The 126,701-nt window shown below is 38.3% G+C and overlaps 7 protein-coding genes and 1 long non-coding RNA gene across 11 annotated transcripts; 3 read left to right on the top strand and 5 right to left on the bottom strand.

The window, feature by feature from the left end:
* Window positions 1-20,478: 20,478 nt before the first annotated feature.
* Window positions 20,479-23,424, bottom strand: LOC116302406 (CUB domain-containing protein). The gene is made up of 2 exons (XM_031711695.2): window positions 23,096-23,424; window positions 20,479-21,196 (listed from the first exon to the last, which is right to left on the bottom strand). The coding sequence occupies exons 1-2, from the start codon at window positions 23,154-23,156 to the stop codon at window positions 20,811-20,813; spliced, it is 447 nt and encodes a 148-aa protein (XP_031567555.1). The 5' UTR covers window positions 23,157-23,424; the 3' UTR covers window positions 20,479-20,810.
* Window positions 21,956-22,402, top strand: LOC148912550 (uncharacterized). Its single transcript, XM_089027553.1, has one exon. The coding sequence runs from the start codon at window positions 21,956-21,958 to the stop codon at window positions 22,400-22,402; it is 447 nt and encodes a 148-aa protein (XP_088883679.1).
* Window positions 23,425-27,743: 4,319 nt separating the features above from the next.
* On the bottom strand, window positions 27,744-29,012 carry LOC148912549 (uncharacterized). Its single transcript, XM_089027204.1, has one exon. It carries the CDS (start codon window positions 29,010-29,012, stop codon window positions 27,744-27,746), a length of 1,269 nt encoding a protein of 422 aa, XP_088883330.1.
* Window positions 29,013-29,027: 15 nt separating this feature from the next.
* LOC148912548 (uncharacterized) lies at window positions 29,028-29,594 on the bottom strand. Its single transcript, XM_089027203.1, has one exon. The coding sequence runs from the start codon at window positions 29,592-29,594 to the stop codon at window positions 29,028-29,030; it is 567 nt and encodes a 188-aa protein (XP_088883329.1).
* A 6,445-nt stretch (window positions 29,595-36,039) lies between these two features.
* Window positions 36,040-37,502, top strand: LOC116302407 (uncharacterized). Its single transcript, XM_031711696.2, has 2 exons — window positions 36,040-36,146; window positions 36,650-37,502. Exons 1-2 carry the CDS (start codon window positions 36,103-36,105, stop codon window positions 37,407-37,409), a joined length of 804 nt encoding a protein of 267 aa, XP_031567556.2. The 5' UTR covers window positions 36,040-36,102; the 3' UTR covers window positions 37,410-37,502.
* A 5,380-nt stretch (window positions 37,503-42,882) lies between these two features.
* On the bottom strand, window positions 42,883-43,887 carry LOC148912547 (uncharacterized; the record flags this gene model as incomplete). Its single annotated transcript, XM_089027202.1, has 2 exons — window positions 42,883-43,331; window positions 43,647-43,887. Coding segments are annotated over 2 exons (690 nt in total), but the record flags the coding sequence as incomplete, so codon positions are not given.
* Window positions 43,837-91,910, bottom strand: LOC116290600 (uncharacterized). 4 transcript variants are annotated; one of them, XM_089027419.1, is made up of 7 exons: window positions 91,798-91,910; window positions 90,647-90,758; window positions 60,394-60,759; window positions 53,588-53,650; window positions 47,790-47,831; window positions 45,854-45,875; window positions 43,837-43,915 (listed from the first exon to the last, which is right to left on the bottom strand). In XM_089027419.1, the coding sequence occupies exons 2-7, from the start codon at window positions 90,714-90,716 to the stop codon at window positions 43,891-43,893; spliced, it is 588 nt and encodes a 195-aa protein (XP_088883545.1). In that variant the 5' UTR covers window positions 90,717-90,758; window positions 91,798-91,910; the 3' UTR covers window positions 43,837-43,890. The 4 variants fall into 4 exon arrangements, with proteins under 4 accessions (XP_088883545.1, XP_088883544.1, XP_088883546.1 ...); XM_089027418.1 differs by lacking the exon at window positions 43,837-43,915 and adding an exon at window positions 46,014-46,111 and having other exon boundaries at window positions 45,096-45,875; XM_089027420.1 differs by lacking the exons at window positions 43,837-43,915; window positions 53,588-53,650 and adding an exon at window positions 46,014-46,111 and having other exon boundaries at window positions 45,096-45,875.
* LOC148912546 (uncharacterized) lies at window positions 80,702-84,337 on the top strand. Its single transcript, XR_016119284.1, has 2 exons — window positions 80,702-81,061; window positions 83,794-84,337. It is a non-coding gene; the product is annotated as an uncharacterized LOC148912546 (long non-coding RNA).
* Window positions 91,911-126,701: the final 34,791 nt, after the last annotated feature.

Raw genomic sequence — 126,701 nt, 5'->3', positions numbered from 1 at the left:
AAAAAATAAAACAAAGTGCAGCTGAAATAACTGTTTGGGTCCTTCCCCTTTTTTTTAAGTTGTCAAAATAATGATTAAAAAAAAGGACTACCAACAGCGGTACATAGGTATCCAGCCGATTGACAAGCTAGTTCTATAAAATGTAATGTTTCCAAGTACGTGAATCATGTATACACCTGATTGCAACTACGTTTCATGTAAAATATAATATAACGAAATACAACATTGGAATTTCTACTTTCTTTCGAGCAACAGGGGTGTCAGTAATCTCAGTTTTTGAAGCATAGACTGAATTGTACTATTAACTTGTTTTTATATTAACTACTAAAAACAATTATTGTCATCAATCAAAGGAGTAGTGATCTATAGCGAATCATAAGTTTCTTCTCAAAACTATTAATCCTGGGCTCTATGGATCTAGCTAGGGTTCTAACATCTGGATCTAGGATCTAGGCGTGATCAGGTATCTAGGGGTCTAGCTGAATCACAAGCTTTCTTTGAAAAAATATCATGTTCTGGGATCTGTGCAGGTAGCTGAATCACATTTATTTTTAACATGATATCCTGATCTAGCATCTCGGATCTGGGATTTGGAGTGATCTAGGAATCTAGCTGATGCATCAAACGTTTTCTTGAAAGACTCTAGCTGAATATAGCTGAATCACTAGCTTTTTTGAAAACCACGTGACTCCCTTTCCATGCTCAGAATTTTCCATACACATGCGAACTTCTCATGAGTTCTAAAATTCGTCTATACGACAGTTACGGAAACACTGCTCATGATAACCTTTAGTTATAAGGATAGTCACCTCATGCTTAACGATTTCAAATCAGATGGTGATATTCTACAACAGTTCTTAAATTCAGTCTAGAAGCTATTCCGCGGTTAATTAAAAAAACAAAAATTGGGTTGGGGTTAGCATTGCAGGCATCGCGAGACACGAATTCAACCAATTAGTTGAAAGTGATTCGATAGTTAATCTAATAGAGTAACACCTTACTACAATTCCCAGGATACTTAGAACCGGTCTTCATAAAAAGAAAAATTAAGTTTTGGTGACGTCGATTAAAAGGGTTTGGTATCGTTTCCTATTGATTTCCACACCAGTAACGGACGTGAGAATCACGTGAACAACGTGCCAAGGTGTAAAACCGTTGCGCTTATCTCATATTTCCTTTTTCGCTGTGAATGTATAGCTCGTAAATCAAAATGTCACATTGATTTTCCGGCCTCCAATTCAGTTCAATGCTTGCCTGCAAAGCTAGGGTATGATTATACGTGAGTGTCTTCCAAGATCAGGTAAGTCATAAAGAATAGCTTTTGCCTTCAAGCGCTTAAAGTCGAAGTCGAAATCCGTGACATTTGAAAGAAACCCCTTTGAATGACGTCTACCAAAGCTCAAGTTCAGTTTTGGTCCGGGTGACTGGGAACCCATACTGTTTTCTTGTTAGCACGAGGTTGCTTTTTTGATCCCGGGTTCTACTTTTTTCCTCCTACAGTCATTCCCCATAAGGCTTCCATTTATGGCAGCTTGACCACTAGACCCAGTTTCGAATTCAAAATTACCGCTTTGTTCCTTAATTACAGACTCCTCTCACAGGTTAGCTCAGTAATCAGTGTTTAAATATCCAAATAAATACAACAGAAAAGTAAAATAAGCACACTTCAACAATACGGAAACATTTATTGAAACTCGACGACCTTGACTGGGAACACGTGAATCTTCTTGCACAAACTCGAGGCGAACCCTGTGCAAATGAGTCTGTAATCAAGAAACACAGCGGTAATTTGGAATTCGAGAAAGGGGTCTGTTCCCCCCGTCCCCTCGGTTTTTTTTTTACATCGAGTGTGTTATATTCTATCAACTAATGGAAACATCCTGAGTGTTATTGATAAAAACAGTATTAATTAATATATCAGCTAATAAAAACACGTTCATGATGCCTTGGCAATAGTCCCCGTTCAATTGCAGAAGTCTGTTTCACAGCAGTAATTCACATTCTACATTGTATTTCTCTTGCATTCATAACCCGAACACAGTTCTGTTCTCTCCGTACATAATTTGCCATTGTCTTTTCGGGATTCCCTTATCATCAGCATACCGAGTTGATTTTAAGCAAATTTCTCGAGAAATTGCATTTCGTTTGAACATATGTCTGTGGCAACAGTCTAGCCAGGATATGGTGGATAGGACACTCGTAGCACCAACGACAATTACCTGGAAAAGTATTAAAGGTCAGAGATTAGTTTTTTAATCTGGAAATATACAGGAGCATCAAAATGAATAAAATAAAGGAAGTAAGCAAGTAAGAAATTTATTTATTCACGTAGACACACAGGACCTTACAATAAAATCTCGTTAGAACGTGCACGTGCCGTGTGTTGATCAAAATTTTCTCCAGATCATCGTGACTAAACATCAGAAAGGATCTTTCTCCAGAATGAGAGTAAAGATTATGGAATCAAATCCCAGATCATATAAGGAAATTATCAAAACATAGCTTTAAAAAGAGAATTAGGTCATTACTGTTTAAGGACGGTGCCTACTAATTGAGAATCCATTTTTTTTTTAAATGACTATGTGAATTATTTTAACCTATCAAAGGGTTGTCAAATTCTGGCTTTAGAAAAGTAGGGGTCACCCAGGCATTTAAAAAAAAATAAGGCTTAAAAAATCGTTAAAAAGTGATGACGTCATGATTTTACTAACAACCAGGAAGAAAAAAATTTTTTCTCAAAAGAATTTGAGAATTTCTAATTTAAATCGTCCTAAATGACTGACACTTTGTTTCTTTACTAAAAATATACCCAATTCTACCATGACTTTATTAGTTGGGCTATAATATATATAACTCTTTTAGCTTCGTGCTCCCTATTTTTCGATCGATTAAAGTACATAAAGGATTGTGTCATATTCTTTTTTAAAACCAATTATTTTTTATAAATTTAATTTACACGAGGCTAATTTAGCATTTAACTCTATCATTTAAACGAAGAAAAATCGGGTATCCAGGCGTTTTTAAGAAATACGAAGTTTTTAAAGAACATTATTAGGGATAAATCTTATGCCGAATGCGTACAAGCGTTACAACAGCAATCAAAAACGGCGTGACAAACTCTGTCTTCGCGCGTTTTGCACGTCAAGCTAAACCTTGCTGCTTCCTGCCATGCACATCAAAAAACACAGAGAAAAACTCGATGAATATTTCCCAGGGTTGAAGGGTTGAAGTGAAGTTATTATTGACTTTTTACTTAACAGCAGAAGGAATTTCTGAAATATTTGGTAAGTAATAACATGATTTTTTTAGATTGAGAACTCCAAAGTAAAAGAATTTCATGATGAAAGTGTTTAGCGACCAAAAAAAAAGATTTTCAAAACTATAATTACACACCTAGATATTATAAATTGTAAATTTTAAATTCCACATGTATTTCTTGTTTGTTTTATTCAAGTTTTAGAGGATTAAATCTAAAGAAAACGGTAAAAACTTGATTATTGAAGGATTTGGATTGTTAAGAACTATGAAGTCTGTCATTTTTTCAAAGCTTGTACCCACCCAAAAAAAACCTTATGATTTTTTGTCAATGCATACAATTAAACCTAGGGCAACATATCTGTTTATAACACGCCTGGGTTTCCTTAGGATCGTTTTCTGCTTTAACTTTTATCGAAATAAACGTTTTTGTTCGTGCAATTCGAGTAATAAATTTGAAATTCCTGCGAATGTAGATGCGCAGTACGTGTGCGAGGCGTGGACAACTAGTAGGCACCGTCCTACGAGTTAAGAGTCTAGATTTAAATGATTATTATGTTGAAATTCCCTCCAATGATGTTTAAATATTCATAATTGCTTGATTACGACTTCTACTTTCCGTTTGTGTTTTGGTGTTTCACAATGTAGTTTAGTTTAGTTTAGTTTAGTTTTTATTTCGTCACTATTTACAACCTGAGGTACAATATGTGATCTAATAAATTAAGTGAGCTAATATAGTTATATAGAGATAAAAAGGAAATAATAGTGAAAAAGAGGTCGGTTTTATTATGATAAAACGTGACAGGAGGAGGATGCAGGACTTGAGTCCCAATTGACAACCTTCCGCTATTGTAGTAAAACTGAAAAAATACCAGGAAGTACTTCTTAGAATAATTTTGCATTATGAAAAAATTAGTATGAAATAGCAAGAGTGAAGAGGTCTAAAAGTCATAACCTTAAATATTTTATCAAAGAATACTGGACTAATTCATTATATAGTGAGAAATAAGGTTTTTGAATTTCTCCAAGGACATTGAACTTCTTAGAACTCTTTTGCGTTATAAAAAAAATCAAAAATAGTGAGAGAGGAATGGTCTAAAAGTTATAACATTACATATTTTATCAAAAATACTAGACTAATTGATTATATAATGAGTTACTGAGGTGGAAGATAGGATGAAATTTCATTTTATCCAATTGTCGTTTATATATTATAAGCTATAAATGTGTATCGATATTTATTATAAGTAACACTTAATCATATCTATTAATTGTAACATATTATTTTCCTTTTTTGGTCTTTATTTGCACCATAGTATTGTAATTATTGTAATTATTGTAATTATAGATGTTTGTCTTTCCTTTTAAACCTGCCTAGATAGCTTTAAGCTAATTGCAGGTAAAAGTGTAAATATTAGTGTATTAATTGAAAACAATAAATGTCAAATGTCAATTATCAAACTCATGAATAATTCGTGAGGAAAACACAACAGAATCACGACCGTGAAGAGTGTTGTAAATCTGATACAAGACTGTGTTCATTTGCAAAACTTTAAGTTGGATTTTCTTGGCCAAATTCACTTTAATTTTGAAAATTTTAGTGAAACACCAAAGGAACTAACCTAGATGTTTGATAAGTCATATACAGTATTCGTGTCCGTGTTGTATCAGATATACAATCACTCGGCTACGCCTCGTGGTTGTATATCTGATACAACACGGCCACTCATACTGTATATATTACATCGAGTCTCGGGTGTTGATCAAACAGACAACTCAAAGAACCACAGACAACCCGGCCAAATTTTGATCGGCTTCTTTTAGGAAAGTAACTTTGCTCTTTATAGGTTTTCTATAGTTAGTAGTTGCTTTCTGCTTTCTTTCTTTTTTTTTTTTTACCAGTCACAGTCTCACCTCTTCTGAGCATCATCGAGCTGCAGTTTGTGTTAAAAAAGCTTTGTATATACATATGCTTTTTTGATATGAAAAGTTTCCCGTGACGCTCAGTGATCTCAGCTTTCTAGGTTTTTGGTTACTAACTTTATTGAAATAAGTGTAAGCCTTTTTGGCTAACAAAAAACGTTGCGTTATGCGTTACTACTCATCTTGACCTTCAAGGGTCACGGCGCTTGAAATCGATTTGTTGCCTGAAGTTTTCACATGAAACACTTTATTTACACAGTGAACTAAGTGAATATTTGATTTGAAATAAGAAATAAGGAATGCTATTTGATTTGAATTCATTCTAACTGTGAATGTGATGTCTTTGAGCGCCTCTGTCCTGGTCTAACTGGGTCCCTCCAATTTTCTTTTCTTGATCTTTTTGTCAATACGTGTCGCCGTGATATTTCTAACTCAACCTTAACCGTAAACTCAGTTACTCTAATCTTTCTAAGGACGTTTGTTTGGTTCACGTCGATTACGCAATCGTTCTGACATTGTTATCAAGCCCGCTGACAAAGGCGGTGGAGTTGTTATTTGGCGTTCCGACCTGTTCGAACAGGAGGCTTTACGTCAACTCCCTGACACTAATTTTTATTGTGAAGTGAATTAGGATCTTACCCCTGACAATCAACAATTAGTTAAAGACACCGTTAACTCTTTAATTTCTGACGGCTCTTTACCTTCCACTGATAAAAACCTTTGTTATTACTCCTCGTACTTCTCACGTCTACTTTCTTCCTAAGATTCACAAAGCTAACAATCCTGGTCATCCTATTGTTTCTGCTTGCAGTTGTCCTACCGAATTCATCTCTAGCTATCTAGATTCTCTCATACTGCCTATTGTTCAGTCGTTACCTACTTATAATAAGGATGCTAATCACGCTCTTAGTATTTTTAAGGATTTTCGCTTTCCTGATAACACTTCTAAGCTTTTGTTTACTATGGATGCAAATCCTTGTATACTGTTATTCCTAAGTGATGAGGGCCTTCGTACCCTTCATCATTTTTTCGATCTGCGTCCTATCCTCGAGCCTAGTACTCCCACTTTGTTACGCTTTGCTGAAATTGTTCTTACTCTTAAAGTGTATATGACACGAAAACATTCCATCATTTAAAATGTATAGTTTGTTAGTAATAATAAATATATCGTAACAAAATTTGTTTCAAAAGCTTATTTCTTGAGATATTTGCGAAAGTTAATCCCAATTTGTGACGTCATTTTGTTGACACGTACTCTAGATTCAGTAGTAATGTACTAAATATAAATTGTAATTCATATGAATTAGCAACAAAAGACATATTTTAGTCAGCTTCATTTGATAGCTTACGTAGTACTCTTCCAATGTTGGGAAACTGAAAAGTGTACTACTTGAAATTAAGATTCTATATTCAAACATATTTCATGTATTTGCAACTAAATCTGGAGACTTATAAACAAAATGACGTCACAACTCGTGCTAAAATTTTTTGAATTTCTAGAGAAATGAGTTTTTGGAACAAATTTAAACCGTGATATTCTTATTAATGCCAATAAACTACACATTCTTAACATTAAAATTTTTTCGTCTCATATACACTTTAATTGTTTTTCTTTCGGTGATCGGTATTATCGGCAATCCTGAAGCACTTGAATGCTAGGCTAAGCGTGTATGAATGTATTGTTCAAACCAAAATGGCTAAGAGCTATGGTGTGACTGATATTTACATACACTTGACGTCAACGTTGTCCAACCATAAATACATTTACACCAAAAGAAATGTCACGTGATACCTCATACATTCGCTCTAAATCCTCGATACCAGCAATCATTATGTTATATTCTAGCCTTGTTTATTGTTTCTCTTAAAGTTGAACAACAGAAGCATGCTGTATCCTTGAAAACCAAACAGAAAGAAATAATAATAATCTCGTGATTTTTCGCTTGGTATTTAAGTCTTTCTTCATAGGCCAACCTCAATTGTTTTCACAGTGGTTGAATCTCAGCTGAATATACACCTACTAGCAAAAACGTTGTCATACGATATTAGGACATTAGTAATTTAGTGAGAAAGGAATAAATTAAAAGACAAAAGAAAACTTTCAGCTTTAGTGACCTTCTTTTGTTTTTTTAAATATAATTCCTATCCCACTAAATCACTAATGTTCTATTTTCGTATGTCAACGTTCTTGCAAGTAGGTGTATATATACAAAATAAAAGTATTCTATTCACATACTCCGAATACCGTACTTACGGCCTTAGCAGGCTTGAAGTGGAATGACTGATATGCCAGTTATCAGTTATCATACATTTATTCCATGCAGTGAGACCATTGAGAATAAAGAAACATTTGCGATAAATTTCTGGGTTCTGTTTTGGATATATTTTTATACAGAAACAAATCAATTCTCATCAACGTTTTGTGATTTGTTTGGGTATTAAGGCAGTAATACATTGTTTAACCATCACATTTAGATCCTTAGTTTGTAAAAGGATTTTTTCCTATATTTAGACCCTTGGCATTCTAAAACTACTAGTAATTAAACAAACTTTCAGTTCCCTAACATTAATACCTAAAACTTATATTAATTAAACAATTTGACTTTATTAAAATTTTTTATGAAAGAAAACATCTTAAAAAATAATAAATAAATAAAAATAAAAAAACTGCGTAACATCTTTCCAAATGACCTTGGATTCGGTTTCATAATCATTTCCCAATCCAATAAATACGATTTATACAAATTGAGGCACTGTTTTTAAAACCTTTCGCCAATTAATTCGTCTTTACAATAAGCTTTTAACCTAAAGATTAGCTGACCACTTGCATTTTTGAAAGCTCTATTTTCTAACCTTTAAAAATTTCAAGACACGCTCTTTAAAATAACATCAAAGAGCTTGAGCCTGATACGAAGTTCAAATTTCAACTGATAGATCAAATGCAAATTTTGAATTCATAATATATTTTTCATTTCATTATGCTTTAGCTTATGTGTGTGTGTGTTTTGTTTTGTTTTTTGTTTTTTGTTTTCACTCTGGAAGATGAACTATCAATAAAGTTAACGATATTTATACAAATGTGTAGATAAACGACAAATGCAGAGCTTGAAATACAAATTGTCATTATTATTTTACCCTGAATTGCTATTTTTTTCTTAGTTTCAATTAGCCTTTCTGTGTCTAGTCTTTCTAGTCGCTCTTCTTTCGTTGGTGGTTTCGCTGTTGACGTTTCATATCATTTGTCTTATTTTTTTTGCCCCTTGAAAGATATTTCAAAAGATTTCTTTTTTTGTTTTTTGTTTGTTTGCTTTTTTTGTTTTTTTGTTTTTTTTGTTTTTTTTTGTTTTTTTGTTTTTTTGTTTTGTTTTTTTTTTTGTTTTTTTTTGTTTTTTGTTTTTTTGTTTTTTGTTTTTTTTGTTTCGTTTCGTTTTAAATCTAAAAAAAAATAATGGAAACAAATGGAGAAAGTAAATATCATAAGAATATTACTACTCCTAGCACATTGTGTTTGAAGAAATCGAAAAAAAAGTGATTCGGTTTTGAATTGTTTTTGAAATTCTTTATGAAAATGAAACAACAAGGAAAGAAAACAGATAGCCAGAAAGCCACAAAGGTAGGTAGCAGAAAAAGGAGAGAGGAGAGAGAAAGAGAGGAGAGAGAGAGAGAGATAGTGAGATCGAGAGGAGGAGAATGAGAAGAGATTCGAGAGAGAGAGAGAGAGAGATCTCTGCCCTACGCTCCCTCTCGTCTCTCCCTCTCTCCTCTCTCCCTCTCTTCCTTCCCCTCTCTAGAGATGCTCTCTCGAAGTGAGAAGAGAGCATTCCTAGAGAGCTCTGAGCTTGGACGGAGAGCTCCCGCCAGAAACAGGGACAGAGACAGGGACAGAGCTTCAGAGCAAGCGAACGAAAAAAAGGAAGGTAAAAAGGATGAAAGAAAGAGTGTACGAGAGAGGTAATGAGAAAATATTGATTCAAAAATAATAAAATCTCTAAGCCAGACACATCACTTACCTTCTACAACAATGAACAAAAATAGAAGTATTGTCAATAATGATTTTTGTATATTCATCTTTAACTTATGTTTTCTCGACTCTGAAAAAAAGGTACTATTTTGAATCAGCATTCATTTTTTTGCCTTTGAGGTGCACCAACGACTGAGATGTTTGACCTTGAACATCGAATCTTAAATAAGACGCCGGTGGTGATTTCAAGATTCTACATGAGATTGATCGGAAATGTTAAAAACAAACAATCTTATTCAAAGATTAAGCGATCGGCTTTGTCTGGTGGATCGTCGAGAGTAGCTAGCTGAGTGCCTTAAGCGATTTGTTTTAAAGATATAGTGTGCTACTTTAAAATCCAAAAAGGATACATTACTTTGAGATCTAACTAACATTTAATATTGTATATATATATATATATATATATATATATAATATTAAAAGTTAGCAGCTCTAAACCATGAAATGCTTATTTTAAATCTTATCAGTTTTATTGATATAATTGCTCTTAATGATATCACAGTCAAATAATTTTATTATAACTGTTATTTATCATCATCTTTATTATAAGTACCGTTAATTATCACCATCATCATCTTCTTCCACAGTATCATTGACATCATCGTCATCGCCAACACCATAATTATCATCAGCACTATCATCGTCAGCTCCGTCATCAAGCGTTATCATTTGCATTATCACCAATATCATCTTCACCATCATCATCGTCATCGTCATCACCATCATCATCATCATTGTCATCGCCATCGTCATCACCATCATCATCATCACCGTCACCATCACCATCACTATCACCATACATATCATCATAATTATCATAATCATCATAATTTCCATCTTCATCATCACCATCATTACAATCATCAACTTCATCATCATTATCATCATCACCATCATTAGCATCATCAACATCATCATCCTAACAACCATGCCATTTTTATTAACATAAATAATATATATATATAATGATAATAATAATAATTATTATTATTATCATTATTATTATTATTATTATTATTATTTTATTATTATTATTATTATTATTATTATTATTATTATTATTATTATTATTATTATCATTAATTTTGGCTACCATCACCATCGACTTTGATTATTTTCATGATTTGTTTGTTTTGGTGTGTGTTTTTTGTTTTTGTTTTTCATTAATTTATTTTAACCGTTATTTCTTCTTATGTTTATTTCGTTCTACTTTAATTTAATTTTTTGTTTCAATTTATTTATGACAAATATATCTTTATTTAAGTTAATTCCCAATAAGTGTTTTGTTTTATTTCGGCTTAACTTATTATTTATTTAATTTAGGTTTTTATTTTAATGTTTGTTTTTTTTCACAAATGGTTGCTCATTCCATAAACTTTTCTTCCATTATCCATTTGATACATACAATAATATCACTTTCCCATTGTAAAAGTATTATTATTTTAAATTTGTCTACAAATTATTTTTTCAGATGCTCTAATTCAACAAAATTCCACTTAGTTCATTTGGTTAGAGCGTGGGTTAATAGAATTTAATGGAATTACAATAATTATTGAGAAACCTGTGCAAATTATCAAATAACTTAGTCGTCTAAAAACAATCATTAACAAAAAAATTCTAAAAATACGCCTAAAAACAAGAAATCCGTTTCAAAGCTCAAACCTATTGAATGTATTTAGCGGGGGAAAAGCTACTTATTTGTTCTTATTGTCTTGAATTTCAAAATATCGTCTCCATTTGGATTCTTTAAGCCTTCAAATTTGTTTTACGTCGATCAATGAGGGATTTTCTAGAGCTAAAAACACTTGACGCCGTCGAATTAAATCAGAACTGATAAGTTGAACTTATTTTTTTGGGATAATCAGGAAACAAATCAAGGGGAAGACCAGCTCCTCGAAACACAGAAGAATATAACAAAAATTCTACCCACATACAATAGCAGGCACGATGAAATAAATCCTCTTGAATGTAGAAGTAACACACAAAGTTCAAGTTAAAGCACCATCACTTGTTATCTTGAAGCTGATTGAAACAGAGTTCAAGTTCAGTTTTAAAGAATGAACAATTATCTTGTTCAGTAGGGTAGTATTGAGTTTCACGCATGCGCCGCTCTTTAGCACTACACGCGTGTTTGGCCTTTCATTCTTCTTCTTTTTTTTTTTTTTTTTTTTTTTTTTTTTTCCATGCGTTCGCTTCATTGTGTTTCTCCCTCAACAAAACCAAAATTCAGACTAATCTGGATCAGGGGTGCCCTGTATTAAAAACAGCCATAGTTTATATCTTTCAAGCACCGATCTCTGAATTAGTCCGTATGCTTCCAATTCTGATTCAAATGTTATTTTGAACCCACTGGTTCTTTCAGGGTTCTGCCCTGTTTTTGATCGGTCCAGGGGTTGTTTCAGGGTTTTGTTTCAGGCCTTTTTATTTGATCTTTATTTTCAGACCGGCTTTTACTTTTCTTTTTTTTGCTTTTTGTTGGTTTTTGGCGTCTCCCCATTTCAAAAAAAAAAACGCTGACAGTCGGAGATGAAGACTGGATCTGAGACTGAGTAGCACGCTGCAAATTGTAATTTATTCACAGCCGAACAACGTATCTTCATTTTACATGGCATTTGAATTGAAATATTTATTTTCCGTATTTTAGGCAGAAAACATTAAGCACAAAAATTCTGTTTAGTCTTAGATCGCCCATTTTAGGGCATATAAGGCCATCTTGGGCCAACAAGGTGTATCTATTATACGCCTTTCAAAATCGCCTCTGTTAAAGTCAACATAAAAATTTTTGTTTACCATGTTCACAAAGTATCTATTCTAACTTATAACTACTTCTTAAGCAGGATATAATAAAGAATTAACATAGCTATCACAAATGCTTTCTTTTTTCGTTCCGCGGAAGCTTTGGACCCGGATCCGGACCTCATTCAGTAATTATCAACCGCCTATCCAAAGGACTGATAGTTTCCGTAAATACAAGCTATACCACTGCTAAACCGCGTCCTTGTGTGTATCCAGTGTCATTGAAAGATTAAAGGAAAAACGACCGCAAAATATACGTCTCCCGCCTCGCGAAATGCGTCAAATTAATGCTACAGAACATTTCCCTTTACGAATACTAGCTGCAGTTTTCTAGAGTTTACATGAAAGATTCGACAAAAATAACAATAGTTATGCATTTTCAATAGGTACACACTAGTTTTCGGCATAGTGAACCACATTTCAAATAGACATTTCCGATTTAGCGGCATAGGGAAAGTATATTCCGCATTCTATAATCCGACCGGAATAGCATAAATTAAAAAGAGCTATCATCATTTTATTCCAGATTTAACCAATAGAATTTTCAAAACTCCTTATCTTACTGTTTTCTCAGCTAGTACAATGTATTATTAGGTAAATAACAACTGCGTAAGAAAGTTTGTAACTATTGTTACTGACGTTACTCCTTCGTCTTACTACTATGGTCCTTGATAGTCAATCCTCTTACTACGAAGAACTAATGTCCCAAACGTCATATACTTATGAACTTTATTATACACCTGTTGTATTCAACGCACCAAAACAGTCACAACTGACTAGTAAGGGCTAGTAGTATCAACATATCTTGAGATTTGTTTACAGTATTAAGCTAGGAATTTTTCTGCTCTCACTAATATAAACATGTGTTACGCCAGTTTGTTTTACTTTTCCGAAAAGTATATCAAAAAGAACATATATAACATATATACATTATATAGAACATTAACAAGATAGACAGCAGGGTTACTACAATAAACATTGGGAAAGGTGGGACATCCATTGCTGACTGACGCAAACAGGTAGTGTATTAAACATATATGCAACTTTTTCGTTCGCAATCACGAAACCAAACAAAAATATTTTAAAAAAACATTACGACCAGTGCATGTGTGCAAATTTTTAGGGCGCTTTTCACTTTTCTTAATCCTGTGAGAAAGGCGCGATGGACAACAACAAGCAAAGAAAACCAAGAAAAAACTACACTCAAGTCGAAGATACTCTTCTTCTTCAAGCTGTGCAAACATGTGGAAGAGAGTGGAAAAGCGTTTTGAGTTTTATGAGAAGGCATGTTGAGGTTTTGGGAGAAGCAGGTGATCAGTATTTGGCAGAAGGAAATTCCAACAAAGTGTTGCAGGAGCGATTAAGGAAGAGAGCTACTAAACTGCTTAACAACGCTCTTCCTTCAAGGTAAGAATGCTGTTGACCAAAGAAGAAAGGACTTTCAATAACGGTATTATATGGAGTGCGATGATTCTTTTATTTCCTGGTAGGAATGCCAGTGAAGCAAGCACGTCAAATAAAATAATTGATGAAGAATACTCGTCCGCATCCAGTGTGGAAGAAACTTGTAATAAAGATACTGAAGAAGTTGAAGACATTTGCAGAGCTATCAAAGATCGCGAAACAAATTATGTGTTAGATGCAGAAAAGAACGAACCAAATGACGACCCTGCTGACATCCTTACACGAATCAAGAAAATAAGACAAAGCGAGAGGATGGAAGACAGGTAATTTATAAGCAGACAGAATTACTTTGAACGTTTCTCAAACCTATTTTATAATAAAACCTCGTTTATTTTGCTATTATCCTTTAAGGAAAAGACCTCTCAATGAAAGCTCATAAGTCCACTTCATTGAACACCAACAACAACAGCTATAATCTTCTAACCATCAAGAGATCGCCTTTTCAACCTTCGGTTCCTAAATCTAAAGCAGTGGATTTTACTCTCCTTAATTCTAGATCTATAAGGAATAAATCACTGGCGCTGAAAGACTATGTCGTCGATCATGACATTGATATCCTTGCTTTAACTGAAACTTGGCTCTCTTTAAATCAAGATGATCAGATTATTAGAAATTTATGCCCAACTGGTTATTCCTTGTGCAGTGTACCGAGAGGATCCCGAGGCGGTGGAGTTGCAGTTCTCTACAAGAAAGTGCTGAAATTTAAAAAGCAGTTCATCAAACATCGTTTCAAATCCTTCGAATTTATTGATCTACTTATGCGGAATTCGTCGAGTGCTACTCTGCGGCTTTTACTCATCTATCGTCCTCCTCCATCTAAATCTAACGATAGCTCATTGGCACTATTTTTTGACGAGTTTCCTATCCTTCTTGAACAACTGATCGCTACTTCTGGCTCTTTACTCATTGCTGGGGATTTCAACTTCCATGTTGACAATTCAAATGACCCTACTGCTCTTCGTTTCTCTCAGTTACTTGATGTCTTCAATCTCAAGCAACACATCAGTTCTCCTACTCACAAGAGTGGTCACATCCTGGACCTTGTCATAACTAGATCTGATGATTCCTTTGCCAGCAGTTTTTTGGTAACTGATCCTGCATTATCAGACCATTTTGCTGTCCATTGTACGTTATCCTTAGTCAAGCCTTCATTTGAGATGAAAGAGATCTCTTATCGAAAACTGAAATCTATTGATATTCAACGATTTCGCGATGATGTTATCCAGTTACCTGTGGTTGCTAATGATGTCTGCACTGCTGATGTTGCTGATCTAGTCCATCGTTATAATAAAGAGTTGACAGACCTGTTAGACAAGCATGCTCCTGTAAGGAACCGCCTAATCACACTACGTCCATTGGCACCGTTGTATTCTGATGAGATCAAGATCGAGAAACAGAAAAGGAGGAGATTAGAAAGACGTTGGCGGGCGTCAGGTTTGACTGTGGATAGAGGCCTGTTTGTTGAACAATGCCACATCGTTAACAAGTGTGTTTACGATTCCAAGATGAATTATTTTTCTGCCCTGATCAAGAATAACCAATCTAACCCCAAGGCGCTTTTCTCAAGTGTTGACAAGCTACTCCATCGTCAACCCGAGAAGAAACTTCCTTCAACTGATTGTCCAAGAACTCTCGCAAACTCTTTTGCCGAGTTATTTCATGGTAAGATATCAAAGCTCAGTAGTGATCTCAAGACAAGAACGAAAGATATCGTCAATCCGTTTCCTGATTCTGACTGTTGCCAAGCTGTATTCTGCGAGTTCAAGAACGTTACTGTTGAGGAGCTGTCAACCTATGTTGGTGCGTCCGCTGTCAAATCTTGTGTGCTTGATCCAATTCCAGCTTCCATCATGAAGGAGTGTACTGATTTGTTGTATCCTGTAATCACCCGTATTGTTAACCTATCTTTGGAACTTTCTATACTCCCTACATCATTGAAAGAAGCAGTTGTTTCACCTTTACTTAAGAAGTCCTCTTTGGACCATGAAGAACTGCTCAACTATAGACCTATATCGAATCTTCCGTTTGTTTCGAAGTGTTGCGAGAAAGTGGCGTCTTCACAACTAACTGCCTATTTAAATGACAATAGCTTAACGGAACCTTTTCAATCTGCATACAAGGAACGCCACGGCACTGAATCTGCCCTTATTAGAGTACAGAATGACATCCTTCGTGCCATTGATGATGACAAATGTGTTGTCCTGCTGCTTCTAGACCTGTCTTCAGCATTTGACACTGTAGTTCATCGCATCCTGCTTTCAAGACTCTCTTCTCGTTTTGGAGTACGTGGTAAAGTTCTTGCTTGGTTTCGTTCCTACCTTGCTGATCGCAAACGAGTCATCTGTGTTGAAAACCAACGATCGGACGTTTTCAACTTGGAGTACGGTGTGCCACAAGGATCCGTTTTGGGCCCAGTCCTTTTTACTTTGTACACTTCACCATTAGGCGATATAATGCGGCATCGTGGTGTTTCATTTCACCTCTACGCGGATGACACGCAGATTTACTACGCATTCAACTGCTCCATTGGAGGTGACATGGATTCTTGCAGATACCGGGTTGAAGCATGTATACGTGATATTGATTGCTGGATGCTGTCCAACAACTTTAAGCTTAACAACGACAAGACAGAGTTTCTTCTACTGCATGCGCAGCATCATCCATCGCCACCACGGGACACTATTTCTGCTGCTAACGAACTCATTAAAGTTTCTGAACATGCAAGGAACATTGGTGTAGTTTTCGATAGGACTCTAAGTTTAGCTAAACAAGTTATTGCAGTTTGCCAGTCTGCTTTTTACCATATTAGGAACATAGCACGCGTTAGAAGGTATTTAAGCTATGACACCACAAAAATCCTAGTTCATGTATTTGTGACTTCGAAGATAGATCATTGTAATTCTTTATTGTTTGGCCTACCCAAACACCTTGTGCAACGCTTACAATATGCTCTTAATGCTGCCGCTAGGCTTATTAGTCTTTCACGCAAATCAGGTCATATTACACCAGTATTGATGGAGCTGCATTGGCTCCCAGTTGAACAGCGTATTAAGTATAAGATCCTTCTTTTTGTCTTTAAGGCAGTGAATGGTATTGCGCCAACTTATCTTAGTGATTTAGTGTGTCCTTACGTTCCATCTCGCACATTGCGTTCATCTGCCAAGGGATTGCTCAGGGTACCCAAGTTTAAGCTTAAGACCTATGGCGCTAGGGCATTCTCCATTTGTGGGCCTGTGTTATGGAATACTCTTCCCCAAGATATTAGATTATGTTCAAGTTTGGATAGCTTTAAGAAAAAGCTAAAAACATTTTTATATAAAGAGGCTTATGGTTAGTTTTTAAGATTAGTTATTCATTTTATATATATTTATAATTACTAGATTATTATATTTTTATAGAATGTAGTCATTAAGATAGTTTAGTAGTTAGATTTTTGATTATTTGATATTTCAGTAATTATTTATATTTGTTATATTGTTTTGTAAAGCGCTTTGAACATCATAGGTAAAAGCGCTATAGAAATAAAGTTATTATTATTATTATTATTATTATTATTATTATTATTAAGTAAAAAGCTGAAGTCATCTAGGAACTCCCAGGTCACCATCAGAGAGAAAAAACTGGACAGCTTACTCGAAGCAATCCCCGCCGTTCTTGATGCGGCTCAAAGTGCTGCACGAGAGTACCAGAAAGCATTAAAAAGCTGGAGGGCAGTCCATGGTCTTGACGTGACAGATTCTTCGTCAGATGAAGACTAGCACCTTATAGGCTTTATGAGTTCTGTTCACGTTATTAATAAATAGACATTAAGCATCACGTTTTTTTCTGGCCGGCATCAGCAGGTTTTTGTTCTTTCCCTGTAATTTAGTTAAATTTAGTCGATTACCTTCAAAATGTTCCTTTTAAAACTAGATACAGAGTAAAACTAAATGAGCAATGACTTTTGTGAATATTTAGCTCTGAAATATTAATTTCGGCTGTATGAAATCCATTGTTTAGTTTTGAAGTAGATTATGCACTATATTTAAATAATCTCAAATATCTCATTATTAGCTAGATAGATTTTTTCAAAAATCCCCACAAATGGAGGCATCTAGTATATAATTATGTGGTACGAAGCATTTTAGTGTTGAACGCTCTGCAAGGCTAAAATTATTTTCTAAACGAAATCAAATATTTCATCATAATCACGTGTTATGGCGTCCGATCTCATAAAAAATTGCATCAAACATTAATTCAATCTTTATGTGACTTATGTGCAAAAAAGATTTGCAATCGGATAAAAGACGTTTATGCAATAGCGTTCCAAAAGTGGAAGGTAGCGGTCAAGCGTGAGGGGGTCCAGTCACCTTAATTCAACTATTCACGGACTGTATTATATTGTTTAGATTGAATTCTATTGAAAAAAAAACACCGTACACTGAGTTGAATGTACCGGCGCTATTGGACGTATTTTACAAGAGAAAATGCATGACATAACCGGGGTCAAACTAGAAAATCGCCCTCCTTGATATAAAACAGAACCTTTGAAAAAAACAGGAGTGGAATTGAAAACTCCGGGCTTTCCTGAACATTTTGGTATATAATTGATAGGAATTTGTGAAAATTTAGAACCGTATTTTTGCTGATTTTATAATCTTATACTTCGCCTCTTATGGTTTCTTAGGTTTCGTAGCCTCGAAAACACGCTAACTACGGTAGATTTACGGGTCATTTAGGATGTTTTCATGTCACGCAGTTTACTTGTGCTATATAACTTTACTTTTAAAAACAATCTTTTGCTTTGGAAAGAGAGGAAAAAGACCGGACGGAGCAAATATTCCAAATGTATGGGCAATTTTTTGCAATGTTATTGCTGTTAAGAGAGCTAACTAAGGAAATCTACCTAAATTTTATCTTTAAAGTCAGTGAATTTGTATGGGGATCCGAGATCAATGTCCGATTACTTAATATTTATTTATATTTATTATTACTATTTAGCTATTTCAAAATAAGTGAACCTTTTGTTGCATGTTGCATTGTGCATGTGGCATACCAATCTTGACTTAATTATTATTGTCTATCATATGCAAATTAAATAGTCAGCTAAAAAGAAAATAAAAATGCTGGAAAACTTTGCATACGAAGTTTGGGAAAATTCCACATTGAAATTCTACCTTTCTCTGATTGCATTCACAGCAACCCAAAGTGCATTTCGTGCTTGAGATGCAACATGCAAAAATAAAAAAATAAACACCTGGCCTTCTTCTTTTTATACTTTTAGAACACGTAATCGGCGTATAGCCAGAATTTCGCCAAAAAATGAAATTTGCGCAGATCAGAAACAAAAAGGCTAAACGATCTGAAACGCTCTCTAAAACATATCAAATCACCAAGTTTATAGCATTCAACAATGATCGTAAGTTTTTATTTTCTTGGTCCATGATGTCACGTTAAGCCAAAGAACGAGTCCTTGGCCCTTGGGACATGTATAAAGCGAACGGCAAACAATAATTTATCCCGTTTAGGCACAAAGTTCGCTTTTGCATTGTCTCTTCTTACCATCGATTTCTTCTTATTTTTCTCTTCTCTAAGATAACCAAGTCCAGATTCCTCAACCTGTCAAAATCGAAGTTACTACAAGTCGTCTATTCAAACATACCCTTGAAACGCTTGATTTGAGTTATCTGTCCTAGTGTTCCTATGATTTTTGTAATACCCCTGAAGTTTGGAAGGTCTGCATGTCACACTTCGGATCTTGTTCGTCCAGAGTATCAGAGTATGTATCTTTATTTATTTATTTACTGACTGACTGACTGACTGACTGACTGAGAAAATTGATGAAAAAGGTCATAATGCAGGATTAACGAATTAATTGCTTACTATCAATCACGTGACTTTTTGGAGTTGACTGGGGGGCAAACAAGCGGTTGACTGGGGGGCAACTAGCGGATGATAAGTCAAAACATATGAAAATAAGTCCTCAAACTATTGTATTTGACTATGTTCACGACATCAAACCAGAAAACAAGAGATCAAAACAACCTCCAGGATTCTACAAGCCATCAAAAAAGAGCTATCGGAAGCGACGTCTATTGATAGCAACCAATTGTCTAGGTGTATTTCACACTAGGTGTTAAATATGGATTTCTAAGTCTTAGTTGGAGGGCGTGTTAATTTAAGAAGTATCCAGCCTGTAATTTTTTTTCCGGTATTGACTGTGACTGAGGGATCAAAAAACAGATGGTCAGTAAGTGATTTGTTATAAAAAAAAACTTACATTTCATGAGACTTTGACTGGGTAATATAAATTTGATGTTGCCCGTTCTTTGTGCCGATGGGTATTTTTTCAGGAGCGAGAAAGAAATAACTAAACCTTACCCCTACATGTGTTCCACTTGATGTATTTTGACAAGTTTTTTACCCTAGTAGATCAAGCGACGTCGTGCTTTCATCAGGTTCTCGGCATTTGGAGTACCCTGACGAAAACGAATCACGAGTTTTTGATCTGGCTTCTCAAACAAATTAATAATGAATGACTTCAAAAATATAACATTAATTTTTACTGTAATTGTTCCGAACAATGAATCATTGAAGTCTGAAAACAATGATTCATTATTCTTATTATGTCGATTGAAAGTGGTACCAAACACCTCATTTTATAGCGTATAAGCTCCCTGGGAGAGAATGAATTTGCTTATTGCCTAAGGCAGCTATATAATAGATTAATAACAAGCTTCTCGAAGTACAGAGCACCACAATCAATGACAATCAATAATCTTTCATCAAACTGCTAAATAGCTTCATGATATTTCTGTGCCAGTAATGCTATTGTAAAGTGGCTCACCAAACTTTGTGCAACAGCATCTGCAGTTCCAGTCTGGAAATGTTTTATGATTGGCTAAATTAGATATTTTAAAAAGATATGCTCTTGGCATGAACTGGCAAATGTTAGCAAAAATGACAAAAAAAAAAAAAAAAAAAAAAAAAAAAAAGACATTCACTAAAAATGTCAAACGACACGCATTTTTGAAGGACTTTTTCTCTTTTAATGGTACAATTTGACGAAATGTCAAGATTCAATAAGATAAGCTCTATTTTGCCAAAAAACATAACTTTAGCGGAATGTCCACGATGCTTTACATGAAGATCTTAACAAAGCTAATATCAAAATACAATATTTAGTTTAATATTGTTAGCATTTGTGAATATTTCGCCATTAGGTTACTCTTAATAAATGAGTTCTTGTTTAAGGTAAACAGCGGTATACACACTTTTAAGATGATTTTTTTAGTCTCTTGAAAGGAACTGGTAACGAGTATTCATCATCTCAACCTGCGCATGCTTGATGATGTAACTGCATGCTAACCAGCTAGAACACAAATACTAAAGCAATCAACATCATGATAACAACCTGATTGGCTGAAGCAAATGCCATGTGACTCCCACTCCCATTACGTTTTCTTGCCAATGGCGTGACACCGGTGTTACACAGTGTTGTGTTACAGCATTCGATTTCACACCAGCTTCCTTTCTTTACCTCGTTGGTATCCATACAGCTTTTCTTGTTGCAGTCGCCGTAATTAAAGCAATATTTTTGAAAACGTTGCGTTGCTTGTCCGTTCAGCTGAACAAAGGCGCGGTGAGCTTTAACACAGGTATCCAATGATGGATCTGAGCAGACCACTATTGCTTTGTTTTCTTCACAGTCCTCCCATGAAACATGTGACTTGCACGAATAGCATTCTAGGCAAAAGGCTTCAAAAAAAAGAGCGGACAAATAATTAGCCATATTATCGACAGATGAATAAAAGTGTGTGATGTTGGATGGATGGTTATCCCACGAACTCGAGTCTTACATGAGCACATAGGGGCTATGAGCTGAATTCGTTTACGACGAGAGTGATTGGAATAGATATTGCATCACATAAACAATCACTGGATCATGAGATAATAATGTTTGTTTATTTTAATAAAAAAAAAGAGATATGAAATGAGATGCAGAATGTAAAGGTGCTTAAATAGGATGTAAAAGATGCTTAAATACGATTGCTTAACCACGGAAGTTTGCGGATTTTTTCCCCTTTATTTACAAGTGCAATACTTATGTCTCTGAAACAATAGAATATAATAAATAAAAAAATACAAATAAGTACGCTCACAACTATTTTCGCTCACGGCTGCTTGTTGATTATTCACGCTTGACTTCCGTGTTATTCCTTATCGTGTGCTGTTAGTCGTTAGCGTACTTATTTTTATTTGACTGTCTTAAAACCCTTCAATGCATATGAAATTAAAGGAGAGTATTTTTTTAAAAGATACATCTTTTAGTGACTTCATTTAGAAAAAGGTCGTTCGACGATTTTTTAATGCCGCTTTCATCGATATTTTCCTAGTATTGCTTTTGACAACAAATGAGGTCATTTAGCTACTCAAAAAAGCTAGAGTTGCACTCCGCTTCGCGTTACGATTTTCTTCGTGCTTAGCAACCTCCCGCGTGCATCCATAACTCGATGGATGCACGCTACTTATGATCCATTCTTTACTGTCTGCATAAAATGGTATGAGCATGAACCTGAAAAAGTAATGGGCAACGACACAGCAACAATCATGCAAGTACATACGGACAGAACCATCACAGCTAATAGACCCGACATTATAGTGAAAAACAAAGCAGAGAAACGATGTTCCTTGATAGACGTGTCAATCCCAGCAGAACGAAATGTGCCTCTAAAACAAGTAGAAAAACTCTCAAAGTACAAAGATCTAGAAATAGAAATTAAAAATATGTGGGGTATGGAAACAAAAACCATACCTATTGTCATTGGGGCACTGGGGTTAATTCACAAAGAACTAGAACAATATGTCAACCATTTAAAAGGGGACATCTCTATCACAGATGTACAGAAGATTGCTCTCCTTGGAACTGCACGCATCATTATAAAAACTCTTATGATTACTTGATTCTTGATTTCATTTTTCCCTTTAAATCGATTTATTTTATTTTATATTTTAATTACACCTCGTATTGTAAATATATTCTTGTTTTCCCAAGGCCCATGGATTGGACTCGGTAAACTAAGGATTTTGTAAGCAAAATTGAAGCAAATTGTAAAAAAAGATAATAATAATGATAATAAAAATTATTATTATTATCATTATTATTATTATTACTATTATTATTATTATTATTTATTATTATTACGGTTTAATGATGACATATCTACAGGGTAGCTCTACATTCATCATGCCAAAGTTAAATATGGAATAATAAATTTATTAATTGAGAAAAGTTATAAATAAGAAAGCATATATAAATATGTATATAAATAAGAAGAAAAAAAATAATTACATATGTAATAATTAATGTCTATGGAATTAAACAGTCTATAGACTGAGCAGAGGTTCCCCGTGGAGCCCAGTCGTGAAAAGAACAGCAAATAGACAAAACACGATCTACTGAGTATATATATTGAAACTTGAATAAAGAAACTTTTGTTGCAGATTTAATGATAAAAACGAGCGATCTAAATAACTGATGTTTCACATTGACAATAATGTCGGAGACATCGACACGTCAATCATTTATATCGCTATATAAGTTAAATAAATAAATAAATAAATATATATATATATATATATGACTCACAAGCATACCTCTTGGGATGACGACGTTAAATGCAAGGAAAAAAACAAAACCAATGTTGGAGCTTTCCATGTTCCAACAACTATATATATATTAACCTTTCCGTTAAGTAACTGATAAGTCACACCAAAAAATTCTGCACTAGAAATTCTCCAAAAATATTTCCAGTAAATATTTCACGTTTTCAATAGACAAATCCAGAAAAGCTGCAATAATTAAGTGGTCGTGTTTTAAACGGCTTTTTTAGTTTTAAAGAGAAATTTGGATTTCTGAGTTAATTTGAAGTCAGTGTTTCAGATATATATCAGGCTGTACCTGACGAGCCGTTGAATGCGTTTCATCAGACCGAGAATTGAAATACTTATATGACACCACACAAAGCATCTTTTGAAATTACAATGCGCAATTAAACAAATTAAATAGCCACAGATGTTTCTCTTTTGTTAAACAATGCAATGGAGATTATTCAAATTAACAGCTCTTTCAGTTCTGTCAAATATTTTTTCCTAAAAGCAAGATGAAAAAGGCCAGCTTAAAATAGTTGACAGAACTGAAAGAGCTGTTAATTCCTCCTGCTCCTGGGTAATGCCTTAGTCTATTTAGTCCTCTATTTGACTGGTACTTTTAGGAAACAAGTACCATTTAATTTAACCGGCGAATTCTCTTTAATCTTTTTTGACAGAAGTAGCTAGAAGTCGTTTAAATGGCGTCAGAGTATACATGTTTTAAGCCTTTTAATAACAAAACTGTCTGTTCTTAAGATACGATGCCTCCAGCATTACTAGTGTTGTTTCCACTAAAGACCAAACATCACTGAAACCTATGAGGAAGGTTAAGCCTGTTTTACATAATTCAATACTCCTGTTTCTAATTCTCCATTGTACGGTTTCGTTCAGTGACCATAAATAATAGTTCCAAGCCGAGGTTGGAGTTGAGGCGATGATAAATATAGTTTTTCTAAGCGCGCAAACTTCAACTTTAAAACGGAGTGTATTCTCTTTTAGCCTCGATTTCCTATGGGATAATTGTGAATATTCATGTTTTCAAGTCTTCGTCCGTTGAATTTCGAAGTGTTTGTATTGTTGAAGATGTGCATTCTTTACATTTCATCGTTGGTATTTGTAAATATTTAAACTCTGAAATGAAGATAACCCTGTATAAATGAATTTGTAATAAAGGACGATATGCATGACATTTTCGAAAACGGCTTCTTTTTTCTTTTTTTTTTTTTTTTTTTTTTTTTTTTCTTTCTTTCTGTTATTTATTTATTTATTTATTTGTCTTCTTGTCTTCTTACAAACATAAATTTTTCACTATATTTTTCTGTTATTATTATTTTTTATTGCTTACGCTGTTTTTCCGTCATGTTTTCATTAATTAGTATTCGAAAACCAAAAATAGTGTAGACCCAAGTGCAGCCTGTCAAGTCATTAATGCTGTTGGCAACCACAAAATTAAACACCATTCAATGTTGCCAGATAGACGAAAGCCGCGCAGTCTCAAATTACAACTTTCCCTGGATAGTTTTATTTGAATCCTCCCAACCCATTAGACAATAAAAGGACAAAAACAAAATTGTGGGAAAATAATATTTTTAGGAACAAGCATTCCACCTGAACTCACATCAAGCATACTGGTCAGCGGCATGAAGAGGTCATGATCCTATCCCAATATAAGGGGTTATGATTCCTTAGGCCACAGAGGGTTGATAATCCACTCCTGGAGGTCATAGTCCCCCAAAATTAGCCTCTTGTTTCCATGGTATCAACACAGGGGGCCCTAATCCCCAGCTATACAGTTCGCCGTGGGTCTATGGGGCAAAGATTGACTAGTATGGAAACACTTAACACAAACCCTTAGTTTATTACAAAAGTAATATAATCGTGTTATAAAGAGGAGAAAAAAAAGCATATGAAGTTTAAACAGACCCTATAGCTACTGCTAGAATGGCTGGGTTCATGTCTTGCAACCCTTATAAGCTGATATGATTAACTGTAACTTTGGTGTTTACACCAGTATGCATTAGTACCTAGCTATACATAGTGTATATCTAGATCTGTATTTCAAAAACTCATGAATAATTAATGAGCATTTGAACAAATTGGAGCCAGCATACACGTCACGTGCATGGACCTTTTTACCCCATAAAGTCCTCTTCATTAGTTTTCTTTATATAAAGAGTTTGAGTTTGGTCTATTAGTATCGTCTCATGTACGATCATCGACGACCTTCAAATTATCGTCGTCTAGTGCCCCAGTCTTGAGTTCGGCATGATGTCTTCAACTCGTGGGAGCCTTTTTTGCACTTGCTGCGCATGGCAGTGACGTACAAACCTCACTGCGCATGACATTGGTGTACAAACGACTATCAAAGTATCCATCCATCCATCCATCCATCCATCCATCCATTCATCCATCCAACCATCAACTCATTTATTATCTTTGTTCACAGATAAGAAATGAATTCACGCGAATTCTTTTAAAGAAAGATTCATCAAAAGAAGATCCTTTCGCAACGTTCAAGGAAAATTTCACCGACGTTTGGGCAAATAAAGTGTTTGCATATGCAACAAGGCTATATTGCTCTTAGAGCAATGGGTGTGCGGTTTTCATTTTTTGTGTCAAGTGGCTTTGTTTTACTTTTAGCGCAATCTAATCACGACAACCAGGCAGTGAGTAATGTTTAGGAGTTCTATTTTTAGCTTTCTTCATGGGAAAAAATGAACTCATAAATGGTTGGCACCTAAAAATATGATATAGATTGCTTATTGTATAAATATAAAAAATCTCCATAAAAAAGAACCTCGAAAGTTTTTGTCGTCACTCAAGCATTCGAACTATATGTGGTCGAGTTCCTGAGTTTTACTAGTTATTTACTAGTAGAAGTTTCAAGGACCTCTCGTTCGTGAAACCACGAGTTTTATCTGCATCTGTATTTTTTTCTTTATTCACTTGAAGAAATAGCAGGTACTTGAGTAAGACAATGTCCAAATCCTTTACTCTACCTTGTTGGTCGCAAATGAAATGTATATCTCGCATTGTTCGTTGGAGTGCAAACACGCACACAAACGAGTCTTTTTAAATACATACGTTTCGACAAGGATGTCAGACAATAAATTGTTATTTAAATAAAACAATAATTGAGATATAGAGCATATGAACTTACCGAATCACGGATCATGTATATAAATAAAACAAAAGGTATACAGGACGTCATAAAAACACTTGTTGATGACGATAGGTGAAAAGATTACTGTTAAACATATCCGCATTCGTTATTTATGAAGCGATAAGAATGCCGAATGTGATTGGATACGATAGAAAATAATGACAGCTGATTGACAGCTTCACAGAATATCATGGGTTACCCAAACTGATCTTAGTAGCATTTCGGCCTGAGGGCCGAAACAAAAACCCTTGAATCATTGATATACGACGTAGCGGAAATCAACAGGCTCGGGGAAAAGTTCCCGTCTAAGGAAAAAGGTACGAGGTTGTCGTTCGAAGTTTGTCTTGTTTGTTTGTGTTTTCAGTTTTCTAATTATTTTTCTTACAACATATAGAAATTGAACAGACATACATCGTCCTCTTGCCAAAGATCGTGAAAGACAAGTCCCCAAGTGACTTCTAGCAGTTGGATACAGTGGACCGCGCATACAGTGAAAACCGAACTTCTCATTAGCCAATCATAGCGTGTATGGTTACATAGGATACCGGGGAGAAAAAACAAAACTATATTTGAGCTTTGTTGCCTGTATTATATTTGTTTTATTTGAGACGGCTCGATAATACTTTGTTTAAGGTTTAAGAAATTATCAAAAAATGCTCTCACAGAAATTTCTCCAAATTTACTGAGCCTTGCGGCAAAATACTCAAGATACTAAGCCAAATATAAAAACTTAGGTTAAAAAAATAGAGAAAGTTGGCAATAAAGCAAACGCACTTATACTTCGCAGGGGTTTTGTGTTAAAGTGCAAGTAAACCAATTTTTTAAATGTTTTTCAGCAAAAGTTGAACCATCTATGTAGCGGACATCTTCTTTCGTTCAGTGGGGACATCTAATTCAGTAATGGGTACACAACGCAAAACGCTCGTCGATTATATCAGCGATTTAATTCTCGATAATCTTGATGTTCTTCAGTTATTTCATTCACAATAGACATGTTTATAATTACGAGGTTCACATATGGTGTACGTATTACGATCGTCTTGCTGCCTGTCCCGGCTTACATCCCATAATTTCAACTTATGAATATTAATAACCTACGCTAATTAGGAAATCAAATAGTTGTCGTCTACATTACTGGCCCCAAATGAGGCATTTCTTATGGATCATTTCTTAAATCATTGTCCTGACGACAATAACAAATTAATTTGGTTTCATAGCACAATTATCAATTAACTCAACAATGTTCTTGTGTAATTCGCTAACAGTGCTTCCTTGATTCTTGAGGCTTTAATCAACTCCTTCCAGCAAGCACAATTTGTGAATGGGACGGACCAACTCTGTCTTAGACGTCTTGACTCTTGTGGAGCGTACAAGTCCCTCCCTTGCCTTGTAAACTTCTAGTACACATGCCAGAAGCCACTGGCCCCGTTTAACGGTCTCGTCCACCACCAAAACACCATCACCTTTCGCTATGTTCCTTTGTGGGGAGATTCATTTCTGCCTCAATTGTAAAGTTGGTAGGTACTCTTTGAGCCAACGGCGCCAGAACAGATTGGCTAGATATTGACACTGTCTCCATCGACGTCTGCCATAGTTATCAGAAGCCGTGAATACACCTAGAGGCATACTCGCTCCTGGACGCAGTAACAGGATATGGTTAGGCGTTAAAGGGGAGTCGTCCTTGGGATCATCACTGCAAGTTGTCAACGGCCTACTGTTAAGAATGGCCTCCACTTGCGTCATTAAAGTCAACAGGACTTCGTCTGTAGTAACTTGCTCCCTCAACAGGGCCCTTAAAATGGACCTTACAGATCTTATGATTCTCTCCCATATTCCTCCCATGCTGCTGGCTCCTGGGGGATTAAACTTCCAGACGATTTCTCTCTGTTTTAGGAAACTCTCGATCTTCTGAACATTCCATTCTTGTAAAGATTTGCGTAGCTCTCTCTCACCACCCTTATAGTTAGTGCCATTGTCGCTTCTGATTTCGATGGGTCTTCCTCTGCGATTCATGAACCGCTGCAACGCATTGATGAAGGAATCTGCTTCCAAGCTATGAGCAACCTCTAGATGTACGGCTCGTGATGTTAAACAAGTGAAAATGCATCCATACCGTTTCTCTGTGCTCCGACCTCTTTTCACTAAGAATGGACCAAAGAAGTCTGTTCCAACAAATGAAAATGGTGGTTCGTCAGGGCTGAGCCTGTCAACTGGCAAGTTTGCCATCTGTTGGGATATAGGCGGGGCCTTACGTCTTCGGCAGTCAAAGCATGTCGTCAGCACACGTCTAATTAGGGATCTTGCGCTTACTATCCAATATCGCTGTCTTACAAGGGCCAGTAGGTGTTCTCTTCCAGCGTGGCCGTACAGTTGGTGATAATGTCTAATAACAAGCTCGGAGACAGGGTGGTTCTTCGGTAGAATTGGTGGATGTTTGGCTGCATCAGAAATTGGGGCGTTCTCTAAGCGGCCTCCAACTAATAAAACTCCTCCTTTAAGCACGGGGGCTAGCTTGAAAATGCAACTTGCCTTTGGTAGGGGTTTCTCTCTTGTGGAAACTTTGACTTTCGACTTCTCAATCTGTTTGCTCAAGATATTCACTTCCCTTGTGAAGCCTTGGCCTTGTACATCCTTGATAATTGCAACTTCTGCTTCTCGAATCTCTTTCACAGTTATTCTTCCTCTTGTAGCAGTCTTAACTTCAATATCATGCTTTGAACTTCTTAACTTGTTTACGAAGTAGTTTCTGAATCTCAGCATCCATGCAATGGCCACCTATAAGCGATACCAATCAGAGTAATGCTCGTACATTCGTTGCAGGAAGTTCTTTGAGTCCCTTTGCTGTGCCATATAGACCTGTCTCTCTCTCTTCACTTCTGGGTCGTCACTTGCTACCTCAGATATCTTGAGAACTGGTGCTGGCCACGAATCTTGGCCTTTCCATAAAAACTCAGGGCCACACAACCATCGCCTTCCTTCGTCTCCTGTAATTTTCTCCGCGGTCAAACCTCTGGACGCATCATCCGCAGGATTGTCTTTGGTATTCACATATCTCCACTGCTTGGGGGTAGAAAATTTGTGAATGATAGCAATCCGATGTGCCACGAAGATGTTGAATCGTCTTGAGAAGTTGTTGATGTATTGAAGCACTGTTGTAGAGTCAGTCCAGAACGTCGACTCAGTCAGCGGCAGATCTAGCTCGGCTGTTAACATCTTATCAATTTTGACTGCTTTAACGGCCGCCGATAGTTCTAAGCAAGGAATGGTCACTGGTTTTACAGGAGCGAGCCTTGACTTCCCGTTCAGGAACGAACAATGTACTTCCCCATTAATGTCAACCATCCGCAGGTACGATACGGTGCCATAAGCTGACTGGGAAGCATCTGCGAAATGGTGCAATTCATAGGTGACGATGTCTCCAAGGTCAGGTGACTTCAATCATCTCGGTAGCTTCATATTTGACAGTCTTGGTAGGTCTTCTAGCCATCTCTTCCACTCAACGAGGTTATTTTCAGGGATTGGGTCATCCCATTTTAGTTGCTGTCTACAAAGTTCTTGCAAGATTAGCTTGGCTAACAGGACGAATGGAGCAGCGATACCCAATGGATCATACACAGAACTCGTTATGGATAACATCCCACGTCTTGTAAGAGACCTTTCCTTTACCTGTGTCTTAAATCCGATGCAATCTTTCTCGACATCCCATTCAACTCCTAAGGCTCTTTCCGTCGGAAATCGTTCAAAGTCTAGTTCCTTTACAGCCTTAGCTCTTTCAGATTCAGGTATCGACTTGAGGACTTCTTTACTATTGCTCATCCACTTTGTGAGACGAAATCCTCCTCGTCGTAGCAGTTCAGTCACTGCAGATGCAGTTCGTTTAGCGCCTTCAACAGTACTTGTCGACTTCAGCATATCATCCACATAGAAGTTCCTATGCACGATGTTCACAATCTCATCATCAAATTCGGTTTGATTGTCGTCAGCTGTTTTTCTGAGTGCAAAATTTGCACAACTTGGCGAAGACGTTGCACCGAAAATGTGGACTAGCATTTGAAAATTTGCTGGCTGTTGACTAAGATCTCCATCAGGCCACCAAAGGAATCTAAGCATGTCACAGTCCTTGGGCTCAACCTTGACTTGCAAAAACATAGCTTCGATATCTGCTGCTAGTGCTATGGGCTCTTCGCGAAATCTAGTAAGGACGCCTACGAGATTGTTCGTTTGATCAGGTCCTTGCAATAGTTGGTCATTTAATGACATGCCTTTCCATTTGGCGGCGCAGTCGAATACCACGCGTAGCTTCTTGGGGGTAATCACAGCATGGTGGGGTAGGTACCACACTCTCTTCTGGTCAAAATTCTCGTTGGGAAGGCGACGGGCATAGCCCTTAGTCAGATGGTCATCTATAACTTCTTTGTATTTCTCATAAAGTCCAGGATCGTTCAGGAATCTTTGTTTTAATGTGGCAAGTCTAAACTCAGCCATCGGTCGATTGTTCAATGTACAATAACTGCTGTTTCTCCACGGCAGGGCCATTTGGTAGTGACCCTCAGATAAAACCGTGCTTTCCGGCATGATAGACAACGCTCTTTTATCTTCTGCTGACATGCATTCTTCGGAACTTAGTACTGCATCTCCGAAATCGGTCCTCCAGAATCTTTGAACTTGAGCCTTAAGCTCATCACCATGGGAAGATATGTAGTGTGCGTTCAAGCTTTGTTGATGCGTAGACTCAGTCATCGGTCCTACGATGGTCCATCCAAGGAGTGTCTTGACCGCATACGGTTCCTTCCGTTGTCCTCGTTTCTCTTCTAACCCCCAAAAGGCTTCAGGCGTATCATTGCCGATGAGTAAAGTAACTTCATCAGTGTCTATTTCAGGTATTTGTATTTCTGCTAGATGTGGCCACCTACGAATGTCTTCATCTCTGGGTGCACCTTCTGTAGTGATGTGCAATTTTTTGACTGTCCATACGGTCGGTATCTCGACGACATTGTCTGAGTCAAGAGCTGTAACTTCCAAACTCGCGGTTAATCCCTTTCGCTGAACGTTTGCCTTTTCGATAGTTGTCAACGAGAATGTTCGTTCGGCGCCTTCGATTCCCAGCTGTTCTATTAGGCGTTTCTCGCACAATGTCGTGTCGGGTCCTTGGTCCAAAAGAGCGTAGGTGACAACAGATATCTGACCTTTCTTTCCACGAACCTTTACGGGCACGATTGGAAGACATACTCTTTTCTCCTTGGCAAGAACATCGACGCTGTTTACGCTATCAGCCTTGACGACATTATAATTTTTAGCACTGTTAGTATTGTTACTTGAATCCTGGCTCGGCTGTTGATTAAGGTTAGAGCTGTTCGGTGGATGCAGCAACGTGTGGTGTTTTCCCTCACAGGAATCCACTTCACACTGTTTTTTCTGATAGCAATTCTTTGCTCTATGTCCTCGCTTAAGGCAGTTGTCACATAACCCTTTGTCTCGAACAAACTTCATTCTTTCACCTTGCGTCTTCTTCTTAAATTCATCGCAGCTTGTGAGAAGATGTGTTTGGGCACAAAGAGCACACTTTACCTGGTCGTTTAAAGTATATGCGGCCCTCGAAGCTAATTGTGAATCCTTTGTTGTTGCCGTCACTTTCGGCGTTTCTGCTTGGTGTGTCGCTAAGGTGGTAGCTCTTGGCGGCCTTGGCGTGTTCTGAAACGGTTTACTTCGGGGTCGCATTCTGTCCCTGGACGTGTCCTTTGAGTCCATAATCTGTCCGAAAACAGGATCATTTGCGGCCTTTGCTCTCTCAGACAAAAATTCGGACATATGGTCTATGCTGGGTTTTCCTCCTCCGCTTCGTATCACTCTAGCCTTCTCGAGCCACCTAGCCTTTAGGTGGACAGGGAAACGTTCTGCTATTTTCTTCAAGTTGTCAGCATTGTTCAAGTCGTCATAATATCCAACGGCACGTAGAGTTAATTCACAGTCCTTTAACTTATCGGCGAAAACTTGCAGGCCTTCTCTATCAGACGCCCTCAGCGGGGGTCCCTCAGTTACAAGATCAATGTAGGCCGTGGCTATGACATAAGGTTCGCCGAATCTTTCAAGCAATAACGTTCGTGCTGTGAGGTAGCCGTCGGTAGAGTCCAATACTACACAGTTCTTGATCACTTCTTTAGCCTTGCCCGTACAATATTGCAGTAAATAATTCAATCGTTCTCCGTTATCCTCAGTCTTTGCTTCAATGTTCTGTTCGTAGTTGCGAATAAACCTCCAGTAGTATAATGGGTTTCCATCAAAGGTTAATAGCTCTGGTTTAGGAAGCATTAAAGCGTTGGTCATGGCGCTGGTGATCCTTTCTTGCTGCTTTATCAGTTGACTGAGGACCTTCTCATGGACTGCTGGCTTAGGTGGTTCATCGTTATTGGCAGTGTCGCTTATACGGTTATCATAATCAGCGACGTAGAACTCGGGTGTGTTCAGGTCCAGCCATGCCTGTGGTGTCGGTGCATGCGCAGCATGAACAAACTTCGGTTTGGGCTTCCTGTGTACTACATCAGGCCATTCTGTCGTCGTAAACGGGTTACTTGAGCTTCCCCTTGTCGGTGTTGCTAACGAACTGCCAGGCGTCTGGGCCATCGGGGCTGCGAATGGGTTAGTGGAGATCGGTGTTATCGGAGTTGCAAACGGGTTCACAGGGAGGCGCTGTCTAAAGTCTGCAACTCTAGTCGATTCCTTTGGGGCACTTCTTGGTGTGGAGCCAAAGGGGTTTGAACCAGGTAACACGTCGTCGTCGTCGTCGGAAAAATTGCATAGCTCAACTCGTTCGGCCCTTTCATAGATTTTTAGTTCAGTGTTTCTTTGTTCCATTTCGTGTTGAGCTTTTAGTAATGTGTGTCGACGTTTTATTTTATTGACTTGAATTGCCTCCTCTAACCGCAATTTCATCGTCATCTCTTCAATTCTTTCTTGCAATTCTTGCTCTTCCTTCAACTGTCTAATCTTAAGCTCGGCAACAGCTTGATCTGCCCTCGCTTTCAACTTTAACTTCGTTGCTGTACTTGATTGGGAACTTTCGTTAGAGCCTGCTTGGCTACTAGAATCGCAGGGTTCGACAAGAGGCAGATCAAAGTCAATGAATGGTCTTTTGTTCCGGTGGGTCCACGCATCAATTTCTCCCTCAATGTCTTTTTTAGCTTCTAGCTCTCTACAGTAAATGCCTTCAGCTTCTTCAATATCCAACTGTTCCTTCAAGCATTCTAAGTGCTGTTGACAACACCGTTCGAAGTTATCAAATGTGTTCAATATTTTCTGCCTTATCCTCAGAACGGTATCAATATCATTGAAATTCTCTGACTTCATCACTTCTTTTATATTTCTTATATATATCCCGATCTTGAACGTCTTAGAGCTTCAGCTCTCTCTTCTGTCACTCCGTCACAACTTTCACGATCAGCGGGCTTCTTGCGTCTTGCCGGCGGGCTTCCTGTGTCATCATCCATCGCTGCACGTGGAAATTCGAGTAATTCACAAGCCGTACGATTCTTGTAAACACTCTTCGGAGATGAAATAAACGCTGGATAACTGCAGAATCAAGCTTAATAAATGTCCATCAGTCGGTGAATGTCATATGTGAACAATAATGTAGCGGACATCTTCTTTCGTTCAGTGGGGACATCTAATTCAGTAATGGGTACACAACGCAAAACGCTCGTCGATTATATCAGCGATTTAATTCTCGATAATCTTGATGTTCTTCAGTTATTTCATTCACAATAGACATGTTTATAATTACGAGGTTCACATATGGTGTACGTATTACGATCGTCTTGCTGCCTGTCCCGGCTTACATCCCATAATTTCAACTTATGAATATTAATAACCTACGCTAATTAGGAAATCAAATAGTTGTCGTCTACAATCTAGAAATACGAATTTTAATTTGTTTTTACAATATTCCTTTTTTTTGAATTTTTTCGAGCCATTCAAAGTGCTGCTATGATTTTTATGCCGACTACGGAAATTTAGCTGTTAAAATGTCAACGTCGGAGTCTAATTCTTATCTAAGCTCCACATCTGATAATGACTCAGAATACAACTATATTCCGATACAACAATATCGCGATATTGAGACAGAAAAGGACGAAGCAACTGATAGCGAACTCGAGAGTGATATGTAAGAATTGAATGGCGATCGCGCATACACGGACGAGCCTTTGGCCGATGAAGAACGGCTGGAGGAATACGAAATAAAGCAAGATGAGAAAAAGAAGCGTTTAGAAGGCTTGAAAGATAGGTTGTCAGGGAAGGAAAATCTGAGTAACTGGTAAGTTCGCTAAGGCATTATTTGAACCCTCGTCTTTACTAGGATGAAAGACCAATGTTATAGCTAAATGTGGGAATTTTCTAACTAAGCTTAGTACAAACTCGATTGATTCTCTTGCTTATAAACACTTATTTGGTTACCTAAAGGTGCTGTTGCGGACGATGCTCGATAGAGCTTTTGCAAAACTCAAACGAGTGCTATTGTTGTCAAGACATCGAGCAGTGTTGCGATGCCTTGGCAGATGAACTCGTACTTCGAGAAGTCAGCGTCCCGCCATACTGCATCACACTTCACCCAGCTTTTGAACCAGTTTGCCTTAACTCATGGTCACTAACATTTTCCTCCAAATGAATCACTTTTACGATTTGAAGTTGAAAAGTAATGCGCCGAGAAAACTCCAAGCCACTTTAAACTGCAGAGACGCGTACGCGCTCGCGCAAAACATAATAGTAACTTTTCAATTTAAGCTATCTTATATGTTATCTTATATGTTATCTTATATGTCGCATAATGCTTTTCTTTTTATTCTTTTATTTTATGTACAGCCTGCAGAGGGAGATTTGGACGAGGAAATAGGATCAACTGGGGCTCCAAGAATAATTGGATCTGGGCCGAACCTTCTTGAACTCGAGCCCATATACATACGTATGGAGGGCGAGATACTTTGTGGGCCGCTTCGAACAAGAAGCCTAACTGAGGCAGCCTGTTTGCTGGTAGCAGCATATTACACCTTTAACGTCAGCTACCCAAACAGCTGTGTGAACTGCTTTTCTTTCCTCGAGGCAACTTGCCTAGAGGATACGAGAATTTTAAAGAACAAAATAACAGTCCACAGAATGATAACAGCTATACAAAACTCTTTATAAAATAACTAAGATATAACGCGCGCTCTGATTGCTCAATTACCGTTTTATATAACTCAACATATATCGTGAGGAAATGACGTCAGCAACGCAAGCGATGTTTTATTATTTCTTTAATTGTTAGTTATATCTTAGTTATTTTATAAAAGAGATAGAAACCGAGCGCGCGTGCAGTGTTGAGATATACAAGCACGCGGGAAATTGCGTGAGCCCTCGAGAAGTGCCGAGACTAGCATTTCTCTCGGACTCACGCAATTTCCCGCGCGCTTGTATATCTCAACACTGCACGCGCGCTCGTTTTCTATCTCTTCATAGTTATTTCTTGTTACCGGCAGAACTTTATGTTTTCTTAATTCCTGAACCGAACTGGTTTAAGAGCTGTTTTTCTCTTAATAGTTCTTGAGGAAACTTGCCTCGATAATTCAGATTTAGTTGTACACCCAAAGATTTGTATAAACGGTTTTTCCCACTATAAGTTCTTCAGGCATAACATTAGGGACCTTAAGCATCTAGGACGTTGACGTCCAGGACGTGAACCGGAAGTAATAATCTGCGCCTGCGTGTACTGCGCATGTGCTAAAGCCACCGTCATGAAGCTGAAAACGCTGTCCTGAACGTGAATTTTACCCGGTTCAAGTGATGAAGAGAACGTTGTAAATACTTTCCCTCCACGTCGACAATGAGTGTATTCCAATTCATTCCAGACACTCAATCAAAGACTCCGTAAGTAAAGCCTTTATTCATCTATTTATCACATTATTAGCTATTTTATATTTCTGTTGTTTTGGGTTTTTGGTAACCTTGGTCCATACGAGGGCAACATTTGGTCGAGGAAACGGGTTGTCATTGTAAAAGCTTGAAGATTCGTGTAGGATTCTATGGCATTTCTTCCAAATAAAAACCGGAAAAAGTCCGAAAACATTACCCTACTCGTGTTTGATAGTTCGTGTGAATTATAAATTGGGTAAACTAGCAATTATGCTTACTTTTAACAGTAAAAACTAAGCTTTTTTCTTTTTTTTTTTTTGTAATTTATAAAACTAAATTTGTACCCTTAAAATTCTAATAAATGAATAATTTTTTTTGCTTATATAATAAGAGGAATTAGGATTATGAATGAATAGAGGAGATATTTACCAACAACTTGCTCATAATACTATAAACCTAAAAAAAATCCCGAGGTCAACAGAATTTCAATAACAAATTGACGTTTCATCTTTTTGTAGGAGCAAAATGGAGTGGAGTGAGGAAAAAAACATCCTATTGATCAGAGAAGTTCTAAATGTGGAGCCATACAATGCAAAGGAAAGGACAACACAAAGGGCTCAGCTATGGCAACAAGTTGCAGACAATCTGAACAACCATCACAGCCCAAAATTTAAGGTGGATAAGAGAGCAGTGAGAGACCTTTTGAACATGATAATTGAAAAGTTCAAGAAAAAGATGAAGAATGAGGAAAGTGCCAGTGGCATTAGTCCAGAACTGACTGAACTAGATGCTCTACTTGAGGAAGTCATTGGACGTATTGAGGTAGCAAATGAAGTGGTTCAGGTAGAAAAAGATAAAACCAAGGAAAAAATGGAGAAAGAAAAAAAAGAAGCAGAAGATGTCAGGCTTAAGGCAATGGAGAAGCTAGCTGAGACTAAGAAAAGAAGTGGGGATGAAGAACCAAAAGAGAAAATCAGTAAACGGAGAAGATCAAATGGAACTGATACAGTAAATTACCTGCGAGAGAGGGCAGAAATAGAGCAGCAATACAGAGAACAAGAGCTAGAGATAAAAAACAAGCAACTGGAAAGCAGCATGCAACATAAAGTGCAGTCAGATCAACAACACAAGGAATTTATCCAGCTAGTCTTAAGTCAACAGCAGCAGCAACAACAGCAAAACCAGCAGCAGATGCAGCAATTCCAAATGATGCTCAACCAGCAGCAGCAACACCAACAGCAGTTGCTTATTACCCTCTTGAGTAAGAAAACAGATTAATATTTGAAAGTTTGTCTCCTTTTATTGTACTGTGAGAATTTTGGAGCTGTTGATGAGACACATTTTTCAAAAATTGTTACAGGTTTCATTCTCCATCTGAAAAAAAGCAGTTGCACCATAAATTATATTTATTTACAGAATTTGTGAATTGACTTATTAAATATATTATATTTGAACGGTTGCTTAAAGCAGACTTTTAATTTTTACCCATAAAATCATCCAGATTTTTAAATCTGTAAATTCAAGTTGTAGTTATAGTATGTATTAATCTGATGGATAGAATATCAGCAAAGAGACAATTAGTTATTTCATTCAATAAAGATGCATTTTAGATATTTCATTGCCTAAAATGTCTGGTTATTGTTTTTCTTTAAAAAAACATTCTATATACAGATATCATTTCCAATTATTTACATTATTTACATACTTTATGTAACACTGGAGAAAGACAATCAGCACCAGTCAAAATTTCACAGTACAAGAAATGACCAAAGTCATAGTCATGGCATAAGTAAGTAATACCTGCTCTTTAAATTTACATTTCCTTTGCTCACCTTCTTTTAAAGTACACAAAGCAAAAAAAAAGGAAAAAAAAAAAAAAAAAAAACCAACTTAAAATAAGTACTAAATAGGGCAACATTTTCTTTCTAGAGTGAATTCCTTAAACTTGTGCAATAAAAATTACTTGCTGTGTCCATGAGGCAAGACTAAAGTTACTCTATTTAGCAAACTATTAGCTACTCACTCAACCAGAAAAATTAAATTATTGATATTTTTCTCTATTTACTTTGTGTTCCCCTTGCATTGCTTTACACTTCTGGTTGTACTTTTCTAGTTGAGTGATAGTGGCTAATAGTTTGCTTAATTGCTGTAATAATGATTAACTTTGAACTTATTTCATGGACATACTGTAAACAGTCAAGTCAAGTTGAGGCAAGAAAAACAAAACAATGGAATTAGAGTCAAGTATCTAGATATCACAGGTTTAGTGGCTTCTTTCCATGCTTTTTTAATATAAATTTTAATGTCACATTTTACGCAAAGTACTTGTTGTAGTCGCTCAGATCGTGTATAATCAAGATGTTTATTTCAAGCCACTGTTATAACTACTCACGTACAATAAGTAGTGTCTATGATTATATAATGATAACATTGGGATCATATAACATTACGTCATATATTACATCTCCCTTTTCCTAAATAAACATTCAAATAATAAACCGGAACAACGACTAAACTATACCAATATATAAATGATAAAACAGTCTTTGATCAAATCCATGGGTTCTAGTTTATTAATCAGTCTATGTAGCATATTTTGGGTTGGGTTTAATTAACCGCCCAAAACTGCTCATCCTAATGTTTGGTTTTAGGTCTTGTGTGTCGATCTTGGCAGGTTCTGGTTTCTGTTCAGGTACAGGATCGGATGTGGGTGTTGTATCCTCAATGTCGACTTCTACTGGTTCCTCCGGAATGTTTGGACTCTTAATTTTCATTAAGTGTCGCCGGTTCCTTCTGTAGAGGGTACCATTATCAGCCTTTACTACATAAGACCTTGGCGTGTGGTGCTTAGTTACAACTGTAGCTGGTTCCCAAGGTGCTTCGGGTGTTTTCTTCATTCTGACTTCCTCATTCTCTTGCAGTGGTGGAAGCTGTGGTTGTGCATTGAGGTCATAGTATGCCTTCTGTCTGTGTTGTTGAGTTATTCTGTTGTCAATGAACTCCTTATGGTCCAGCGCAGATGGTTGTAGTTTCTTTGCTGCTGTTGGAACTGTAGATCTCAAGGTTCTACTCATAAGGGCTTGGGCTGGTGTGACTCCATTGATTGGTGTGTTCCTGTAGTGGAGTAGGGCTAGGTAGGGATCCTCGTTGCACTCTCTTGCCTTTTCGAGTAGTCGCTTCACAGTTTGTACTGTCTTCTCATGTAGTCCACCTGACTGGGGGTATCTAGGGCTAGTAGTTGTGTGTATGAATCCATAGTTGTTTGCAAAGACTTTGAAGTCTTCTGAGGAGTATTGGGGACCGTTGTCTGACACAACCTCTTCAGGAATACCGTGTCTACTGAAAAAGGACTTCATTTTGTTGATCACTGTTATTGATCTTTCATCCCTCAGTTCTGATACTTCTGGGTAGCGACTATAGTAGTCAACTACTACAAGGTGGGGTTTTCCTTTCCAGTTGAACAGGTCTGTTGCTACGCGCTGCCATGGCCGTTGTGGCAGCTCATGCGGGTGTAGAGGTTCTTTGGCATTGGCGTTGCGGTGTCTCAGACACGTCGGACATGAGGATATCATGTCTTCTATCTGGGTAGACATTCCCGGCCAGAAGATGCTTTGTCTTGCCAGTTGCTTAGTCTTCTCGATTCCCTGGTGGGACTGATGCAGCTTGTGGAGAGTATCTTTTCTGAGTGTTGGTGGTATTAACACTGTATGTCCAGCGTAGACCAATCCTTCATTCTCGGTCAGTCTGTCGCGGTAAGCAAAATATTCTCTAGACACTAGTGGGACTGACGATCTATGTTTGGGCCAGCCGCTGCTGATCTGTTTGATCAGGGCTTGCATGGTGATGTCACGTTGAATGAGTTCCTTTATCTCTTGCAGCTTACGGTCAGTGACATACGCCTCACATGACATAAGATGTATGTACTTCTCGTCTTGAATTTCTCTTTCGAAATCCTCCGTGGTGACTTCCGGCGGAAATGCACGTGACAGTGCATCAGCAATGTACATTTCAGTTCCTTTTGTGTATTTTACATGGATGTCATAGGCTTGTAGCTGAAGTAGCATTTTCTGCAGACGTGATGGAGCTTGGGATAGTGGTTTTTTGAAAATTGCTTCAAGTGGTTTGTGGTCTGTCTCCACGGTTACCGTCTTCCCGTAGATGTATTGATGGAAGCGTTTGCATCCAAAGACTATAGCAAACAGTTCTTTCTCGAGCTGTGCATAGTTTTGTTGAGTCTCATTCAGCGCTTTTGAGGCATAGGCGACGGGCCCTTTATCTTGGTAGAGTGCAGCTCCGAGTCCTTTTTGTGAAGCGTCGACTTGGATAATAACGGGCCTAGTTACATCATAATACTGGAGAGTGTCTGACGTGGATAGCTGTTTCTTGAGGTCTTCAAAGGCTTTTTGGTGATGATGGCTCCAGTGGAACTCGACGTCTCGCCGTATAAGTTCTCTGAGCGGCGCTGTGGTTTCTGATATTCTTGGAGTGAACTTGGCGACAAAGTTGATCATTCCTAGTAGGCGTTGAATCTCTTGTTTGTTCTGGGGTGTTGGGTAGTCGATGATGGTTTTGATCTCTCTGTTGTCAGGTTTGACTCCATCTGCTGTTAGCTTCTCTCCGAGGTAGACGAGCTCAGTGCATCTGATTTTGCACTTTTCTTTGTTTAGAGTCATGTTAATTTGTTTAACACGATCCAAAGTCTCTTTAAGGTTTCTGTCGTGTTCTTCCAAGGTTCTGCCCCAAACGAGAATGTCGTCGATATCTGTCTCGCATCCGGTTACATCAGCAAACAATTCACTGACAGTTCTGTGAAATACCTCCTGAGCAAACGCGAACCCAAACGGCATTACTCGAAAGCGATACCGACCAAAGGGTGTGTTGAAGGTTGTTAAGAGTGAGCTCTCTTCGTCTAGAGGAATCTGCCAGAATCCGGACTGGGCATCCAAATGGCTAAAACATTTGGCTCCAGATAAACGCGCGGTAATTTCCTCTTGTGTTGGGAGTTGATAATGTTCGCGCGTAACAGCTTTGTTTAGGTCACGGGGGTCAATGCAGATTCTTAACTTTCCGGAACGTTTTTCGTTGACGACCATCGAGTTGACCCATGGAGTTGGTTCATTGACTTTAGTGATGACTCCCGCTCTTTCCATGTGTTCTAGTTCGTCTTTCACTTTTTCGCGTAGCGCTGCCGGTAGTTTTCTTGGTGGGTGTATAACTGGACTAACTGAGCTGTCAATCTTGATGTGGTAAGGTTCCGATATCCGGCCTAATCCTTCGAAGCATGTTGAGTATTCCTTAAGGATTTCTTCCTTGCTGAGTCCAATCAGCTTGCTTGAGTCAGTGTTCCTTTCCATTTCATGAACATTAAATGTTATGAGCTGTAAGGTTTCGCAATCTTCGCATCCTAGAAGTGACTTCCCAGCTTCGACGACTTGAAACTGGACTATTTGTTTGATGTTCTTAAATTGACACATTAAAGAACATTGTCCTATGACAGGTATTGCGTGACCACCAAAAGCTGTGAGTCTTGCGTGGGACGTTTGTAGTTTTTCTCGGCGACGCTTACGAGGCACGACTTTGTAGAAATCCTCCTTTGTTAAGACGCTTGTTTCTGCTCCGGTGTCGAGTTTTAACTTCAGGTCCTTGTTACCAATGCGAATGTCTGCATACTGTTCGTTGTGATCGATGCTTTCGTTGACAGAGTCTATTGTAATCTGATCGACGCCGTGGTCGGAATAATCACTCTCAATGACGTCGTATTCTACTTCGTGTACACGTGTTCGGTGATTTCTTGGTTGATATTTCTGCTGAAATTGTTGCTGTTGCTGGCTTGATCGACAGTATTTTGCAAAGTGTCCGAGCTTTGAGCAACTGTTGCATTCTTTCCCGTAGGCAGGACATGATTTTGGCCTGTGTAGGATTCCACAATTACCGCATGGCTTTTGCTTGGAGTCGCCTGCCGTTCTTGTCTGCGTGGGGGTGTGGCGCTCGTTGTATCTGGGTTGTCGTTGTTTGACGAAGTCTACGTTCGCGTTCTTGGCCTCTGAGATAGTTTTTAGCTGTTGTCTGGAGTGTTCGGATGCTCTGCAAATGTTGAGTGCCTTGTCTAAGCTCAGGTCTGCTTCGCGTAATAAGCGTTCCCTCAGGGATTGATCAGATATGCCGCACACAATCCGGTCGCGTATGAGTCCGTCTTTGAGATCTTTCAACTCACACAGTGAAGCAAGAGTCCTCAATACTGTCACGTATTGATCAATTGTCTCCTCTTGTTCTTGGTTTCTCGTGTTGAATTTGTGTCTTTCAAAAGTGATGTTCTTTCTCGGGTTACAGTAAGTCTTGAACGCCGTCTTGATATCCGCTGTAGTCCTGTTCCAATCTGTCTCGCCTTTATCGTCAGTCGTCGTTTCGTCAGGAAGGTCCAGTGTCTTGTACACTTCTCGACCCTTCTCGCCAATGCAGAGCAGAAAATACGAGCATCGCTCCTCTTCGGATTTTCCTTTAAGTTCTGTTTTCTCGAATAGATTCCAGTGTTCTTCGAACTTTCGATAGTTCTCGCTGACGTTGCCTTCAAAAGACATTTCTCTGGGCGCTGCCCATTGTAGACTCGATGCCATTCTAACTGATACGAGTAATGGTTCGCTCATAGACCACGTTCTGACACCATGTTGTAGTCGCTCAGATCGTGTAGAATCAAGATGTTTATTTCAAGCCACTGTTATAACTACTCAAGTACAATAAGTAGTGTCTATGATTATATAATGATAACATTGGGATCATATAACATTACGTCATATATTACAGTACTCATCCATGGTGGATCTAGTTGAAAAAAGGTGGATGTGCTGTTTCCATAAAGGCATGTAAGGGCATTTCTCATTAATGCACAGACAACATATAATTTGCCAACTGAGCTCAAACCAATTTTCAGATTTTTCTTAAAGTCAATAAATTTGAATGATGTGGCAATATCCCCAAAAATCCATTCAACCGAGGATCTCACTGAACTCATAGATTTGTTGAAATCTTGCATTTGGTTTGTGAGAGGAGTACACCTAAATGGTGCTTGAAGGTGTGCACGTAAGGGATATGCTGGATCTCCATATATGCACATTGGATTTCCATTTTGAGCATATGCATATTGTTCCATGTTGATAAGCAAGTGTGAATCTCTGAGCATAGCTGCATCATGCTTTCTGCCTTCTGAAACATAAAGAACAACTAAAATCTTTTAATCAATTCAAACACATCAAGCAATGATCTTTTGTTTTATTCTGAATCCTTTTTGTATAAGTGGTAATGACAAAAATTATTTTGTATGAGTTGTTTTTATTTATAAACAAATACTAGGAAAGTGTTTTATGATAAAACATAAAATTTCCCTATAAAAGGGTTTGAAAACCCGATATGCATTGGGATACCCCTGAAAAAGTCTGACGAGAAATTATTTTTTATTAGAAAGTTTTGAAAAGTAAAAGTTTGTTTACTTTCAAAAACTAGCTATAAAACAATTCTTACCTACAGGCCAATACAGGTTGGCAATGAGACCATTTGGTAGAGTCACGGACTGAAACTTTAGGGCGTGTACCCGTTTATGTCCATTATAAACGATCCTTTGTGCTTCTCCTGGACGACAAATGGGCCTTACAGTCCCATCAACAAAGCCAAAGCAATTGTTTAGCGCTGCACCTTTCTGAGTTACGGCAGCTGCATACGTTTCTAAAAGTGCAGGGTTCTCGTCCCAGGAATTCTCGGTCAAAATTCAACGTCCTAGATGCTTAAGGTCCCTATCGAAGACAAAGTAACGGTTCAATCACATGAAACTGAGTTATTTATTGTAAAATTGTATAATGAAGAATTCTCAGTTGGTTTATATATATTATAAATATATCTGCGAAACATATGCTTTGACTGTAAATTAACCTGAATAAAGATTATGTATTCCTCCCTAATATTGGGAGTTGTACTTACACCTTATTTATAATGGAGTTATTTTAATTCCTAAAAGAGAGTCATTCTGTCATCGTCGTCTTTACTCCAAAGAGGGAGTCAAATAAACCCCATAAGGGAGTTAATTCAACTCTCGCATAAAGAGTTGTTATTACTCTCCACAGGGAGTCATATTTACTCTGAATATAGTGGAGTTATTTCAACTCCAAAAAAGGAGTCATTCTGTCATCGTTGTTTCAACTCCATTTTTGGAGTAAAATTGACTCCCAAAAATTTACTGTGATATGAGGTAGATGATAATCCCAGTCCACTCTCAAATGTAATTGTACAAAGTGATCTCAAAGATTACTACTTGCCATTACACTTGATTGACATGCCAACACCTGGCCATGGTGTGAAATTTGTTAACATTAGACATGAGATCATGGACAAAAATTGAAGAAATAGAAAACGCGCGCGCGTGCTGTGTGCTGTGATAAAGCATGCGGGGGTCGGCAGAACACGAGAGAAGTGTTAGGAGAAGCATGACGCGTAGCGGAGTGCTTCTCGACATTTCTCGAGTGTTCTGCCAACCCCCAAGTGCTTTATGACTGCACACAGCACATGCTCGAAACCAATCAGAACGCGACATTCATAACAGTTATTTTATAATAAGTAATTCTTTACTGATGAAATTACAATCACATTATTTGTTTATATTTCATTAACCAATCAAAAATTAAAGGAACTTAAGTTCCTCAACAATTGTTGATGATGATTTGCTAAGCATTAAAAAAATTAAATAATTCCCCATAGAATAAATTAACACTCGTCTCTGTGTTTTGTTTTATTTTTTAAGTAAAATATAAAGCAAACCAAGTTGATTTTTATTTCAGTTTTGTTATTGTCGTCGTATCTGCTGCACTCCTTGTCAATATTGAGACGACATCATATAAAAAAAGAGACTCAATTTGAATCGCCTTGCTTGGTATAATTGTGGGATCTGTTTATTCTGGATGTAATGAATACTCGCCATCATGAACCACAACAAATATCATTTATTGGATGACTTTAGAAAATCTGTCCGTCTAGTTGCTAGAAATCTTTACACGATACCTTCTTATTACTCGATTAATTCTCTGCAGTTGACCTATACGAGGTTCTATGAAACATTACAACATGTTACTGCATGATGTCTATATAGCCTTAAAGGGGAAAAAAGAACAAATTCTTTCCATACCTCATGGTATAATCCTCCCGATCTCAAACAATAAAAACGTGAACGAGCTTAGAATGTAATTATGTGGGCTAAAACCGCTGGTCTAAGATCTAAGAATCTTACAATACTAGTTTTACTCCCAACATTCAGTACTGAATGATCTGCACTAGAAGGAGTAGTTTCAACTCCAATTTACACAACTCTTCAATCGGAGCTTATTTTACTCTTCATTTTTCCAAATAGTCATTTTAACTCTGCACTAGAAGGAGTTGTTTCAACTCCCATTTACACAACTCTGGAATCGGAGCTGATCTGACTCTTCAAGTTTCCGAAAGAGTCATTTTTACTCTGTTTTGGGAGTCATTTCTACTCCTCCAAAAACTACTCCTACTTGTGGAGTAGATTCTACTCTATCGGTGAAGTAAAATTGACTCCCAAAAATTTACTATAGTTCTCGAACGGTGGTTATAATACGTCTACATAAAATACCTCGTTTCCAAAGTAAATTTTTTGTTGTTGAAGTATTCATTTTAATAAGAAATTTTAATTATTTAAAAATAATTTTGACTCTCTTCACCTTTTCTTCGGAAGCAAAAACCCTGGAAAATAAAATAAAATAAAATAATTTTTAAAGCTTGCAATTATATTGAAGTAGTAATAAATGAAATTAGTCAAATTCATGTTGTAATAAACATCGATATGTATATTGTTTTTTTATTATTAAGTGCGACCTTTACCTAAATTTAAAAGTGCCACATCACCAGTGCAATATCCATCAATATTATGCAACCCTTAATGTGCCTTAGTATATTTGACGAGTTCGGTTCGGGTGGTGCTTAAATGAGAAATATTTATAAAAATAAAATAAGTTTGTGTTCCCCTATAAAGAAAAACAATAGTATTTTTTAAACAAAACTGCTTCATAGCTTCCCCCTCCCCCTCCCCTTCTCTTTATTTACCACGGTGTTTCAGGTTCATGAATATGCTGTTAAATATCTGTGGAGGGGAATGTCAGACAATGAAGGCTAAAAACAAACTAAAAACTAAAAAAACTACTAAAAACTAAAAACTACTACTACTACTACTACTACTGCTGCTGCTGCTGCTGCTGCTGCTACTGATACTACTACTACAATAATAATAATAATAATAATAATAATAATAATAATAATAGTAATAACAATAATAAGAAGAAGAAGAAGAAAACTGTTAAATATACTGACTTAAGATCTAGTCTTAAAAGAATGTACCCTGGATATAAAGTAACGCAAGTCAACATAGTATTTGATTTTCTATCTTGGTATCACACCGATTTGATTAGTAAACTGGCTGATGTAGGCCTCACTGAAGTTCTAAAAATTGTAAGAAAGTGTCAGAAATGGGTTATTTCACAGAACTGTGAGATTGTAAAACGTCTGTACAATTATTAAATTTGTATACATCTTTGTAAAAGCAGTCATGCAGATATTTGCTTAGACTCTTCATGCCCGCAATATTCTGTATTCATGTAGAAAAAATGTCTGAAGTTGAAATAGGCATATAATAATAATAATAATAATAATAATAATAATAATAATAAAAACAATAACAATAATAATAGTAATAACAATAATAATAATGAGTATAAGAGTGGCTCTTCTAAGCGAAACCTATTTTGAATAAGTTGCTACTTATCATTTATATCCATTGATTACTTTATAATTCTGTACATCATTCATATCAAGCTTTACTCTATATGTTAGGGTCGAGGTTGGAGTAGAGAAAGCTCACTCCATATATTCAGTATGATCAATTCCATATTTTGATCGTGCGGAACGAATTCGACATGAACATTTTTGAAGAAGAAAAGAAGAAGGGGAGAAAAAAAAGGATAAGTAAAAAAAGAAAAACTTTGGAAAATCGAGTAAGGATACGGGGACCACAATGCAAACTCGTGGGTCTACCTCGCAGACAACACACACAGTGAAATACGACACTCAATAATGTTTGATATGGTAACATTATTTACTAGCTTAATCAATGAAAATAAATTTGTAACATAGTAAAGGTTGCTTGTACTAGAATAAGCCATCGGCTTCATTAAAAGCATCCTTGTCTTATTTTGATTTTTTACTGGGATTTAAACTCTAAACCTCCAGCTTATGTAAAACATTAAACTCGAATGGTTAGCTCATCTTAGCTTATTTCCAAAGCTAGCAGCAGACAAACTTTCATTTTCTGATTCAATTCTGTTAAGGTGAATTCAAATTTTGAGTTTTCAATATATCTTTCAAAAACCATATACAGTTATATCCAACTACCAAAGCTACCTCATAAAATTATCTCCACTCAAATCAAATGTGTGATCGATCTGTACGTAATATTGTTATTGAATGCTATTTTTATATTTTATTATGTATGTGAAGAGTAAAGACTGGTATTTAAAAAAAATATTATATTCATATAAGTTAAACGTTATAAATTCAAATGGTACTAAATATTAATATAACATGATTACTTATTATTGAACTTACTTGTAATGTTCGAACTTGTAGTTGTTTTAGTTGTCGGTGCTCCTATATCAATAATAAAAGAAATAAAAAAAGGTACACATTTATGATGCGCGTTTATTCAGACTGCTGATTCCTTATACACAGGCGAGTGATGTCATTGAAATGCGACGTACTTTGGTGATAATTAGCTCTCTCTCTCTCTCTCTCTTTCTCTCTCTCTCTCCTTTCTACCGTATAGTCGCGATTGACTCCAGCCTGCCAAAAAAGGTTTAACAATTTATTGTTAAATTATTCATGCAATACTAACAAAATTAAGGAACTGATGCAAAAACACTATTTTAGGAAAGGTATCTGGAATAAAGAAGAGCAAAATATCATAAAGGTACAAATTAAAGACTAAGATAAAAAAAGAAGAAAGTTATGCACATTAAAATGATATAAGATGACAATATTAAGAATTAATCATTTAGAAAAAGAACTTTCTAAACAAGACAACTATAGGTATTTCAAATACGCTTGCATGTAATGCTGAAATGATTATTATGAACTAATTACGATTTTGAGACGACAATAGCACGAAACATTGACGGCTAGTGGGGAGTTCGCGACTCCGCCCAATACCGAATATATTTTCTTCCAACGCCGTCAATATTTCGTGCTATTGTCGTTTCAAAATCGTAATTAGTTTTGTATCGAGATTCTAAAGAATTTAACATACGAAAAAGAAAAAAAAACTGATGACCGATTTTCTTTAATCACAAGCGAAATTCTCCTTACGAGCGCGCGCTATGGCACAAGCAACAAGCGTAAAAATTTGACGCTCTCGCTTCAAGCTCAAGCTCAAGCTTTCCTTTTCGTCGCGCGTCAGCCAATCAGAAACCTTAATTTTGAAACGACAATACCATAAAATATATATTGTCGTCTTAAAATATAGGAGACTATTGAGAGTGAATCGCGATGCTATAATATATGCATATTATAACTGTATATCGGTTGTTAGATTTGCATTGATTGACACGTAATTGTATATGACGATTGCATAATAAACACAAAATACACCACAATTACTGGCGACGAGGATGGCCAAATTGTAAAAATTCGGAGGACTTCTTCTTGAAATAATGTGAGATTTCCTTAGTTTTCACAAACAAAGATGGCCTTTATTGGAAGAATAGAACCATTCGACGAAGCTACAGAAACATGGAGTGCCTACATCGAGCGTTTGGAACAATATTTTACAGTCAACGAGATCAAAACAGAGAAGAAAGTTCCCGCGCTTCTTATGCTACTTGGAAGTAAACTTTATAATCTCTTACGGAATTTAGCAGCCCCAGAAAAGCCTTCTGAGCTTGAGTATGATACCATATGCATCGTACACCTTTTGGAGAGACAACTATCGCCTAAACCGTCTGTAATCACTCAACGTTACCGATTTCATACAAGAATGCAAGACGAAGGAGAAACTATAAACGACTATGTAGCACAACTAAGGAAGTTGGCGATTCACTGCAACTTCGATAACCTGAACGACACACTCAGAGATAGATTAGTATGTGGAATCCGTAATACCGGAATACAGAAAAGATTGCTTTCAGAATCTACGTTATCATTGGAAAAAGCTATCGCAATATCCGTAGCAATGGAAATGGCCGCGAAAGACGCCATTGAATTACAAGGTAAGCACAAACAAGTTGGTGTAAACAAGATAGCTAAAGCAAAGCCTAGAAAACCAACCGAAAATCAGCTTAAACCAAGAGATAATACGTGTTTTAGATGTGATAAGCCAGGTCATTCATATAATTCATGTAAACATAAAGAAGCTACATGTTATTTTTGCAAGAAGAAAGGACATATCGAGAAAGCATGTTTAGCTAAACGCAGACAACAAACACGGCGCCATACACGCCGGAATGCACACGTCCTCGATAACAATGCCGATAGCGAAGACGAGTCGGACAGTGACAATGAACTTCACGTAGGAAGCTTAGATATTAATTCGATAAAAGAGAAGAAAACTAAGCCCATTCAACTACAACTGAATATGAATGGAAAGAAAGTATCAATGGAGCTTGACACAGGATCAGCCATTTCAGTTATGTCTAAAGATGAATTTGAGAAGCAAGTCGGCAAGGCTAAAATTGAGCCCACAAACGTTGTTTTAAAAATCTACTCAGGAGAGAAAATTCATCCGTTAGGAATTACGCGCGTCGAGGTACAGTACAACAATCAAGAGAAAAACCTCGAATTATACCTAGTCGAGAGAGGCACAGCAGCACTGTTTGGCCGAGACTGGTTAGCAGCGATACAGTTAGAATGGAAAGAGATAAACAACGTGTTAACACTGAATAAGGAACCTGCAAGTACCAACAGCGCACTAGACAATATCTTAAACAAATATCCAACAGTCTTTGAAGAAGGAATTGGAAAAGTGAAGGACATCAAGGCGACATTAAAGTTCAAAGAGGAACCGCAACCAGTATTTCTGAAAGCCAGACAACTACCATATGCCTTGAGACCAAAGGTGGAGCGAGAATTAGACGAGCTAGAGAAAATGGGAATGATATCCAAAGTGGAAACAAGCGAATGGGCCACACCCATAGTTCCCGTACTCAAGAAAAACGGAAGAGTAAGAATCTGCGGAGACTTTAAGCTCACAGTTAATCCCCAGCTTGCAGTGGACCAGTACCCGTTACCCAGGATAGAAGATGTGTTCGCATCGTTAGCAGATGGAGAAAAGTTCACAAAGATCGATTTGAGGCAAGCCTACCTACACATGGAGATGGAAGAAAACTCAAAGAAGTATTTAACTGTAAATACGCACAAGGGTCTATACCAGTTCAACCGGATGTTGTTTGGAATCGCGTCTGCACCAGCAATATGGCAGAGGACTATGGAACAGATTCTGCAAGGAATACCATCAGTCCAATGCATCCTAGATGACATGATAATAACTGGTAAGGACAATACCGAACATTTTAACAACCTGGAAAGTGTATTGAGTCGTCTGCAACAGTACCAACTCAAGGTCAACCTAGATAAATGCCAGTTCTTCCAAGATGAGATCGAATACTGTGGACACAAGATAGACAAGCACGGCATACACAAGACAGAGGAGAAGATTAAAGCAGTGCGTGATACTCCAGCACCAAAGAATGTAACTCAGCTTCGCGCATTCATTGGCCTCGTAAATTATTACCACGGATTCCTACCAGACCTAGCCTCGGTAATGAGACCACTCCACCAGCTACTGGAATAAGGTAAAGAATGGCAGTGGACGAAAGCATGTGACAAAGCCTTCGAGAAGGTAAAATAGATGGTCACGTCAGATTCGGTATTGTGTCATCATGATTCCAAGAAGCCTATCCGCTTGGCATGCGACGTGTCACCGTATGGAGTCAGCACAGTTCTGTCCCATATCATCGATGGACAAGAGAGACCAATAGCATTCGCTTCTCCCACCTTAACGAAAGCAGAGAAAAACTACTCTCAAATTGACAAAGAAGCATTAGCAATCATCTTTGGAATCAAACGATTCCACACTTACCTTTATGGAAGACAGTTTACGTTGGTTACCGATCATCAACCACTAGTAACCATCTTCAGCTAAACCAAAGGCATACCAGTGACCACAGCTACAAGACTACAGCGATACGCTATGTTTCTATCAGGCTATACTTACGACATAGAGTATAGGAACACTAAGCGACACACTAACGCTGACGCCCTTTCAAGACTACCGTTCGAAGTAACCCCCGAGGATCAAAAGGAAGAAGCTGTTGACATTTTTCATTTAAGTCAGTTTGAACAGTTACCAGTGACAAGCGCAGCAATCCGACGAGAGACAACAAGAGATAAGACCTTAAAGTGTATATGACACGAAAACATTCCATCATTTAAAATGTATAGTTTGTTAGTAATAATGAATATATCGTAACAAAATTTGTTTCAAAAGCTTATTTCTTGAGATATTTGCGAAAGTTAATCCCAATTTGTGACGTCATTTTGTTGACACGTACTCTAGATTCAGTAGTAATGTACTAAATATAAATTGTAATTCATATAAATTAACAACAAAAGACATATTTTAGTCAGCTTCATTTGATAGCTTACGTAGTACTCTTCCAATGTTGGGAAATTGAAAAGTGTACTACTTGAAATTAAGATTCTATATTCAAACATATGTCGTGTATTTGCAACTAAATCTGGAGACTTGTAAACAAAATGACGTCACAACTCGTGCTAAAATTTTTTGAATTTCTAGAGAAATGCGTTTTTGGAACAAATTTAACCGTGATATTCTTATTAATGCCAATAAACTACACATTTTTAACATTAAAATTTTTTCGTGTCATATACACTTTAAGTAGAGTCTATGAACAGACCATGTCTGGATGGTCAACTAAGCCAGACGACAAGGTACTACTGGCGTATTACAGTCGTCGAGATGAAATCACAACGTATCAGGGATGTCTCATGTGGGGAATACGAGTAATCATTCCAGACACCCTAAGGAAACAAGTATTGGAGGTCATCCATTCGACTCACCTAGGTGTAGTAAAAATGAAAGCCCTCGCTAGAAGTCACATCTGGTGGCCAGGAATCGACTCCGAAATTGAACAGATAACCAAAGCCTGTTCTGGTTGTAACAAAGTACGAAACAACCCAACAAAGGTACCCATCCACCCGTGGGAATGGCCAAGTTCACCTTGGGAACGCATCCATATCGATTTTGCTGGACCATTTATGAACAAACAGTTTTTGATTATAGTCGACGCACACTCTAAATGGCCAGAGGTGTTTCCAATGAACAAGATCACAGCAAAACGCACTATTGAGGTACTACGCTCAGTATTCGCAAGAAACAGCGTACCACAGCAGATCGTTTCTGACAATGGACCGCAATTCACGTCAGAGGAATTTCAAACATTCATGAAGAGCAATGGAATTCACCATTTTAGATCAGCACCGTTCCATCCTGCAACGAATGGACAAGCAGAAAGATTCGTGCAAACCTTCAAACAGAGTATGAAGGCAATGAAATCAGAATCAGCCTCTTTAAACAAGAAGATGGCAAATTTCCTACTGATATACCGCAACACACCTCATGCTACCACTAACGAAACACCTGCCAAAATGTTCCTTGGTCGAAACATACGTTCCCGTCTGGATTTGATGAAGCCAGATGTAAAAAGTACAGTGCAGCAGAAACAAATGAAGAAAGCACTCGAGAAGACACCTATACGCTTGTTTGATAATGGACAGCCAGTGACAGTTCGAGACTACAGAGGACAAGACAAGTGGGTTAATGGAACCATCCACACACAACTAGGACCATTGATGTATGAAGTCAAAACAGAAGCTGGAAGTTATTGGAGAAGGCACACAGACCAAATCCAAGAAAGGAAGCATGATGAAAATCAAAGCGACCCTCAACCAAGACCAGCACAAGATGTCTGCCCAGCAGCAGTAGAACAGCCATCAGTCAGCACAACCCAGACAAGCAAGACAGTTGCCACCTCTAAGAGCAACATGGCGCATGAAGGACAAGGCAAAGGACATCGATACCCAACAAGGCACAGAAGCCCACCAAAACGTTATATGTATGAACCATATTAGGACAGTCATAGGAGATATGAACATTCAGAGACATTATTATTGAGTTATTTTTTCTATAACAGTGATTCATAACTAAGAAGGGAGGAAATGTTAGATTTGCATTGATTGACACGTAATTGTATATGACGATTGCATAATAAAAACAAAATACACCACATCGGTATTCTAGGATTTTATGTATGCTGAAGCTGTCAAAGCCTTACGTGTAATGTTCGGAGCAGCAGCTGTAGTGTCTGGGGTTTGACAAAGCCCTTCTGTTGTTTTTTCTGTTGAGGGAAAGCGTAATAATTAAAACAACATCGCGCCGGATCCTTGTAGTTTTACCAGTTGTCTGGGCGTAACTGAAGATGTAGGACTTTTTTCTTTTTTTTTTTCTTTCGTTTCTTTATATCTGTAAGTTTTGATTCATATTTTCGACGTATGTGTACTTGAATATATACGAGATATTGAGTTACAGGAAAAATGGCTGCACTTCACGAGAGTTGTCAGCGGTATACGCATGAGCACTGGAGGTATGTGCAGTATAATGTTTTTTTTCAATTTCAGTTATTCTGTTTGGCTCATTTGTTGTTGTAGTGGTAGTGGTATGAACAAATAGTGATTGCTTGCTTTGTTGACTTGAAGGTTGGTTTATAATTGGTTGGTTGCTTAATAAGGTGGAACAGAGAGAATATGTAAGTAAATAATTCAATAACTTTAATAACTTAAGGAAAAATGGAAGAAAGATGAATAACAAAAATACCAAGTGCTTAAGAGGGCGTCTCTGTAACAGCGTGCCACTCGATCTGGGCTCGAAAAATAGATTTCTTTTATATTCCTATCATCGAAAGTACTATCTATCCTCACTGCAAATTTGCAGTTAGAATTGTTCTAAATTCTTTTTTCCACCCGCTATGCGAATTTTTGTTCATCGACCCCAAATCAGTGAAAGACGCCGATTTTCGAGGTCGGCCGAGGGCTATTTTCAAAGTCTGTTTTCTCGGGTTTCTCTGCACATAAAAGCTAATTTTTCTATCCAGAACTTTAGTCTAGTGTAACTTCTGTATAAAAACAGTAATAGTTTTTTTTGGAATGCTCGAATTCTGAAAAATAATCCTAACTGATCGAGACTACTGAAAGCGTGACATGGAAATAAGCTAAGATTATGAGACCTCGAATATTGCAAATTTCTCATTGGTGGCACCTAATCCAGCCCTAAAATATAATTCAACCTTGAGATAAGAAGCTATTTTATAGATGTGTGCAATAAAATTTGCGGCACATTGCGTTTCTACGAAATAAGCTAAGTTTCAAATTGTTCTATTTTCAGTTATTTCCTAGCGTGACACGACAGGCCGTTGGGTCTGTGACGGCTACTTCTTTGCTCATTATCCTCAATACCATTACCTAAAATATGATATGATGAATTAAAAACCTTAACTTTACAATATTTGTTCCATTATAAGAGATTTCAATGATCTACGGCTTCATTTGATAGTGTTTCTATAAGCTGTTTTGAAATTTCACCGCACAATAATATTTTTTATTTGAATATCTCGAGGTCGGGAGGTCAATCGCTATTTGTTTATTTAATTGTAGTAAAGAAATCCTCGCTTTATCTCGAAACATACTAAAGAGATCCAAAAATGAGAAGTGTTCTTGCCTGTAGAGCTGAATATTTCTAGTTTTTTTAGTTGAAGGTAACATATCATTCATATCATTGTATTAAGTAAAGGATGCACTTGCCCGCGTTAGTAGCGTTATTCACTGTGTTATTGATCAACTCTATACTTATATTAGTAGTACTTGGAATACTGAATCTATGTCTTTGTACTAAATACTAGTGAGTTAGACTAGTACGTCTAAATTGAAGGCTCTTGCAAAAAAAAAAAAGAAAGAAATAAAATAAAACAAAATAGCAATGCATAATAATTTTTTTTAAATATACATCTTTTAAATATAATACAAATAACCATTATTACAAATACAAATATTTATTATATAATTACCAATGAAATATCTATTTTTCTCTATTTCGAAAAATTGATATCTTCACACGTGAAAATAACATGTTATTTTCAAGTGTGAAAATAACACCATTGCGATGGCTATTCAAAAATACACGAAAAGAATTGCCTGAAAAAGCCTAAACATACTTTCATTGATAATTATATAGTAAACAGAATATTACATGGGCGCTTGGAGATACGAAATTTATCTTCTCGTGTTGAAAATCTCTCATCAGCCTTCAATGTTGCAATGCTGAAAAAAATACTTAATCACTTTGAAGTACAGTTTAGATCTAAAGACCTTAAGGCAGAGCTCTTGCGTTTGGTTGGGGAAGCTGTCATTAAGGAATGCAAGTGTTCTTCGCAGTAGAATCAGTAGTGCTAGCTAGCTATACCGCAAACCGGTTGGCTCAGCTAGCTAGTTGGTTGAGCTTCGGGACTTTCGTGCGGGAGGTCGTGACTCGAGTCACAGCCGGACCAACACTCAGGGTCTTAAAATAACTGAGAAGAAAGTGCTGCCTTTGTAATTACATCTGCAAATGGTTAGGCTTTCAAGTGGCTCGGATGAGCACTTTAAATGGCGGTCTCGTCCCTCCACAATCATCATTACTAACCAACATCGGAGGGACGTAAAAGAACCACTGAGGACGTAAAGAAACCCTGGCAGTGACCACTTTCAGTGCCTACACTTCATACTAACCATCTCTCATGCTTGTAGATTGCACAAAAAGCAATCTGTCATTAAAAACTCAATGTAAAGCGCCTTTGATTTTATTCATATAGAAAAGGCGCTATATAAATTCATAAGATCATTGTAAGCATTTAATCTTAGTTCAGTGAGTACACGACAGGGGCGGCGGAAGCTGAACATTATCCATTGGAGGACTTGAGGAGCACGTCAAAACAGCCTGTACTGATTGACTGTTTTAAAATCGCCTTGAAAATAATGTTAGTTCCGAACTCATGTAGATATCAAAGAATTTGCTTTTGTAATGAAGATGATGACGAGGACGAGGACGATGACGATGACGATGACGATATAATAATGATTTATTAAATCATAATAATAATAACAATAATGATGATTATAATGATAATGATGATAATAATAATAATAATAATACAACAAAACAACAACAAAATAAAAACATCAATAAGAATAATCTATCAAAGACACAGGAATATCAACCATCACAGATTTTGAAAGAATGCTTTAGACGCAACCATAATAGCTTGGCTTCAAAGTAGTTGAACTTACTCGAGTAGAGTGAGACCTGAATGTTTCTCTAAGAGAAGTAAGCAATACATTGATTCATTGATTGAATAATGATAATAATAATAATAATAATGGTTTATTTGAAGCATATCTACAGAGTAGCTCTATGTCTTCAAAATTATTGGAGGAGCCACTACCCGCAACCCCCACTTCCGAACCGCCGCCCCTGTATGATCATAATTTTCACAATCACTTGTTCTGTAGTTATGAATGAATTCATACGTTTGATTGCACCTGTTGCAAAAATCGTCGTCTCAGCCGAAGAACAGTCAAGACTGCAAAGTATTTTTCGAAAAAATGATAGTATATGGAGTTCGAAAATATCGGGAGGACGAAATACCTTTTCACAATAGGAAATGATGAATAATTTATAAAGGAAATAAACGTTGAGAATGTTAAAAGACTAGTGACAAAGATATCAATGATATATTTCCTATATATGGCGCGTTTTCGGGTTCAAAATTAGATTGCAAATGTTGTTGAGTTTGGTTGTGTCGTACATGCTAAAACCATGATATTTAGAAACAAACTTGTAAGATATTTTCATACAGATTTTCATACGGCGTTACTCGTTGGCAAAATTGAAGTTGGTACAGAGAAGAGTAAGTGAATTAGCAATGTAATACCGAATATAGCCAAGAAAGATATATGGGGAGATGTTTCCGGGTAACAAAAGAAGTAAGCAGATTGCAGGTGTCAAGATTCTTAATTTAAATAAATAATACAAGGAATTTTATTGCTATTTGAACTCCACATCTTAGAAATCTTTATATTGACGAAATAATCCATACATTGACCTTTCAAATTTTGAAAAATGTGGTCAAATGAAATCGAAATAAACGGGCCAGTGGGACCAGCCCAAGTCCGGGTGCCTTTGTCACAAAATTGAGCTCTAATTTGGCTTTGCTTCATGGACTGACTTAAAGAACATTTCTAGTTGTAAATCTAGTACACAAACATTTTGATAGATGGAAAAACTATGTAAATATCCTACTCGAGTTAAATGAAGGAATCATTGACCAAACAAATTAAACATGGCAGTGAATCAATGTCACATTTAACCAGGAAACATTTCTAACTTCTAAACATCACGATAAGTTGCGATTTTTCTTTCGGCTTTTTTATCGACCCAAAACTTATTCGACTAAAACAAGATTATAAAGCTATTTAAAGAACGCGGTTTCAATCGTATTTTTTAGCGTGAATTTTACAGTAATCAAACTTCTAAACGTAAAGTGGAACCTCGTTCACGCAATCACCAAAGATCGCGTTTTTTGCTCATCAGTACCGACAATCCCAAAACCTTTCCAATGGAGCTTAAATTTACCAAACCACATTGAACTTTCAAACAACGGCACAAACATTAATTTCCTAGTTTTCAGGGTAAATTTCATGGCAATCTTAACGAAAATCCTTAGTCCGGCGTTGATTGGAGAAGCGTGATTTTCGCATGTATTTCAACCAAATTCAACAGGTTTCTATGCAGTCAGAATTAATTTCCCCAAATCAATCTTTAAAGTTTTGAAAAGGTCTATTCTTCCTCAACTCGCAGCATAAATATTATTTCAATCAGAGAACTTGCCCATAGTTAAATCTTTTTTTCTTTTGAGGCAAGTAATTAGCATTTGTAAATACAGGCCTCCTATTTTGCCTCGCCAAAAATTCGTCCCTTTCCCAATAAGCTTGAAATCCAGTCCAATGAACGAAAAAGAGTGATACATGAAGAAGAAAGTTCAAAAATTGTCATAGATGGTTTATTTTTTACGCACGCTCTGTTCAAAGTTTGTCCATTTTCACTCCTCTTGAGCGTCTCTTGCTTGAGTTACGGTCGAACCTCTTCTTTGGCCGTTTTCTCGAAAATAAAATAATATTTTCGAAAACCAAATACCCAGGGATTCATATCTAATAATGGCCTATCTAACTTCAAAAGAAGAGCGAATTTGATTTTTTGACCCTTGCCACGAATTCTTGAATTTGTTCGATTCTTGTGGACATTGCCTCTTAACATTTCGTGGTTAGATAAGGTCACTACTTGGGACTAGGTTTTAATTAAAAAAGACAGCGTTGGATTAGTTTATGACTAAGAATATGGTAAATAAATATTGACATTTAAATAACCATCTGATATCGTTGGCCCATAACCATCTGTAGGATAGTAAACAATCTATCAATTATTTTTTTAAAGAACAAAGTTATGAATATGTCTAACAATATAACCAACATATGGTATTGTTGTCGAAATACTACAAAGACTATATTTTGCTTCATAACATTGAACCCAGATGTTGATGTTTGTTGTGAAGTCAGTGATCATCCAGGTGAGTGTAGTCTTAAGGAAGACTTGAACTAGAGAAAGTCTTTGAAATGACTAAGTCCAGCTCAGGTTGTCCAAAGGTCAGTCACCACTAACAATATTCTTTCTCGACAAAAGAGTATTAAGCACACTACCAAGCAGTTTATTGATCAAAAACAGGTGAAACAAGTAAAATGCATCAGATATCTAGGTGTATTTATAGACTCCCATTTTTCTTGGAAAAATCATATTCAACATATTGTCATGAAAATTAAGCGTAGTATCGGTATACTATGCAAAATTAGCCATTATACACCTATAACCATACTCAAACGACTATATTATACTTTAATTTATCCCCACTTGACTTATACTGTTATAACATGGGGAAACACCTATCCATCTAGTCTTACGCCTCTTATTACACTTCAAAAGAAAGCCCTAAGAACAATAACCTTTTCTGACTTCAGAGCTCCTTCAACTCCACTTTTTCAATCTCTGGGAATACTTAAACTCAATGATAATAATTTATTTGAATAATTGTATATTTATGTCTGATTTTCACTCAAACACTCTGCCATCATTTTTTCATGACTTCTTCATACCCATAAGTAAAATACATACCTACAGAACACGATTAGCTTCAAAAGACTCTTTCTATATTTCCAAAATATGAACTTATTATGGCAAATTTAATATCCGTTACATCGGTGCCATTACTTGGAACAAGATCAAAGATGAATTAAAAATAACTTAACGTTCAAGTTTTAAAAAACTAATAATAAATCCAATTTTAAAAACTTACTAGTTACTCTTATGCACTTTACTCCTCGCCCATGGTTTCTTCCTTCTCTTCCTTTAGGGTTTTCTCTTTCTTTATTATTATTATTATTATTTTTACTCCAATCTAATTACATTTGTTTTTGGATTTTCCTATTTCTATACTTATTCTTGTAACAATTATCAGACAGTACCAAATGACCAATTTGCTACCTAACTTGATTAGCACTGCTATTTTAATAAGGTAGCAAGTGGTTCCTCAAATTTTTATTATAATCATCAAAATATTTAACAATTAATTTGAAAATCAGAGGGCACAAAAAAGGTTCCATTCCATTCCCTTCCATTCCCTTCCATTCCCTTCCATTCCCTTCCATTGCCTTCCATTGCCTTCCATTGCCTTCCATTCCCTTCCATTCCCTTCCATTCCCTTCCATTCCCTTCTATTCCCTTCTATTCCCTTCCATTCCATTCCATTCCATTCCATTCTATTCTATTCAACACTCAACCTGACGATAACATTTCACAACAAATGTGCATAATATGTATATATCGTATTATTTTCCTAAAAGAGAATACGGCCTATGTGGATTAGGGAATTAGAAGTTAGGAATCAGAAGTTTATATGAAATAAATAAGTTATGTTACTCCCATTAAAGGTGCATGGCTTACCTTTCTCCTTCTCTGCAACCATTAGGCGCACATAATATGGTAGAACTCTAGATACATTGTCACTGATGATTGCAATGTATTCTTTAGTATCATTGACAGTAAGGTTCTTCAACACGAACCAAGCACGACCTATTGTCAAGTTTCCAATAAATTCTACTCTCTTTTTCAATGCCGCATCAATATCTTCGTTAAGGTGCAATTTTCCAATATATCCATTAACACTGATAAACTGAGGGTCGGGGATGGTGCCCTTTCTTATTCCCCAGCTGGCGGCAAGGATTTCTTTTTGATCCGTCGTATTCCACATAAACAAGGCATCTTCTCCAATGGAACATCTGATATGTGTTGGACCCTTTATGGAGTATACTTTGTCAAACAAGAAGAAAATTATAAGGCATTGATATATATGTCTGCTATTATATGGTATTATAAAATAATTCAGATAGTACGCGTGCTGTGATTGGCCGAGAGCCGTGAGTTGTGATGCGCTTCGACAACGGTGGGAAAATTTGAGTTTTGTCGTACACAAATACAAATACAGGCTGTAGTCATAACTCCAGTAAAATTAGAAGAATATGGCTGATTTTTCAAGCTTTGACTTCTAACAAATCTAACAAATCGAAAAGTAATCTACATCACATTAAAGAACATCCCTTCTAGTGTATTTATGCCAAATCGGAGCTTCTACAAATAAAACGCCAACCTGCGAGTGAATTTTATTTGGAGGCGGTGAAACACGAAATGGACTAACTAATTTCCAACGCTGGCATTCATTATTGAGATATGCAAAATATGAGAGAAAAAGAAAGCTGTTCTGTTACATCTTAAGTGTTATTGTAGAGTAAAATTGTGCTTTTTAAACTTATGAATCGTAAATTAATACAAAAATGATAATAAAAAACTGCTACGAGTAAAAACGTATGTCACACAACAGGTCAAGATCGTTTACATATCAACGGAAGTAACGTGTTCTCTAGAATTCAATACGTAAACTTTCAACATTAAATGCTTTATATCTAGTAATATTTGTGTTGAGATATACATATCAAAACACGAAACAAAAACAGTTGTGTTTACTTTTTTCTGGTAAAGTTGGTGTATTGCATATTATCAGTTGCCGATTCATTATCAAACTGACTCGCTTACTGACCATATATATATGTCATCTCGCTCTATTACTATGCTCAGACTAAGATACCACTAAAGAAATATATTACCTTGACCTACTTACTGTTACTTTAGCTAGGTCTTTATAATATTTATATCTTCTTAACTCTCTTTCATTTTTGTGGTAAATTTTATGCATCACGTTAAAAGAAAAAGACATATTTTTGAACAGAACGATCCACACAAATCAGACCATGGAATAAATTACTGCAAAGTTATTCATTACCTTAGGGAAATTTCGAGAGTAGGGGATGCTCGCAGTTCTTTTTAGGGTTTAAGATCTGCAATGTGGACCATGGAATAACTTACCGCAAAGTTAATCATTATTTTCGAAATTTCGAAACTAACGAGATTGCATAAGAAGTTATTTTCATCGTCAGCCTAGCCGTACACGTGGTGGTCGGACGATGGCATTTTGTAGCTTTTCGGAGCTGGTTGGAGATAGTACTTGTGGACTCTGCTCAGACTACCCCGACTAGTTAAAATGCATTCCCCTAACTGAATGTAAAAGAGATATTTCCAGGCATTTACAGGTATACGGTATTTCAGAGGACCGACCTCTCGATAGTGAAATGGCCTTGATTCTGGCTCGTGCAGGTAGCTATCGTATTTTTAATAATGTCTTTATCATATGAGTTTTTTAAAGAGCATTTTTAATTTCATCAGGTGTATTTACGCTTGAAGAATCACATTATACTATGACTATATGCCCTAAACACCGACATGAATACGGGATTCGATGGCGATGCCGCAGAGTGCGATGTTCGGTGCCTGAACCCCTAGCTGCACACAAGAAATCAAATGCCAAAGCCATCAAAAGAATAATGTGCGAGCAGTCTTCACTGATTCTAAAAGAGACAGGAATCCGCGTTGGCGCTTGTACATTGCACTTCCTAAATCAAGAGAAGTTGAGACACTGGACAAAAGAACTGAAGATATTGTAACTAGTTGTAATATCGAAGAGGATGTTGCAGTTCCAGTGGAAAACATCGAAAATATGGAGGTAAATGTGTTATGGCAATGTAACTTACATCTCAATAAATTTTACACACTTGACTTTGTGAGCTTTGGAGATTAATAACTAGTGTTCCAATTTACCTTTAGGGCTACCAAGAAAACTCTCAGGATGAACTTATAAAAGAGCTGAGTGTTGAGGCTACTTAACAATATTTTTCTTTTTCTTTTCTTTGTTTCCGTGCGTGCGTGAATATGTTAGACATTTTTTAGACTCAATTAATCCGTTTTCTATTGGGAACATTAACATACACATAATTAGATTTCTAAGTACAGTGCTAGCACAGAGTTAATTTGCCTGTCGTTATTTTTCGATGGAATCTAGTTAGATTACTTTTTCTCTTTTTGGACGACCTTCACCTGTAAGTATTGTAAGCTTCTCCTATTTAGTAACATTACCTTTCACTGACACTATTTGTATTTTAAGGAATTCACTACATAATAAACTAAAAGGCCGTACGTCGAATCAGGTCGGGTCCTTACACTGAGAATGCAAGTAGATGGACTTCAGAAACAAGTACAGTCATTAAACGATGAATGTCAGTATCACAAGAACAAATATTTTTCTCTCGATTACACTATCGATTTCGCTTTGATTTATCACTCGGGAAAGAAAAAAAAATTCAAGTTTGGGCTCTTATAAAAAGTGTCCGTACAGCCATAGGCAACACATTGCGGACTTACGCTTTTTCTCTCGTTTTTCAAACGTTTTGAGCTCATTTTTACTTGCACAGTCACCGGAACTACCGTATAAACTTTTCAAGCCTTTCCAGACGACTCAAGGTCAGTCTTGCTTTCATGCAAATCCAAGATGGCGTCCAGGCAACCGTGAAATGGACCACCGTGAAATGGACTAATGCAAGTACTGGATCTACGAACTGTACATAGTGAACAAGTGATACAACGTCATCACAATAAACCACTTGTTTCAAATATTCCATTCATTCAAAGAAGATGGATAGACTGCGAAATAAGTGAGAAAACGAGGCAGCGATATACAAAGGCGGGCTATGAAATGGTAGCCGCTGTTGTCCAAACCATCTCTCCTGAAGCAGCAGGTAGGGGGACTCGCGAAATCCAAAACGCTAAGCTCCGATTTTCGCGGGTATTACAGGCGTCAAAGGCCCCTCCGAAAACACGCGTCCCCCGCGGGAATTACCCGTGCGCAGGTATTTTGGTAGCGCGAATGTTAAAATATTTGTTGGATATACGATGCACGAATGTAAAGAGTTTGTGAATGGTTTCTGTGTAGGGTGTTTGACTGCAAGGGTGCGCATACCTAAGCCCAAGGGGTTCTGGTGTTGTGGTAAGAAAATGCAAATAGAAGACGACACGTCAGCACAGTGTTACGAGTGTGGTAAGAATATTCGTAATGCCGTACCAAATGCTACCAGAGAGCAGTATTACGCCAATGGAGGTCGTAATAAAAAAAACCTTATAATAGAATAAAATACTTTAGGGACTGGATGAGTCATATCCAAGGTTATCGACCGGTATATTTAAACAACGAAGTAAGGAAGAAAATCATAGACCACTTAGAAGAGCCAACCCCACAAAGTCTACGGAAAACGCTGAAAAAATTAAAACTAGGGAAATATTACAAAGCTATTCCCTATCTTTTGTCTGAAATTACCGGTAAGTCTATTCCCGAGGTTTCTGATATGACAAAAGCCGAGTGGATGTTTTGTCGGCTGGATAAGGATATTCCTTATTATCCTGACGCAATTTACGAAATATTTTACGAAATAGACCCCAACCACCCCCTGTTAGGATGGGTTCCAAGAAGATAGTGGACGATTACGTCATATGTTTTCAGCCAATCAAAACCTTCACAATTTTCTTTCACATTTGTGAAAACGTTTCACATTTGTGAAATAGATTTGTGAAATTAATTTGCATATGACCCAGACAGCCGGCGTTCAATATGTAAATAGAATCCTGTCTCGCTTTTTTCAAAGCAGATGTTTACTGAGCAAGCTTTCTTTGAAGCTCTTCTTTTGCCTCCTGGTAGATCTTTTTGCGAGATTCCTCGGAAAGATCTTTTACGACTGTTTTTTTATTCCTTATGTCCGACTTTAATTTCTCGTACTTTTCCTTTTCGGCCAGAATAAGCGAGAATTCTACGTCGTCTATCTTTCTGTCACGCAAAGCCTTTGAGACAAGATCGGTAATTGTATTTACTTTAGCCCTTGACAGAGCTATTGTCGTGTCATGCTTGGATATTTTGCTTGACAACTGTTTCATAATGCCCGTAGCAACGGCTGAAATAATACCACAGGCTGCCCCAACGCCGGCCAAAGGAACTCCAACAATTATTCCCGGTCCGGTAAGCGAAGTAGCAACGCCGGAGCCCGTTAACACAACAGATATGGACCCTGAAGTTATCGAAATCTTATGTAGGGTACTCCGGGCTCTGACGTACTTTTTTCGGACTTTTTCGTAGTGTTTTGTCTGCCCTTCCAAGTAAGCCAGTATCAAGTTTGCTTTATTTAGACGAAAGTTTTCAGCGTTTAATTCGTTAGGTTCCTTAGGAAGTTCAGCATAAAGTGGAGGTGCTGATGGTATAACATCCATTATATATACTAATGTATGACGCTTTTGGGAATGATATTGAGGAGCAGCCACATCATGACAACAGGGATTACGGGAATTGGAGAGCATTTAGAAAGATGTTTCCGCATGCAGACCCTAGTAAGTTCGAAAGAAGGCCCGATGGTATTTACTATAACGGCTCTAGGATGTACAGCAATGGGGATTTGAAAGCTACGCCTCAGCTGAAGCATCCTAAGCCTAAACCCGTGCAAGGTTGGTCAAAGGAATTATTGCTGGGTACCAGTACTTATCCGATACCCGCGGTTGCGTTTAATGAACATCCAAGCTTGGACCTAACGTTGAACATGCGGATCTCTAACAACCATTCCTTTTCGTTAAAGGTGCGAGATATCTTCAAAAACGTGCCCATTGTTCATACCACCGCTAAGGAATCTCATGAATGGTTAAGTGGTCCTAACATGCGTTATTGGCCGCAGCAACTAAACTTTGCGGTTTGGTGTGCCACTAGCGGCTGTGGTGTAAGTGCAAACTTGATGAAGAATTCAATATTTATGTTTCATTTTCACTTTACGGTTAGAAGAATACTGCATGAGATGGGTGTTACTGCATTACCAGGAGATGCTGCGTTCTATCCAAGAGATAACAAATACGACGTTCCAGCCTATAACAGGCTTTGTAAGGAGTTCGGTGTTGTAGGGAAGGATTTTAGATGCACTGCCGGTGCTAACAATGGTCTGGGACATATTTGGGCTTATTGGGGGGTTGGCGGACACAAGCTAAGCGATAAGGAAGTTCATGTGTTGAATTTACAATGGACCATGGCTTCCCACCCAGAAACGCATTATTATTTGAAGAATGAGTGGTGGTGGTTGGACGTGACCGGTCCAGGTCGCGCTACCAAGCAAGTTAGAGACGGACCTTTGTTTAAAGACGAAGGCGGTAAGTATCGCGGAGCTAATCCGCTAATTATTAAGATCACCAACGACGAATATGCGAAGCAATATCTTAATTTCATACCCCCAGAAGGTAAAGGACTAACTAGGGCTGGTCTTGCCCGTTTCAACCGCAGCATAGAAGCTTACGTGAATTCTATTCTTGGGGCTCAGGTAAACACCCGATCTAGCATAATCGGAAATACGGGCGCCGCAGAAGAGACGCGAGCCGAAGCCTTGATCTTATTCGAAAGTTCAATCTTGGAGGGCGATATTAGCAAGGGCGTACAGCGTTACCAGTTAGCCATACAAAATTCTAAGGCGAGGTTGGACTATGCAGTAGCCCCGGGTTGTTGGTTAATGCCCAGTAATTTATCTATGAATACTGGCTCCGTAGTAGGGTATAACAACAAACTGCAGCGAGCAACTAAGGATATAAAGTTTGGGGTGAATGACGTGAACTCTGATACTACCAAGGGCATTCCTCACTTCGTAGAGAAGCCAAAAAAGTCACACGAAACGAAGCTACCCGTAGTTAAGAAACCATCAAAGCATATTCCCGCAACCATACCTGAGGAATATGACCATAACCTGCTAAAGGCCGGCTTAGCCGCCGCAGGCGTTGGTCTGAGTTATTATATATGGCGATGAATAACCCCTACGTAGCTGGAGTAGATTGCGTTTATACGACTTACACAGGCGAGAAAAAATACAACCAGGCATCTTGGGTTGATGTCACGGGGATGTCCGTGAATTTGAACTACTCGGGAAAGAAATTGATAATATGCAGCATTTGCATTGGCACGAGCAGCCACGCCAACGTGGGCTTTAGGTTCCTGGATGACAATGGCATACTGCAGCCTATGCGTACGAAAACGAACAACAGGGAGCCTGCGCATTTCTCCGTAGAGCCCAACCCCCAGAGCGCCGAGAATCTATCGGTTTGGACTTTCCACATGGTCGCCGATTGTCATGGAAAGGTAAAGCTGCAAATACGCGTAGATGACTCAGGGAGCGTTTGCGTAAATAGCATAGAAAATCAAAGGGATACAGCCTATAACAACGCAACCATCAGCACTCTTACGGTGCTTAGTCTTTAGAAGGGAATTTATTCCCTGAAATATATGAACCCAAACGCGAAGGAAGATTGGTTTCTACATTTTTTTGGAGGAGAAGGACTACTTAGAACAGCATTGGCTTGACACCGGGCTGTGGGTGAAGGTTGGGAGCCTGGGATTGATCATGTGTACCATTTCGTTTCGACGGGGTATTCGTGTAATGTCGGGTTTAGGATCGTTGATGAGGATGACCACCCATTACTACCCTACAGAAAAAAAGATAACAATAGGAACCCAGTTCATTTCTCGTCGGAGCCCCCTCCGTTAAGCACAGAAGACTTAACGCCGGTAACGTTTCACATGATAGCCAATTGCCAATATGCGAAGTTACAAGTTCTCCCCAACGACGTTGCCTACCTTCGGATAAATGCCGCCCCGACAAAAGATCCTCCGACGGATGCCACTTGGAACCATAAGCCCATTAGCCCCATGACTGCCCTACCGCTAGTTCCGCATTATCAAGGCGGCGCGAATACTATCTTTACTTATCCCCAGTCGAGAACACCCCGGATGCCCGACGACGATAAGCCCCCAGTAATACACAAGGATAAGATCAACCCCTCATCTACTTCAGGAGGACCACCCCAATAGCGACGACTAATATCCAAATGTTATTCCCCACAAACTTTAGCAGTTCTCCGCCGGCCCTAAGTGCCAAGGAAACAACCGAACCCAGCAGCCCAGGAAGACCGGCTGCCATCTTTTTCCCCAAGTCCGTCAGCCCATTGCCTAATTTCTTTACGCCCGCGCCTGTAGCCTTAAGCGCGGATAGGATTACTCCTACTACGGTGCTAATAGCGACCGCGAATGCAAGGGGAATACCATACTTCAAAAGGGCTCTTTTTACCTTTTCCTTGGTGGTAAGCCCCAGCTCCTTTTCCAGGTTGTCCCTTTACGCCTGTAATTCCGCAAGGCGTACCTCGACGGCCTCCACTTCCCTTTGAGCTGCTTCCCTTTCCTCTTCGGAACGAGTTTGGTCCGCAACTACTTCTCGCTGCCGCTCTATTTGCCCCTCCAGGTCTTCGATAGCCTGATCTCTTTGCCGGATTTGTTCTTCCTTGGTGTTAATTTCGGCAACCAACTGCCGCCGTTCCTCCAAACAGCCGACTATGGTGGTTTGTAAGTTTTTGGCTTCTTCCTTGCTCATGTCCAGGTCTTGCAGGGCGAGCTCGAAGGCTTTTTGGGCTTGGTCCCTATCGCGCAGGGCATTGTCTCTTTGTTCTCTCATTTCTATCATTCGCTGATTCTTGTTGTCGATTTCTCTTTTTTGAGCATCAAGGAGTAGTTGGTTTTGTCTCATGTAATCTGCTTCCCTTTCTTCCAACGTTTTTTGCAGGCCTTCGGCGCGTTTTTCTAACGCGACCCTTTCGTTTAACGCCTCCAGCCTACCCAACATGCTCCTAGTAGCCTGCTGAAAGCCTTTTAATCTTGAGACGTCGCCCCTAACGTCACCATTCTCATCAAAGAGGGGTTGTGGTTTCGTCCAGCGGTTCTTGTCGGGAAATCTCAGGTCTTGAACGCTTATAAGGACTCTGCCGCCACGCTCGGTAAGCCTTACTTCGTCTGAGTCAAAGTTGGAATACATATCTTTTAGCCGCTGCATGGCCGAGTTTACGGTGCCTAAGTCCTCTAGCTCTATGTGCTCGCGCGGAAATACGTACTCGCGTGCTTTGGGATGTCTTAGGGCATTCGTAATTCTATTCCTTAGGGAATCGTCGGGGGCGGGAAGCAGCGGTTCTTCGTCACCGTCGTTAATGTCTTCTTTACCTTCCTCAGTGGTGGGGTCAAAGTCAGTAGTTTTTTAGTTTTTGAACAGGTACGATCTGTACACCACGTACAAAGACTTATGGTTGACGGCCTTCGACCGCGCGCAAAGGATAGAACAAGGAATAGCAAGCGCAGCCATACGTAAGGTAAGAAGCGCAGCCTCTGGCGCCTCGGGAGAAGACGAAATAAAGGCGGCCTACGGTACTAAATATGTTATCCCGTTGGACTTCGAAGTTATCACGAACCATGGCGCGTATTACCCAAGGCAGCTAAGTGAACTGCAGTTCGAAGTAACCCTAGCAGATACTACGAACATCCTGCAGGGAAAAGACGTAAGTTCAGCAGCCGTCCACCCATACTCCGTTACTAACTTGGAGCTGCAGTACGAAACGGTATATAGCGAAGAGCTGGCTCGTAGCGCTGGCATGGAATACAGTGCAGGGAAGGCTTTTCTTTACGATCACGTAGTAATGTACAAGACGTTCAGCTTTACGAACAACGTCGAAGAGGTTATCAACCAAAGCATTAACCTTCCCAGGCGCAGCCTTACAGGGTTAATGTTGCTGTTCGCAAAGACATACACCGCAGGATTGCGTGACTCTGAGGTATTCTTTAATCCTAACATCCCCAACGTAGGTCTTAGTATTAACGGAGTGTCTAACAAGGTCTACTCCCAAGGGATAAAGCACGCGGATATGTACCGGGAAGTCGCGCGCAAGTTTGGCGACCAAATTGCCCCAAAGGAGTTCTTCACGGATAAGTATGCGTTATGGATTGACATGCGCACTACCAACGATGAATCTATGCGCGGTCAGGGTTTACGTCTAGTGAATACGCAGGATGGGATAACATTGGAAATTAAACGCACCAAACATGCCAGCGATTCGACTAAGATAAACTGCTACGTCTTCGTGGTGTCTGACGCGCAGCTAAGCGTAGAAATGAATCAGCTAAAGAGCGTTGCTTATTAAAATATTTGTCTAATATACCATTTTGCGCGTATTTGAAAATAACGACACCAAACTGCAATGCATAGTGCAAGGCGAAACTTTATACTTTAAAGCGAAGGAGGTGGCTTTGGCGTTGGAATACGCAGACCCTAAGGATGCTATTAAGGTACACGTTCGCGATAAATACAAGAAAAGGCTTAGTGCACTTAGAAGGGAGGCGATTCACCTCCCTTCCAACTTACACCCAGATTCCCTGTACGTAACCGAATCTGGGTTGTATCAATTGATATTCAGTTCAAAGATGTCAAAGGCAGAGGAGTTCCAAGATTGGGTGCTTGAAGAGGTCTTGCCAGCATTAAGGAAGACAGGCAAGTATGAAGTAGAAAAGCGGTTTAACAGTGCAAACAAGTTGGTCTTCAAGATCGAAAACGAATTTGACCTGCATAAGAAAGTGGTTGATTACATCCGCAGGTTTTACCCCCAAATGCTTGTGATCCCTGGTCTAGGTGAACTGCAGGACTCGGATGGAAAGCGCATAAAGTGCTGGCAGAAAGGATATCAACGGGGGCAACCCGACCTTCTTATCTTGAATGCACACGTGCGATACCGTGGTTTCTGCTTGGAGCTGAAGACTCCAAAAGGCAATGGGGTATTATCTGAGGACCAACGTCGCCTGTTGCACGAATACGAAAGAAATGGTTATAAAGTAATGATCAGTAACGATTACGACGACATCTGCAGAGCCATCACGGAGTATGCACAAGGAATGCGTCTACCATGTAGGTGGTGCTGCAAGCGCTTTAAGAACGCGCAGACTCTGGGAACGCATTTAAAGATATTCCATAGGTATAATGGTGAGGCAAATACATTGGCGAGATCTAATAGAAGGTATTGCGTATGAAATAAAAAATTACGTTGTCTTTGAGGATATCAACCGCTTGCGGCTGGTCCTCAAAGACGGTGACGGCATAGAGTATTCCCTGTGGGCGCCTGATAGAGTCAGGTACGTCATACAGGGCGAGGAATTCACCCATCTGCGCTCGCACAGAACGGGCGGTGGGAGTTTGACATTGAAAGGAGGGTTGCCCCGTCTCCGCTGTGTGGTTAGGCGCGCCTAAAGTAGGTGTAGTCATGCCTTCGCTCTTTGGCGGCGAGGATGGCTCCCTTTTTTTAACGATGCAGTCGGCAGGGGGTTCGCACGTGATACAGCCCATATATTGAAAGGGCGATCAAGAATCCTCCTAGGAAGGTAGCATATGTTAGAGATGTGCCCTCTCGGCTCTGCAGGATCGTTTCAAAAGAGTCCTTATTCTTATTTATTTTTATTTACCTAGTTAACTAAGAATAAATAAAAATAAGATCAAGATTTGAAACTCTTTGCGCAAACCTTACTTTACTACCGCGTCGCAGGATCGTTTCAAAAGGGTCTTTATTCTTATTTATTCTTTATGCCTTATTCATTCCTCCTTACGAAGAATAAATAAAAATAAGATCAAGATTTGAAACTCTTTGCGCAAACCTTGATCTACCTTCTCTTCTAATCCTTGCGGGCGATCTTATCTTTCAAGTTATCGGCACTCCAATCTTGGAACGCGCTCACGTACTTCTTAAAGGTGACCGGATCAGACTGCGGATACAAGCACTGCCAAATATGTTGGTCACTTCTTTGACATCCGCAACGCTCACACTCCGCGCCCCAATATTCCCTATCCTCCCAGCGCACACCTTCAACGCGATCGAACATTGCAAAGCGCGCGTCTATCTCCTTCTTACGCTGCGTTAACCTCCTTTTAGTCTCGCGCGGAGAACAGCGGCTGGCAATATCGCCGTGCTCGTAACAAACGACATCCTGCAGATCGTAATTGCCGCGGCACCGGAAACGATGCCACTCTTCGTCTTTGTCCTCCTCGCAGCGCTCGCATACATTCTTTAGACAGACGCGGTTATCAACGTGGTAATCCAACATTTGCACGCTGCTAAACAGATGATTACACTCCTTACAACGCCTTTCGCGCGTTTTGTGACACACCTTCTTTTCGACGTGATATCGTAGCGCTTGTTTGGAGCTGAACTCCTTGTTGCAATCTTTGCACCCCATATAACTAAGTGTTTGATAAGCCTTATAAGGGATACTTCCAGCAGGATCGTTTCAAAAGGGTCCTTATCCTTATTTATTCCTCTTATCAAGAATAAATAAAAATAAGACCAAGATCCAAGACTCTTTGCGCAGATCTTGATCCCTATTTTTGAAATTACATAGGATACTTTATAAAGTCCTTCACGGACTCTTTTGCCCAGCCCGCCATCGTCAATAGCGCGCCAAACCGTTCTGCGCGCTTTAGACCACACATTTCCTCATATAGCTCCTTTACGCGTTCATTCAGCCGGTCTATCTCCTCCCTTTGCATTTCGACCGTCCTCTCCAGGTCTGATTTTTCTTTAACGACGTTAACCATTGCTTTGACTGCTTCCATGGGCTCCATATATACCAGCAAATAAATTTGCTTCTAGTTCCCTTCGAAAGAAGGGATATAATGGAACCAAATCACATGCCTTGTAACGCTCTGATAGTAGGACCCACCGGCTGCGGAAAGACCCAGTTCGTAGTAGAACAGCTACTAGGACCCTTTAGATACCGTTTCGACTATATCGTGCTACTTTGCCCCACCTACGTGAATAACCGCACCTGGACGGGCATAGGAGTGAAAGATGAAGACTTCTTTGTAGATATCTTAGACCCTAACGAGTTATCTGGACATCTTAAGTTTTGGCACAAACAATTCCCTAAGGATACGCAAACCCTCCTCATACTGGATGACATCGCCTGCGGGGACGACGTAAAAAGGCGCACCTCCGAGTTGGTGAAGCTCGCCTTTAGCGGCAGACACGACAATATTAGCGTTTGGTTGCTCTCGCAGCAGCTTACCAGCGTCTCTAAGCCCTTCAGGGAAAACATAGGTTCACTTGTCGTATTTTATACTCCGAGCAAGTCTGACCTGGAAACCATCTTAAGCGACTACGGCGGTGAGATATCCAAGGAACAGTTACACGAATACATGCGGCACCTAAAAACGCATGAGCACTCCAAAATGATCTTCTCTTTGAGGTTTCCGTATTCCATAAAGATCTGCGATCTTTAAAGTCTTTGATTCCTAATGTATATGGAGATTGAGCAGCTCTTAGATGAAGTCCCCACACAGTTAGACGAAAGTAACCACAAGGAACAACTTAACATCCTGGTGTCTTCTGGGAAGTGCAAAGAAATGATAGGCAAGGAACTTACCCATGAGCAGGTTAATAAGTTGTCGGAAGAGGAGGTTAAGAAGTTCCATAAGAGGTATGAGGCTGCCCTTGCAAGTAAGACCACGGACGCCGTAGCAGACTCAGCCATTAAGTTCGCGACTAAATTACTTGGACTTGCGCTGCCCATAGACGACGTGGAGCAACTACAGAAGGACATAAAAGAGGACTATGTCATCGCCCAAGAACTTAAGATAACCTGTGGGTGGTTGTCTTTGAAGTGCGGTAAGTTAATGGCAGTCGCCTCTGCGGCACTTCACGTAGCTCAGCATGTCGACTTGAAGGAGGTACTAGGTTCCTTCGGAACATCTTGGAAGGACTTTAAGAAGGACAGGGACGTTGAAAAGGTCTTCCAGGCGGCACTTGCTGAGGTACCTGATCAAGTCGCCTCAAGTACTTAGTCAAGTCGTCCTCAGGAATTACCCAGGTCGCCTCAAGTACTTAGTCAAGTCGTCCTTAAGTACTTATTTAAGTCCTATTAAGTTACTTATCAAGTCCTTCAAGTCCTTAGATATAAATGAGTGAAGCTGAATCAAAGGTGGAGGAACCCGAGCAAAAGATTACCAAGGCTAAATCTCCAGGCAGAGTCGCTGCCGATAAGAAGCTCGCGGAGATGAACAGGAAGAACAAAGCCAAAAAAGAAGAAAAGGTGGAGGAAAAAGAAGAGGAATCCTTTATTAATCCTGAGTACGTCATTGGCGCGTTAGGAGTCATCATAGCAGCAGGTAGCCTTTACTTACAATGGCGGGCAACGAAGCCAAAAGTAGAACCCGTGCATGTGACGCAGGAGCCTAGAAGCAAAATACCCGTGATGGAGTGATAACCTTCTCGCTTTGTAATATAATGTCAACCGCGTTATTGAAAACTGTTGAAGAAGCAGCTATTATTACTTCCATCGTTGCGGGTATTGGTTGGGTAGGTAAGAAAGTGCTCAAAGAAGACTTTACTGAAGACCCAAGCAAGAGCTTCGCTAATTTTGCTAAAATGACCGCTGCCGTAGGCGGGGCTATCATGGTAAAGGATTATCTACGGAAGGAAAAGTACCTGCCTAACATATAAATGGCTAGTTTAGTCGCAGGTGGAGTTATTGCAGCTTTAGCATTCACTGGAGCTAATTATGGTGGTCAGTATTTGGATAGATTAGTCAGAGGCGACAAAAGCGGAGATTTAGCCGCCGAAAGGAAGAGACACGACTTAGCGCTGGAGAAATATCAGCGAGACGTGGCGGCTTGGAATGAAAAAAGACAAGCTTACAGGGATTGGTTGGACAAGAACTACCAAGACAAGATGCAGGCGGATAAGAACTTCGAAAACACAGACTACGCCTTCAAACTTTATGCGCAAGCACACCCCGACTTTAGGTTAAGAAAGCCTCAGTTCAAGAATTACTACCAGCCTTCTAAGAAACAAAAAGATAGCGAGTTGGTCTTCGTGGGAGTCGCAGGGCTGGCCGGAGGCGTGGCTTTGGCGTATTTAGTCTAATTCAGCAAGCAAAGGAAACTGTGTTTCCTGAAATATATGATCGTCTTTTTGGAAAGCGATAAAAATAACTTTACCACTTATTTGAATCCCCCCATCAAAGCCCATAAGGTTCGGCTGGTTAGTTGATCTTTGTACAATTCTTGGTATAATTTAGTCAATGGTATGGTCACCGTGCATAAGGGGTCTAACAATTACCAAGGCGAAATGCTACCCGATGGACATTACACACCAATCACCCTTGCTAAGGAGCTCGCCAAGCGCGGTTATACTCTCACCACGGGATTGCCGCACAAAATGACCCTCAAACATAATATGCCAAACTATTCAGTAACTTTTGGAAAGTTTGACCCATTGGGATCTTTATTATGTGCCTCGGGCAAGACAATTACCGACACAGCCATACCCGTGAAATGGAAAGTCGCATCCTCTTACGAAGTCTATTGCGACTTGGTCCATAGTTACAACAATGGAGAAAAGTCTTCTCTTATGTCCAAGTTTCTGCCCAAAGGTAATCCATTTGACCCAGTAGAATACACTCCCATTTCTTTAAGCTATGACTTGTCTAATTTGGTAGAAAGCATAAACATCACCATTAAGGTGGACGGAAAGACGGTGGATTTCAACGGACGCAAGATCAATCTTGTCCTATCCTTCGCTTGAATCAAGCGAAGCGCGATTCTATTCATATAATGGGCCGCGTAGAGGACAAACTCAAGAGGATTTACTACGGGCCTGAAGGCTATTGGAAAGGAGCGTCGGCTATCAAGAAACTCGCGACCGCGGCCAGGGTATCAGAAGAAACGGCTAAGACCTGGCTAAGAAAACAAACCCTCTGGCAGGTTTATCTTCCCGTGCCTAAGTACATTCCCAGGCCCAGCTTCACCGTAAATACCCCCAATGAAGTTCATCAGGCGGATTTGCTCTTCTTACCGCACGACAAGGTGAGAAAAAAGACCTATAGATACGCTTTGACCGTAGTTGATATCGCAAGCAGATACAAAGACGCAGAACCCATAACCAGCAAGGATTCTGGGGAAGTCGCAGAAGCCCTAGGTAGGATTTATAAGTGCGTCTTGAAATGGCCTAAGCTGCTGCAAGTGGATGCGGGGACAGAGTTCATGGGCGTGGTTACCAAGACCCTGAAAGACCACGACACTAAGATTAGGAGAGCCGAAGCTGAGTACCACAGGGGTCAGAGCATCGTCGAAAGATTCAATAAGACCTTGGCCGAGCGTCTCTTTGGATACCAGTATTAGAAAGAGCTTGAAGATCCCTCCAAACGCAACAGGGAATGGACTCAGAGGCTCCCCCAGGTCGTCGCGGCTTTGAACAACGAGGCGGCCAGGGCTACGGGAATGAAACCCAAAAATGCCATAAAAAAGAAACACGTGGAACACAAGTCCTACGTCAGAAGTTCAAGGGCGGTCGGACTGAAGGAAAAAAAGCTCCCCCGCAACATAGTGGTCAGATACCTCTATCAGCCGGGGGAACTCGAAGGTGGCAGTAAGAGAGCCACGGATCCTAACTGGTCCCTGAAAACGTATGAGATTTCGAAGTCCGTCACCAAGGAAGGGCAGCCCGTGTTGTATTACCTAGATGGCCCAAGTCGTGGATTTGTCAAGGAAGAGCTGCTCATAGTTCCCAAAGACTCAGAGTAGTGCTGCTCCACGCGCCCGATTGCACTCTAGGCATGTCAGTCTTACGTTGCCTCTGCAATGCCCACGTTTGTTATTTATACGATCCACGGAGAACTGCTGATCGTCATTTGGGTCAAACCTCCATAGTAGAGGTATGTTACATTTGGCACACCTTGCCCCTTTCTTATAGACGTCGTCCACGCATAGGTCGAACGTCATATTTTTTTCTTCGTCGTGCCGCTTGTAGCGAAGGAGTTTCTTGGCAATATTCTCTTTGGCTACGTCCTCTGGCGTCTTATCGTAGCGCAGTTGCGGCCCCCAGGCTCTTTTTAACTGTTTGGCATATTCTACGCGGCTTACGGCGGTGTAGATAAGGTTGCTCCAACACAGCCGCTGGTCTATGATCCATAAGGTTTCTTTTATGGTAAGCCCCTGCGCACTATGGACTGTCATGCAATAACCCAAGCGCCAATCTGGATGGGAGGTAATTCTTTCCACCTTTTCTATGGGTACCCAGGCTTTGTCATGCGTTACCGCATTTTGCAGTTGGATGTCGGTACCAGGTACCCAGACGTCGCGGCGCTGCATGCGGGTGTCGTGGGGTTTGTAACGAACGGGCACGGGATATGTAGGGAAGCGCTCTTGGTGTATTTTGAAGAGGTCTTTCTGTATGCGAGATTGTGCCGCGCGCTTACTACTTAGCACCAGATCCTTTGGATGTCATGTGTAAAGGAAGTCCTCGTATTTCTTCGCTCGTACGCGTTTGCGCAGTGTTTTGCATTGGTCGGCGTCACTAAGGCCCCTTAATTCCGCTTTCAGGTTTCTTACTTGATCCTTACTGCTGTAGTCGGTGTTAATTTCCTCCGCATGGTCTACGAACCCCTTTAGCCATTCGTGGGGCATTTCTCCGGCTATAGGAGGTGGTTGACAGGGATCTCCGGCGAATATTACTTGACATTTTCCACGGAGGAAGTCTACGAACTCCTGCAGGATTTCCAAAGGCACGGTGCAAGTCTCATCCCAAAGTATCACCGGAGGTATGTCATGGATGGCCTCTGGTACCCATTTTTGTCCATTCCAACGGAAGAAGCTGTGGTAGGTCTGCGCGTCGCAACCCATTTCGTAGAGTTCTCTTTCCAAACGATGCGTTGGCGTTAGCACTTTTAAGGCCGGAAAGAGTTCTAACACGCGCGTAGTCTTACCACTACCGCCGGTACCATAGAGGTAAGAGAAGCGTTGGTAGGAAATAGGGTCCGCAACTGAGGGCAGTGGCTCTTCCGTCGGCGTAATGGAACCGCGGGTGTGTTCTCCGTGATATTCTACACGTGCCCTCCAGGCTCTTATCTCCTCATCTTTAACGCGCCATTGTCCACTTTCTGCGAGTTCATCGGCAGTGTAGAATTCCTTCATCTTTTCCAATACGTGCGGTTTCACGTATAGGGAATCCATGGCTACGCGGGGGATATCTTCTTTGTCAAACCGCAAGAGCATTGCAAGAAGGTTAATGTGCGCATATGCGAGCATACTGGCACGCAAGTGGTAATATTGCGGTCTGTGGTCCTGATAGTAACACAAAGCATTCCACTTATGCATCTTACCTTCTATGAGGTAATCCCACTTTTCCACGGATACCATCGTCCCTGCGTCATGGGCGCGCTTGACGGGGAAACTCAGTTCGCCGTCGTCCGTTATCAAACGCCGCTGCATATGTTTCTCGCCTTCTTTAGCGCCTTGGGTGAACTTGCCTATGACAATTCTGGCGGTGGGGTTGTGCTCCGGCAGCCATTTGGTAAAGGCGCTGTGACAAATTATGGCTTCATGCGCCGTGTAGGTAAGTAGTTTGCGTTCTTCGAGGAACTTTAACAACGGTACGGGTATCCATCCTTTCTCCTGCAGGTGCTTTCCATACCACGCGTAAATTATCGGATGCAGGTCCTTTGCTAGCTCCCAGGTGGTCAGCCTGACGAATCCCATTGCTGGCGCGTCTAAAGCCACGCGAAAGAACTGCGAGTCTGGATGCCCGTAACGGTCGTAATATTCCTTACAATCGCCAAGACCTTTGAAGCTGGCGGGGTAGCAATGTTTCATATCCAGCGACACGTATTCGTCTTCTTCGTACTCCATGTTCCACAAGCCGCCGGGGCCGTGTTCTACGCACGCTTTAGCTATGTCTCCGAACTCTTTTGGGGTGGGTTTCCAGCCGTTTCTCTTCTTGGCAGCTAAGACGTCCAAGCTACGGGAGCTCAGGACCTCGTCTGAAAAGTCTTCGCCCACGGTCTCGCACGCGCTCTGGATGCGCTGGTGTTCAATCTTGGGCCGGTAAAGAGTACCGTCTTGCGTCATAAACTGACTTCCTTCCGCGTCCATCAGCCAAACGGAGTTCTCGTGGATTAACTCTACCAACGGCGAGGCCTCGTAGACCTTTGTTTCTTTCTTCTTTGGGAACCGTAGCTCTCGCCACGCATGCCCGTTGTGCTGGTAAATAACTATGGGCGCACCACGGCCGCCGTACTTATGGGTCCCGGGGTAAATAAACCCGTCCGTGATGTCCTTGATGTGTATGCGCCTTTCTAACGCGGTTTCTAACTTCTTAATGTTGTCTATGGTGGCTCCGGCCCTACGCGTGGCATGCTCCCATTTCCTGATGGTTTCTTTTCTCTTGAAGGTAAGCTTACCACCACGAGAGGAATCCTCAAAGAATTCCCTTACCAACTTCCCGACGCAGTTACCCGGATGCCGCATTGGTTTTAACTTCTTAACGTCCGGCTCCTTAATTTCATACGCGCCGTAAATAACTACGGTAACCGGGTAAGCGACCTCGTAGAACAGCATGTCTATTCCCTCGAGTGCTCCCGGACGGGTGTGCTTGTTTAAAACGAACAGGTTCTGCTTACTAGACGCCCGTATTGGATTACGACCCTTTTCTATCACCCATTCTCCGTCCAAGTACTTTATAAACGTCAATTCCAGGCGGTAGTTACCTTCTGGCATTACGTCGATTATCTTTTTGGCCCTTTCGTAATCCATAGTTTCATCTGTATCTCCCTCCATAAATGTCGTGAAGGCAAAGTCGGCGTCCAACTTATCCAACACCCGGGTCCTGAGCTTGCGCACAGTCTTGTTCTGAATGCTTTTGATGGCGTCCATCTATATCTAAGGAATATTTTAACCACCGTTCGTGACCCTACAAGATATTTGATGGGATTTTAAATGCTGTTCCCTCTTAAATTCCCTCCCGCAGGAGCAACTTAAAACGAATTTAGGAACCATTCCATTGGGCTTCCCCTGCAGCTTCCTTATGTATTCCTCGTTGTCATTAGAAAACTCATGCGTCATCATACACATCACTTTCATATCGCATGGGACTTTCCTACGCAAGTGGGAAATTAGAACACCTTTCGTGTAACCTTTATTACATTTTGGACAAACAAGCTTACCACTCATTATATATTTAAGGGCACCTTATCCTCAATTAAAGGCACGTTCGCGCTACCAAAATACCTGCGCACGGGTAATTCCCGCGGGGGACGCGTGTTTTCGGAGGGGCCTTTGACGCCTGTAATACCCGCGAAAATCGGAGCTTAGCGTTTTGGATTTCGCGAGTCCCCCTACCTGCTGCTGCTGAAAATGCTGGACCGATTTCGAAGGCTGTATCGTCATCTTCTATAATCAGTAAACGTTTTGGTGTAAATGAAGTTACAATGGCTTACCAACGTTATTTAGATGCTTTAGCTGAATCGTACAAGAATGCGTCGAGCTGGGATACCCGAAAACAAGTCCTGTCTATAATGACTGATTTAGCAAGCTATGCTGTGATATCATCCTTTATTCCTGGTCTTACCAAGTACAGGTACACGGCAGCAAATTTAAATCGTTTACAGGTTGGTCGTGGTGTGCCAGTTCTTGTTCAAACGTGCGCTCGTATAAGAATAGATTCAAAACAACTCGATCACTTTTTATCATTTATAACTAGCCCACATTTGGTTCAAGATCTTCCTTTTGGCCAAGAGCACCTCACGCTTTCATCTGGCAAAGTCTTGGAAGTACCGAACGTGGTACGTACAATGATACCACGACGGATTGTACAGCAGTATAGTAGATACTGTGAAGAAACAAATTTCCATCCATTGAGCGAGAGTACGATGTTTTGCATACTGTCAGAGTGCAGTGCTTCAGACAGAAAATTTCTTCAAGGCCTCGATTACTTCGCTGCGGATGGATCGCGAGCGTTTGATGAGCTATTATCGTTAGTTCCCAAGCTTGTTGAATATGGTGCTACTTACAGAGAATGGTAAGTGAAAACAACAGAGAATCTAAAGACATCAAGACTTTACTTGAAAGGAGATTATAAGGTAAACAAATATTATTATTTACAATCTTAACAGGATTCATCATAATTTGTTAACTCTTTTTTTCCACAGGTTTTCTTGACAATGCTGATAAAGTAGCAGATCACTGTTTAGTCTTTTCCCTTAGTGACAGTAGCGATACTGACTTCAAGAAGGAATGTAATCACATACATGATGCTGTCTGCGAACAGTGCTTAGCTCTTGAAGAAACTAAGACATCGAAGGGTGCTTCAAAGATTTTGAGTTTCCCTCTGTTGATGAGCGAGATGAAGTGCACTACACTGTACGATCACCCATACTTGCAATTCAGTCATGGAAATGCCACATTCTCAGTCTTCAAGGCAGGGTCAAGCACGACTCGATAATCTTGAGCTTCTTGATGACAAGACGGTATTAATTGTAAGTGATTCGGACATGAAGTTTATTATCCCTAAATGGTAACTATTTAATAGATAATTACTGAGGTACGCATCATTCGTAGGTATAATGCTAGCAGCTTCGGGCTACGCCCTCAGCTGCCTACATTATACCTACGAATGCTGCGTGCCGAAGTGATTATCTAGTATAATTATTGTTTGCACACTTGCTGCCGTGGATGCTCAGATTTTTTAATGTTGTGGACACGATATAGAGAAAAAACGGGTAAAAAGCACGGGTGGGAAAACAGAATAACTCTAAAGGAGGGCATGTTAACCCTCAGCGCGTCACCTTGGATTTGGTAGAATCACAATCAAACTTCACCTTACAGGTAAGGCTCGTTTAATTTTTCAATTCTACCAAATCACGGTGACGTCACTTCCGGTTAACATGAGACTTTAAAGCAATTATTGTGGACACAACCACTATTGACAAACAAAACAAAACTTTATTATGACAATAACAATTTATCTTAATACCGCTGCAGCAAAATCAGTAAGCACAGGTTTATTATAGAATGTCTGGAAAGTTGAAACTTGAGACCATCCTATGTGCTTCAATATTTCATCAGTCGGAATCATCTGGCTTGCTTTGGATGTAGCAGCTGCTCTGGTGCTGTGAGCCTTGAACTTTGTTGTATCAACACCACCTGCTTGGAGGACAGTTTTAATCCATCGACCTATAGTACTAGTACTAACCGTTCGATAAGGCTTCACGTAGGATATGAGCAGTCGTGAATTGCCTTCATTACGTACACTCTTTGTCACTTCAAGATAGTGTCGAGGAGTGGAATAAACACAGAGTTCCTGTTTAATGTACTTCTTAACAATAAACGATGCAAAATTCTTTCCCGGTCTGTCTTGCTTGACATGATCCCGTATGTAGAACAAATAATAATCTGCATTCTCTTTCATATCATCAATATCGAGAAATGATAATGTCTGATATCTTTGTCGAGATGTGAGTACTAGCAAAATAACTAATTTGAATGTTAGTTCCTTTAATGAAAGTTTCTCCAACGGCGACAATAGCTCTATATATTTCAGTACTGGGTTGACATCCCAAGTCTCCTGATAACGAGGAGTAGGTTTGACAAAATTAAACACTCCCTTCAAATAGCGTACAACAAAGGGGTGATCAGTAATTGTGTAGTGAGTACCAGGAAATTCAAATCCCATTAAATAGTTCGACAAAGCCGAACGTGCTGTATTAATTGTGGAATAGGATAGCTCTTTGATGTGTAAACTGTGCAGAAACCCTAACACGTCATTGATATTTGGGCGCAATGAATCAACTTTCCTCTGTAGACAAAATTCACCCCACCTCCTGATGTGAACATCATATTGCTTGTGTACTTGGCCTCCATGAGGACATGAGGACATTGTCAGACAGTCCAATTGTTTTCTTTCTAGCTTGTTTGTCATAGAAACAAAGCCAATAATGAATGAACTAAATATGTTTGATTTTCCTCTATGCATTCGTTGGGATAATGCAGACTGAAAACAATGGATTTTGATAAGATCAGTAATTATCCTCAATTATCAAGTGACAGAAGTCAGGCAATGAACCGAAAATAAATATTCTGAATTACAACTGCCATTCTGACTGCCATCATTCAAAATACACCCTAAAAAATACTGTCTTACTATTTGGTAATCCTTTTAGACTTGTGACACCCTAAGAGCTACCACATTGCAGATCTTAAACCCTAAAAAGAACTGCGAGCATCCCCTACTCTCGAAATTTCCCTAAGGTAATGAATAACTTTGCAGTAATTTATTCCATGGTCTGATTTGTGTGGATCGTTCTGTTCAAAAATATGTCTTTTTCTTTTAACGTGATGCATAAAATTTACCACAAAAATGAAAGAGAGTTAAGAAGATATGAATATTATAAAGACCTAGCTAAAGTAACAGTAAGTAGGTCAAGGTAATATATTTCTTTAGTTGTATCTTAGTCTGAGCATAGTAATAGAGCGAGATGACATATATATATGGTCAGTAAGCGAGTCAGTTTGATAATGAATCGGCAACTGATAATATGCAATACACCAACTTTACCAGAAAAAAGTAAACACAACTGTTTTTGTTTCGTGTTTTGATATGTATATCTCAACACAAATATTACTAGATATAAAGCATTTAATGTTGAAAGTTTACGTATTGAATTCTAGAGAACACGTTACTTCCGTTGATATGTAAACGATCTTGACCTGTTGTGTTACATACTTTTTTACTCGTAGCAGTTTTTTATTATCATTTTTGTATTAATTTACGATTCATAAGTTTAAAAAGCACAATTTTACTCTACAATAACACTTAAGATGTAACAGAACAGCTTTCGTTTTCTCTCATATTTTGCATATGCGGAGCACCATACTTAAGAAATTTTTCATGGCTTGGTTTACGTCACTTCCGTCCGTACGTCCGTCCGTCCGTCCGTCCGTCCGTCTGTCCGTCAGTCCGTCCTTGTACACAAGAATCCCGATTGCCTGGTTTGATTAACTTTTTTTTTTTTGGCGGGAATGTCGACGCGTTGCAACATCCGGGTACACATAAAGGTACACACGTAAAAATATGTGTACATACAATCCGGCTATTAAACTTTTGTAAAAAACGTTTTTACACCTGTTATTACGTATAGAAATACCGAAAGATAACAACACAATTTTTTATTCAAGCTTATATTTATATTTATATTTACTCTATTTACAGTGGAACCCCTTTCCGATATCGATATGTCGAAAGAAAGCTCAGAGGAGAATGAAGCCAAAAGAATGGCCAGAAGTAAAAGAGTTTTTTCGGAAGAGGAAAACTCTGGAGGCGTAAAAAAGAAAGGCAAAGACGAAGGAATCTCACCAAAGAAAAGCGGCAAGCAGAGAGAGAGAGAGAGAGAACGCAAATCCAGGCGGGACTTTGATTATAAACAAGGAGAACATGATCGAGAAAGAAAAAGGAATATGAGGCAAAACTTGACGGATGAACAAAGAGAAAATGAACGTGAAAGACAGGAATTTGAGGCAAAACCTCACGGATGAACAAAAAGAAAATGAGCATGAAAGACAAAGGAATTTGAAGCAAAACTACTAGCTAAGGCGACTCTCAAATGCACAGAAAAGATCGCTTTAGGCAAGTTTTAGAACAAAGACAATAAAACTTTCATGTATTCAAAGATGGATTAAGAAGTGTTCTCCAAGAATTCAGGTGTGTGTTGTTTAGCAAACAATCGTATATTATTATTTTTTGACAAGCATTTTCTCTCGACGAATCGACAAATCAAAGACTTTCCCTCAAAACTTTCAATATTTCTATAGATAAGCTTAATTTATTTTAATGCTGGAGGAAATATAACATGAAGTGCATATTACAACAAATATTCGTCCTTTGTTTCATTTTAGCTTTGTAAATCATTAATAATTCGGTTGTTTTTAACCTGAACTATCATATGTTTTTCGTTCAAGAAAAATTCAGCTTTGTTTGCCTCCTTTCGCGGGTCCCATCGGCAAAACAAAGCTGAAGACTTTCATTCAATAATTTTATATCTTTCTACAGATAATTCATTTATATATTGAATGAAATGTAAAATTAAACCAAACATTCAACTGTTTATTAAGTTGTTCGAGCTAGCCATGATTATACAAATGAGCTTAAATTTGTGTTGTTGAGAGATGATATTGTATAAAGACCTTGTCTTTCACTTTATAACCAAGCTAAAAAATGTTCAAAAACCTTTACAGCTGGTGGTGAGTTGTGTTCCGAATTCCTAAGTGGGAGAGCATAATCGCGCATAAAAAACAATGTAGTGCATTTCGATTCGATTTCACTGCATGGTTTTCATTATGGGATACGTTATCTTCATTTCGAATAAAAATAATTGAATATTTTTTTCCCGATCTTATTTTTACCTTTCAGATTCATTCAAATTGGGCTCCCTGGCTCCCTAATTTCGTATCGGGAGCTTCGCAGTAGATATGAAATGACAGTTCTGCATCACTCGAGTGAGGTACCATTGAGGTACCATTGAGGTACCCCCCCCCCCCTCCCCCTTAGGGTCTTTACAGAGATGACGTTATAGCTATTCTTATGTTTTTAGTTGACTGGATTGCACCACATCCTATATTTTACGTCAAAGTTTAATCCTAATAAAAGTTTCTAATTATTCATAAAATATAGTTTTTCTATCTCAAAGCCTTAAAGCCTTAGTTTAGGCTTTTGTTTCATCCTAATTGAGTTCTACGGATATTGTCCTTTGTCTTACTACCGCGATAAGATATTGAATACTAAAGATTTTGAGATTTTATGCCCAACTCTTTTACTACCGTCTAAAGTAAGAATTGCACCACTCACAGGCAATACGGATATCGTCATATCTATTTTTAGAATTAGGAATTGCACCATAGTACAAATGGCGGTTCTGCGCCACCTGAATGAGGTTCCAGTGAGGTTCCAATCCTGCACCCGGTGCCACCGGTGCGAACCGGTGCTCTCCCCCATACCCTACTCCGGACCCGTAATAACGGTGACGTCATGGCTATTCTTACTACCCCGTGTTTCTAGCCATGTCTATTCTTAGTTTGCTGGATTGCATCACTTCCTATATTTTACGTCAAAGTTTGATCCTAATACAATGTTCTAATTATTCATAAAATATAGTTTTTCTGTCACAAAGCCTATTGTTAAAGGATTAGACTCTTTTTACTTTATGCTTTTGTTTCACCCTAACTGAGTTCTACGAAGTTGACTCATCAAAAAACAAACAATTAGATGACTTGCCCAAGGAACAACTTTTATTCATAAAACGCTCAATGCATGTGAATACAAAAAAAAAAAAAAAAAAAAAAATTAGTTACAGCTCTTTTCCGGCATTATTCAACTAAGTATTATGTTTTGATTGTCAGTATATATTTGTTCAATAGCAACACCCGTCACTTGAAACAATAGAGGACTGTGTTCTGCAAAATTTGCGAGTCAAAAAAACCTACTAGATATCAAGACCACGATCTACTCTTTCTCAGTTTTACGAAACAAACCGTCCAATTTTAAAAAATAATTAGTGCAAATTTCTTATTCACTAATGAGTTCAGCCAGGTGTAGACTTTCAGGCCAGGTACATGCCAATAGCCGATAGCTTGATAGCTGATAGCTTAGCACTATATATAGTGTAGATCCTAGTGTAGATAGTAGATCTAGTGTAGATTCTAGTGTAGATTCTAGTGTAGATTCTAGTGTAGATTCTAGTGTAGATAGTAGATCTAGTATAGATTCTAGTGTAGAATCTAGTGTAGATTGACATCCACCATGAGCGATTTTGAATAATTAATATGAAGCGGATGGATGGACTATCGATATTGCATTGGTTAGGGCTGCATTAGCTCTATTCTCCTGGGCAATGGCTCGGACTGTGGGTTCATCTTCGTGTAGTTTTATCCACTTCATGCTACCTGTAGATCGGAGCCTTATTTTGACAGGCCAATAGTTTTCTCCATCAATGTAGACACCAGGATGGTTAGGATCGGCTCTGTTACGCGATGTTCTATACATTTCTATAATATCGTATCCTTCTGGAATGTTTCGCAATGCTGGTGCTCCCGAGATGTAGTTTTGCCACACGGGGATAGCTGCATTCGACCAGATGATAGAACGAAGTGCGAGTTTAGGTCGTTTTCTTTCTGGTTTTATTTCGGTGCCAAACACTGGTGCTGACTCGACACTACTGCTCATCTTAGTATTGGTGGAGAAGAGATAAACTTGACAGCTTCCAAATATGTCTCCAAGAACTTGCTTATCGGCTGGTGTATCGGGTTTGTTATCCACCAATAAGTATCCAAATGGCCTTTCGGTCTCTCTGTGGTATGCGGACATAAATTGGTCTCTATTGTTATCAAACATTCGCTCTCCGACGATTCCAATTTGTTTTCTGTCACTAGGACTTCGAAAGAGGGCCAGATATTGAGCATTTCGACTTATATCCGTATTAAACTTCCCCTTAGGAAACATGTTCTGAAGCAAGAGGATAACGCTAGCGTTTCTATGACGACCCTGGGTAAATAATCGAGCTACTATAGGACTGTGTGTCGCTTCGGCCATCAGATCGTCCAGAATGATTATGTTGTTGTACTTGGGATTAATCTCATTTAAATCCTCGGACAGCTCCGGAAGACCCCTTCCGAATCGAATGCTTTTTCCAAGGGATCTTTTCAAGACGTCGTAACGATCTTGCCATTGATTATAGCACCATAGGATGTGGATATTTTTCTGCTCTTCATACACGATACGATTCTTTTCTAAAATCTGTTGGACGAAATAGGTCTTACCACACTGAGTGGGACCCACGACCAAGAGAGAAAATTTATGGCGGAAGTTGAATTGTGGACAGGGTGCAGTAGTCAAAGACAGCGATACTTTTGGTGCTTTCGTAGATTTGAGTACAGAGCTTGTTCTTTTTCGAACGTATCTGATTTCTTTTAGACTACGTGCTGACCGTGCCGGTAGCAAGCTCGAGATGTGGTTTTGTGGTGCTAAGAATCTTGCAGTTCCTAACCACTTTTTCCTTTCATCCCCATATAGGTTATGTACTTGACGTAAATGATCACTCATAAACTTAAGATTAGGCTTGTTACAGACAGGACAGTCTCTCTTATGCTTGTAGGGCATGTTGACACTTCGAAGGTTCAATCGTAAATGGTGCAGTATATAGTGTTTAAGTAATTTAAAGATTTTTGGACGACGTGTGCTGGTCGATGTGGGGTCGATGAGAAGTCGATGTGGGGCCGATGTGGGGTCGATGAGAGGTCGATGTGGGGTCGATTTGAGGTCGATATGAGGTCGATGAGAGGTCGATGTAGGGTCGACGAGAGGTCGATGTGGGGTCGATAAGGGGTCGATATGGGGTCGATGTGGGGTAGATGTGGGGTCGATTTGAGGTCGATATGAGGTCGATGAGAGGTCGATGTAGGGTCGATGAGAGGTCGATGTGGGGTCGATAAGGGGTCGATATGGGGTCGATGTGGGGTCGATGTGGGGTCGATGAGAGGTCGATGAGAGGTCGATGAGAGGTCGATGTTGGGTGGATGTCAATCTACACTAGAATCTACACTAGAATCTAACCTAGATTCTACGCTAGAATCTATACTAGATCTACTATCTACACTAGAATCTACACTAGAATCTACACTAGAATCTACACTAGAATCTACACTAGAATCTACACTAGAATCTATACTAGATCTACTATCTACACTAGGATCTACACTATATATAGTGCTAAGCTATCAGCTATCAAGCTATCGGCTATTGGCATGTACCTGGCCTGAAAGTCTACACCTGGCTGTACTCATTAGTGAATAAGAAATTTGCACTAATTATTTTTTAAAATTGGACGGTTTGTTTCGTAAAACTGAGAAAGAGTATATCGTGGTCTTGATATCTAGTAGGTTTTTTTGACTCGCAAATTTTGCAGAACACAGTCCTCTATTGTTTCAAGTGACGGGTGTTGCTATTGAACAAATATATACTGACAATCAAAACATAATACTTAGTTGAATAATGCCGGAAAATAGCTGTAACTAATTTTTTTTTTTTTTTTTTTTTGTATTCACATGCATTGAGCGTTTTATGAATAAAAGTTGTTCCTTGGGCAAGTCATCTAATTGTTTGTTTTTTGATGAGTCAACTTCGTAGAACTCAGTTAGGGTGAAACAAAAGCATAAAGTAAAAAGAGTCTAATCCTTTAACAATAGGCTTTGTGACAGAAAAACTATATTTTATGAATAATTAGAACATTGTATTAGGATCAAACTTTGACGTAAAATATAGGAAGTGATGCAATCCAGCAAACTAAGAATAGACATGGCTAGAAACACGGGGTAGTAAGAATAGCCATGACGTCACCGTTATTACGGGTCCGGAGTAGGGTATGGGGGAGAGCACCGGTTCGCACCGGTGGCACCGGGTGCAGGATTGGAACCTCACTGGGACCTCATTCAGGTGGCGCAGAACCGCCATTTGTACTATGGTGCAATTCCTAATTCTAAAAATAGATATGACGATATCCGTATTGCCTGTGAGTGGTGCAATTCTTACTTTAGACGGTAGTAAAAGAGTTGGGCATAAAATCTCAAAATCTTTAGTATTCAATATCTTATCGCGGTAGTAAGACAAAGGACAATATCCGTAGAACTCAATTAGGATGAAACAAAAGCCTAAACTAAGGCTTTAAGGCTTTGAGATAGAAAAACTATATTTTATGAATAATTAGAAACTTTTATTAGGATTAAACTTTGACGTAAAATATAGGATGTGGTGCAATCCAGTCAACTAAAAACATAAGAATAGCTATAACGTCATCTCTGTAAAGACCCTAAGGGGGAGGGGGGGGGGGTACCTCAATGGTACCTCAATGGTACCTCACTCGAGTGATGCAGAACTGTCATTTCATATCTACTCTCCGCTTTTAGGCCGTGCCTAAATATATATGCATGTTATAAAATCAATTGCATTTTCTTTGAAATTTGAATGTGAAAGTAAGCATTTTTCTGTTTCTCATATCATCTTGATTAAAAACGAACTATATGAAAACCATCTGAGAAGATGCATACATATGCTGGAAACAAAAACTTAGACCCTTTCTTATAATTTAATAGAAAGAGCCGATTTCATAAACTACTATTTGTTTCTAAATCCAAAAAGGCGGACATTACATACACCTAGTGCTGAATTCGACTGACCCTGTGTGGATTGTGTTCGTGTTGTTAAGTCAATCGATATAAAAGGACATGTAAACCAGTCATAAAACGACATTGACTAATTTTTTATATAAATTCATATCGTATTCGTATTGGGAGCTCCGCTTTTAGGCAGTGCCTAAATATATATGTTATAAAATCATTTGCATTTTCTTTGAAATTTCAATGTGAAAGTAAGCATTTTTCTGTTTCTCATGTCATCTTGATTAAAAAAACGAACTATATGAAAATCATCTGAGAAGATGCATACACATGCTGGAAACAGAAACTTAGACCCTTTCTTATAATTTAATAGAAAGAGCCGATTTCATAAACTACTATTTGTTTCTAAATCCAAAATGGGGGACATTACATACACCTACTGCTGAATTCGACTGACCCTGTGTGGATTGTGTTCGTGTTGTTAAGTCAATCGATATAAAAGGACATGTAAACCAGCCATAAAACGACATTGACTGATTTTGTATATAAATTCATATACGTATGCTTCAAAGGGTAGGAAAACAAAGATTTGAAGAAAGCCACTAGTAAGAAGGCTCTTTATGTTTTCTAAAAGCAATTTATATATAGGTCTATCCATTTTGAAAATTTGTGTGAAGAGAATAGCTGAGGTATGATTAAATTCTGGACGATAACCTAAAAAAAATTGACTTAATTCCAAACCGTTTTGGCGAAAAACTAAACCTATTGCTGCGGAGCTTTGTTGACGATAAAGCATATTGATGACACCCAAACTACATTGTGTACATCAGCCAGTCAACTAAAACTATTCGTTTTTCAGATCATTTGGACAAAAAATATTGAAAATTAAAGACATTCTTTACCTTGCTTAGCGATTTCGAGTGAGGTTAAAAGCAAGAAGATGAAAATGCACTGAAATCTCAAGGACACCATCGTCTTTTATACTATCGTTTTGCTTAAACGCAGCGGAGGAACCTGGCAAGAGGGAAAAAAATTGTTAGTTTTCTCCAAATACAAAAAAGTATGAGGGAGGACATCGATTTTGAAGGAGGACATCGATTCATGGCGTCATTTAGCTTCATTGCAATGTACTCAGCGGTATCATTCCCTGTTAGGTTTTTGATCACAAACCAAGCATAACCTTGGCTTAGGTTACCAACGAATGGGGATCAGGCATTTGACCATTGCCTAATCGCTACACAGCTGAAAGAATTTCCCCTGCCTTCTGTCGTGTTCCACTTAAAAATTACATCGTTGTTCACGAAATCTTGCAGCCTTTTCGGCCTGACTATTGCGCAAAAAACTGTAAAATCAAATTAATAAAAAACTTTATTATTAAGTTTGTACTTGCAAATCATTAAAAAGTATGGGTATTGTAGTAAGATTCATTCGTAATTTTTTTGCTATGGATTGTATGATTTTTTTGTGGTTTTATAAGCAATGCAAAGCCTTTGTAATATGCAGGTTGCTATATTGTCTGTTTGCCCCTGTGACGTGTCATATTACATGTTCCCTTTGTATTATTATGAATAATAATTCGTATATCCATATATCTCGCTTTTATTACAAAATATGCTTCGCAAAACAGGAAGTCGTTTAGCAAGCTGTAAATTTGAAGTATTTTAATTAGCAATGACTATAAAGTGATAATTTTTTTGGATTACATGACTGGATGAAGCTTTTATACTAGTGATCGTAGTTTAACTCTGCGTCATAGGTTTACTTAAAATTATAAGGAAGATATCCTCGCTTTCCTTGTATTTATGTCAAGAGTTGTATTATTAGAGCTTGTATTAGTCAAGTCAGCTCATTGCGAATTGGAAGCACACTGACATCGCTCACTGGATCATTAATATAGTGATTAAAATTGAAATAAGGGCTAAATCCAATAATAGATACGTCGTATATGGTTGAGAGTTATTATTATTTTGTAGCGCCATAACCTAGAAGTAAAAATTACGTATATATAATTTCCTGCGGTATACAAACTCATGTTCCAGAATTCCTTACTTACCTATTTTTGTGCTGAAAAGTTGGAAAAGGAGCAACCAAAACGTGTGTGTCGAGGAGGACAACATAGGACGAAAACACACACACACACACACACAAAACAAAAATAAATTTCCAAAATTATTTAGAAAACTCATTAATAATTCATGAAGAAAACACAATAGAAATCATGACCATGCAGGTGATTTTATATCGGATGAAGATTCGTCTTTATTTGCATAAACTTTAACTTGGATTTTCTCTATCAAACTTGGTTCATTTCGTAAAAAAATCGGTACACAATGAGAGCGAACATCATAAGTTTTCTAAGCCGTTCAATAATCTCGCAGATCGTGGTTTATCGGGTCTAAAACCACTCGGCTACGCCTCGTGTTTTATACCCGATAAAACACTCCTGCTCGTTTATTAAACATTACTTTAAAAAATTGAAATTACTAGAATACAAACACTATAAGTGTGCAACATAAATACTAATAAATACTGCTAAATTATGCTAATTTTATTGTTTTCTATCGTTTAATTAGCACTATTTACCACTAAGTAGTGCAAAGTGTTGTACACTTTTAGTGTTAGTACCCTAGTGTGTGGCTTCTCTTTGGTGTAAATATTGCTTGAAGGACTGCAACTACTTACGAGTAGATGTTGTTCCAAAATGTCCTAAAAATGAAATAAAATATTTATTTATTTATATCTATTAATTATTATTATTTATTTGCCATGACAATTTACAATAAATATTAATTAAAATCTTAAATCTATTTTTGATTATATGTTATTAAGGGGTCTAGTAATAGATAGATAAGTATTTTATAGAAATGGCGAAGAAATCTCAAGAAGCCATTAGGCTTATAGGCTGAGTGGGTTTTTTTCATGTTGAAGTGACATTCACACGGACAAAATATTAGAATTGCAAATTTCAGATTAATTGAGTTTTATCAGATTATGGAGGACAGCTCAGTATGAAAATTGCTGTAAAATAGAAAATAGAAATTGTTTGAATGGCATGGGAATCATGGAATATGAGAACTTATTGCTGAAATTATAACCAAACATGCACAGCATGAAGAGATATATTTTAAGTTTGGAATGGGGGGATGGGGGTATAAAATATGTTTACAAGCATGGAAGGAAGAAGGTTATTACAATGGCATAGAAAAGGAACTAGATGAAATACATAACTGAACATATATTTATATTTGATAAGTTTCCTGTCCCCTACATCATTCTAAAGACCAATAACAATAGAACAACAGCAAGCAAGCAGAAGGAAAATAAGATATTGTATTTCTGGTATCTGAGATGGAAAGGTAAGAGATGGGAAGGACCCCTAATTTAAATAGAGTATTCAAGCAGGTACTGCTGACATTGATATTTAGTGTTTTTCATTTTGAAAGACCTTTACTGAGTTTAGCCACGACTTACCTTCTGTTTCATTAAGTGGCATCCATCCATTGGTGGTTATAAATGGCACTGTTGACGTTAGATTATTTTGTAAACATAACATATTAGAAATCAATTGGAAGAACTATACTCCCTAAGCAATCTCCATGGGTAGAGTGGACATCAAAACCCTCTAAACTGTCAAAGGTGTCGAATTAATCTTCTGTTGTTCAGAGGGCTATACACTGAACTTTGTGTAGAATACTTATGCTTCACTGAAAGTAAGTGGAGTTTCAACGTGTCTGTAAGGATTGTGCTATTTCTCTACTTTACCTCTGGTATTTTTAAATACCTTCACACTAAAACGAACAATAAATACAGCAAACAAAAGTATTGGAAACTTTTGAGTGATAATAAATGATGAATATTCTGAGTTGAAATATTTTGGAATTCTCTTTAAATAATCCCACTTCCCCGTAAAAAATGTTGGAGGAGGGGAAAATTTTTAATGACAAAAATTGTAATATTTAATAATATGTTTAAAATCCTCAATCCTTTTCGTTCATGTTAGTATATCCTGAGTACACCAAGCGGGAAGTGGAAGCGCATTCAGGAACCAACACCTGGAGCGTATACAACCCAGTATCTTCCTTAGGAGTTATGAACTGCTGGTGTCTTTTTGTAATTCCTAACAACAGCCCCCTACCCCCTCCCCATCCCCCATTTTTTAATCTCTTTAACATAACCCATTATGAAATATTTACAGGCACAGATGTAAGAAAGAAAAAAAACGCACAGATAATATTACCTTTAATTTTGGCGTTGCAAAGCATTTGTTTCTCTTACATTTAGTCTGACAGTATATGACCTAACCGTATCAACATCAATAATTATTCTCGCAAGATATTCATTTGTATCTTTGAGTAGCTAGTTCTTAATGATAAACCAGGCACGCCCAGCTACTGGATTTCCAACAAAGTCCACCCTCCAAGCATGCGCCTTGCTAATATTAGGGTTGTAGTGTACTTTTCCAGTCAACGTGTTCACGTTGATGAATTGAGGATCTGCCATGCCCTGTTTGCTCAAACCAAAAACAGCAGACTTTATTGACCTGTTGTTGGTCGAGTTCCACATTAGTGGTACATTATCTCCGCCTGTCAAGTCATTAATGCTGTTGGCAACCACAAAATTAAACACCATTCAATGTTGCCAGATAGACGAAAGCCGCGCAGTCTCAAATTACAACTTTCCCTGGATAGTTTTATTTGAATCCTCCCAACCCATTAGACAATAAAAGGACAAAAACAAAATTGTGGGAAAATAATATTTTTAGGAACAAGCATTCCACCTGAACTCACATCAAGCATACTGGTCAGCGGCATGAAGAGGTCATGATCCTATCCCAATATAAGGGGTTATGATTCCTTAGGCCACAGAGGGTTGATAATCCACTCCTGGAGGTCATAGTCCCCCAAACTTAGCCTCTTGTTTCCATGGTATCAACACAGGGGGCCCTAATCCCCAGCTATACAGTTCGCCGTGGGTCTATGGGGCAAAGATTGACTAGTATGAGAACACTTAGCACAAACCTTTAGTTTATTACAAAAGTAATATAATCGTGTTATAAAGAGGAGAAAAAAAAGCATATGAAGTTTAAACAGACCCTACAGCTACTGCTAGAATGGCTGGGTTCATGTCTTTGTGCAACCCTTATAAGCAGATATGATTAACTGTAACTTTGGTGTTTACACCAGTATGCATAAGTACCTAGCTATACATAGTGTATATCTAGATCTGTATTTCAAAAACTCATGAATAATTAATGAACAAATTGGAGCCAGTATACACGTCACGTGCATGGACCTTTATAACCCATAAATGAGGATGAGACTTTATATAAAGGGATTCGTGACTTTTGAATCACGCCAGATTACTTTGAGTCATGCCAGATTCCTTTGTTAACAACTTAACATCGGTGCGAGTTTTGAGTTTGGTCTATTAGTATCGTCTCATGTACGATCATCGACGACATTCAAATTATCGTCGTCTAGTGCCCCAGTCTTGAGTTCGGCATGTTGTCTTCAACTTGTGGGAGCCTTTTTTGCACTTGCTGCGCATGGCAGTGACGTACAAACCTCACTGCGCATGACATTGCTATACAAACGACTATCAAAGTATAAAAGTTAATGTTTGCGAGGTATATGGTCGCTCTACTTCAACCAAAGGTTTGGGAATTATACTTAAAGTTTTTGAAGCCGTTTAATAAACCCGCAGATCGTGTTCTATCGGGTCTAGAACCACTCGGCTACGCTTCGTGGTTTTAAACCCGATAAAACACTCCTGCTCGTTTATTAAACACTACATAACTCAAAATATTTTGAAGCTAGTAGATATAGAATTGAGAAATAATTTGTGTATAAATAGGTACATTTGATTAATGCAATAGAATCGAAGATACATTTGTCAAACATAAAGTGTACCAAATTAAGAATTTTTAGCTCGCAAAATAAAGTGATTTGATTGATTGATCGATCGATCGATCGATCGATTGAATGATTGATTGATTGATTGATTGGAAACTTCATATAATATTCAGTGAACGCCTGAGGCTGAAACTTGAAGAACTTTTACTTTTTTTAGCGTCACGAAAAGCCAGTAGCATGCGTTATTTAAAGAAAAGTAACTTGGAAACTAGGGGATAAAATTTTTTAAATGTCTACATTTAATTTTTTTCTTCGTAGAATGAAGTCAACCAACGCAATATCAAAATATATTGGAATTACAGAAACATTTCATATTGATGAAATTTCTTGATCAATAGACGACGTTCATAATTCAGGTTTTGCAGATAGGGAAAATGAAGCCCTTTACCAGAAACTATCAATGCTATTTGAGAAAATACTTTACGAAATCTATTTCCTGAAAATATTGTAGAATTTGATTGCATACCTAAGAAGTTGTGAATAAGCGAAAATAGAGAGTTTTGTACATGTATGTAAGCCTTGGTGGCCTCGTCTTGGTGCATTTTCAAAACTTCAAATGCTCACATCTTGTAAAGGATTTATTAATTTAATTAGAAACTCACACGCCTTATCTAAATCAACGAGTTCAATGATTTAAAAGGGTTTTCACTCCAAAAACATTGATTTTTAATGTTTATGCACATTAGCAGCAGCCATGATTTATGAAAGTCGTGTATAAAATTTTGGTAAGTGATATAAACTTTGGGATATTTTAGATTTTGGGGAATATTTTTGTTTTTAGGTAAGAATGATAAGAGTTCTAATTCAGTGTCAGTGCGTGTGATTTTAAACAAGAAAACTTTATATCTAAATAAAGAGGCAGGGTTGAAGGTAGTTAAAAGATCGAAAAGAAGGGTCTACGAATGAAGGTGATGAGGTGATAAAGGTTGAGGTCAATAGGGAAGCACAGGTGGCCTATCGAATATAGTGCTCTCACCGATGCAATCCGGGTTGGAGTCCCAAACGGGCTCGTTGTCGTATGTGAGTAGAGTTTTTTGTTAATTTGTTCTCGCCTATGCTTTAAGTTTTTTTCGGGCTCTCCAGTTTTCCTTCCTTCTTAAAAATAAGCTTCTAAATTCTACTTTAAATCCAGTGGAAGAAGAGGCACTCCATGGAATCCAGTGTTAATTCGCATTGTTATTTTTATTGTATAGATTACATTTATTTCTTTTACCGCACCCCAGAGCAATACCTCATCAGTCAATAGATATTTAGTTGCTGCATTGACATGCACTTTTAATAACTCCACATTAATGCTACGGAGTATTGCATTCATTGACATAAGCTTATTGCTCAGTAATACAACTAGAAGGTTTAGTAACGATGTAATGATCAAGGTTCAGCTCAGTACTGATATCACCCCAATTTTTCACGTTTCCTGAATTACCAGCATCACAGGACAGGGCCATTTTAGCAATTTCATCATCCGTTAATTTTTTATCCCAGATATTGAGGTTTGTTATCACCCCAAGGAAATTTGTTCTCCCGAATCCTCCCAAATGAAGCTCTCCATTGGCCTGGGGAACTCTGTTCGGTAAGATTAACCCAGGATCTGGGTAGGGGATAGATCCATCTCTATAAATATCTATAACACCATTAATGCTGTCTCGATAAACACAAATATGATGCCATTTGTTAACTTTGTCAATTCTTGTAGTTCTAATTCCACCTAGTTGTCCAGTCCTGCTTTCTTCGGCTCTGTAGAGAAGATCAAGTAGTACAATCACTGTTAGAAAAGCATGTTTAAGTATCGCAATAAAGTTTAGTAATGGAAATTTGTCATTAAAAAACCTTTAATATTTATGACTGCCCTATCTGAAACAGCCTAAAAGCCGGACCTCAATGTAAACCACACCCCCCCCCCCCCCCCCCCCCCCAACGCTAGTACTTTTTTAGTTATCATCCCCCCAAAAGTAATGATTTTTACCCTGCGCAGATCAAAATGATATTTTCAACCCTATTCAGACTGGGCTTTTCTTTTTCCTTCCTGGGACAGAGGGGAGAGGGGGAGGCTTTTGAGGCCCGTAACGCTTAAACTACATGGTGTATGACCACCAAATGTTCATAGAACGATTTATACGTATGTATGAAATTAAATTTCTTTAAGCACTTTGGTATAATTATTACGTGATATGACGCCATTTTGATGTCAATTAGTTCCAAATAATCGCTAGAGCTGTATTATTCGCTACAGCTGTTTATTGGATATTCCCTACCAGACCTAAAGTATAACACAAAATCATTAGAAAAAATCTGTTAACATTTGGCCAGCTACGATTTCAAGCTCACGCCCCCTCATGTGAGCCCATACAAGTTATGTCTCAAAAGCACGGTTTTTGGATCTTTTCTCAAAACAATGACTATCTAGGAAAAAAAACAGAAGTGGATTCAGTTAATTGAACTATTCCCGGATTGTATGATATGGTTTGGATTGAATTCTATTGAAAAAAAAAAAAAAAAACACTGTACTTTTTGAGTTGAATGTACCCTATTAGATGTATTTTACAAGAGAAAATGAATGACATAACCGGGGTCAAGCTAGAATATCTTTTCTCTTTGAAATAAAACAGAACCTGTCAATAAAACAGAAGTGAATTTGAAAACCTGGGCTTTCCTGAACATTTTAGTATATAATTCTTAGGAATTTGTTAAAATTTAGAACCGTATTTTTGCTGATTTTATAAGCTCATACCATTTGTGTTGGTCTATACATTCTCCTCTTATGGTTTCTTAGGTTTCGTAGCCTCGAAAACACGCTAACCACTAGTTAGCGAAAGAACAGAAGATTTACGGGTCATTTAGGATGTTTTGTCACGCAGTTTACTTGTGCTATATAACTTTACTTTTAAGAACAACCTTTTGCTTTGGAAAGAGAGACAAAAGACCGAAAAGAGCAAATATTCCAAATGTATGGGCAATTTTTTCCAATGTTAAAATATGCCGGAACGTTTAATGAAATTATAATGTGTGCTAAGTCTTTGATTATCATTATCAACGCCACTATGACGTTTCAATAAGACATAATATAAGACCTGGAACTTCCAATAATGCATGCAGCTGAGAGAAATAAGGGCGGTATTGCCCAAGAGTTACAGATCATTCAACATTTTTTCATAGTAACGACTTCTGACGTAATACACACGTCATAATCAGTAGCCTTTATCTGGTCAAAATATATTTTACGATATCTTTCTAGTATTTTTAGTTGGAAAAAATGAAAATAAGGGGATAAATTATTTGTTAGCAATAAATTTGCCGCTTCGGTATCCGGGGGAAAATGGGGAAAACTACATTAGCAATAAGGAAACCTGGAAATAAACCGTAATAAGTGACTTTTGCGAAACGTGCTTGTCAAAAATCGGTTACCATGGAAACATTAAAGTTCGTGGACAAAAATAATTATATCAAAAATGTTCCCAAATAAATTTTAGGAAAAGTCACCATTTTTTGGTGTTGTTAGCTTTAGATGTTTAAAAGGTATACTACGTGAAAGTTGGAGCGGGCCTCAAAAGCTCTCCACCCCCCCTCCTTCCCCCCTGTAGGGATCTGAATAGGGTTGAATATTATAAAATATAAAATATCATAACAGGTCAAAAACATATAGAACTTTTAAGTTGTAATGTATTTCTGTATAAATATTGCCACAACTTATAATTCCCAGGATTCATTTTCTACTTTCAACATTTGGATAAGAATAGATAGCTATTACCGGGTTTTTGGTGGGTTGCTGGGTTGCTGGGTTGGTGGGTTGCTGGGTTGGTGGGTTGGTGGATTGGTGGGTTGGTGGGTTGGTGGGTTGGTGGGTTGGTGGGTTGGTGGGTTGCTGGGTTGCTGGGTTGCTGGGTTGTTGGGTTGGTGGGTTGGTGGATTGGTTTAGATTTCTAGAGAATTATTGTAGACTTTCCTCTGGTTACCCCAATGTCTCAACGTTTTGTGTAAAAGTAGCGAATTATTATCATTACGTTATCATCTAGACTTACGCTGTTGTTGTCAACCCAAAACCAAGTCCTACTTTACCATCTAGTTTCTCGATTTCCACGTAGAATTAGTTTTTTTTTAGAGGCTTTGTTGAAATATTTCATAATTTCATGCTTAAAATTAGAAGCAGAAGATGTATTGTTGGGCAATCTCAGCCAGAGACATAGAGTAAAATGGTTTAATGTCGGGAAACCTTTCATCTTGCTGTGGTCCGGCTTGGTGTCAGACTTGAAACTCAAATCATATGAAACTGTTTGGAAAAAATCTCATTGATTATGCGTGAAAATATATATTATAGCTATTATAGCGAGATGAGGGGCGGTAAGAAAACCACAAAATTTGACGACAAATCAGGGTTGTATTGCCGTAGTATTGTCTGGGGTTTTGGGTTCGATTCCTAAAGTCCGTTTCTTTTGTCAGTATGGAGTTTATTAGGTCTCCCAAAAGTAATTCAAGGGATTTTTCTCATAGAGTTGATTAGATCTCCTACTTATGCCAAGGGATTTTTCTCCTAGAATTTATTAGGTCTATAAAATAAGAAAATGTAAATTACAAGCTACCTTATTCCATATTTCTTGGGAATAATAAAAAATAAACAATTTCAAATGATACATACGTTTAAAAATGAGTTCTCAATGACTGTACTTTACTATCTGAATTTTCGGACACTTTTGCGATTTGCTCTAAATCTAGCCCAATGGTCTACATTCATTTCTTGATAAGTTGTAGCCTTAGTAAAACTGGACTTACAGTGAAATATTATAGTAGTCCTCTTTTTAATTTTTTTTAGATAATCGTGACTGATGAAAATGCCATTTTCGCCATATTGAAAAAGGTTTACCTCAGGATGTCCAATCGATGAATAGTATGAACATGAATGATAAGCGCGTGCGCAGAACGGATGAGCACGAATGCATGATCACATTACCTTTAATTCTATTGGTTTAAGTAGGAATTATGGAAGCGAAGGATCAAAAATTGGAAAACGTATGGACAACACAGCTGCCAGGGTGTATTTTTCTATAACTTTATGACATCCCATAATTTAAGATGGCTGCCGTAGCAATATAACGTTATATTAGCAATGTTAATATTTCTATAGATGAGCTTAATTTATTTTAATGCTGGATGAAATATAACACGAATCCATATTACAACAAATGCTTGTCCTTTATTTAACTTTGTAAATCTTTAACATTTCGGTTGTTTTTAACCAGCTATCGTATGTTTTTCGTTGAAGAAAAATTCAGCTTTGTTGGCCTCCTATTGCGGGGTCCCATCGGCAAAATAAAGAAGACTTTCATTCAATAATTTTATATCTTTCTACAGATAATTTATTTAAATATCGAATGAATATGAAATTACACCAAATATTCAACTGTTTATTAAGCTGTTCGAGCTAGTATGATTATACAAATGTTGTAATAAATTTGTGTCGATGAGATATGTTAATTTTAAAGACCTTAAGCTTGTCTTTCACTTTACAAAGCTAAAAAAATTTACTGACAAAGAAATTAGTCATTTTGCATTTTGCATTATATTTTCTATTTTGTCTCGGCAGTTTTTTCACAAGTTTTACTGAATGTAAACTTTGTGTTTACAAAACTTTTCGGTCGTTTGTGATTTCCGTATCTTTCGTGAAAACAGTTGGAAAAAAAAAAACGAATTTAAATGGAATCTCAAAATCTAGTAATTACAGCTTAAGTATTCAAGCTTATCGAAAAGTAGTTAAGGAATAAAAATATTTTACTGAAGAATTAGGATCAGAAAACTTTTTTTTAACTGATGACACATTGGGTGACAGTTATGATCTCCAGCCAATTTCCTACCAAATCATTTATTTTCTTAATTTCATTGCGGTAAAAATAGGTTCTTATAAAAACCTAAACTCTTGATATGCATAACCTAACATTGTCATGTCAAAGAAATAAAAGTACTGAGCTTTTGTTTTGCTCACATTTTCTTAAGCAGTTTTCTAGTCTGTCTTCATATGCCGTGTTCATTTGTCCATAAAAAGTTAGGAAAACTTCGAAATTTCGATTTCAATGAAAGACATCCAAGTTAAATTTCACTAAACCTGATATTGCGTTGGATTGTCTGTAGTTATCTTTCGTTTTTTAAAGTAAAATTAGCCAGGAATTCAAAGTTTAAAAATGTCGGTCATGGAAAACTTTGTCGAAGAATTTTCCAAGGACAAAACTAGCCCCTGGGGGAGGTGGTGAGTTGTGTACAAAATTCCTTAGTGGGAGAGAAGGGAGGATGTTTCACTAGCATGCTTTGCGCGCCGTGCTCATTATGCATCTGTCTTTAGCGTTTGTTTGAAAGATTTCCTCTCGACGGCGATTTTCCTCGATTTTCTCGCCAAACAAAAACAGCAGCCGTTCGCTTATTAAATATTTTCTGCATCCATACTGATGAACAATAGAAAGTTTGGACATTTCTCTGGGACCTAGTTTGGCATTTTTGTAATTTTTGCCATAGGAAAAATCAAAATATGCCGTATCAATGAATGGATAGAAAAAGATAAAAGTTGTTTTGACAAGCAAAGTGTTTGTAGGCTTTGAATTATGTGGGAATAAGTCGAAATTAAACGAAGAAAATTTAAAAAAGGACACACCTACACAAAGTATAGCCTTCATACTATGCTATATCCCTTAAGTCTCCTTAAGTCTCCACGTTTGAGTGAGATACGGCCATTACAATTTCCACTAAAATTCTCCATGTGTTTCACTTTGTCTTGTCTTATGTCCTTGATTTGACGTGAACTGTTAGATTACCAAAAATTGTACTTTTGAGTATCTTATACAAATCTGATAATCTTGATTTTAAAATTCAAACGTATGCTTCATGCCAACAACCACAATGTAAAATGTTTTATTTTTTATTTGATCAATCGAAGGTAGTTTTATTCAAAGAGGAAAGAGTTAAGCTTACTTTTATTCACAGCACGTGTCACAAGCCCGACAAACGATTCAAGAATTTCCTTATTCTAACAAACTATAAACGAATAAATAGTCAAACCACTAGAGACTAATTTTATTCAACTCAAGAAAGCCAAACCTATAGTATTCCACAGTGCAGAAAGTGTAATTTTCTTAAGAACTCAAATTTACAAAAAGCTTAAAGGTTCAAATACAAAGGCAAGACATTCGAAGAAAATATTCGATCGAAGAAAGTAGATTGTATCTTTTTCTCAAGGGTCGTTAAACAACAACAAACTTTACACATGGCTTTTGTATATTACCTCGAAAAACAGCTTCTAGATAAAGCTTTATTCACTAGCGATTTTCTACCGGAAAATCGAGACTGTCTTTGTTCAAAACGATGCAAGTCTTCTTTCTTCAATGAAAATGCCTGGGGAGATGGCTGATAACTGTCACAAATTTAAAACACGTAATACCAGCAAATTCAGTCTAATTGATCCTTTTTGACAATACAGTAGAGAAAGAGAAGATCTGAAGTGGAAAAGGGCTCACGATTTCCCTCTATAATCGCCGTAGTCGAGTCCATAGTCGATGTTTTTGCATTGACATCAAAGCGAAAATGAGTAGATCACGTGACTTTTCAGTGTGGTAATATAGTTGGTGGAGGCGCGCAAAGCATGCTAGGTAAACATCCTCCTTTGTGGGAGAGTATACTCGCGCAAAGAAAACAATGTAGTGCATTTCGATTCGATTTCACTGCATGGCTTTTATTATGGGAGTCAGTATCTTCATCTCGAATATAAAATAATTGACGATTTTTCCCCGATCTTATTTTTATCCAGCCTGCGTCACATCCGGAATTTTCTTCGTAAATACCGTATTTACGAAGAAAATTCCGTATGTGACGCAGGCTAATTTTCACCTTTCTGATTCATTCAAATTGGGCTACCTGTGACTTTCGTATCGGGAGCTCCGCTTTTAGGCAGTGCCTAAATATATATTATTTCCCACCTTGCTTGAGGCGTACAGAGACTTGCTCTTAATGCTTCTTAATGCTAAGAACTTTTAAAATAAGTGAGCTGCCAGTTCAAATGTCAACCTGGAGGCTATGCATGAAGGTAAAATAGAACAATTTAGTGGGATATGGAGGTGACTGTAGAGTGTTATTGCAATACCTGTCCACATCGATATCAAAGATGGCCAGGTTGGTTTGTTGGGCACCGCTTTCAGAGCTTCCCCATGCACTCTTAACACCAGCATAAAACCCAAATACGGAGCCAGACACTCCTGCTTATTTTTGTAAATACTTTTGATACTTAGATCGTGACGTAAATACTGTCATTTGTGCTTTTGTATCGTAGATACCATGGACATTCATCGTGTCTGGAACTTGAAAATCATCATAGCTGCAAAACATAATACCATAGTGTTATGTTAGGGATTATGATGATGTATGACTTAGCTTTCTTAGATAGCGTAATGGCTATGAGAATACCGGATATATGGTGCATCAGTGTTGTTGCTTCCTATTCACTCAGTAAACGAGTCTGTAGTCAATGATTACAAAAGAAATAGAAAAAACGTATGCGTGATGTGTGCAGTTTTCATTTCAAAAATCCAAGCGCGCGATTGGTTAAATTCGATCACGTGATTTCGCTTTGTCTGGCGAAAACAGATATAACAGAAAACAAATATGTGTTATAGGCAATGACAGATAAACACATCTCATTTCCATTGGATGATTAGAAATCAATACCACCAAGCACAAAAAGACAAATGATGTCCTACGTAAAAAGAATGATTTCCCTTTTCGTTCCTACCACGTCATCACTGATGGCTTGGTTTGGTACTGTAGCCTTTAAAGGTGCCTGAATGACTGAATAAATTGGAAACAAAGTTAAATGTATGGGTTACAAAGGTGAGTTCAAAATAGTGTAGCCCGTAAACAGGCCTTTTGCAATAATTGACACGTGATTGTTACTGAAAGGACAAAAAAATGGAATTCCATTATTTAAAGATTTTTTTGCTGGATTACTAATGTCACATCCAAAACCTTATAAGATACTTCAAAATTTCAAGATACAAAGCAGTTTCTAGTTTCTTTGCCATTCAGCAGAACAATCTCCAAGAGACCTTGAGCTGAATTGATTCGTTATCAAAGTCATATAGCACAAAAAGCCTAGGGCGAGTTCAATTGAATTCTTGTAACAAGAAATTAATGGCGGACAAAAATAAATCGTACAATTTTGGCACTTTCCTTTTGAATATCAGAAAGATATTTCAGTGAGTGGTTTTTAATGTATTCAAGATTATTTCAGCAAAGTTCCAGCTCGAATGAATGAGTTTTAATTTTGGAGCGATTTTCGTCCAAGTAGCACTTTAAATGATTTTGACAGTTAGTATACAACAAGAAGATTACTTATTTCACATTTACCTTTTCCAAGCAGGTTATCTTTCTTTAAAGTGAGTGGGATTGTTCCGGAAGGTGAGAGGAGTCCATCAGCTAGAGTTTCCGGCTTGTTGTAGACAGCTCTATGGTTTATACGAGATAGATTGGCTTGGATTTTACAGTCTAGGAAAAGAACACGGGAATGAATTAGAAGTTCATGATGGTTATGATTCATCAGCTTGGAATTAGAAGTTTTCCAAGGATTACGCTATCTCTCTACCACACCAATATGAATTATTATTATCATTATTACCAATATTATCATCATCATTATCATCATCATTATCATCATCATTATCATCATCATTATCATCATCATTATCATCATCATTATCATCATCATTATCATCATCATTATCATCATCATTATCATCATCATTATCCTCATCATTATCCTCATCATTATCATCATCATTATCATCATCATTATCATCATCATTATCATTATCATTATCATTATCATTATCATTGAAAGAATGAATTATTATTATTATTATTATTATCATTATCATTATCATTATCATCATCATTATCATCATTATCATCATCATTATCACATCATTATCATCATTATCATCATCATTATCATCAGGATCATCATCATCAGCAGGAGCAGCAGCAGGAGGCAGCAGCAGGAGCAGCAGCAGGCAGCAGCAGGGAGCAGCAGCAGGAGCAGCAGCAGGGAGAGCAGCAGCAGGAGCAGCAGCAGGCAGCAGCAGGAGCAGAAGCAGGAGCAGCAGCAGGAGCAGCAGCATAGCAGCAGCAGCAAGCAGCAGCAGGAGCAGCAGCAGGAGCAGGAGCAGCAGGGAGCAGCAGGAGCAGGGCAGCAGCAGCAGGAGCAGCAGAGCAGCGCAGCAGCAGCAGCAGCGCAGCAGCAGGAGCAGCAGCAGGAGCAGCAGCAGGAGAGCAGCAGGAGCAGCAGCAGGCAGCAGAGGAGCAGCAGCAGGAGCAGCAGCAGGAGCAGCAGCAGGCAGCAGCAGCAGGAGCAGCAGCAGGAGCAGCAGCAGCAGCAGGAGCAGCAGCAGGAGCAGCAGCAGGAGCAGCAGCAGGAGCAGCAGCAGGAGCAGCAGCAGGAGCAGCAGGAGCAGCAGCAGCAGCAGGAGCAGCAGCAGGAGCAGGCAGCAGGAGCAGCAGGAGCAGCAGCAGGAGCAGCAGCAGGAGCAGCAGCAGAGCAGCAGCAGGAGCAGCAGGCAGGAGCAGCAGCAGGAGCAGCAGCAGCAGCAGAGCAGCAGAGCAGCAGCAGGAGCAGCAGCAGGAGCAGCAGCAGGAGCAGCAGCAGGAGCAGCAGGAGCAGCAGCAGGAGCAGCAGCAGCAGAGAAGCAGGAGCAGCAGCAGGAGCAGCAGAGCAGCAGCAGCAGCAGCAGCAGCAGCAGCAGCAGGAGCAGCCAGCAGGAGCAGCAGCAGCAGCAGCAGGAGCAGCAGCAGCAGCAGGCAGCAGGAGCAGCAGCAGGAGCAGCAGAGCAGCAGCAGGAGGAGCAGCAGCAGGAGCAGCAGCAGCAGCAGCAGCAGCAGGAGCAGCAGCAGCAGCAGAGCAGCAGCAGCAGCAGCAGCAGGAGCAGCAGCAGGAGCAGCAGCAGGAGCAGCAGCAGGAGCAGGAGCAGCAGCAGCAGCAGCAGCAGGAGCAGCAGGCAGGAGCAGGCAGGAGACGCAGCAGTATCAGCAGCAGCAGCAGGAGCAGCAGAGCAGGATCAGGAGCAGGAGCAGCAGGATCATTATCATTAGCATTATCATTATCATAGCATTATCAGGAGCAGCATTATCATTAGGATCATGGAGCATCATTATCATTTCATAGCATTATCATGATCATTATCATTATCATCATTATCATTATCATTATCATTATCATTATCATTATCATTATCATTATCATTATCATTATCATTATCATTATCATTATCATTATCATTATCATTATCATTATCATTGAAAGAATGAATTATTATTATTATTATTATTATTATTATTATTACTATTATTATTATTATATACATTTACAAGGAAAGAAACGATGTTTTTAAATACAACGTTTTCGACTGTACAACAGTTTAAATCCCATAGGGATAAAGGATGGCGATAAAACATTGGACCTGTTGGTTTAGGCTGGGCTATTCTCGTGCAATCGAAAGTCCTTCAATCATTATTATTATTGTTGTTATTATTATTGTTGTTATTATTATTGTTGTTATTATTATTGTTGTTATTATTATTGTTGTTATTATTATTGTTGTTATTATTATTGTTGTTATTATTATTGTTGTTATTATTATTGTTGCTATTATTATTGTTGTTATTATTATTGTTGTTATTATTATTGTTGTTATTATTATTGTTGTTATTATTATTGTTGTTATTATTATTGTTGTTATTATTATTGTTGTTATTATTATTGTTGTTATTATTATTGTTGTTATTATTATTATTGTTATTATTATTATCATAAATTTGGTTTAAACATAAACCCTCCATCAATCAAGTTAGCTCAATGCCAAGTCGTTTTAAGAAAAGTACTCAAAACCTCCCCTAATAAAGACATCAAACAACTCTGGAAGTCCACCGCAATTCACACCAACATTCAGTATGATAAATTTAAGTCCACAAAAGAAATCATCAAAGAATTCCATGAAGGTCAAGAAAACAAGTTATGTAACGAACTATCTTCACAAGGTCTATTTTTCAGAACAGCAGCAAAGTGTTATCTTCCTTCATTGAACAAAGTCTGGTCACTAGCACAATGTAAACTATCCAAAAACATCTATAACTTCACCATCCGTTACATCAATAATACTCTTCCCACAAGAAAAAACTTGCTCAAATGGGGCATCTCTTCGTCTTCAGATTGTTCCTTGTGCTTACTGCCAGAATCGGTCCTTCACGTTGTTTCTGTGGGTCGCTATACTTGGAGACATGACTCCATCTTACAGTCCATTGCAAAATCATTGTCAACAGTCAAAGACGTCACACTCTATGCTGATCTACCCACATTTAACTCCCCTTCCATTATCACCGGAGATAGTCAAAGACCAGTCATCTTAATAACCACATCAGACGCAAGGCTATATATGCTTGAATTGACAGTCGGCCATGAATCTAACCTGGATAAGAACTTATTACGTAAACAAACTAAATATACATATTATATATTTTGTTGTAGGAATAAGGAATGGTCAAATCCTGAATTGTTAAACTTTTATGTTTTTTTCTGTTTGTTTTGTTTTGTTTTGTTCTGTTCTGTTTTTGTTTTGTTTTGTTTGTTTGTTTGTTTTTCCTTTTCTTTATAATAACTTGTTGTGCTTGTTAATGTTCGTTCGATTGTATTATTTAAACTTTTCTTCTAATCGACTAAAGTAGAAAATTGTAAACTGCCTAGGTTATAGTGAGGTTTACAGTTGTGTGTAAGAAAAGTAAAATAAAGTTTACATTATTATTATTATTATTATTACTATTATTATTATTATTATTATTATCATTATTATTATTATTATTATCAATGTTATTATTATTTTTATTTTGATTACTATTGCCATTATTATTATTATTATTATAGTTATATACATATTATAGATATGTATTTATAATAATGTTGGTTATCTATGCTTTGTAATCGTCAACCAAAATGGCGATGACGTTCCTTGCACTTCAAGAACAGAAACCGATCTGCGCTATAAAATATTCAAAGTTTTTAGCTTTTGTGCTTGATGTTTATCCTTTTCCTTTATTGACCTACAAATGTAATCTCTTAACTGTGGAAATTAAACAGTTTAACATTGCTCGGTACTTACTTGAAAAATCCACTAGCAGGGTTACCAATGTAACCATGATCACCAGGGCTTTCACCATAACAGGGATACAAAGACTGTAGGACGCTTTGAATACCAAATGATACACTGACGCAGTTGTCGCTAGAAATATTAATTGAGGTTGTTATATAGCTACGAAATTTTCCGATATAACGAACACTCTAATTGATATAAATATGACCCCGTGACACTAGCTAAATCTAAATGTATTCCGACCACGAAATAAGTAACTTATTTACCGACCGGTAAGTGACAATAATCGTGAAAATAAACACGTGCACGTGATCAAAACGTGAAAAACGCTGGTGGTGTGATATTTTGAACTAATTATAATCAACAAAGCGGGAGCAGGTATTTTGCTGGAATTTTTAATGTAACTCGAGTTCAAAGAGAAAAAAGCAAAAATTTTCCAGTGTTTCTAGAGAAGAAATACAGGCTTTTGTCGAGAAAAAGGATTCGAAAAATACGAAAAAAGAGGCTAAAATACTATTGCTACTCTTCTCTCATTTTCATAGCGAAATACAAGACCGTAAGTGAGTTGTATTTGTAAAATCATTTGTCATTCTTAATGCATTATTTATTTAAAAATAAAGTTCTTATTTCGTAAACTGTCTTCTCAATATTTCTTAATTGTTATATAACAAAACAGTTTATGTCTGGTCCCTCGGAAAATGAGTTAGTCTTGTTTTCCCGAGAGTCTCGAGAATCTCCGGAAATCGAAACTAACTATTTCCCTCGCGACCAGACATGAAGTGTATAATGTTCTAGCTTGTTCGTATTATATTGTTATTAAACGATAGAAATGTTACTCCTCAAGAACATTAATATGAATTCTGATTAAAGCGAAAGATGAAAATATATTAAAGGAATAGATCGCCTCTTTTGAATTTGTGTATTTGAGGAGCAAAAAATAAGTTTCCAATTCTCAGGTTATCGAAATTGTATTTATTTATCTTCCAAATTTTTGCTTTTTTTACGTCTCATCATTAGAAAAAAATTGCCCATACATTTGGAATATTTGCTCTTTTCGGTCTTTTTCCTCTCTTTCCGGAGCAAAAGGTTGTTCTTAAAAGTAAAGATATATAGCACAAGTAAACTGCCTGATAAAACATCCTAAATGACCCTGTACATCTCCTGTTCTTTCGCTAACTACAGTTGTAGCGTGTTTTCGAGTCTACGAAACCTAAGAAACCATAAGAGGCGAATGTATAGGCCAACAGATAGTATGAGTTTATAAAATCAGCAAAAATACGGTTCTAAATTTTAACCAATTCTATGAATTATATACCAAAATGTTCAGGAAAGCCCGGGGTTTTCAAATCCATTTCTGTTTTTTTTTTTTTTTTTTTCTTTTTTTTTTTTGACAGGTTCTGTATTATATCAAGGAGAGACGATTTTCTAGGTTGACCCCGGTATTGTCATGCATTTTCTCTTGCAAAAAATACATGCAATAGCTTGCATTCAACTCAAAAAGTACGGTGGTTTTTTTTTCAAAAGAATTGTATCTAAACCAAATAATACAGTCCGTGAATAGTTGAATATAGGAGGCTCTGGGTAGTTTTGGTCTGACACACCTAAAAGCAATGAAACGGCTACAACTTTGTCTTGAATAACTCGATCTTCAAACACTTTTCACACAATGTCAGGAAAGGATTAAAGGTTTCAAAAATGATAAATGGTGACTTTCTTTCTAACGTTATGGATTTTTTGATATGTATAGGAAATCGCACGATCTCGAGTACAATTTGGAAATTAATAGACACGAGTAATGTTTTGAAAGTTCTTGTAATTGCACGAGCCTTTAGTTCTTACGGCTTTAAAATTTTATCTATGCCTTTTAAGTACAAAATGATAGAAAATAATTGTTTTGACATTGTTTTGGCCGTGTTGCCATAGCGACTTAATTCGGTACTCCTACGGAGTACAATTAACGCTATAATTGTGCTCCTCTCGACCAATCAGAGGCGAGTAATTTTGTTGAGTGTACTATAAGAAGCTAAATGACCCCATTTGTTTTCAAAAGCAATGCTCGGAAAATATCAATGAAAGCGGCATTCAAAAAGTCGTCGAACGATTTTTTTCTAAATGAAATCACTAAAAGATATATCTTTTACAAATACTCTCCTTTAATTTCATATGCATTGAAGGGTTTTAAGGCAGTCAAATGAAAATAAGTACGCTAACGACTAACAGCACACGATAAGGAATAACACGGAAGTCAAGCGTGAATAATCAACAAGCAGCCGTGAGCGCCAAATAGTTGTGAGCGGACTTATTTTCATATTGCAATATGTTGGGTGCCTTGATGAATACTATCGACTGGTGCAAGTCGTTTTGAAAGTTTAGGTCTAACTTTCGAGGAAATAAGCGGTAAACGATTTCTACGATGTCATCATAACGTCATAATGAAAAGGACGCTTTAAACTAATTTATCATTTTTGAAACCTTTAATCCTTTCCCTACATTGTGTGAAAATTGCTTGCAGATCGAGTTATTCAAGACGAAGTTGTAGCCGTTTCAATGCGGCTAGGTGTTCCGGACCAAAGCTACCCAGAGCCTCCTTAACTGAATCCACTTCTGTTTTTTTCCTAGATAGTCATTATTTCGAGAAAAGATCCAAAAACCGTGTTTTTGAGACATAATTTGTATGGGCTCACATGAGGGGGCGTGAGCTTGAAATCGTAGCTGAACAAATGTTAACAGATTTTTTCTAATGTGATTTGTCTATTGAAATAAAGTTTTAGCTGGTAGGAAAAACCACGCGGAGAGATTAAAGGCACCTGAAAAAACTTTTCTATTTTATTTTTTTAGGAAGACAGACCCATGCTCTTTACAATTTCTTCTAATGAGTAGTGATTTTTCTGATTTTAAGAATTTCGGTGGCAAAATAACCTCATTGAATTGGCGCCATACTATTTCGAGTGTACTTTAGTGACATCAAAATTACCGTATCTTTCGAAAAAAAAAAATGACGATATTATCTATCAGTAACATAGGGTTTACTAAAATTAAAAATAAACGGGAAAAAATGTCTATTTCAACGCTAAAATGTATTACAAAAAAGTAAGAACAAGAAACTAAAGAACATGAACTTAAATATAAGGTTGGAATAAAAAAGTTAAAAAAAATTGTTAATTTTTATATTACAGGATACAGAAAGTTAACGTGAAAAAAATGGCAAAAGCGGTAAAAAATATTTAAAAAAACTGTGCTTGATAAGTGGTAAAAAGATAAAAAGAAAAAATTATTATCAAAAAAAACTACTAAAAAGAGAGAAAAAAAAAGGAAAAAGCGAAACATAACATGTGAACATATAATGAAAATAAAACAATCTTAGGTTTAGTCTCACATTTTATCATATGACCCGTACGGCCCTGCTCGCGCGCTCTAATAAAACCATTGGAAAAAGTCACGTGATGGGGGCCGGACGGGTTGACGTAAGCGGGCCGGAAAAACCCGTCCGGCCCTGCTCGAATCCGCGCGCTTTCTTTTTTTTAATTATTTTTATTTTCATGAGGGTCATATGATAAAATGCTTATTGACTGAGTTAGGTCGGGCCGTACGGGAAAATATTTGGCTCGAGGTCATTTGCACGGACCGAGCTGCGCTCGGTCCGTACGACATGACCTCGAGCCAAATATTTTCCCGTACGGCCCTCCCACTCAGTCAATAAGTACATAGTAACTTAAGTATTTTACGACCTCTTACCTTACCTTTTGTTTGACATCAACTGATTATATTTACGTGATTTCTTAACCTTTTGAAATATTTTGCACCATGCATTATTGATACTATTTTGTCGTTCTTCCGTGAAGTATAAATAATTAATAAGCAAATTCCTAAACTATTGTAACGGTTTAATCGAACCTATAGTATTTGTCGCTTCAATGATCAAGACCATAACAACTAGACTGGATTCAAATGTTAAAGTCATCGCCCACCCGAAACACATGACCTGTTAGATGATCCAATGTTGCTTGGCAACAGCGACAGACTAACGAGAACCATATATTCGAGAAAAGATTCCTCGTTTTAATATTAGCCCCTTTTCTCATTCGGTAAATGCCGTTGTGTTTTATGATTAAAGATTTATCTGCAGAAGCTTTTAAGAGCACATTATTTGCGAAAGTCAATTGTAAATGTAAATAATGCTATAACCTGCACAGTGCGAAATTACAGATTTCCGAAATCGGAAGCATTGTCGGAAATTTGATAGTTTGGAATTTCCGTCAAATTTAAGGGTACGGAAATCCACTTTTCTGAAAGCCAGTCCTCCTTCACATTTCCGTTAAGCGTTTAAGGGAAACAACGCCGTATACACATTGCTACATGTTTCCGTTCCATTTAAGGCACACGGAAATTGAATATAATTGTGAACACTTAGAAAAAATGTAACAGTTAAATGTAAATATAAAATATGCATGGATCGATATCGTGCAAGAAAATGCAGAAGGTCTACGAAGGATCTATGTAAGATCTAATCAGCTAAAGTGAAAATCATAAAATATTTTGAATAACTGAATCATACTAGGCAGAAACTAAAACGGCTTGCCAAAAAGCCATGCAGAAATAGCCAGTATTTGGTGAACAGCAGCGCTGTTTCGTCCTATTTGAGTTTGTCTTTTTAACTTCGTTTATGCGAACTACAACTTAAAACACATTATTTTGTGTCATTGCCATTTAATTCAGTTTTTCTTTATATTAGATTTCGAGGAAAGGGTTATATTTTTGCAAGAGAAATTACAAATTTTGACAGATATAATTTGCAGCTATTTCAAAAATATGTTCAGTGGTGTAGGATTTGAAGTTCGGTGCAATATTTATCAAATGCTATACTAGGTCTTCACCTTTATTCGAAAAAGAAGAACAAATGAAGTGATAGTATATACCATAAAAAAGCATCAGAGGTTCTATTTCTTTAATTTTGATTTGATTTACTGAACATTGAAAAATAATTTCCAACTAAATTAGTTCCCGAAAAAGCGAAGCAAGCGGCTTATAACAATCCGCTCTTGCACCTTTGGATTAACGTAAATCAAGTATGTTTAAAATTAAACAAAGTGTTCTGAGGCATGGATCAGTTTGTGAAAGAAAGAAAGAAAGAAAGAAAGAAAGAAAGAAAGAAAGACTGAATAATAAATTAATGAATAAAACATTTATTTTGTATTTTTTTGAATAATCTTTATTACTGAAACATGTGTCTAATCAGGGGTGAGACAACGATTACATGTTGGTTTTCGCTTCTGTGTTCTCCGTAGACAAACCTTGAGCTTATTCTCTGAACTGGAATGAATGTTGCTGGCCCTGGTTCCTCAAAATGTTTTGCTTCCCAAATACTTAATGGATTGCGATATGATGTGATATGATTATTCTTTTGGTACCATTGAACGGCTGCAAGAATATGAGTTAATTGATCTCCATTGATCACAATAGTATGGCACAAATAAAACAAAACAAAGCCGGGTCTGCCAGTAGATGTTGCCTCAATTATTCCACCATTACCTGCCCATGAGGCCATGATCTTTCCTGAAGAATCAAGACGTGTGTTAAATCTTGAACCTAGTCTTTCGTCGAATACTGTAACTGACTTATACTTTCTAAAGGCTCGGTTCACTCGCTGACGGTCAACATTCACTGTTGGATAAAGTTTCCTATACATTTCTTTTAGGTTGAATAAGTCGTCGTTGTCAAACGAAGAGATCACGAAGCTATTTGGCAATGCTACGTCACTAAAATCTGTCCACACATCTGTAAGGCTTTCTATTGATCCTCGTATTGCGATTTTAAATTTAGAAAGTCTATCTTGATTAATTTCCTCCTGAATATTATCCACTATAGCATCCCTCAGAAGAGCTTTGCAAAATGGAAAGAAAACTTCGCTGTACTCTTTCGGCAATGTATACTGCAAGTCTGCAGCGCTGCTCATGCAAATAAACTTCCTCATTTATTGTGATTCAATGAACCTGTTATTGGTGTGAAAGTTGCCTAACAATCCGTTATAACGCTCAAAGCTGAAACACCAAAAACCAAACACACTTCCATAGTTTTCAACACATTTCTTTAAATGCATATGTAGATGAATATTCGGAGTAACGGCTTCTCTTCCATAAAGATTTTCAAATTTTATTGCAAAGTCTAGTAGTTTTCTATCAGCTAAAAAGATATCAGTTTTCGAAATAGAGGTCTTGCACAGTAGCCGACAGGCGATTACAAAAGTTTGTAAACAGTTCAAATGTTCTTCTGGGAGAATTCCTTCGAGACAATACAAAGAATAATAAAGAATCCAGTTTTGCCACTGAGAAGCTGTAAAACCACCATAGTTTGTTGTAATTTTATGTGGTAATCTACCAAGATCAGAAGTGGAATTAATGTTTTGTATACGTCGCTCGATTTCAATAATATTCTCTCTTGAAAAAAGCTCGTTATTGCTCCAGAGTTTAAAAAGGTGCTTAGCAGTACCCAGAAATAAATTGTGCATCGGATCAATCACACACATTGTGATACTACCGTAATACGGAAGTCGTAACAATTCGGTGTATCTTGTTCCAAGTTCTTTTTCCATTCGTTTCTGTGCAGTCTTATTTTTACATCTAGTGGTTTTAAGAGCATCTCGTCTATGCTGCTCATCTGTTCTTTTTGGCCAGTTGTCCCGATCTGTAAACCCGCTGTAATCCTTCTTTTCTCCAAAACCCCCAGGAAAGGTTTTTAGGCAATGACTACATCCTTTGTGTGCAGCGTGTGATAGAAATCCGCATAATTTTCTAGCAGCAGGAATATCAGATGCACAACAGAGAAGAGCAGCTCTTATCTTTATTCCACCTTCTGGTGCACCATGGGCATTGACTTTTACACCTTTCCATAAAGCTAATAACTCGTCCACCATAGGTTTCAAAAAATGCACAAGCGTTGCTGGTTCCTTATTTAATGCAGGTATTATTCCTACCAATATTATGTTCTCTTTCTTAAAACGTTCAGCTCTTGGTAAGTTAATCAAAGCCAAATACAGAACTCCTATAGAATAATCACTGCGTCTCTTAAATGGCTGAAACCAGTCACAGTTCAGCATTAAACCATAAGAGTGTTTAAGGTTTAAAAAGTCTCGTCCTTTATACTTTAGGAATGTTTTCCAAACGTCTCCATCCATAACGTCTGCATATGTATCTTCATTAACATTTCGTTCACGCCATTCCTCACATTTTTCCTTCAATCCTGGTCTTTTCAATATCGTCTCTAACGAATCTATAACACTCCTAAAGCAATAAGTATATATTGGGTAAAATTTGACTGAACCATTATTCAGGAAAACTTTTTTAACTAGCTGGCCTCCGCAGGGTTTTCGTCTTGAAGAGTGTGGAAAAAGTACATTGTCGCAAAGTTTTGCTTGGTATTTACCATTTACCTTCTTGACACAGTCCTGCTCTTTAAATAACTTTGTGCACTTTCCACAAACCACAAATTTTTGAAAGTTGTCCCTGTCTATACCTAGATATCGTCTCAGAGAATACATTGTTACAGGTATAAGTCCAGCCAAGGAAATCAATAGGTCAGATCCTGCATTTGCTGGTAATCCGTCGCCTACTTTGGAAAGTAGTGCACTTAGGTACTTCAAAAGACCTTCGATACCTCTGTCACTGATAAGATTGTAGTATTGCCAAAGAAAAATAAAATATAGGAGCCACGTTAGAAATGTGCGTGATTTTTGCCTATTGTTGATACTAAACTGCTCCTCCGTGACGTGATTTACAGTGCCATCGGAATTTTCTTCATCAATGATATCGCGCAAATCTTCTTCACTTAATTCATCCCAATGTTCAGGCGTTTCATCAGCATTCGAGTCTGAATCATGTTTGTCCTCATCACTCTCGTCCTAAAAGTAGGTAAAACAAACGTTTTTTTCTATTATTATCAGCCTGTTTAGTTTAGTTTCATGAATGTTGAATAAGCCAAAATTATCGAATGTTAATCTCAGAACTGGATGTAGAAAGTCATCACTGAGGCAAAAATGAACTGACGTTTTCAATGAAGCCTTCGAAAATTGTCTAATGACTGAAAGCTTGTATATGACACAAATCAAGATTTTCGTCCGATTTTCGGAACAAGAGTTTTTACTAATTTGTGTACATTCACTTAAAAATAACAGTTTCGCAAGTAACAGAGCGAAACTTCCATTTTGCAAATTGTTTCCGTTTTGATTATGTTATTTTTATTCACTTTGTAAATAATTTGCTAAATAGCAACATGGGCGAAGGTGTTTCATTGTATAACAAACCTCTTCTTCGCTTGAAAAGTCGTCCGATGCCGCGACTGATCCTGATGTCATATATTGATCTAATGATTAAAATAATCTGGTTTAGTATTCAAAAATAATTGATACATAAATAATCAATGATTGGATTCTTTTCCAAATCCATATAACAAAAGTTTATCTATCAGTACCTGAATCTGTACGGATGTTGTGTGGTCTTAAAATTGGCCGTTCTTAGGCATGTACGCACGTAATGCATGATTTATTTAAATCCGCTTAAAATGAAGATATTACTAATATAATATATAATAGAATAGAATAGAATATATAATAGGATAGGATAGGATAGGATAGGATAGGATAGGATAGGATAGGATAGGATAGGATAGGATAGGATAGGATAGGATAGGATAGGATAGGATAGGATAGGATAGGATAGGATAGGATAGGATAGGATAGGTGTTGTGGAACTGACGACAGAAAACGCCTTTTACAACTCAACAACTTTACTTGAGACGTTGACTTCATTACAAACATGTCAGCACGAAATTCGATTCCTTAAGGGGTTACAATTTATTCCCCACCCGGGGAGGGTACTAATATCCTAGTCTCTTGGGGCTTCGTACCACTCGTCCTCCTTTCGTAACGTATTGGGCTGTAACATCTTCCCCACCTTGTCCACTCTGGGGGACAATATCAGATTCACTCTCACTTGAATTACGAGATTGTTCGCAAGCCGTTTCCCCACCATTCGGAGAAAAGTCCCTTTCCTTGTACTCCTGTTGAAGACTTGATTCAACTTCTAGCTTGTGTAAACGCTGTACTGGTCTGTGTATAATATTCTTCTCTGTTCGCACTGTCGCAGTTCTAACGAGACCATCTCGTCCGGGATGTACTTTTTCCACTCTTCCTAATGGCCACTTTAGACGACTAACGTTATCTTCAGAGACTAGCACTATGTCTCCCACTTGCACGGGGGGCTCTGTAGTCTTCCACTTGACTCTTGTCGTTAAATTATGCAGATACTCCTTCTCCCAACGCCTCCAGTAATGATTAAGCAATCTCTGTAAGTACAAATATCTTGTGACTGTTCCTTTTGTTGAACTCTCGAGGTCGTCTTTCGTAGGGCTTGGCAAACTTTCAAGTGCTCTTCCAATGGTTAGATGAGCGGGAGTGATTGGCGATAGATCTCTATGGTCATCACTTACTGCTGTCAATGGCCTGGAATTGATAACTGCCTCTACTTTTATAAGCAGGGTGTTAAGTTCACTGAAGCTAAGAAGTGCTTTACCCAAAACCTTGCGAAGTGGCTCCTTAACAGCTCTGCACATCCTTTCCCACCAACCACCTCTCCATGGCGAACGTTCAGTGATATATTTCCATGTTATTCCTTTGGACGACAATTCTGACTGAATACGGTCTTGGTCGAGCTTGCTCCACATAGCGTTACTCTTCTTTGCAGGATTACCATAGAACTTTTGGATCTCCTTGCTTGCAGCCTTAAATGTCTTTGCATTATCCGACCATATCGTACTGCATAAACCTCGTCGGCTTGTCATACGGCTCAGCGCTTGTAGAAACTCGTCTGTTGTGAGACTGTTCGTCAATTCCAAATGGACCATACGCGAAGACGCACATGTAAACACGCACACGTAGGCTTTCTTGGTGCTTGTACCTTCCTTCACATACAATGGGCCTGCGAAGTCAATGCCGACATTTGTGAACGAGGGCGAGCATTGAACTCTCTCTTTGGGTAGTGGCCCCATCTTCTGTCCACAAGGTCCCACTCTAAGTTTCTGACAAGCAACACACTTTCTAATGATACCTTTCACCTCTCTTCTCCCTTGAGTGATCCAAACTTTGTTTCGTAAAGTCGACAGAACAGTCTCGGGCCCAGCATGCAACAGCTGGACGTGTAAATCTCTTACTAGTCTTTGTACAACGATATGTCCATGAGGTAAGATAATCTGATGCTTGTTCTCTTCAGGAAGGTCCGCAAACTGCAGTCGTCCTCCTACTCGTAAGACTTGATTCTTTTCGTCGTAGTATGGGTCAAGTCGAAGGAGAGGGCTGCTACTTGTCAGCTGTTTGCCTTCTTTCAGTGTCTTGTAGTCTTCTGAATACACTTCCCTTTGAACAGTTCTATAGCAATACATCTCTGCTTGTTTCAACTCCTCGCTAGACAGTTCAGTCACAGTAGAAACAATTTTTGCTTTGAACAATCTTACAGCCTTAAGAACGTAGGCTGTAACACGAATCAACTTCAACCACGTACTATAAAGGTTTGGATCCACTATCAGTACAGGTTTTGTTAGGACAGATGTACACGAATGTGTCGCTTTTCTCTCTTTCTTGCAGTCATCGGGTTCCTCTTTGGAAAAACTCTGAGCTGGATGCTCCTCTACAGGCGAGGTTAACCACTTGGGCCCGTTCCACCACAGTTCACTAGATTCAAGGTCGCCGCACGATAAACCACGTGTCAACAAGTCTGCCGGGTTCTCCTTACTGGGACAGTACTTCCAGTTCTCGGGGTCCCATGTTGACTGTATCTCTAAGACACGATTGGCAACGAAAGGCTTCCAGCTAGAACTCGGTCCTCTTATCCAATGTAGTGTTACCATGCTATCAGTCCAACATACAACACGGTTGGTCTTCACATCAAGTGATTCTACAACAAACTTCAACAGTCTAGCGTTAACTACTGCAGCTAAGAGTTCGAGTCTTGGTAGTGAAACTGTTTTAATAGGTGCGACTCTTGTCCTTGACATAACAAGATGTGCTGTTGCCTGCTCAGACTCATCCTTTACTACCATGTACACAGCAGCTCCATATGCTTTTGGGGAAGCATCCCCAAATCCATGCAATTCGACAGTTGATCTCGAGTTAAGGCCTTCGCCGAAACATCGAGGTATGGCGATGTTCGTAACTTGCTGTAGCTCGGTTTTCCATGAGGACCACTGGCTTTCAGTGTCTGAGTCTAGAGATTCATCCCATTCTAATCCTTTTCTCCACAGTTCCTGGAAGAGGATCTTAACTCTCACTGTGAACGGTGATATCAATCCAAGAGGATCGAAAATCCTTGAAGCATGGCTAAGCAAAGTTCTTTTCGTAGCGGGGGTGCGAGATGTGGCTACTTCCTTTGGGGGAATGAATCTGAAGCAATCTGACTTTAAGTCCCATGACACGCCAAGTGCTTTGAGGGACTCTTCTGATGCAAGGTCTACCATTGGCAACGGTGCTCTGTGTTCAGGCTGAATGTTGTCCATCACTTGTTGAGAATTGCTTGCCCACTTTGTGAGATTAAAACCACCACTCTTCATGATTTCAGTTAGTTCTTGAGTCAATGTTAGTGCAGCATCATCTGTTTCTGCACCTGTCAAGCAATCATCTACGTACATGTTTTCTAAAAGTTCCTTGGCAGCTCTTGGAACAGTTTCGAGATAGCCCGTAACGTGCGCATGAATTGTTGCGATAGCAAGGAACGGACTACAGTTCACGCCGAACGTAAGTCTATTCATTCTATAGACACGTGGTAATTCATCGGAGTTAAGCTCTCTCCACAAGTAACGATGCACGTCTTGATCTGGTTTTGCAAGTTTGATCTGCAGAAACATCTTTTCTACATCTGCGAGCAGACCAATCTTGTGAGTACGAAAGCGGGTAAGAACTGATGCTAGATTTGGTTGTAAGGCAGGACCAGGAGGTATACAGTCGTTCAGAGATACGCCTTGTTCGTCCTTCGCCGAGGCGTCGAACACGATTCTACATTTGGTTGTTGTTTTATCATTACGAAATACAGCGTGATGCGGTAAGTATCTAACGTTCGTGGACTGTTTCTCTTCGACGGGAACTTCCTCTGCGAATCCTTTCTCCGTATATTGGTCGATCGCATCAATGTAAGCCTTTGCCTTTACTGGGTCACGTTTCAGTCTTCTTTCAACTCCTTCCAATCGCTGCAGAGCTTGTTTGTAGTTGTCAGTCAGATTTGCATGGCTCGGTTTCCATGGTAGCCGCACTTCGTAGTTGGATCCATCAAACTTTAATTCGCAATTAAAGTCTTCAACTGCACATTCTTCTTCCTTGGAACGAACGGCACTCTCCTCCTTAGAAATTCCAATTGCTTCCAGCTCCCAGAATCTTTTCAAAGTCTGAGTAATTTCATTGTTCTCTAAGACTGCTATCATAGAAGTAGTATTTTTGCTTGTCCCCTCTATTGGGCCTGTAAGCACCCAACCGAAAACTGACTCCACAGCTGTTGGCGAGTTTAGTGAATTTCCTCTTTCACAATTTCCAGTTACAAAGCTATAGTAGAAGTCGGCACCAATCAGCACATCTATCTCCACAGAATCACGTGGACAAGAATCTGCAAAGTTCAAGTTTTTCAGATGAACGTTCTCATGAAGATTCAAGTTTACAGGACCCAGTGGATTGCAGATCTTTGGGATCGTAAGAGCCTCCATCGTAACAGCTTCCGACGAATTTCCGTTGACCGCAGAGAGAGAAAACTTTACTCGTTGTAGTCTCTTTGCTTCACTTGTCTCACCACCCAACGTTGTGACACTTACTGACTCTGTTGGACCTTTAAGGCCGACTGCTTCTGCAATGGTCTTACGAACGTATGATCGCTGACTTCCAGAATCTAGGAGTACACGTGCTACTAAACTTTGATCATTTGCATACAACTTGGCAATCGCTGTAGGTAACAAAGTTTCTGTTGGCTTCTTGAAGTCAGTTGTAGCAAATCCATTTAATGTAGCACCTGTAGGTGTCTGTGTTGAAGTACGTTGCTCGTGAAGTAAGTTATGATGACGTCGACCACAATCAACTACAGAACATTTAGGCTGACGACACACCTTGGAGAAATGTTTAGCATGAGAAGGCTTCAAACAGTTATAGCACAGCTTGCTTGACTTGACTAGCTTCCATCTTTCCTCGACCGATTTTTTCTTAAACTCTGGACAGTCCCCTGACTCATGATTAGATTTGCAGAATACGCAGCAAGGTGTTACACTGGTTGCGTCACTAAACAGGGTAGATGCTGTGGTTAATCTGTCTTGTTTGACGTTTGCAGCAGGTTTTCGTTCAACTTTAACTTTACCTTGACCGTGGATACCTGAAGTAGAAGTTGCTTGCTGGTTTCTTTCACCAGCTTCCTTTGAGACAAGTTGTCGGTTTAGGAACTTGAAGAATAATTCGAGATCAATCTCTTCATCTTTAATGTCTGCGAGCTCTAACTCCCATTTTTCTAGAAGCTGATGCGGAAGTTTACACTCAAACATTGGTAACAAGATACAAGCATGTGCCATTGGTTGTTCACCTAGAGCCTCTAGGGCCCTAGTCCTGTTCTTTAATGTGTCATGCAGGTCACGTAAGGCGCGTGCAGACATACTCGTCGTTGATTCCAAGTTGATAACTGACTTTATAAGCGATGAAATTACAATTCGTTTTCTACCATACCTGTGCTTTAATGCTTCTACTGCGGGCACATAATTCGCTCCAGTGACTTCGAATCCATCAACGGTTTGCAATGCATTAGCTTTCAGTACTGAGCGTAGATAAGTGAATTTCTGTATGTCCGGTAAGTCGTCGTTGTTATGTACAGCGGCTTCAAACTGATCCCAGAAGTTCTGGAATTTCAACAAATCACCACCGTACGTAGGTAATTCTAATTTGGGTAATTTTAGGTTTTGGCGGGTTTCTTTAGACGATACACTTTCAGCTGATTTACAAATTGCTGTTTCGATATACTCTTGAGCGATATCGATAGCTCTGTCTATTGCATTCAAAATTTCGTTGCAATTACGAAGTTCAACATCATCTTCAGCAGTGAGGGATACGAACTGCTCTCTTAAATCGAGACATGAAATACGACACTCATTCAATCTTTGCAATCTCATTTGCATTTTGAATCTTATTTGTTGAACTTTTACTTAATTCGGTGACAGCAAGGGTTAGAGATTCGAACATCTCCTTGCAATATCTTCAATTTACGTTTAAGTTGCTCGATTTCTTCTAAATGTGGCTCAACTTTCGTTAGAGCGGCGTTTTGTTTATTTTCTTTATGTGTCGGCAAAGAGTCTGCATCATTAATGTCGAGTGTTTTGTGTTGATACGATTTCAGAGAAAATTCATGTGTTTCTAACCTTTGGATTAAAGTTTTCTTCTTTTCCACTCGTCGACAAACCCTTTGATTGCAAAATGGCACGGAGTTTTTCAACAGACATGCGACTAAAATAATCTTCTTCTTGATCGGCCATCATGGCGGCGAACACGTGTGACGACTGATGAATGTTGACCTTGGAATTTCGAACTTTAGTCAACCCCACAGCTTTCAATCGCTTTACAAATTTACTTCCTTTTAGTTTTACGATGCAAAATCCGGCTCGAAGGACCAAATGTTGTGGAACTGACGACAGAAAATGCTCCTTTTACAACTCAACAACTTTACTTGAGACGTTGACTTCATTACAAACATGTCAGCACGAAATTCGATTCCTTAAGGGGTTACAATTTATTCCCCACCCGGGAGGGTACTAATATCCTAGTCTCTTGGGGCTTTCGTACCACTCGTCCTCCTTTCGTAACGTATTGGGCTGTAACAATAGGATAGGATAGGATAGGATAGGATAGGATAGGATAGGATAGGATAGGATAGGATAGGATAGGATAGGATAGGATAGGATAGGATATAATAGAATAGAATAGAATATACTAATATACCTGAAGTTAGTGTCCGGGTCGTAATTAGAAGCATTATTTTCTGTTGGGAGTGTACAAGTCTCATCTGAAACAAAAAATAATTGAAAGAAGATTGAGAGAGAAGAATTTAAAGATTTAGATATATTTATCTTTAAAATTTCCGCATTTTCCCCCCAGAATTTGTTAGTGGTAAAAACTTATGAAAAGTCTCCTCAAATTAATTCTACGTTACTCCACGGGTAGTCCAACACTGACACTCATGAACTGCTGTTATTGAATTACTTTTTAGTTTGGCATTTTTTATACCAGCATTGAACATCAACACGATTTCTCAAAGTACACAGAGTCCGTACCCCGCTTTTCAAAAGAAACATCATTCAATCGCAATTCCTGATTACAATCCAAAATCATTCTCCTCTCTTTTTCTTCCCCAATACCGGCCTACTAATGATATACTACTGACAACGATACATTTGATAGATTAAGTATTAACTCGCTCGGCCAGCTCCGCGCAAATCGATCTCGCAATGTTTCAAAATCATTACCTTCACTTGAGCTACCAGGCAAATCTTCAATAACTCCACTAGTGACTGCTTGCTTTTGTAAATTCCACATATTCTTACTGGCATCGTAAAAACGCCTTTTGTGTTCATAATACTGACTCTTACCGAGCCGTTGTCCACCAATGAGGACATTCAAGCCTTCGCTGTTTTTAGATGCCCCAGAAGATCCCTCATTATCTACTGCTGACCTCTTCCAACGTCCGTCGTTCCAAATGTTTTTCGCATAGTCGTAGAATCTTCGCTTATGTTCAAAAAACTGTCTTTTGCGGAGAATTTTTTGACAAATGTCCACATTTGCGTCTCTTGGAATCAATTGAATTTTTGCCCGTGGCCACCTCTAGAGGAAGGGGCGTTTGAAGCTCTACATGACATCGGTTAAACTAGTGCTCGGTTTATGTGATACGTAATGGAACTTAAAGCTAGAAGTCAAAAACTCTTAGCGAATCTCACTCAAAAGCCAGTACAAGAGCTCGATTTCAAAATTTCTCACAACACGCCAAAAATACAATAAAGACTTTGTAAATACATGTTCTACTTGACCCATAGGTGATGACAGAAATGTCACTGTACACCTTTTGCTGTTCCTTAACCGCAAAGGAATATTCATTGAAACGAAAAGAAGCATTGTCATTAGAGCGAACAGGCATACAGGCTGCGTTTTCACTAGAAATGTTAACTTGCGTAAAATTCCTGGAGTGTTTTAATATCCGACTCTCCCACCTTTCAAGAATAACACTGTGATTGGCCCATTTATTTGGTAGGACAACTTAAACCATCTTGCTAGGTAGTTTAACTTGCCTTATTTCCGGTGTCTAATCAAGCTAGTTCAAATTGTCCTAGTGAAAACACAGCCACAATAAGGCGAACGGAGTCTTAATAGTGCGATTGAACGTTCATTAAGAAATTTAACATTGAATTTGACAATCATGAATATGTTAGCGTGGGTTCATCAACGTTTTTGAACTTTCATTAGCGTTTGGTGCAGACAATAAACCAAACACATATTCAATACAGTGTTTTGGACATTTATTTACGCAATACGAATAAGTATATTGTGCTGTTACGATTGTAGATTTTCAAAGACAAAAAAGTGAATTTGCTCTCTATTTAAACATCTTGGACGATATGTTTACATGTGGTTGTACCATTGTATGCACTTCTGTGGATCTTCATAGGCACTCAAAAGACGCTAGTCTGACTCATTTGGAATTTGGTTTATTTGTTGAACCATTGCAATATCCAAAAAGAGGGAATTAAAAACTCAAAACTGACTGATATTTATACCTAAGGGCGCTTTTTTGTACGAAATAAATATTCACGGCTTGCAAAAAAAAAATAAAATGAAAGGACAGTTAAAAATCCTAAAATTCCTAGTGGAAAATATACTTATATGTATTGCGTCAAAATAAAATGTCCAAAACAATGATTAAATGTGTGTTGTGGTTTATTGTCTGCACCCAAAACGATAATGAAAGTTTGAAAAACGTAATGAACTACGCAAAAATATTCATGATGTCAAATTTAATGCTTCAATTTTTATGAAAGTTCATCCCACCTCCGTTCGCGTCTATTGTATGCTGGTCGCTCTCTAATGACAATGCTCTTCGCTCCAATGAATATCCTTTGCGGTTAAGAACAGCACAAGGTGTGTATTTGATATTTGCCCAAGATAAAACACACAGGGCGTTAATTTAAAAAAAAAGATTACTTTTATTTCATATAGAGCAATGACTTTACAATAAAGATCAATTAATTTTTTTGTTGAAAATCTAATATAGTCATGGCAGTAGTTCAAAGTTCTGTGTAAAGAAACGCTGTCTGAAGTTCTGTTTACTTCTCTTGCAAGAATGAATTGTTAATTAAAACCCTGGATTGTAACCTATTTACAGCATACGGTCTAACATTCGTTAGCAATTTTTTCATACATTTACATGATTAACACCTTACGGCATTACGACTAGCTAACCGTCCAAACTGTAAGCATCAGGTAATAGCAGTTGAGATTGCTGTGCCATCAACAATTCCGGGCGCCAAGGGGGGGGCAATATGAGGATATCTTTGTTTTTGGATGTCCGGATCCCCTATCGTGTTACGGAACGTGGTTGCATTGATGTGTGATGAATACTTTTTCCAAAATCTACAACAACTGGGCAACCACACATTATTTCTTCGAAAAATTAATACGTCTAATGCCATGGGATATCGCAAGGGATAAACCCTTTCCGATTGATAGAGCTATTGACATTGATAACGAGGTAAAAATTGTAGGCCAACAACTGTCATCCTGTGATTAATATTGTAGCAAAGCCCCCATCTCAAGTTAAAACTTGCCTTCTCTCACACACTCC

The sequence above is a fragment of the Actinia tenebrosa genome, unplaced genomic scaffold, assembly GCF_029948245.1.
Source record: "Actinia tenebrosa isolate PJP-AT-01 unplaced genomic scaffold, QUT_ActTen_1.0 PGA_scaffold11__36_contigs__length_13525064, whole genome shotgun sequence".
Lineage (NCBI taxonomy): Eukaryota > Metazoa > Cnidaria > Anthozoa > Actiniaria > Actiniidae > Actinia > Actinia tenebrosa.
Note: the sequence above shows the minus strand (reverse complement) of the source record. Positions and strands in the feature narration are given on the sequence as shown.

What these genes read in the sequence shown, in the direction of transcription:
- LOC148912550 (XM_089027553.1), top strand. Translation starts at nt 21,956, where the DNA reads ATGCACGCTACTTATGATCCATTCTTTACTGTCTGCATAAAATGGTAT.
- LOC116302406 (XM_031711695.2), bottom strand. Translation starts at nt 23,156, where the DNA reads ATGGAAAGCTCCAACATTGGTTTTGTTTTTTTCCTTGCATTTAACGTC. An exon ending in TAACGTCGTCATCCCAAGAG is followed by an intron (nt 21,197 to 23,095) that starts GTATGCTTGTGA and finishes TTTTTTTTGAAG; the next exon opens with CCTTTTGCCTAGAATGCTAT.
- LOC148912549 (XM_089027204.1), bottom strand. Translation starts at nt 29,012, where the DNA reads ATGCTGAGATTCAGAAACTACTTCGTAAACAAGTTAAGAAGTTCAAAG.
- LOC148912548 (XM_089027203.1), bottom strand. Translation starts at nt 29,594, where the DNA reads ATGGTTGACATTAATGGGGAAGTACATTGTTCGTTCCTGAACGGGAAG.
- LOC116302407 (XM_031711696.2), top strand. Translation starts at nt 36,103, where the DNA reads ATGAGTGTATTCCAATTCATTCCAGACACTCAATCAAAGACTCC. An exon ending in GACACTCAATCAAAGACTCC is followed by an intron (nt 36,147 to 36,649) that starts GTAAGTAAAGCC and finishes ATCTTTTTGTAG; the next exon opens with GAGCAAAATGGAGTGGAGTG.
- LOC116290600 (XM_089027417.1), bottom strand. Translation starts at nt 82,557, where the DNA reads ATGCATAGAGGAAAATCAAACATATTTAGTTCATTCATTATTGGCTTT.